General features: G+C 43.5%; 1 protein-coding gene across 1 annotated transcript; it reads left to right on the forward strand.

Moving 5' to 3' along the window:
• Positions 1-10,717: 10,717 nt before the first annotated feature.
• TRABD2A (TraB domain containing 2A) lies at positions 10,718-85,851 on the forward strand (the record flags this gene model as incomplete). The annotated part of the gene is made up of 7 exons (XM_082497930.1): positions 10,718-11,107; positions 19,363-19,923; positions 66,504-66,650; positions 68,784-68,958; positions 80,207-80,297; positions 81,775-82,020; positions 85,671-85,851. Exons 1-7 carry the CDS (start codon positions 11,003-11,005, stop codon positions 85,849-85,851), a joined length of 1,506 nt encoding a protein of 501 aa, XP_082354056.1. The 5' UTR covers positions 10,718-11,002.
• Positions 85,852-130,234: the final 44,383 nt, after the last annotated feature.

Below are 130,234 nucleotides of genomic sequence, written 5' to 3' on the forward strand. Positions count from 1 at the left end.
GCTGAGCCTCACTGTGGCTTCCACTACAGGTGTATTAGCTGCTCCTGATGAGCGAGTGGAGGGAGCTTCCTTGCAGGATGATTTTCATCACAGCCCTGTAATTGTTACCACTGAGTTACGCCTTGTGTTTCTAACATCACCACCTTGCAAATGAATTTGTCATGGGTGATGGGGGGGGAAAACAGTCACCTTTTGCTATTATGACACACCTAGGATTAATGATCAAAACCAGCGTTGTGGCATCTTCCCTGCTCCGCTCCCAAGGCCTTGGCCTCACCCTCTGTGCCCTACCTGCCACCCCCCATCAGAGAGGTCTGTACTTTAAGGGATGACGTTTTTTAAAAGTGATTATCTTAGATGGAAAGGTTGACTTGACGTAAGCATATGGTACAGAAAAACACTTTCATATATAACTGATGCTCCACTATCCACAGTGGTTTAGTCAGTCTGCAGCTAAATCCTACCAGTGAGTAGTCACGTCAGGCCCGCCCCGCAGCCAGCCTGGGACTAGAAGTGATTTTGCAGGGTGTGCAAGGCACTGCACCCAAACTGACAAACCTTGCCTCACCTGAATTCGCATTCTGGCAGCATTACCAGGCAGGGTGAAGGAGCAAGAGGCTGGAAGAAAGAAGTCCTTATTAGCAGAGCATCTTGGGGTGTGCTAAGTGCCAACAGGCAGAACAGACAGATGCAGGAAAGCAATCATATGGGTGATGTGAAAGACAACAAGGCAATGCAAAGACTGGCAGCACAGCAGATGCAGCAAGGCTGCTGAACCAGCATGCACAGCAGTCAGGGCGTAAAAGAGGTGGTGAACAAAGCCGTGTTCTGGTACCACAGGTTTTGTGACATGCAGAAAGACTCTTGCATCCTAGTGCCAAAATGCAGGGTGGGTATGTTGGGCTCTTTCCCCTTTCCTCATCAGGAACTGAAATTCTGCTAGGGTGCATTTGCCTGGATTCTCGTTGAGGTAAAAGCCATATACAGGCTGGAGTAGGGAACCATCCAGGTTGGCTCCCTCCTCCAGCCTCTATATGGCTTTTAGAGGGCCAACTTTGCAGGATAGGTAATGAAAATGTTGTTCAGTTTCAACAAGTTATTCACAGTCAAACATTTGGATGAAATAATGCAACCTCTTCCTGCCCTCACTTCCCCATCTATCTGATCTTCTGACTTGAAAATGACCAGGATGACTACATGACTTGGTATTCAGTTGAAAATATTTTATTAAATTTTTAGGCAGTTAGGAAATGCTATTGTCTTTGATGCCACTTCTCAAAAAAATCTTGCTATCTTTAGAACACAGTCTCTGTACTGTTCATACTAAAACATTGTCTGTCCACTTCAGTTGCATGAATGTCACTCTATCTCATTGCAGTACCTGTCCAGAGACAGCCTGACACATCTGGATACTGATCATTCTTGCTTTGTCATCATATTGCTTGGCAATGGAAAGGGGCACAATCAAGAAGAGAGCAGACGAAATGAAACATTCTTTAACTAGATTTAAAATGCTGTCTGTAACTTCTCTTAACGCTCTCTACTGAACTGTCTGGCATTTATAAATCAGTCATATAGGACCTGGAAGTTAGAGTCCAGAAACACCTAGTACCTTCCATATTAATTCTAGTAGAACTGGGCAAGATTGCTTCGTGTGCTGAACCCAGCTGGTTTTATTTGAGCATATGGCCCCTCTTGCTTTCTGCGCAGAGCTGTGCGAGCTGGCTCACCCTGGCACTGAATGCTTGGTACCAGTCTGCATGTTTTGTGTGGAGTCTACACATTGCCCTGCTATTGCCCTGTGATGTTGGCAGCTGTTTAGCAAGAAAGCCCAGGAGCAGGTGATCCATAATGTCTAACAAATATTGGGGCACCTGGTGAGGCCTGAAGCCTGTTAGAGTGGCCTGAATCTCATGAAGATGGATAAAGCGGAAGAGACCAGCCTAGGAAAAGTACAGTCCTATCCTTTACGATGCACCCACAGAAATCATGATGCCATCTTCTGGTCAGAGTGTCTTTATGGATCAGAAGAGGAGTAGGGGCAGAAAACAATACATCCCAAATCCCTTTATTTTCAGAGAAAGAAGACTGGAGTAATTGTTGAGTGCTCTTTAAAATCTCCCTCAGTATCTCATGCGTGCATATGCACTTGGGCTGCAGTCCTGTGCTGTCTGAGTCAGGAAAGTAGCTCTGACCCTTTATTTGCAGTTTCAAGACAGCAGATGAGATAAGCCTGTGGGTGGGCTTCTGTCACTTATAGAAGCCAACCCCGTGGCCTGGGGAGAACAAAGGAGTAGCAGCTAGTTCGACTACTTCTCAGCTGTGGAGATGAAGAGATTTATGGAAGTCCTGATTTGGACCTTCTTGCATTTTCCAGCTGTGGGATAATTGTCCCTGTCTAGCTGAAGGGAGGCTAGATGAGGCCTGCAGGTCCTTCTGCTTCATATGTCAGAATTAGGCTTTTCCATTCAGAATCTCACCGTGAAGTATGACACCTCACAGGTCATCCTAGCAAATGCCTCTAAAAGCCTCTCATTTTTTATGAGGCTTTGGTTTAAAACAGTTGCAGACAGTCACAGTAACAAAGTAGGAGTCCTGTCCACAACTGCTGGGTGGAGTAGCTCTAGTGCATGGGCCTGGGGTCCAGGGAGGAACGGGCTGGCTTGCTAATGGTTTGGTACGAGGTCCTCACTTGCTAATGGTGTGGTACAGATGGCTTGGTACCAGGTCTTTCACCTTCACATGATAGGGAGGTATCTTTGGGGAAGAACTGTTTCTCCAGCAACTTCCCTCCTAAATGGTTTTACAGGTATTCAGTATTAACCACACAGAGCAATGGAAGGTTCAGCTTCCTTTGATTATTCTGGTTTGGGTTTATTTTCTGCACAACAGGGTGTTTGACTAGACCTCAGCCTCAAAGTGGAGATCTGCTTCAGATGTGGTACTGTCCATCTGCTTCAAGTTAAGCATGCATCCAAGAACACTCTCGGTCTGGAGCTTCAACATGCTTCTGCTGTTTTTATGTACCTGGCAATTCATGTATTTGAAAGACACCACAATGATGAAAAAATTTGTTTCAAGTCATCATAGTGGGTCCAGAGGAGGTAATTGGGCCTCTGTTTGTAGTATATCCTTACACAGGATTTAGGGAGTAATCCTGTGGTCACTGAACACAGAGCTCTCAGTGGAGAGAGTACAAATCAGATACAGACTGGCTAAGAAAGTTACACAGCATTTCCAACAGAAATGGCCACCCTAATAAGGGCTGGACATTCTTGCAGCTCCTAAAGATTACCTGTTCTGCAAAGCTAGGCGCAATAGCCATGAATAAAGGGCAGTTATTAGTCCCCCTCCCCCTCCCAAAATGCTGTTTCAGCAAATAAATTGGGTATTAAAAATTATCAAGCTAAAGTTGTGCCATTTCTTGAAACAAGTAGAAAGCACATTCATTTGCTTTTTTTTTTTTTTTTTAATCCTGATGAGAAACTGAAGTAATTTTCTTCAATATTTAGTGGGGAGAAAGAAAATTCCCAGTTGACTGAAAGTAAAAGAAAGTGCTGACTAAAAGAAAATCACCAAGGAAAATAGTGCTAGAATACAAACATAATTTCAGCTCTGCTGCACTGATGGGCTGACAAGAAAGAAGAACCTCTACAGTTGAGTAAAGCATAAACACTGACAGGCTCATATCAAGCTATACGGTCTCTTAAGAGAGCTAAGGGCTAATCCAAAATTGTATGAAACATTTTCAGTATGCTATTTCTTTAATTTTCCTGGGACATTTTGCAGTGCATGAAACAAACAGTCTATGTAAATCTTCGCAGGGTCTGAGCTTTAAATGCCTTGAGGCAGGGACATTTGCTGTGCACAGCTGTGTAGCAAATAACCTAGCAGGATCACTGGTGTCTTACTGCCATGTAAAGACCCATTCAACTGCTTCTCAGAAGTCAGGTCTGAATGGGTTGGCACATGCACGAAAATTCTGTGGTGCTACAAATGCCTGACCTGAGCTCCACCACTCAGAGGAAAAATCCCACCGCACTGAAGTCAGTATCAAAACTATGCAGTTTCCCTTGTACTGGAGCTTCACTTCCATGATGCACTCTGTGGGCCTGTTTCTGCGTTAGTAACTGCAGGGAGATGTTAATAATGTATTGATCTGTTTTTACAAAAACCTAAAAGTACCTTGCACACTGCTAAGACAACATTTTGTAACAACTTAGTGTTGCCTACACTGTGTCTTCAACCCTGACAGCTTTGCTAGTATTTTTTTAGAGCCAGTTAGAAACCCAGGACAAAATAAGTGTTTTCTCTCAGAAAATTCCTCCCCTCCTTGTGTAAATCTTTAATTACAGCTGCTTAAAAATGAGGATAGCTTTTCTCCCCCAACAACATCCTGAAAACAATCTTGCTAATTCAACAGATAAGCTGAATTCAATGCATTTCTGTGCACCTGAAGGTGCAAAAGTCCATAGGACCTGATGAGATGCATCCACGGGTCCTGAGGGAACTGGCAGATGAAGTTGGTAAGCCACTGTCCATCATATTTGAGAAGTCATGGCTGTCTGGTGAGGTTCCTGCCAACTGAAAAAGGGAAAACATAACCCCTATTTTCAAAAAGGGAAATAAGGAAGACCCAGGGAACTACAGGCCAGTCAGTCTCACCTCTGTGCCTGGCAAGATCATGGAGCAGATCCTCCTGGAAACTCTGCTGAGGCACATAGAAAATAAGGAGGTGACTGGTAGCAGCCAGCATGGTTTCACCAAGGGCAAGTCATGCCTGACAAATTTGGTGGCCTTCTATGAAGGGGTTATAGTGGCAGTGGACAAGGGAAGAGCAACCAATGTCATCTACCTGGCTTGTGCAAAGCGTTTGACACTGTCTCATATGATATCCTGGTCTTTAAATTGGAGAGACACAGATTCAACAGATGGACCACTTGGTAGATAAAGAACTGGCTGGACTGTCGCACTCAAAGAGTTGTGGTCAATGGCTCAATGTCCAAGTGGAGAGCAGTGACGATTGGTGTTCTTCAGGGGTTGATACTGGGACCCATGCTGTTCAGCATCTTTGTCAGAGACATGGACAGTGGGATCAAGTGCAACCTCAGCAAGTTTGCTAATGATACCAAGCTGTGTGGCAAGGTAGACACACTGCAGGGGAGAGATGCCACCCAGAGAGACCTGGACAGGCTGGAGAGGTGGGCCTGTGCGAACCTTATGAAATTCAACGAGGCCAAGTGCAAGGTCCTACATCTGGGTCGGGGCAATCCCAAGCACAAATACAGGCTCAGAGGAGAATGGATCGAGAGCAGCCGTAAGGAGAAGGACCTGGGGGTGCTGATTGACAAGAAGCTCAACATGAGCCAGTAATGCACAATCACAGCCCAGAAGGCCAACCGTATCCTGGGCTGCATCAAAAGAAGTGTGGCCAGCAGATTGAGGGAGGTGATTCTGCCCTGCTACTCTGCTCTTGTGAGACCCCACCTGAAGTACTGCATCCAGCTGTGGAGTCCCCAACATGACATGGACCTGTTGGAGCGTGTCCAGAGGAGAGCCACAAAGGTGATCGGAGGGCTGGAGCACCTCTCCCATGAGGAAAGGCTGAGAGTTGAGGTTGTTCAGCCTGGAGAAGAGAAGACTCCGGGGAGACCTCATTACAGCCTTCCAGTACCTAAAGGGGCCTACAGGAGAGCTGGGGCAGGACTTTTTACTAGGGCATGCACCAATAGGACGAGGGGGGATGGCTTTAAACTGGAAGAGGGTAGATTTAGATTAAATATTAGGAAGAAATTTTTCGCTTTAAGGGTGGTGAGGCACTGGAACAGGTTGCCCAGAGAAGTTGTTGAGGCCCCATCTCTGGAGGTGTTCAAGGCCAGGCTGGATGTGGCCTTGGGCAACCTGGTCTAGTGGGAGGTATCCCTGCCTATGGCAGGGGGGTTGAAACTCGATGATCTTCAAGGTCCTTTCCAACCTAAACCACTCTATGATCCCATGATTTTAGATTCTCTCCAGTTGTTCCACATCAAAGTTGTTCTGTTATTTCCTGGAAGACAACCTAAGTAAAGTGAAGTTTTTACACATTGTGGATGCTTCCTGGGGCACATAGACTTTCTAGCTGCTTCCAGGCTGGACGCCTATGTGCACAGGACCAGGATCCACCTGGGTTTTCAGGACAGCTTGTGCCTGCATCTTTCCTCCAACCGAGAGAAAGGCTTGAGAAAGAAGTGAGAAGAGGGCCGCTTGCATCCCTTCTTTCCAATGCCTAAGCATCTGTGTTTCAGTAAGTTTGGCTGGAGGCCATTTATAGGTTAGCAATGGGGCTACAGTTCCCAGAGAGAGAGACGGACTAGCCTTCAGAGACTCTTCCAGCCCTGCAGAGCAGGTTTGACCAATGTGCTTACTGTCCAGCATGTGATTTCATGACACAGCCATGCTCAACGCAGAGTAGCACCAAAGCATCAGGTGAGAGGGTGAGCCATGGGATGATCAGGATGGAACATCCCTTTTGGTGGAGAAAATCAGTTAATTTCACTCAGACTGCTTGAGCTTCACCATGGAGCCGTGGTCTGTTTCTGCTTTTCCAGATGCAGTATGATGGCAATACAATTCATCCACCCCTTTAAAACACTCAAGATAGAGTGCTTTCTATCTGCAAGACATATGGGGTCCCTATTTACTTAATTTAATAAAGTAATGCATTACTCATATTTATTTTGACAACCCTTTGCATTTTTTTCTCCTAAAGTTATGAATTAATAGCTGAACAATTCACAGTATTTTTACTATTTTGTTAGCACTTTGTTACCTTTTAAACAGTTTAGTTTTTAATTGCACCTTATAAAGAATACTTCCAGATTGGGGAAAGGAGTTTGTAAGCTGTCCTTTAACTCTTTCCAGCCTGGCTTCAAATGATCCTCTCCTTTAGCTGGGGTCTAGCACAATTCAGAGCACTCTGTTCTGGTCATGTACTTTCTCTTCACCTCCTTTCAATGCCTAAGAGATTTATTTTTGTTTAGCTTTCTCTCTCCATTCAAATTGAGATTACTATTATTAAGATGCATTTAGAGAACAGCATTCCACTCTTTATTCTTGGCTTCTGGCTAACTATGCTTGATAATTACATGTAACCACTTCACTTTGTAATATATTCCCCATATTTCCCTTCCAGCTGACCTAACACTTTCATACAGTAACATACTACAAAGTTCACTAACCCTTTTTATCTAGAGGCATAATTGGGACTCTGTGCTCCTGAATCTCTGAAGTCCACGTCAATCCTTCTAAGCAAATGTCCTTTCAAATGCAGATAAAGTAGAGTACTTTTTCTCAACTCAACTTGATGAAGCTCCTTTGCTTCCTTTATGATATCTGTTTCATAATTTTAAATGGTGAGAAATCTTCATGCTTAATTTTTGCAGCATTTAAAATCTATGTTGAATTCAAAACCAGCCAAATCATGTTGGATACTGGGTGAATGACAGCTGACCTGCCTGTTGAGAGAGTGTGAATATAATTCGGTCCTGAACTCTGTGCAGATCTCTTTTGTGGCAGCTTCTTTCACTCAAGGCTTGCTGTGTTTGGATGTACAAGGTGGCTTTCTTTCCCATTGTGGGTTAATGTTAGGTAGCAAAGGCATATGCATAAGCTGGAGGTTAGTCATGAGTGTATGCACTGCACACACACTATGCCGCATGTGCACATAGATGCATGCCATCTAAATTAGCATGTGCAAGAGTTTTGGACTGTGATCCTATGCAGATCTGTTAGCAGTAACACCCACTTGAGGAGATTTAGGTCTCTGACAGCCTCTCAGCCATTTTCATGTAACTGCTCCTATGGTCTGGGAAACTGACTCAACATCAGCTGACAAAAAGAAAAAAAAAAAGTAGCTACTTTATACACACAGTCCAGGCCACTACTTGGCACATGTAGGCACATGTAAAAGCATGGAATGTGAGTGTGAGCAACTGCCTGTGCATAACTGCTTAAACTATCTGCTTAAACTCTGAAGTTATAAGAGACACAGCTGTGGAGCCTGCCCCTTCAGTTGCCTTGAATTAACTACCAACCAGACAACTCAGGTCACAGACTCTCTGTGGTCTAAGGCCCTGATTCAGAAAAGCATTTAAGTGTGTGCTTCATTTTACCTTTTCTGTGCAATGTACGTAAGCACCTGCTTAGCCTTAAGCATATGCTGAAGTCCTGTTGAAATCATTTTGCAAGGAACTGGGATAAACAAATCCAAGCCACTCTGCAGACAGAACTTTATTAAATAAAAATGTTGGGTTTCTCTCTTAGGTCTCTGTTAATAGGTCTAGGATGTGGCTTTCTACTGAAATGTTGCAGTGAAAGTATAAATTACTTTGAAAGTCTCTATAAAACATTCCCTTTGTCCTTCCTTGTTCCCTATTTTCCATTAGCAATTCACCACAAAGAATGCCTTTCCCACCAATTCAAAAATAAAGCCAAGCAGCATCTTAATCTGCATTGTGTGATGCCTGCAAGCTGCATGTTTCAGATAGTGGTGTTATGTATTTTGCTACTTCAGAACAAAAAACAACTAAAAATGCTCACGCAGAAGGTACCTAATCAGTCTGGCAGCACACCTCTGTGCAATGAAAGATTTATTCTTGTTCTCTAGAACTTGATCTAGGTATTGTATGAATGCTATCTGGCTTCCATGCCCAGAAATACATAAGACTAAATGTGGGTCTGGCTTACTGCATTCCATGGTAGAAAAGTGCTGTTGCTATGTTTTACACCCAGCTGCTAAGAGTGATGTTGGTTTGGAAAAGCTGCTTAACTGTCACTGGCTCATGGGCAAACTCACAATTTGAACCCCCAGTGTCAAATCAAGGAATTTTTGGGGGGAGGATGAAAGTTTTCTCGTCTTCACTTCTTGTTGATAAGTATAGGAATATCTGTAGCGCTGGCAAATTGCAGGTAGTATTTTCCCCTGCTGTAAAAAAGGAATGATAATTAAAATAGTTAGGGATTATAACTACTATATATTGCACAAATGCCATATTCTTTGTCAGATAATGCTTTTTGTTCTAAATGGTTGGCATGACCTAACAAAAGATGCATTTCATGTATTACCAGTATCATTCTCATCAAAATCCACAGTATTCAGAAATACAGTAAAGCACATAACAGAAGGCAAGACAATTAAAGGGTTTGGCTCTGGCTACCATCTTCTGGAGGGAGTTACTTTGCACCACAAAACTAGGCTCTCCTAGACAAAGGAAAGAATGGCACCTTTGCTTTCTTTGAGTTGGTGGGAAGCTTGTCATTGACTCTGAACCAGAATTTAATCTTAGGGACAGAGATTTGGATCTCTGGGGTTGAAAAAGATAAGCTTAAAAGCAATTCTTAGAATAGTGTAAACCTAAGGAAACAATGACTATCTGAGTCTGCAAAGAGCCTGAAACAGTTGATATGCAGCTTGCCTGTTGCTTCGTTCATTTTCACACACACAGCTTCAGAAGGAATAGTCAATATTATAATGAAATTATAATGAAATTATAGTAGTCTTTTAAGATCATCTTTGTGTACCCAGCCCAGGGGTAGCTCAGGCCCACCGGTTATGAAAAGAAAAAGCAGAAGCATCCCCATACAACAGTGACCATAATGGTGAAAGCAGAAATGGTAAAAATACTACTACTGAACGCTGAGAAAAGATGGAGAAATGCATTGTGGAGAAAGGTCTGCACTAAGAGCAACACCTTATTCTGCTACTTATGTATGAACTTGCTGGTTCATACAGTGGCATAACTTTTCATAACTTTTTCATTTGATCTCTGTTGTCTTTTTATTTACAGCTTCAAAAGATTTTGGCTTCTTCTGTGTTTGGAAGTCCTTAATTAAAACAACTGGGGATGGTGCAGGAGGGAACGTACCATACAATAGCACCATACACCATGGTGGGAAATGGAGAGTTAGTGTTCTAACTTTAAAGGTTTTCTTAGCTTAAGCCCTGAAAAGTGCTAACAGTTTTGCTGTATGTGAATTATACATTCCATATTAAGATTATCAGGAAGATCCTATTATGAAAATTTTGAGAGCCATGAAAGTTCATTCTTTTAATTTGCACCAGACTAAAAACTGCTGTACTTCTGGCTTTGCTCAGTATGTAAGACTGTGATCAATAGCAGTATGTACTTTAGTGAGGTTTGAAATACCACTCTCCTCAGCAAATATGGCTGAATTTTACAATTACAGATGGTGCTATGTTCTTTAGCGCGTTTTTGATCTTAAATAGATCAGACTGCTCGTGCAAAGCATACCAGACACACAATTTTGGCAGAGGTGTCCTGAAACAAGAAAACAAAAATGAGTGAAAATAGTTGCTCAGTCTGAAGTTGACGGACAATAAAGAGACTTGGGAAGAATCACAATATTCAATTTCATATTCACTTCAGGAAAGCTGCAGGCAGGGCAGGGCCCGGCCCGGCAAGACAGAGGGCAGGCGGGCAGGTTTGGGGACTAGCAAGGCCGGGGGCGGCTGCGCTTCCTGCGAGCCCAGGGCGCGGCGGGGGCTGCCAGGACTTGGGGCGCAGCCGCCCCACGCCCCCGGGGCCAGGCCGGAACCTGGCGGCCGTATGCGGCGCCCGGCGACCCCGCCGCCATCTGCCACAGCCAGGCGGCGGCGGCGGCGACGGGGGCTCGAAACCCCCCCCGCTGCCGCCTCATCGCCCGCCCCTACTGCGGCGCGCCCCGCGTCCTCCCCTTCCTCCCCCCGCTCGGCACGGGATCCTTTAAGAGGAGGGGGCAGCAGCTGGAGGGTTTGGCCAAGGGACGGGGCTGTTCTTGTGAAGGCTCTAGGATTGGGTCGATCGGCCAAAAAAAAAAAAAAAAAGGCAAGAGAGGGGGAATTAAAAAGAAAAAAAAAAAAAAGGACGCGTGGAAGCAGGAGAAGAGGGGGATAAAAATAGGAAAAAAAAAAAAAAAGAAAAGGGAAGCCACCCTCAAATTGTGACAAGCCTGGGAGCGAGCAGGAATGGTGCATCCCGGCTGGCTCTGCCTGCTGCAGGGTTCCCTCCTCCTGCTGGCCAGAGCACGGCAGAGCCGTTACCCCGCCGGCGCTTGCCCGCTCCGCGGAAAGGTAAGCGCCAATGCGGGGGGACTTTGCTGCCCGCCGCGCCGCAGCGCACTGGCCGCCAGGGCCAGCAGCACGGGGGCTGCCGCGGCCTCGCGGGAGTTGCGCGGGCCGGGGGGCATGGCGCGGCCGCCCGTTTCCCTCGGTGTGTGGTGGCGAGAGTGTGGGGTGCGCGGGGTCCCGGTAGCCGCGACTCAGCCCGAACTGCGGTGGGTGTGGGGTGCGGAGCTCGGCCGTCGGGCGCGGGTGGCTGGCGGAAGCGAGGCAAGGGAGAGGGGCGGGGAGGGGAGAAGAGGGTGGTTTCTCGGGGCTGTGCGCCAGGTGGGTGCTGACGGAGGAGCATGATGCAGGAGGAAGATCCCGGGATGAGCCCAGCCTTCCGCCTGCGCCGTGCGGGACGAGCTACGCCGCTTGCAACCGGTTAGGCTCGCCCGAAGTGCCTTGCTTCCAGCATTCCTCGCTGGGGGTAGCGTCTTGCTGAACGCCGAGAGTGGTGGAGTGAGTTCGGCCCAGCAAATGGCCGTGCCCTTAAAGTGGAAACACGGGTATGAGTTGTTTTGCTCGCCCTCTAACCTCAGCAGCCTGACTGGAGTAACCAGGAGCAGCATGGGCTGACCTGGCGCCGGTGGGTGGTAAGTGCAGCTAAGGGTCCCAGCTCCAGTTTAAGTCTGATGTTCTGGCCAGTGTGAAGCTTGCGAGCAGGGTGTCATTTCCATTAAAAAACAGACACTGAGAAAAAGCAGTTCATGTTGAATTTTCTAAGAAAAAAGTACCAAAAATTATGTAGAAAAAGCCTTCCAGAACTTAGTCTTAATGTGTCGATTAGTGTTAACAGACCATCTGTGCTGTCTGTAGGCACATGTTTGGACCTGGAAGGGGCCTGACTGGAGGTGCGGTGCACCTGAAATGCTCATAGGACATGTGTCTCACCATTTGTGGTCATCTCCTGCCCCAGGCCGGGTTACCTTCTCCAGCACAGCTGTTTAGGGAGCTGGAAGCCCTAAGAAGTGCAGACCTGCTTCACTGGGGAGGTGACAAAGGCACAGTGGGCTTACTGCAGGGTTGGTGTGCAAGCATAGGTTGCTGAGAAAGCTTTGCAACTCTGAAGAAGGTCTGCTCTGTGACCATTCCTCTCTCTCTCACCTGCACATGCAACTATATACAGCCCTTGGTCTAGGGACCTTGCTGTCTCCTGCTGAGCATGCAAGACCCCCTACAGCTGTAGAGGCTGAGTTGTCTCATCCTAGGATTTAGGGCACAGCCGATTCAACCATATGCTAAGCTACATATCCCTTGCTGGAGATGTCTGCCTGAGCTTGGGTTAGACAGAGCTTAACCCTACCTTGGGGGAGGGTGCTATGCCAATATGCATCTGCCTGGAACCAGTTTTTCAAATAGATTTATAGGTGGCCAGCCGTGACAATGCCATAAAGCCAAGTCAAACTTCTGGAGTGAGTGCCCCTTTCCCCTTGAGGGCACGAAGTGCAAAAGCTGTGGGCTGGTGTGAATCTGCTGCAAGGAGCTAGTGAGAGCAAGAAGGAAGGGGATAGCTTCTGAGACCCTGAGCTGCAGAAGTCATACCTGGGGACATGGGTAAATCACTGATTTGGTGGGACACATAGGGAGTTTTCCTCAGGAGTCATTGACTGGAATTCTGCCAGTTACCAGCAAAAATGGAGGTGAAATGTTTTAATGGTATCCCATTATCTGATTAGTCTGTCTTTAAAATGTGAGACCACCTGTAGTTCTGGTATTGGTTGGCTGTTTCCTAGGGTCATTAGGACAGTGGTGGTAACCACACCTGTCTAGGAATGGCAGTGTCTGCCTTATTTGGAAAGCTGTTCAGTGTACCATTATGAATACTTACACCAACCCCTTGGGGAAAAAAGAAACAACATTCCTGCTTGTCCCTTCATCATCAGGGAAGGCTTTTTTGTTTGTTTGTTTTTATCTTAATTCTTTATGGGATCTCTTTTCTTACCTCTCTAGATTACAGATATACCTTTCTTCTTTTTGTCAGGTTGCCTAAAGCTTCTGTCATGAAAGAAATATGTGCATCAGTGTCTGAAAGAGAGAAGCTGCTATTTTAAGGAATGGACATATAGTATTTCAGAGGGCTTTCTCATCATCATTCCAGGTTATAGTTAAAGCTGGAACCAATAATGTGCCCCATCGTTCTTTTTTTTTTTTTTTTTAATAGGAAAAAAGAAAGGCTTTGAAAACAGTTAATCTAAAATAAAGTATGCTGGAATCCTTTGGGTTATATTCCAGTTACTAAGTAATGTGGTCTGGTGGAGCTTTCTTTTTGCTTAACATTGGAGTGTATTGATAAATTTAAAGCCAGAATCCAGGGGTTAACAGCAGAATGCTTCTGGTTGTAGCTGGTTGGTATTTTATGATGTCATTCCTGATAGGGGGCCAGTTAATTTAAATGGCTACCTCTCCCCATATGTGCACTTCAGCAGAGCAAGTAATTTATCTGCTCTCAACCCTTGGCTTTTTAGTTAATAATTTGATTTTTAGTTTTCATTTCTGGCAAATGGAGACTGAATGTGTGTTCTTTTAATAGTTGTAGCCAGTGCAGTGTTTATCCCTAGGTGAATTCTGCTTACAGTGTTAAGCTGAGTTTGAGAGTGTCAGTAAGGCAGGTGGGCAAAAGCTCAAGAGAATGACTACTAAAAATGTGCCTAGCATTTCTGTGTGCATTGCTGTAGATGCGTAGGTCACTTTACTTGGTGAGTAAAGTCACAGTCTTTGTATCAATTAGGTATAAATGAACATGACAAGATACAACGCCAGGGCAGGTAAGAGGGAGGGAGAAAGCCATATGGAGATGTTTATAGGGCTGCTTACCTGGGTGAAATATTGTGTACCACATGGTCTGGCTTCTGTAGCAAGCAAAAAAAATTAAGAGAATATTGTGGGTTGAGAAACAGTGCAATACTGGGCTGAGGTTTGGAAGATGTGGCTGTGGGGCCAAGTGGTAAGTATGAGGGTTCAAGGTCCTGAAAGACACTAAAACCACAGAGGGCACCTGCCTTCACAGTGACTTATACACTTGGTGCTATGAAACTGTATAGTCTACATAGATGAGACAGAGACAAGATGGAAGGAAGCAGAAGTGATGTAGAAGGAAGTAGACCAGGTGTAGGTTTTCCATATCTGGAGTTCACATCCAGTTCCTCAGTCTTTGGACAGCAGTTTTCCTTCCCCTCTAAGCCTCCATTCCTCTGTCATTTGGCCCAATTTGAGTAAGTTTCTCAGAAGGAAGATGACACTTTCTGTGATCCTCTTTGGCACCACTCTTACTGCAGAATCATTGCTGCCTCACCTGAAATGATGCATGGTGTCTGACAAACGCGGTAGTATTTGTGTATTTGAAGATTACAGGTTGCATCCTATGGTGGACCTCTAAATACTACTGGAAAAGCAAGTGGCTGGGAGTAGTTAAAATTAACAGAACCTGAGGCTTGGGGTTTTTTAAATCTTAAAAGAAGAAACCTATTGGAAAAATAACAAAAATACCTCTCAGACATAGCCTGTGTTCTGCTGAAGCAGATAAAAGGAAGACAGGAGGTCATGGGAGTTTGTAGTGCCACCTGTGGACAGCTAGCTTTGCGATTAGAGGGCAGATGTTGGGATATAGGACTAGCATGCTATGGTTTCCACTACTGTTCTGCAATACCCCACTTTACTCTTCCTTTCTCAAGGTTGTTTTTTTGTTGTTGTTGTTGTTCTTGCCTAGACTCTCTGTCAGCTCCTAAGGAAAAAACCTTGATTTGCACTATGCTTTTCCAAGATTTCCGCAATGCCTGACACTGTTGCCCCGTCATTTTGGGGAAGCATTGTCTGTCCTTATGTGTCCCCATTGAATCTCACAGTGGGCAGTGGAGTTTGTCCCTTGTGCAGCCCTGGTTGGGAAAGGAGGCTTTCCCAGGCTCATTGTAGGGAGTGGATCCCATAGGTTCCAGTCCATTACCTCTGACAGTGTCAGCTTCAGCAGCTCCTTTTACTTCTCCCTTGTTCTCCTGCTGGCTGGGGAAAAGCCTTTCTCTCTCCTTTTTTTTTTTTGTTCTAAGCAATGTTTTGGCTTTACTGATAATCCTGAATCAATTCACAGCCAGCTGTTGCTCATCTGGGGAGGTGAGGTAAGGGAGAAGGCACTGTGCCATAGTGCTGAGGGTTCAGAAATACCTTGATCTGGGACTACACAGTGGGAGGTTAAACTTGAGGCACAGTGGAGTGTGGTGTGGCTAGTGTGATGCTGCCTCAGATCTTGGTGTGGCAGCAAACAGGGGAGATCTGTGTTCTCATGCGAGACTGCTGCTCTCTTTCTTAGGTTGCCCTTCTATTTTTTCCCATCATAAGTTATGTATTGAGTACCACCTGTAAATTGAAGAGTGGAGACAGAAATATGCCTCTTGATCTATATGTGAACCTGACTTTTTATTGTTATGTTGCTGAAAGTGAAATTCCTGGAGCTATACAAGCCAGCTCACTTAAGCCTTCAGGACACCACTTTGACTGTAATTTGTACTGGTTTTAAAGCATCCCTTTCTGATGTAATAGCTGTGTAGAAGGATCCTACTGCACAGCAAAATTGTGTTGTACCACCTTTATCTACTGCGTTCTCTCGGGGAAGTGAGGTTAGAGGGAGGCGCTGCCAGTGATGGCATATACTGTGATGCTGAGCAAGCTTCAGCACTGCTCCTGTGCTATCGTCTCACAGCCACAGAGAGCATTGTTTAATGGCTCCCCTTTTACAGACTCAGGGAGAGATTATAATAGCCATGCTTTTCCCTCTCTGAAGCTGCAGTGAAACATGCATGAGCTCCAGGAGGTGCACAGGGATGTGAGAGTGCCAAAAGGTAGAGCATGGGAAGCACAGACCTGTTCAGGCCTTTGGGCCCAAAGGACTTTGCCTCATCCCCTGTCATGCAAAGCAGTAGCGGGCTGTTTGCAGAGGTCTGGCATGGAGGCAGAGCATTGCTGAGATTCCACTCTCTACCTTCTGAAGGAAAAGAAGGTGCCAAAGGAGTGTAAGGCACTAGCATATTCTGAGCAGCTGTAATGCTGCCTTTTGGAGGAAGAGTGAGCTTTGTGAGCTCCCATTGTAGCATCACCTGGTGATGATGCCCAACTGCTGGTGCTCAGAAACTGGCTCTGCAGGGTCCGGGGAGGTTTCCCAGCCCCTCACATTGGCTCCAAGCAATTCTGAGAAGGGAGGTCTGAATGGCACTTGGGGTGGTTTGCCAAGTTCATGACTGCTCCTGTTGGTGTCAAATTGCCAGCAACAGTGCCCAGCCACTCTGCTTTGTCAGGTCTCAGTCTCTAGGACTGTGTGAGAAGTTTTGCTAGATCTCAGCCTGCTTTCTTCTGCTTGTGCTGGAGGCTCTTTAAAGGCAGACTTTATTTACTCTGTGCCTGATGGCCTGTGTGATTTCCTCAATGGTACCACTAATAGCTGGCAGTATTACTCTGCTTTTGGTATCCAGTTGTGAAAGCTGGGGGGATTTGCAGAGCAAAAAAAGTGAGAGTGCAATGCCAAACACCTTTCTAGCTGGGCTGTGTGTAGTGGTCTGGAGCAGCGCTGATGAGCTGTGTTAAAGCCTGGTACCATCCATCTGGGCTTGAACATTCTGGCTGGGTTTATTTAGGAGCTGAATTGAAGTGTTAAGCTGGCTGGTGACCACTTGTTCCTTATGATTTCTTGCAGTCATGGCTGTTCTTGTGCACTGCCTTGTACATGATCAGATTTGTGCAAAGTGAAGGACTGTTGGCCTCCTGACCTGACCTCATGCCTGTCCCAGGTGCCTCTTCCGTCTTTTCGCTTGCTTGTGCTTCTGGTCCTTCCTCCTCGATGGCTGATGACTACTTTCCAGTTCATTTCTCACTACAGTGGTGTGTCCTTCCATTTTTCCCTCCTAACAAATGACAGGAGGGAACCCTGTCTCACTTTCCCTCCCATTTTACTTTGTGTATTCATTTTCCTCTTTTCTTCCTGGGTCTATGCAGATTTGTACTCACCTGTTGCCCTGTATCTTCTTTACCTCTTGGTGCTGCATCTTGTTTGTTCTCCCTTCTTTGAATGGTCTTCAGGAGAGTTTTTGTGGTCTGTAATTCAGGAGTGCATTCCAGGACTGTCCTATAGGATCCAGAGTTGTAGCATGGTGTTACCGACGTCTGAGATATTCTTCAGAATCTCAGTGTGCTGCAGAAGTGTATTAAGAGCTCTTTGGAGTATACTTGGTTTGTCGGTCCATGCTGGTAAGCTGGACTGGTAGTAGCACTTTGCTGAAGTGCTGCCTGATCTGTGGCCTGGGTTTGACATAGAGAACTGCTGGAGAAGGTTGTCTGGGATGAGCCATTGCAGAGCAGTCTTTAAGATTAACCTTTCGGACCCTGGGCCTTTAGTATCAGAAATTTATAGGCAATGTGCTTCAAATAAATTCCTCCAAGCAGCCTGTTCTACATTTGACAGTCAGGCATGCTTCTAAGATCAGCACACATGCACACTTAGCCTCAGACATGAGGTTAGAATTATCTGCTGACTAAAGGCTGACCAGATGTTTGAGTGCATCTGGAAGCCTGTCCTCTTACTCAGATATGCAAAGGCTACCTCTTCCTGTCTGCGCAGACAAATAGAAACTGTTTGCGTCTATTGCTCCAGTACAGACCACTGCACCGGTGGGGTGCATGCTGTGGGTGATGGCAGTCATGACTGCTGCTGGTGTAAAATGACTTTGCAGGATCCAAGCAGCATTTTTTGCCCCATCTGCTCTCTGGTCCTGCAGGATAGTGTGGGGCTTGAGCACAGCTGTGTACTCTGGTATTTCTGGGGATGCTGTGATGCACATTTTATTATGGAATCATAGAATGGTTTAGGTTGGAAGGGACCTTGAAGATCATCTAGTTCCAACCCCCCTGCCATAGGTGGGGCTCAAAGCCCCGTCCAGCCTGGCCTTGACCACTTCCAGGGATGGGGCATCTACAGCTTCTCTGGGCAACCTGTTCCAGTGCCTCACCACCTTCAGAGTGAAAAATTTCTTTCTAGTATTTAATCTAAATCTACCCTCTTCCAGTTTAAAGCCATTACCCCTCATCCTATCAGTACATGCCCTAGTAAAAAGTCCTTCCCCAGCTTTCTTGTAGGCACCTTTCAGATACTGGAAAGCTGCAATAAGGTCTCCCCGGAGTCTTCTCTTCTCCAGGCTGAACAGCTCCAACTCTGCCACTCTGTCTTCGTAGGAGAGGTTCTCCAGCCCTCTGATCATCTTCATGGCCCTCCTCTGGACCAGTTCCAACAGGTCCATGTCCTTCCTATGTTGAGGACTCCAGAGCTGGACATGATATTCTAGGTAGAGTCTCACGAGAGAGTTCTGTTGCAGCAGAACAAACTTAAAGTCTGATTCTTAATTACTGATGGGTGTGTTTTTTGAGAGATTTTAAAAGCTAATCTAAAGAAAGAAGCTTTTTCCTCCTCTGTGTTTAAAAGAGCATGCCCCAGCACCAAAGTCAGAGTTTGGCCTGCAGAATTTTTTCCCTTATTTTCCAAGGTATTGTACTTCTCTGCTCCTTAAGAAAGAGCTGAACTGGGCTGTGAAGGGTCTTGACCATGTGTCCTTCTGCCATGTTTTACATCCCTGTAAAACTATATTTCCACCTGTTCCAGCAAGTCTGCCTATCAGCTGTGGTTTATGTTATTCGTTCGTTTGGTGTCTTGCTCAGAGTGGAAAGTTCTCCTGAGATGCTGTGGCACCCTCTGACTGTCACAACAGTTTCTTTGCTGTGCTAAAGTGAGAGGCGTCAAGGTGAAGGTGATTGAGACCCTGCTGTCCTGCTCGGGTTCAGCAAAGTGATGTCAGCTTTTGACTCAATAAAAAGTGGAAGCTGGATAAGTGTCTTTCTTGGAGCCTGGCCTGCTTGGGCTGTGCTCTGCTGCTGGTTTTGGCAGATATCCAAGTGATGAGCCAGGGTGGTGTTACTGTTCAGAAGACCCAGTGTCACCTTTCAGGAGGAGAAAGCCAAGGCCAATCTTCTTCTGTTTGTAATTAATGAAAGTTGAATTTTCACCTCAAGACCTGAGAAAAGGATGGTCAAAGAGGACTCTGTGAGCAAAGCTGCTTTAGGAAAAGTCCATGCTGGCAAGCTGCTGAGCCAGGTAACCTGCTGGCTTGAAAACATGTTTTCCTCAAGCCCTGTACTGCAGTGGCCCAGCATAAATGTCTGTACTTACTCAGCTGTGTCTCCCTCTCCCTCAGCAAAGCGAGCTGAACTCTTTCCTGTGGACCATCAAGAGAGATCCCCCGTCTTACTTCTTTGGCACCATCCATGTCCCATACAGCCGTGTCTGGGATTTCATCCCAGAGAACTCAAAGAAGGCCTTTCAGCAGAGCCACATAGTGTACTTTGAGCTGGACCTCACAGACCCCTATACCATCTCAGCTCTCACCAGCTGCCAGCTCCTGCCACAGGGAAAGAACCTTCAGGACGTGCTGCCCCGTGACATCTACCACCGGCTCAAGCGGCACCTGGAGTACGTCAAGCTCATGATGCCATTCTGGATGACCCCAGACCAGCGGGGCAAGGGGCTGTATGCAGACTACCTCTTCAATGCCATTGCTGGCAACTGGGAGCGGAAGAGGCCAGTTTGGGTGATGCTGATGGTGAACTCCCTGACAGAGGTAGACATCAAGTCACGAGGTGTCCCCGTCCTGGATCTGTACCTGGCCCAGGAAGCGGAGCGGCTGAGGAAGCAAACGGGTGCTGTGGAGAAAGTGGAGGAGCAGTGCCACCCACTCAATGGGCTGAACTTCTCCCAGGTGAGATGGAGTGGTGTGCAGGGTGCCAGGCTGGCTGCTCGGGTGGATATCCCAGCAGCAAGAGCACACGCTGGAACGTGAGGTAAGTGGTCTCTACCCAGAGACTTGTTTGCTCCATGCAGCCTGTGCCTTTGCCCTCAGGAGAGTTTGCTAGCTGTAGGAGTTCAGGTCATGTCCTAAATTCTCTTAGACCTGGCCTGGGGAGACTCCTCTCCTCTTCTCTGGGCAGTCTGGGGCAGGCTCCACCCTAAGAGACAATGAACCTTTGGATGTCTACTCCCTGACCCTGGCTGGGCTGCCCTGGAGGAGCCTGGGTCAGTCTGCAGCTCAGTTTCTAAACATGCTTTTGTAATAGCTAGTGAAGAAGAAAAATGTGATCACGTGGGGGAAGCAGGGGCGCTGTGAGTAAAGCTGAGAAGTAAGCACTGGTTGGAAAAGTACCTCAGTGGACCTCTCGGTGCCCTCAGAAATAGGGGCCCATCCCCTGCATTGGGAGAAGTGTTTGGTTTTGTTTTTTCCCTTCCTTTGAGACCAGGTGAGGGTCAGCACAGCTTCCTGCAGGGAGCTCCACAGGCTAGTGCAGGCCCTTGTGCTAGTGCCTTTGCATTTGCAAACCAGCTGGAGTTTAGCAGCGTTATTCATGCCGTGTTACACCAAGCAAGTAGAACAACCTCTGTATTATCCATGTGTTTGATGGGGTGGTCATGGCCTCTCCTCTCTGAACTAAATACACCAGGGAGCACTGTCTGTCACTGTCTCTGCCTGCCCAATGCGATCACAAGCAGGCATAAGGTTGCTCTCTGGCCTGGGATACCTTTGGTGCAGGGGGGTGCTGGTTTGGGGAGAGGAAGTGGTGTTTGCTTAGGAGTAGGTAAGGAGTAGGTAAGACCTCCTGTTGCGGCATGCCCTCATAGCCCAAGGTGGGAGTTTGGTTGTGGGGCTGGGGAGTTTTGACTGGTGCCTGACCCTTTCCCTTGCACCCTGAAGCCTGTCTTGTCGCTGATGCAGTTCCCCATGCTGGAAAGAAATGAGCAGAAGGGGAGGTGCAGCCCAGCAAGGGGAGGGACAGCAGTTTGGGGCAGATGTCAGAAGTGCTGCTAGCCCAGCCAATCTTGATGGGGGACCACAGTGCAGGGAATAGCACAGCAGCCCAGGGTGCATCACTCGTGCAGTCCTTTATTGCAGGCAGGGCATCTGCACTCCTCTCATCCCTTGTTTGGAGATGTGCAGCCTCATTTGCATCTCCACTCTTTTGCTTAACTGTGCTTTGAATGCTTGTGCTGTCACTGTTTGCTCACAGCCACCCTAGGAATGGGCTGGGAAGTCTCATCTCCTCCACCTCTTACCTGGTTGAGGCTTCATTAACATTATTGCCCATGTTTTTCTTTTGCTGACCCTGCCCCTCTGGGTTTGGGGCGGGGGGGAGGGTGGGGGGAGTGGGCAAGGGATGTGCTTTCTCCATTGCCTTGTAAGAAAGTGGTAGGGAGGCTGAGAAATACAGATTGCAAATAATGTCCCTGGTAAGCTCATGCAACAGTTGACACTTACTTTAAGCCTTCACACAGCTTTCTTCAAAGAGCAGCAGTTGCTGTGCTGTTTTGCAGGTGAATAAATACCACACGAGCTGGGAAGCTGCATGGGGTGGGAACACAGAGCTGCAACATCTGGAATTACCCAGCCTGGTGACATTTATTCTGTGAGCCCAGCTGAGGGGGCCAGGGTAACGAGAACTGCAGGAGAAACTTAGCTGTAGTTGGGAAAATCACAGCCGGTGATTACCCCACGGTGGGTGGAGAAGTGCATGTGCATCATGCGAGCTGCAGCTCCTCCCACACCTGCTCACTTCCGGGGGAAAGAGCACACTGTTCCTTGTGAGAGCAGGTATAGAGCAGCTACTGCACTGCAAAGTCACACCCCCAATTCTGCCCGCTGCAAGATTTCCAATACAGGCAGCTCAAGGTAAAGGAGAACCAGAGGCAGGTGATTTTTATGTTTCTAAGCCAATTTCATGGTTGTTTCAGAACCTGACTTGTGAGCTATCATGGTTGGCAATTCTGTAAATCTTTGATTTCAAAGCTTTCTTCTCAGTTTTTTTTTCAGGCAGTTAATTATGCGTTTAATATAAACCAAATGAAGACTTTGAAATAGGCTCCTTGAAAATTATTTTCTTTGGTATTGTGCTGCTGTCTAAGAACTCCCAGTATCAGACCACTTCTGTGTCTGCCTTTCACATAAGCGAACATATAGGGATGACTTACAAACTTCTGCTGGGGAAAATAAGGACACAAAATCATAAGTAATGGTCTAATACTGTGCAAGAAATTCTTTATGTTGCAGCAGAGTGGCCAAGAGATTATTTACTTGCACAGAAGCAAGTTTAGTGTTCTCAGTTTATGTTTCTGCATAGGGTTTGCGCTTTCTTTGACTTATGACATGATTGTACTACTTGGTGAGGAGGACTCCCAGACCACTTACAAGCAATACATTGCTATTAGCTAGGTCCCTCTTTTGATCCGTGCTATTGGACAAGGCGTGGTTGGTGTGGGTATGTTATTGCAGGTGAATGTCTGGAACAGTTTATCATTGATTGTCTGCATCGGGTTGCACAATGCTCAGTAACTGCAATGTGCAGACAAACCCAAGCTGGACACTTCCTTCTTTGTGTGAGGAGAGAGAGGGAAAAAAATAAAAAACCCCACACATACAACAGCTAACACTGCCTGTCGTGGGGCTCTTTTTCTTTGGCTGTATTTATTCCAGTTTCCTCTTTATCTTTTGTTTTATGGCTCTCATATTTTACCTCTCTGTTCTTGCTCAACTTGGGTTGGCTGCCCACATAGCCAGTCCATAAACATATCATTTCTATGTGGTACACAGTGATGTGTACACAGTCCTCAATCCTCCTCTCTTGTTCCAAGATCTATGCAACTTTAGGGAATATGGAAATATTAGTCTTTCTGCATGCTAGAGCCATGGTGTTTTTTTTTCCTGTTTCAAGCTGTTTCTATACTAGTTTGTCTTAAAGACTTTTATCTCCCACCCACCTTCTTTCATGGGTAGTGCCTCTCTTGTTGCAATACCTTATAAGGATGCACGTCTCATTTCTAGCAGCATCTGGGCTTCTAGAAGATAAAAGGCTTAGTAGCTGTTTGCCACTGCTGACTTCCAGTACTGGAGCCAGTACCTCAGACGTCCCAACTGTTCCATTCAAGTTATGCATGTTCTTACATGTTTGCTGGGTTGGAGGCCTTAGTGCTCCAGCCTAAAGCCCATGCAGCTTTGCTGTTGGCTCCAGCTGTAGCGTCACGAACATCAGTTTGGTGTTGGCTCAGAAAATGAGGTGGCCTTGGCCTGTACTGTGCCATGCACTTGTAAACAGGCTGTGCTTTGGCACACTCAGGTGGTGTCCAGGTTTCTCATAGATCGGTTTAAGCTTGAATGCAAGAAGCTTGGACTGCTGTCTACCCTCTGTGTGGGTCCGAGGCTTAAGCATATAAACACTATCCAACCATCAGCACTGCTTAGCCAAGACTTTGGCCATTTTGGCTTCTCCAAGCTTGGGACACTTGATGGAAGATTCTACCTGTTAGCTGTTCTTGATTTGAGAATTGTTTTCCTCCTGTGGCTTTCCTGTGTCCAGAGCTTGCCACAGCAGTCTGTTCCTACCTGAGCATCTGAATACATGGCTACATCTTCAAAAGTGGTCTTCAAACCTGCTTGGGTGGTAGGAGAAAGCAGGGAGCCACTAAGGATGGACTGACTGCTCCTGAAATCCTGGCTCCAACTCTTGGACTGAGCACTTGAAAGTCTTGTCTTTCGCATCTTTCACCATACAGTTTGTTATGGAAAGAAAACGAAGCCAAGGCTTCTAGGATTGATCATTTTGTGTTTATTAGGACATTAATTGTTCATGTTTCCACTCAAAGAGCAACCTCTGCAAGCAACAAACCGCTGAGAGATTCCTGCTTTTCTCTGAAGGGTTACCAGCTGGACCACTAATACAGCTCTCTCAGAGCTGTAGACTCCTGCCTAGCAAATACAACCCTTCTGATGTAACAGCAATATAATTTTTCTTGCTTAATCTATGTACCCACTTGGGTGAAAGGGTCACCCTTGGTAGCCCCTGGTATAAAACCATTATTTAGAAACAGTCCACATCTGTGGAAGCCAAGACACCACTGCCTTGTTACATGTGGAGGGGGGTATTTGGTTGGGTTGGGTTTTTTCACCTTCTAAGGAAGTTAGAGAAGCAGCAGTGATGGCTTGAAATTAGGCCCAAAAGATATGATATGAAATTGGAGAGAACTGTGTTAGTCTCCTCATTTCAAACAAAAGGCTTTTTTGCTACATTGAGATGATCAATTGTTGTGTTTGTTTTTTAATTTCCTGGGTGATGAGGTCTGATCTGATAGTGTTTCCACTCTGTACAAGATTCTGGTTCAGGTTCACCTTTGACAACAGCAGTAACAGAGAACCACGGAGAAAGAAAGAGCAAGGAGAGGCATGCAGTGGGGGCTCTGCAAGGAGTAGTTCAGATCCAAACTTGGTTGCTTAATGAAAGAGCTGACAGAGGAGCAGAGCACTCACTGCTGAACGAGTTGGGCAGGACAGTACTTGTGGTAACCTGATTGCACCTTCTGCCCCGAGGGTGTAACTTCAAGATGTAAGCATAAGGAACAGACCTCCCTCCTCAGATGATGGGAACATCAGGGTTTTCTGCACGTGAACTGAAGCAGAAACAACTGAATTGATCCTATTTGCATCTTTGGCTGCTGGAGTCTATGCCCTAGATTGGTTTTTGTTTTCATTTTGTGTGTAGATGCACCTCTAGCCTCCAAGTCTAGACATCACATATGGGGAATGGGCTGGCTGGTGGAAACCAAAATAGTTAAGGCTTCACATTTCTATTGTCTGATTAGAGTTTAGTTAAGATCTTATTAACTACCTGGGGAATTCAGAGTTTTTCCTGGGGTGAGAGTAAAATGGGATTTCAGTTGCTGATCTACTGTCTCTGTATTCAGAAGGGTGGAGACTTTGTTCCAAACAGCCTGGACTTTGTGGTAGGGCTTTGAAATCCAAAAGTACAGATTTTACTGGGGCACTGATTTGCACTGGTTATATGTGCCATTATAAGCTCCTTGCATTTGCACTCTGTGCACCTGTCAACTAGCTGGATTTTCACATTAAAAATGCCCTTTGCTCAGCATATTACACAGCAGAAACGGAAGACATCAGGTGGTAAATGCATCTTTGTCTCCCCTCGTACCTCCCACAGTCAGCCCCTTGCCTGTGGCTGGCTCCCAGTGTTACAATGTCAGCATGCCAATACACTTCCCTCTTTTTCCCAGTTAGCAAGCACTTGGTGGTGAGTACTGCACACTGCTCTGAGAGTGCTCCTGACTGGGTTATCCTGCTTTCCTCTGACAAGTCAGCACTAGGCTGGTGGGCTGGTTGGCAGACACACTCCGTGACACTTGAAATCCTCTAGCTTTGGGTGAGAGTACTCTTGCTGCAGAGGAGCATAACCCTGTCAACGGGCTGAGGGAGGTCCTAGGCATTGGAGGCTGCTCAAGGGAGCACACAGAAGCTCTGGGCTGGATGCTTCTGGAGCAACTCAACCAACAGTGAGGAGTGTGGAGCGGGGAGGGGGGATGTGGGCTTGGCTCGTTCAGCTGGTCAGGCAGTTGGTTGCCTCCATGCTAACCTTGGTCTGCATGTTGTCAGGTCTTGGTGCAGACTTACAGTGATCAGTCGTGGTCGCCTGACGGTGTGGCTCCATCTGATGCCTGATCCTGAGGGCTCATTACTTACTACTGGACCTAGTACTGACAAACAAAGAGGGACTGGTGGAGGATGTTAAGGTTGGGGGTAGACTTGGCTGCAGTGATCATGAGCAGATAGAGTTCAGGATTAAATGCACAAAATGACAGGTAGGATTGAAACCTTAGACTTCAGGAAGGCTAACTTTTATCTCTTCAAGAAACTTCTTGGGGAAATCCCACAGATAAGGGCCCTAGAGGGTAGGAGGGCTCAAGAGACCTGGTTGATACTTAAGCATCACTTCCTCTGAGCTCAGAATCGGTGCATCCCTAAGAGCAAGAAATCAGGCAAGGGGACCAGGCGACCTGCAAGGCTGAGCAGGGAGCTTCTGAAAAAGCTCAGGTGGAAGAAGGAAGTTTACAGTATGTGGAAGAAGGGACTGACTGCTTGGGAAGAGTACAAAAATGCCATCAGAGTATGAAGGGATGAAACAACGAAAGCCAAAGCCACCTTGGAATTGAACCTGGCAAAGGATGTCAAGATCAACAGGAAGGGTTTCTGAAGTATATAGGAGAAAAAAGGAAAACTAGGGAAAATGTGGGCCCACTGTTGAATGAGACAGGTGCCGTGGTGACAGATGATGCAGAGAAGGCGGAGTTGCTGAATGCCTTCTTTGCTTCTGTCTTTACTGCTCAGGCCAGCCCTTGGGAGTCCCTGACTTTGCAGGTAACAGAGGAAGTCTTGAGGAAGAAATACTCTCCCTTGGTTGAGGAGGAACAAGTTAGAGAACAATTAAGTAAACTGGGTACCCACAAGTCCATGGGACCTGGTGGGAGGCAGCTGCAAGTGCTGAGGGAGCTTGGGGAAGTCATTACTGGGCCACTCTCCATCATCTTTGAAAGGTCCTGGAGAACAAGAGAGGTGCCTGAGCACTGGAGGAAAGCCAATGTCACTCCAGCCTTCAAAAAGGGCAAGAAGGATGACCTGGGAAACTACAGGCCGGTCAGCCTCACCTCCATCCCTGGAAGGGTGATGGAACAGCTTGTTCTGGGTGTCATCTGCAAGCATCTGGAGGAAAAGAAGGTTATCAGTAGTCAACATGGATTCACCCAAGGGGAATTGATGTCTGACTGATCTGATAGCTTTCTATGATGGCGTGACTGGATGGGTGGTTGAGGGGATGGCAGTGAGTGTTGTCTACCTTGACTTCAGCAATGCTTTCGACACTGTCTCCCACATCATTCTCAAAGGCAAGCTTGGGAAGTGTGGGTTAGATGAATGGACACTGGGGTGGACTGAAAACTGGCTGACAGATATAGCTCAGAGGGTTGTGATTAGTGGTGCAGAGTCTAGTTGGAGGTCAGTAATGAGTGGTGTTCCCCAGGGGTCAGTACTGTGTCCAGTCCTGTTCAATATATTCATCAGTGACCTGGATGAAGGGATAGAGTGTACCATCAGCAAGTTTGCTGATGACACAAAATGGGGAGGGGTAACTGACACACCGGAATGCTGTGCTGCCATTCAGCATGAACTCGACAGGCTAGAGAGTCGGGCAGTGAGAAACCTTATGAAATTCAATGAAGGTAAGTGGAGGGTAGTACATCTAGGGAGGAATAACCCCATGCAGCAGTGTACAGGTTAGGGGCTGACCTGCTGGAGAGCAGCTCTGTGGAAAGAGACCTGGGAATCCTGGTGGACGACAGGCTGACCATGAGCCAGCAATGTGCCCTCGCGGCCAAGACAGCTGATAGCATCCTGGGGTGCATCAAGAAGAGTGTGGCCAGCAGGTCAAGGGAAATTATCCTCCCCCTCTACTCTGCTCCGGTAAGGCTGCATCTGGAGTATTGTGTCCAGTTCTGAGCTCCCCAGTTCAAGAAGGACAGGGAACTGCTGGAGAGGGTCCAGCAAAGGGCTACAAAGATGATTAGAGGACTGGAACATCTTTCTTATGAGGAAGGGCTGAGGGACTTGGGCCTTTTTAGTCTAGAGAAAAGAAGACTGAGGGGGGATCATATCAATACTTACAAATACTTAAAGGGAGGGTGCCAGGTGGATGGGAACAGTCTTTTTTCAGTGGTGCTCAGTGATAGGACAAGAGGTAGTGAGCACAAACTTGAACACAGGAGGTTCCATCTAAACATGAGGAGGGACTTCTTTACTTAAGGGTGGCAGAGCACTGGAACAGGCTGCCTAGAGAGGTTGTGGAGTCTCCCACTCCGGAGACATTCAAAACTCGCCTGGATGCCGTCCTGTTCAACCTGCTGTAGGTGAACCTGCTCTGTCAGGGGGGTTGGACTAGGTGATCTCCAGAGGTCCCTTCCAACCCTGACCATTCTGTGATTCATTATTAAATCCAAAGCGTGGGACTGTAGCTTTCAGCTTTTCCCTTGGATGGCAAGGTTGCAGCCAGTGTGGACAACCCAAACACACATGGCTGCAGAGTTGTAGAAGACAGCTTCCTTTCTGGTCTAAGAACTGGACTGCATTGCTGTCACCCCCCCCCATCCAGCAGCTGTAGGACATTTTCTTTTTGGCCCAGACTGGATTGCCAGGTCAATGGGGATCCCACCTGGCTCCTGCATCCCAGTGATAGAGTTTCTGTCCCGTGACAGTGGTTCTGAAGACTAATTTTTAGTTTTCTTCAACAAACCTGGATATACTCAGAGCAAGAATACAGCTCAGCTTCAGCTTTCAGCTGTTTCATTTTGTGAGGGTTTGTATTCTACTATGAACTTTCTCTACCTTGTGCTGATAGTGCAACTGTAATCAGTTTGTCCTTTGATCTTCTTTTTGTTCAGTGAAGCAAAGGGAACCCTATGAGGCTTTCCCAGTAGTACACGTTTTCTACCTGTTAACTATTCCCTCAGCTCTTCCCTGGCTTAGCAGGATCTTTTTTCTTTTGTCACGGCAGTCATGCATGCACTTGGCACGGTGCTGTTGTCACTATCCTCATCTTTCCTTGTTTATGCATCTGAGTTTGTCTGTGGTTCTTTCAGGCACAGTGGTTTTCTGAAAGCTTATGCTTAGGGAGTTTAAGGAAGGTCCTTTTTTACTCTCACTGCCTCCCAGGAGAGTGTGTTACCCTTGTTGTTGTGGTCCAGTCCCTGTCTGCTTTGTGGCCAAGACAAACTGCATGCCAGCAGGCAATGCATGTTTTAACAAGGGATCCGGATTACACAGCACCTCTGCTGTCTTCCCTGAATTATTTTCCTCCCCTGACCTTTGTTTTATCTGTAAAATCCATTAATGATAGAGTTGGGGTTGTTGATTTTTCTTTTTTTCCCCTCTGGGTTTTTGACATGTATGTTGAATATTGTATGGCAAAGCACTTTCCCTGCAGAGGTCTTCAGTAGCTTACACAGTTGTTTCACACTTGCACTTACATTTTTAGGTCTACTAACTACTGTCTTCGGTATGTGATGTGTTGGGTTTGTGTTTCTCTAAATTCCTACTGCTGTATGCTCTATTCTATTCAGAAGTATGTTCGCTGATGCTATTGCTGTTACCAAGTAAATCTGAAAGCTCACAAAAAGCTGTTGGGATTTTTAGAAAGTGTATGGTTTGTGTATTGTTGATTTGCAATTTTCTATAATCCTATATTTATTTCCTATAATCTTCATGAAGGCTTTTACTAGCAAGTTAGAAAGGTTGTTCGCAAGTAGGATGAGGAAGTTGAAACACAATTTTAAGATGTCTATTGCTTTATCTGGCCTAATGCCGAAAGGGAGCAGCAGGAACAATTCTTCATTGCTTTTGATAACAGGAAAGATTGGATGCCTCTAAAATTATTATCAGACAGCAGGCTTAGCAGGATGCACATCTATGCAAGACATCATTCATTACTGGCATGCCTGGATGAAGTATGCTCAGACACCAAGATGTGTGAACAGTTTCAAAAGGATTAGACAGATGGATGAAGGATAGCCACACCAAGAAGTCTCTTATATGTCCCAAGTGCCATCTCTGGCTCAAGACATCCCTCAGCACCTGACAGCTTGAATTGAGGGCAGGTGCTAGGGGAAGAGCGGCTCTGTAGGTTCTCTGCCGTTGTTTGAGATAGGGTGCTGGGCTTCTGGTCAGGGGCAGGAAGGTCATTCCTAAAACGTAACTGAGGCTGCACTTCCCAGAGGGGTGGCCAAAGTGAGCAGCTGAAACAAAGGGCACGATTTCTCTCTGGAGATGCTGAGCTATGCCGGCAGTGCTGGTGGAGACAGAGCATGTGCATCCACCAGGGCCTGGCTAGGTGTCCTGTGTGGGACTTACCTGGTGCCAGGCTCTGCTGAGAGCACTGGTAGCTGGCTGCGCACTGTCCTCCCTCTGGGTCATCCCGCTTGCTTTTGGAAAAGAGATGCCAGGGCAGGCTGGGCTTCTGGGTTAGTGTTGTCATCAGCCCTGCACGTGATGTGGCCTTGGAAATCAACAACCCTTCCTGCCAGGTTGCCAGGTTTGATAGTACTCCCAGGGGTGCAGCCGCCCTTTTCCTTCCAAAGCCTGACCATGGCATGTGTGACGGTCCTGCACACAGCACCTGCAAGTGTGGATTATGCACCAGGTGACAGTGCATCTGTTCAGTCTCCTGGACCATGCCGTCTGTGCAGGTGGCTACTCAGAGGCTCAGCCTGAGGCAAGCGGCAGTAAAATTTGGTGCTCAGACCCAACGGCTTTTAAGCTCCATTGGCTTGCTGGGGGCAGGAGGTGGACTTGGAAGTTGATGAGGAACAGGTCAGTTGACCTAACTAAGCTTGGCAGTGTCCCTGCTGGAGCACTCAGACATCTGCATTTCCTCCCTTTTCTTGAGGCTTATCTTTTTTGAGCATGCAGAAGTCAAATGTGAACAGACAAGCACGTGGGGAGTAGTAGTTGGCTGTGCAGTCTGAAACCAGGGAGAGATTTATGAAGGGATCCATCCATGCAATTTAAGAACAATCCTCTCAGTTAAAACCAAATGTGTAACAGTGTTTAGTCTGCAATTTACTGTGATCACAGTCCTGTCATGTAACTGTCTTAAGGGAAGATTTAGGTAGCTAGCCATGTGGATTTCTCAGTCTCCTTACTCTAACAAAATTAAGCAGGATTGCTGGCTTTGACCAGAAGACAAATTAGTCTTTGGCAAAAAAAAACATACACTGTTTCAGACTTGATTTACATGAAGGTCTGGTAGATGCATTACAGGAATTTTCTAGGAATTTTTTTTTTTTTTAATGGAAGCTTTTATGTATTTTTGTGTGGACCTGTTTTGCTTTGTGAGTGTGGTTCTTTTTGTATAAGGGCTGCATCATCAGTGGACTCATTGCTTGAGTGTGATTTTCATGTTACTTTCTCAAACCCTTAATTTCTGTGTGGATTACGTATAATTTATCAGTGTGTCCTATTCCACTTGTGACCCCCAAACTGTACTATGTGAGAAAAATATTTATACATCTTTATGGACCATCAGGCTGTCAAAGCTCTAATCAACCGGGTTTGCAGCTGTGCATCAAATCTAGCTGATTTTGCTTCAAATAAATCGGGGCGAACCAGGTGCTGCTTGATCCAGTCAGCAAGCATCATCCCATGGATGTTCCTCTCTCCCAAAGGTAAAAGCTGAGGTTCTGGCTGTCTTTGCTGGGTATGTCTGGTCGTGAGTTATCCTCACACTGGCTACTTGCAAATAGCTGTAGAGAGAGACCCCGCTGAGATCCGTGCCTCATGGGGAGGGCATCGTGCCTTGTTGCTGTCTTGAGAGCACCCCAAGTACGGTTAGCCCCCTCCACCTTTCAGAAGTGGCACTTGTTGGCTTACTGGGATGTCACACAGGCCAAGCCATCCTACCTTCACGAAGGAGATGAGTTTCATGGCGTGCTCCACTTGGCTGACCAAGGAGCCCACTCCAAGCATGGCTGAAGCCTATTTTCACTCATGCTTGAGGCAAGGCAGCACGGAACTGCATCTCTACAGCTCCCTGGCTTTACTTTTGTGGCACACAGTGGCATTTTGAAGATCTTCTTGTGAGCTCAGAGGAAGTGTTTGGATTTCTTGCGGGAACTGATTATATAAATAACACCAGAAGCTCTGAACTAGCAGGAGAGCTGTAGCCCTGCAGTGATGTGCTGATGTATGGGTGTGTCCTAGCACAAGGTGTTGTTGAGGATCCTGCTACTGATGCTACAGCCCTGGATTCCTCTGATTCAGTGTAGGCCAAATTCTCTATTGTTTCCAGTAAAAGCATTACCTTTGGTGGGGGTCCTGGATTACCTGCTTAAAGAAAGCTGCTGAGAAAATTTTAGATTTCATCTGGACATTGCCCTAAGCCTAATCTTCCTGCCTCTCCAAGTGAAAACCTTTCATCAAACCATTGAGTCCTGGCTCCCTGGTACACCTGAAGAATCCAGGTGTACCTGATGTACCTGTCCTCAAACCAGGACAAGGGTGAAAAGCAAATTTTATTATTGCTTTGAGCTTCTCTTCTACTTGTGTTGCAGGGGGAAGCTGGCTAAATCACTCAGGTGCTCAGAATCCACTGATCTCTTCTCACAGTTTTACCCCTCTGCCATGCACCCAGAATAACAGGAAAGTTATGTCGGAATCCAATGGTAAAGAAGGCTAAAGAAGCTTAGCTTTCCACAGTTGCACAGGATCAGCACAAAACTAACTCTCCTGGGTCTTTCACTAGACATCACAGGGCTGTGCGGCTTTGGGAAGGCTTACACTGTGTTTGCTTGAACAAGGCTGTCCCAGCAGGGAAGACAGGCCCTTAGCCACTGCTAGACAGACAGAAATTTTCTGCTGATGTTCTGAGCTCAGTTTTGAAGCTCTTACATTATTCTGACCAAAGCAACCTGTTCTGCTGGGAATGTGCAGCCTATAGTTGTACAAGAACTCCCCCTGACTTCCATGTATGCCTGGGGAAACTCCTGCCCATGGAGTTTCAGGGTACCCACCAAAGTGCAAACATACCAAATTCCTCTGTAGCTCTTTGACAGAGGAACTGTCACTGTTTGTATGTCTGGTAAAATGGTCTCTGGAGACTTTTAGGGCTAAGATTTCTGTATTCAAGCAGTTGCAGACATCCCGAGGTGAGTTATATCTATACTGTCCTTGAGACCATGGTGGCTACCTCGTAGATAGGTAGTGTACCTTTCAGTGTTGCATCGGTGAGAGGTGACTAAGCAGACCCATTCCTCCAAGTCTGGCTGATTGCTCCCAGCCTCGAACCAGTTCATGCTCTGTGACAGCTTGAGTGTTTCAATAGATTGCACTGCGCACTGCATTTCTAGTTTCCTAAGTGCCTGCACAAAGGCTTGACCCTGCAAAATGCCGGCATGTAAGAAGTGGTTGGGAGTTGCTGATCTAGGCATTACTGCTGAAACAATTCATACGCTATGGTCTAAGTCTGGACTCCTGGACAGTCTCTACTGCTCAATCAGTGTACAGTAACTTGTTAGGCTAGGGTAGCTTGATCACAAGTTTCACCCCTGTGTGAATTTATAAGGCCTGTTTATTAAGATAAATGGGCTATTGTTACTGCTGGAGTCTGGTGGGATGAGTTGTATGTTTGGAATGTTAAAAATAAAGTAGCTACAGCTGTGTTTTCTAGGAATGATGAAATGGAGAAAAGAGGTGACACCACATACATTTATTTGCTATGAAGCTGTTAGTAAGTCAAGAAGACACAGAAAGCTCAAGGTTGTAGCTGGTGAACAACAGCATTGGGGACAGAAGTACTTGTTATCAGTATTGCACAATACCTGGGTGAAAAGTTCCTTGAAACTCTGCCAGAGGAGAAGAAAGAGAAAAATTATATTTCTGTTTAGGTATTTCAGGTATGTTTTTGCAGCACTGGAAGAAACCTAATCACCTATGTGTTATTCATTCATAGGTGAATGACACTCTATCTAGAAGGTGTCATAGATGGCTTGAAATAATGCAGTTTTCAGACCTCATACAGGTTAATAAAAATTAATTAATCACTGAACTGAAAAGATTATTTGCTTAGGTACAAGTAATCATGACTGAAGTTACTTTGCTATGTGAAAAGATAATATATTGTCCCAACCAATAATATGTATGATTGGTGCTTTAAGGGGACCCAAATGGAAAATAATTATAGGCCAAATAAAGTGGGAGGACAAACTTAAGCAAAAATATGAATGATAATTGGGAGTTGTTCAAGAATCCTATATTAGGTCACTGAGAAACCACAATTCTACATTTTCAAAGATGAAGTCTTCAGTTAAAAAAAGTTTTGGTTAACAGAGGAGATGAAAGCAGCAATAAAAACCCCAAAATGCAATGAATGGAAAAATAGAGGAAGTGACATGGACAAGTAATCTGCAAGGAAATGCCAACAATTGATAAGAGAACTGAAGGGTACCAGTGAAGAGCCTTTGTGCAGCAGGTTCAGAAAAATAAGAAGGGGTTCTTTAAATGTATCAGGGATTAATGAAATCCTACCAGTTGGTACAGGCTTTGTACTGAACAGGGTTGCAAAATCGTTGCTTATGAAATAGAAAAGGCAGAAATTGCCAGTAACTATTTCTTGGTGTTTGGAAAGGAGAAGACTGTGTATTCATAGCTCAGTCATAAGGGAATATTTTCTGCTCCAGTAAGAAATTACTTAGAGCAATTAGGAAAAATGTTAAATATCAGTGTGTTTAAGTGTACAAAACATTTAACAGTAGTTAACTTACAGTCCAGAATATTTAGAGAATAAGCCAAGGACTCTTTGAATCATTAATATATGCACTTGAAAAACTTCAGGGGAGTGGAAAAACCTACTGTATCAGCAATATTCTGGGATAATAAGTGGATAGTTTGTCAGGCCACCCAAACTTCAGTTTGCTCAAAGCATAAAAAGGCTGACAGGCTTTGCAGCTGGTAAAGAGCTGAGAGAAGGCAGGGTGGTGCTAGCCAATTTCCATTGAATGGGAAACTGGCTTCATCAGACAAATGTGATCCCACTTCTTGATAAGACATTTAGTGATAAAAGTCATTGTGTTGACATAATTATACATAGATTTGAAGGCTTCTGACTTTGTTCCTGGTGATACTCCGGTATAGGAGTACACACTAAAAATCAAAGCAGCTTATTACAAACAGCTCAGGAGAAGTGGTCATTCTCATAAAAAGGCTGCAGATGTAGAGTCATCCTCCACCAGAGAGGAGGCAAGCTAGAACAAAGATGCTTGTAAGGAGGTACTGATGGTATCTGTTCCCGGCCCTACCTTACCCAGTGGCTTTTCAGTGATGTAAATACCAAATTGTTTGCACAGACATTGTGATCCTGTAGATGGAGGGGACATAAACAGCAGATCTGTTGCAGGAGCAGAGCTGAATCACCTGGAAAGCTGGGCTCATCTACTGCTGTTAAATGCAAGGCCGTACATTTAGGAGCAAAGAATGGAGGTCAAGCTGGAAAGGATGGAGGCCTTTACGTGGAACACACTGATGGTGCAAAAGGCTTGGAAGATAACTAGCTAACATGACTGCCAAGCCCAGTACTGCACCTGAGAGGGAGATTGCAGTCCTCAGTTGAGTGGTAGGAGCAGGAGAGAAATGTGCTGGGGAACCCAGTGCAGGAACACTGTTTAGTCCTGGTGTCAGCACTTCGGAGAGCGTTGAAGAACAGCAGCAATGTTAGAATAGAGCTACAGAATTAACTTGGGACCTGAAGACCATGTCTGCACAACAGGAGAATAAAGAAACTTCATCTACAAAGTTGTTTGTAGAGAAACTGACAAATCATTTCATGAGCATGCTCAGGTGTCTGTCTGAGGAAGAGGGACAGTACAGCAAAAGCCTCAAGTCCAGCAGTGTAGCTGGACTTGATACACACTATCAGAATCAATAGAATTGCTTTCGAGTGAAGGCCATTAGCCAGTTGAATAAACTTCCTTAGGACCTGGTGGAATTGCTGTCATTCAGGCTTTAAATTGCCACCAAATAGCTCTCTGAAACAGATTGCTAGATAGCGTTCAAGGGCTATTGATTCATGCATGGAATCAATATGCGTTTTGTTCTGTCTTAGAAAATACCAATTTGGGGCATTTAGACATCTGCAGTTAAGGCTAGACAAGCAGTTTCAAGCAGCTTCCACATTCTTTTTTTTGTGTAGCTCTTTTATGTAGATCAGGTTGAAACTTCGTAAGTTTGTTGTCAGTGCCGATGTGACTTTAAGCTTATCTGAAACGAGACTATTTTGTTTTTTGACAATGAGACATAGGACAAGAAATTACTCTAAAGCAGAAGTACTGTGACATTAGCACAGGGTCAGGCAGGAGCAAGGAGTGGTAGGGGGGCGCACACAGCTGCATGCTAAATGCTGTGTGCTCCCTGCTGCATGTCCTCTGTAAATGGGCTGAGCTTTTAGGAGCAGTGAAACACCACCACCAAACAGAGGGCTCTGTTGGGTGCTTGAGAGTACTGGAGGCCTTTGCTATGCAGTTCCAGGTGCCTTCAGGCATAAGCCAAAGGTGTGTGTACCTGTGTGAGGGATCAAAAGACTTGCAGAGCTTCATTCAGTGCTAAAATACCTGCAGAGGAAGATCCCCAAGGAGCAGGCACCAGCTCTTCTGGGCTCTCTTTGCCTGCTTAATAAGGAATGAAGTGGGACCATAAAGTCAGGATGCTGCCTGGAAGCCACGTTCCTGCTCAGGCTAGTGGTTAGAGTTCAGTGCCTCCAGAAGACTGTAAAGGGCAGGGTCAGCTCACAGGAAGCACCAGGCAGATGAAGAGCAATTTAAAAAGCACTTGTGTTCCCAGGTCCCTTTAGTCTGAGGCTATCCTGGAATGCAAGACACTCCTGGATGCTTCTATCAAGATGGCTTGAGTTGGTCTCTGGAGCAGTATTTTGCGGTAGTTACTTGAACAGCAATAGTGGCAGGGAACCTGTGATGCATACAGGTGGGAAAGTGAGGCATCAGTGATGCTGCCAAGTAGCAGAAGTTGCTCCTCTTCTTCATACTCTCTGGGAAAGCTACAGCATGTATGCACAGTAGCATTGTAATGAATCCTCTGGGAATACTCTAGTTTCCTTTGCCTAAAATTTAAGTATTATTTTAGGCTTGTCCAGTTTGACATTAAGAGCTAAATTTTCCAGGCTGGATTCTTCAGTCTGCACTCAGTCCTAACCAGCTGGCCAAAGCAAGAGTTGGAACGCAAGAGTTGGAACGCAAGAGTTGCTATTGCAACACTGCTTCCAAAATGTCATTGTGGTGCCACTGTTACAGATAGCATTGTGGATAGGTGGGGATGTCTCTTCTGTTCTACCCATGTTCAGTGAGGATTGGAAACCTGGCCAAATGCATTGCCTTGCTCAGGCAATTTTCAGACGGGTAGCGTTTCAAGGCCATTACGGTGTTTTGAAGACCTGTCTTGAATGTATCCGTTCCCTGTCGTGGTGGATTAGGGAAGCCAAGTTGCCTGCATAGCAGCCCGTTGCCTGTGGCTGCTGGAGCATAATGTTTTTGTAACTTCTAGAAGTCACGGTCTCACTGGGGCAAGTCCTTAAAAGAAGGCACTGTTTTCTTTTTCCAGTGCCAGCATGTGTGATTGTGCATGTGCAGTAGCTTAGCAGATGTGTAAAATTTAGAGGAATTGCGTCCTTTGGCAACTCAGGAACCTAAGTGAATCAGAGGCTGTGTGACTGTGAGACAGGAGAGACAGAGGAGTTTCCAGACACCATTGCCTTTAAGAGATGTGTGCTGGTCCATAATTGATGCTTCTATATGTCCTTCCGCTTGCAGTGTCTCTCTCAAAGGAGCCACCCTGCAGGCTGGTGGCTTGGAAGGGGATGTGCAGGACTGTATGCTCGGATAAAGCAGGTTCCCAGGCAGTGCAGTGGAGTGATAGTGGTTACTTGTAGTATCTGCCTAGCCTACACAGTTGTGATCCCAGGTGCTGCATGCTTTTCTATTCTTAGTCTTAAAATAGGTGCTGGAGGTCTCTTGAGTGGCTGTTTGTCTGCATCTGTAGAATATGGTCAAGTGCCTGTAAAGCTGCTGCATGGTGCTAGATCCCCCCAAATAAGGGGGTTTGCCCTTGTTTCTAAATTTTGCAGGGAAGCTACCCTAGTCTGTGGTGCCATTTTCCTTTTCCTCCTCTGTGACTAGCCTTTGTGAAGCTCAGAGCCTGGCAAAGAGCTCGCTCTGCATGCAGGCCAAATAGGCCAAGGGTGAAACAGGTAGACTGTGGAAACTGGAAAGGTACCAATAGTCTTGTCTTAATGGATTTTGTGGAAAGTCAGCTGCTGTTTCTTGATGCAAAGCTTATGTAAGTCAGGAAAGGATAACCTGCAGACATCAGTGGATTTCTGCTTCAGTCCCTTTAGAAGAAATAGGAGAAATCCTGGGAATAAATTCTGATGTTAGATGTCCTTGTACGAACATGCTGGTGTACATTGAGTTTACAGCTGCTTGTCTGTGCAGGTGGTGGGGCTCACCTTCACTTTTTATCCCTCCCTGCACATTGCTTTCCTGAGATGTGTCCCAGCCAGGGAAAGCAGCAGTTCCCTATATCTAGCATGTTACACACCTGTCTGTAGTTAACATCGCAGTGTACTGGTTCTGTAGTCGCATGCCTTAGTCAAACTGTCTTCCATCCTGAAAACTGCTTATCATTCAAATGCTCAGTGGCTGCAGATCAGCATTGATTTGTTGATTTTATTAAAAATATACAGGTTTTTCACGCTCAACTGTCTCTTTTTATTCTTTATCTGGGAACCCATGCATACAGTGCCTGAGTAGTGAATGGGGACTGACTGACTGCGTTACATGGGCTAGAACCAGCCCGAAAGATCTCAGCTCATTAGAAAGCCATTGCAAGTGACCCACCTGTCTTCCTGCTGTTTCAGGTCAATCAACTTTTACTTGCTGTCCCTAAAACTTCACTCCTTCTCCACATTATGTGGTCAAGAGCCTTAGACATAGAGTTAAGAAAAACGCTCTGCGCTCAGTTCTGCTTTCCCTTGGCTTGTGTTTTCTTCTCCATCCTCTCTCTCCATCTTAACATAAATGCAGTCTAGGACAGACTTTGCTGCTGATGAAGAAGCTAAATGGAGTGTTACTTTGAACTCATATGGTTGTATGCATAGCACCAGTCCCGAAGGTGTGTGTGCAGCAGGAGAAGGGGAGAGGCAAAGGAATGGGGATTTGAGTTTCTCCCAGTCTCTGCCTCGGGCTGTCATTCTGCACTTCATCTCACATCCAGGCCTTGGTTTTCTAGAAATTCTCAGTCAGTTCTGGCTTGCCTGGCACCCTGATACTGTGGCACTGTGTGCGACATGGCAGCTGTCACTTTTCCCGCTGCCTCTGAACTCCATAGTCATTGGGAAATTCAGTCCTGTTCCCACTTTCCTCTCCCCAAATACAGGCATTGCGCTTTTTTGGAGTAAGCACAAAGAGGCAGAGCTAGAACTGAGTTTCAACTGCATTCCTGCCTGCCTCCTTTTTCCAGTTTAATATCAACACTTGGCCAGAATTTTGGATTTTTTTTTTCCTTTTATTTCTTTCTGCCTGGAATACACAGACACATTTATTCCCAAGACAGTTAGATAGGTCTAATGCAAACCAGTGGAGTGCCTGAGGACTGACTCTAAGCAAGCAGGCATTTTGGCCTCCATCAGGGTTCATGTTTAGAAATAAAGGTAACGATTAAGCAGACTTTCCTGGGCCAGTGGGTGACAGGCATCAGCTCTGCAAGGGCATCACTGCTCATGCCAAGATGCTTCAGCTCTGTGCTGGAGTGCCGCAGGCCTCCTGGGAATTGGTGTCCATTGGAAGTTTCCTCCACCAGCATTGGGTACAAACACGTGACATCCAAGCAGATGGGTGCAGAGCTCGGGGCAGCAGGTCTCCCTGCTGTGCTCCTGCCCTCAGCGTGCATCCACCAGGTGGTAGTCCTAACTGCCAGGAGATGACTGAGAAGGAAGCCCAGATTCCTACCAGTCTGACTGCCCATCTCCCACGACCTTGTTACACACTGCACAGAAAATCCCCTCCAGGCAAGACTATGTTCCTGACCATATTCATACATCTGCATCCTCTGCAGGTTGCACAGCTACAGCTGCAGGGAGGCATCAAGAGGATGCGGAGAGGGGTGGGATAAAGCTTAGGTTTCCACTCACTGATGGCTGAGGTAAAAAGGAATGCTCTTTTGTCCGGCTGGGAAACAGAGCATAAGTATGTGAAATGGGTTTACTGGGGCTGTAACATAAACTGTGCTGTACATAAACAATGCCACAGATGGTTAAAGAGCTTCCTAGGTTCTGCAATGGTGTGAGCTGCACAAGACGCCTATCAACTTCTACCTGGTAGAGAGAGCAAAAATGTAACCTGTTGCAAGGCTGGCAACAAGGCAGTTGCTCTGGTGCTGCTGCATTTCCTCTGCATTTCCTCATTTCTGTACTCACCTACCTTTCTCAAGGTCTTCCACAATGAGTCAGAGGCTGTCCACATTGCCTTTTTGTCCCAGGGGACAACACAATACTTTTGTTCAGAGCCTGTCTGTAGGGTTTTGATAATGAGCACTTTCCTTCCTTCTCCTGTCACCCATATCCGGCAAAGGTGCAGTACTACTGAATTACGAGGAGCATCCACTTTGAAGCTGGGATCTCACACCTGATTGAGCAAAATCCTCTTCAGCCCCAGCATCTCTGCTTGCAAATGCCTGCCTTTACACTGCCCGAGCATGAGTGTGCGCTTCAGCATTGCTGGTTTGCTTGACCTTGTTTTCTCTTCCCACTGCTTTTGAATCTAGCCTGGCTTCCCTAGAAACTAACCAATTTGTCATCCAGGGTCTAGCAACAGGCTGTGTAATGGAAATCTGGAAACCCACGAATGTGTGAGTCTTCTCTCTCTGTAAGTATTATGCAAGGCTTTCAAACATCCTGTAGATAATTTATTCTGTTTCTAGTTGCATTTGTCCTGGCCAAGATGTGTTCCTCCGTCCACTTAAGTCCCTAGAGGAGAGTAATTGCAGATTAGTTTGCTGATAACAAGAACTTTATGTTGGCCACAGAACGTTCCAGCAGGGGATTTTATTGATGGGCTTTCTTGCCTGAGAGTTAATGCTCTTGGGAAGGCATCTTTCTGAATGCGGTGCTGCATTTATTTTTAATGAGGGTGGAAACTGTACTTGCCTAAGACTGATTTGAGTAGAAGCAGTCGCCCCTTATCTCTGCTATGATTTCTAATAAGAGCGGCAAGGGAGAATGAAGGTACTATCTTGTTGCTAAGACTCACAGGAAGGAAAATTGGGTAAAGTCTTTAGGTCTCAGATAGCGCTGCCTGAAGCCAATCCATTTCTCAGCCTTACCTCCTACCAGGAAGATGATCTTATTTTCAGTCACATGCCATCTTATTTATTGAGGAGCAGCAGAACTGTGGCAGGAAACAGCTCTGTCCCAGCATGAGTCAAACAGCAAAGGGATTACTGGGGTAGGCTTCAAAACTGCACAGCTTGAGCAGCCATAGGAGGATGGGTTGTGAAACAGTTGGTACAGGAGCAGAGCAGGCCAAAATCAAATTTCCCAAAGACAGAGACTACTAAGCCTCAGAGGTACTGCAGAGTCATTGAGTAAGTGAGAGAGAGTGTGCAGGGAAAATAGCACAAGAGACCAGTTCCTTCTTTGGGCATCACTGCTTTCCCCTCTACCTCTCCACTGCTTTCCCCTCTACCTCTCCAGGCTGCCACTGCTATACTAGTGGCAGTCACTTAGAATGTCCTGTAAAGGTCTGATTGCTCTTAAGTGTTTACACTTTGTGCCTATCTGCTCATACTGTTTTCAACTGATTTTCAAGCAATGTGTAACCTTGCAGAATTTGGCCCCAAGGATTTTCAACAAGCCTGATCTTGGCTTACACCAGGCTCTGCCACTGAAATGTTGTAGAGGTGGGTCACCTGTTGCACTGTGCATCATCCGCCAAATGGAGTGTCAACTAGAGAAACCAATGCTTACCTGCAGGATTAAAGACATGGGGTATACAGCTTATGCGATAGGTGTATGATGTTCTCTATCCCTTAAGGTTTCAGATGTCCAGGTCTTTTGAGAGCCACAGCGGAGAGCCTTACAATTTGTGCTAGTGAGACTGAGGACACCACATAGCTTTGCTAGCCAATGGCTCCCTGTGCTAATTTGTAGCTAGGCAGGGTTTTGTAGATTCAGCGCATCAGGAGAGGGGTGTGTAGGGAAGGACCAGTCTGGTTGGGGTGTTGAGAGGCAGGGATAGGGTATACACAGGGGTAGCGCATTGAGTGCAAGACGGCTGGAAAAGTATGCCAAAGATTGCCTAGCGTTACATCAATAATTATTAGTGTTGTAGCCTATGACAGCAGAGAGTTCTCTTACTGTGTAGTTCATAGAAGTCTTTCTCACCTTTTCATTCTCTTGCTTTGTGCTGAAACAGCTCATCCAGCTGCCCCTGATTTGCAGTCTGCTATTCTGTGGACTCTGCTGAATTTAACATGCAGTTCTATGCCCCATCTAATCCTGCGTGGCAAGGGATGCTCCTGTTCTTCTTTGCAAATCAGTTTCACTTTTCTGGGCTAGGAGTGTTTACAACTGCAAATTGTGCAACAAGACAAATTTTATTCACTTATATTCTTTCCAGTGAGCAGTGAAGCATGAAATTCCTGGACAAAGAGTGAACATATCAGTTTCCACTGTCCCAGTTCAGCCTGACTCTCTAATGACAGCTTTGCATTCACTGCTTAACTATAAAAATGAGGAGTTGTGGTTCCAGCTAGATTTCACCCATGGGGTACTTAGAGAATGTTCATAAGAAACACAAAACGCGTAAATATTTTTCCCACTGCATGATTGCCCAGTTTCTGATTATTGGAGGCTTAGGGACTTTCTTGAGCTTGAGGAATTATTGCTGAGGGATGCTGAATGCATTAGAGCTATTCTGCTGAACTTGGCTAGCACAGAGAAGATGCTGCCCAAGCAGACACAGAGATGAAGGAATTCTTTTGTTTCACTGCCTTCTAATAAGAATTAGAGGAAGCTAGCCTACATTAGGAAGGCAGGAACAGATACATTTTCCAGAGCCACATATCAAAAGCAGTCTGGGTTTGGAGGTACAAAACATGTACAGGATTTTTTAGCTGGAGGAGAACAACTGAGAGGAGGTCATAGGCAGAAGACAGTATGTGGGCACAGCAGACAACTGTGGGATGCAGCGTACCACTGCGTTGCAGGGTAGTCTAGCAGTTACATAGCCTTGAACTCATTGCTGGCTTGTCATTTCCAAATCTAGTGATTGGATTACTCAGAAAACCTTGCAATCGTCCAGCCCTGTCACTGCTCTTGTAAAGAGCCACACTTCAGTGGCTTACAAACCAGAGGAGGGTCCAGTGGTGACAGAGACAGCATGGTGGAAAATGCATGCAGGAGAATGCCCTCAGGAGCAAGGAAGGAAGAAGGGATGAGAGGAAGAGCCAGTTATACTCTTATCAGTGGTATACTGTTAAAACAGATCATCTTATCTTCTACAGGAGAATGAGGTGTGTTAGAGACTGAGACTGAGCCCTTCGTCTGTTGTCTCCATTAATCTTTCAAACTGGAAGTGGAAAACTTCACTAGAAATGAGAAACCAGCCCCTTTTCATTGGGACTGCATCTACAAGAGAAGAGTTTCCATTTAACCATCTTCCTTGTAATGTGATTTTTGTGGCTGCTGATTTGGACTTGCTGATAAACAGTGTTACCTGTTCAAGCAGGTCAAAGCATGTGAGTCAGGTCAGCTGAATTAAGTAAGTGTTGGCCTCTTCTTACATGTCTTCCAGGTTTCATATCCTCTAAGGCTGCTGTTTTCTAGCTTTTACTTTGTCTGCTGCAGGCAAGCACTGTAGCATTTCACTATGTAGGTGGGACGCAATGTGGTTGCATAAGAGCAGCAAGTATGCTTTGAACTCCCAGCAGCTGGTGATATGGTAGCACAGCTGGTGCATCCAGCCAGGGCCTGACTAGCATCTTGTCATGGTTTAGACAGGAGGGAATGTTGAATGAGATGCAGTCCTGTAAAGGAGTGAATCAGAGTGTAACAAATGCTGTCAGATAATTAGCTCACTGAAGTAGGTTCAGAGGAACAGCATTCTGACATATCCAGCTTAACTGTTCACGTATAATCTAGGCTGGCCTGGGCCCCACACTGCAGTGGGGCAGTCGTGGTCCCCATGTGGGGCACACACTGCAGTTGTGGTTCCAGCTAGATTTCATCCACAGGGTACTTAAGAAACGAGCATAAGAAACACAACATGCATAAATTTACTTCCCCCTGCATGATCTCCCAGTTTCTGGTTATCGGAGGCATAATATGCATTGGATATGCAGAACATATCCATTTTAACTGTTCACATATAGTCTAGGCTGGCCTGGGCCCCACACTGCAGTGTACCATGCTTTGCCAGTACCCTACCTATCACGGAATCACGGAATTTTCAGAGTTGGAAGGGACCTCTAGAGATCATCTAGTCCAACTCCCCTGCTAAAGCCGGATTGCCTAGAGCACATTACTCAGGACTGCATCCAGGCGCGTCTTGAAAATCTCCAGAGAAGGGGACTCCTCAACCTCCCTGGGCAGCCCGTTCCAGTGCTCTGTCACCCTCACCGTAAAGAAGTTTTTCCATGTATTTGAACAGAACTTCCTATGTTCTAACTTGTGCCCATTACCCCTCGTCCTGTCACTTGGAACCATTGAAAAGAGCCTGGCTCCATCCTACTTCAGCCTACCCTTTAGATACTTGTACGCCATAATAAGGTCTCCCCTCAGCCTTCTCTTCTCCAGGCTAAAGAGTCCCAGCGCTCTCAGCCTTTCCTCATAAGGGAGATGTTCCAATCCCTTAATCATCTTAGTTGCCCTTCGCTGGACTCGCTCCAGCAGTTCTCTGTCTCTCTTGAACTGGGGAGCCCAAAACTGGACACAGTATTCCAGTTGTGGCCTCACCAGTGCAGAGGAGAGGGGGAGAATGACCTCCCTCGACCTACTGGCCACACTCTTCCCTATGCAGCCCAGGATTCCATTGGCCTTTTTGGCAACAAGGGCACATTGCTGGGCCATGGATAATTTACTGTCTACCAGGACACCCAGATCCTTCTCCTCCGAGCTACTTCCCAGCAGGTCTGCCCCTAACCTATACTGGTGCCTAGCGTTCTTCCTCCCCAGGTGCAGGACGTTGCACTTGCTTTTGTTGAACCTCATTAGGTTCTTCTCTGCCCAGCTCTCCAGCCTGTCCAGGTCACGCTGGATGGCAGCACAGTTTGGTATCATCAGCAAAGTTGCTGAGGATACACTCTGTCCCCTCATCCAGGTCATTAATGAATATATTAAACAAGATTGGTCTGAGTATTGACCCCTGGGGGACACCACTGGTTACAGGCCTCCAACTAGACTCTGTGCCGCTGATCACAACCCATGCAAACCCCTATGCAAAATGCATCTTCCCTTGAAAAGAGAAGAGCATAGTCCACATATGCCATTGTAGGCTGGGGTATGTGAAGTGGGAAAGGAGGAATTAGATGCTCCAAACACATACTCTAGGGTGTCAGGACACCTGGTTGCCTGGTCTCTACTCCCTTACCTCTCTTTGTGTTTGTCTCCTCAGAGTGAATAGTTCTGCCACATACCAGAGAGTTGCCACTAGATAAATATGAAAGGAGGCTCAACCCAGAGGACGTGTACAAGGATGCCAAGCAGAGATTGCAAGACCAGGTCTAGAGTAGAGGCAGGCTTTGGTAATCAGGAGGAGATAGAGAGCCTTACTTGCAAGTGATGGCTGGAGGCAACTTTCTGTCAGTGGGTAGAGGGGAAGCAGGTGCTGTTGTGCTCCTGCGGACCTCCATATGTATTGTTCAGGATGACGATGTGGTTTAGTGCCCTTCAAGTCTTACCCATACCTGTTTTCTCGGCCAGTTCTGTGTCAGCATTGTAATTCCTCACTGGCAGTTCTGTAGAGGGCTTTGACTAGGTTTGCTCTGAGGATTTGAGGTGGAATCTTTTCTACCAGAAGTATTGTCAAAATGTCAGGGAGTCCTTAGTTTGGAAAAAAAAAAAACTATCAAATGTAGTCTTGATGATGGTTTGAAAGAGACAATTTTTAGGACTTTTATTTGTTTTTTTCTTGGCAAAAGCATTCTTTTGTTGAAGGATGCCATGGCCTGGTATGTGATGGAAAAAGAGCCTGATGTCTCCAGGCTGAAACCTTATTATTGGAAGACCTGGCTTTAATTCCCAGCCCTGCCACTGCCTTCCTACCTCTTCTGTTCCTAGTATAACATCAGGATTAACAGTGCTGTGCAGATGTTTTATGAAGATGTTGCCAGGAATACACTGTTCCAGTACCTGGAAATTGCAATGGCAGAAGAGTTCACAGGAAGATGGGGCGGTAGCACACTACTGTTTGCTTTCCAAAATGGCAATAGCCTGTCCACATGCTTTAGTCACACGCTAGGTTCATTTTCTTAAGGACTCCTGAGAAGCTGATCCTTTCCTAGCTTGCGAATCTTGTTTCCTGAAGAGTAGCAAGCCATTTTAGTAGCTTCTTAGAGAGATGGAAGCTAATGCAAAGCAAGCTGAAGAGATGTGTGAGATAGCTTTGAGTGAGGGTGAATTTAGGCCTCTAGTAAGTCTAGATTTTTCCCATGCAGTGAAGGTATGTTCATAAAATAGATTCCAAATGTTTTCTTTCAGGAGTTAAGAATGTCTTTTTGGAATGGTGAAAAGTAGAAAACGTGCATCAGGATTGTAACAGATGTGCTTTTGTGGATAAGTACAAAATCTGTTCTGTAAGCGACAGCCAAATAATTGCCTAGGAGGAAAGGAAATACCAGAATACGGTTGTTTTGCTTATTTTGTCCACTATTCTGTTAATGTGTCTGTTAACCTCAGGTGGTGCTGCTCTTGTTTGTGATGTTTTTCTATTTTAAAAAATGTTTTCCCATTAAATGATTTAGTTAGTTTGGATTTTGTTGATTTATATTGGTTTAATTTTATTAAGATTGACAGGGGCCCAGCATTGCAGAGATTGTAGTATTTATTGTGTTTTGTCTTAAAAGATCTCTGTTCCTCTAGCAGGAATTAGATTGTCATGTTTGAGGAGATTATCTTCTAAAACATAATTACTTTAGACCATAGTGCTGCACCAGAGTGACTCTCTCCATACTTCAGGGGCGGAGGGTAGGTGATGTCTTAGGATTTCTCTATTTTCAGGGCTCTGATCAACGTAAATTTAATTGTTTTGGAGACTGGAACAGTATTTCACACTTCAGTCACCAGTGGGCATGTTGAAGAATAGCAGGAGGGTAAGTCTCTTCAGATTAGGGGCGATTCTGGCAGATGCTTCTATATGGCCTGAACCTAATGTTCCTGAATGCATTCTCTCCCATGATAAGTGAGTGTCACTGCGTCATGGTGGCTTTTAGTTCAAGCCTATGGGTCATGTTGGCTGGTTTGTGCTTAGTGCAGGGAGTGATGTCCAGTGGCTGCTAGTGCTGTAGCAGATGCAAAGCTGAAGCATTTGACAATGTGTTCTCTACACCAGCTGGCAAATCAGTGCAGAAGTCACCTGAAAAGTAACTTGAAAGTACTTCCTGTACATTTTCCTGTAGGCTTCTGCTCCTGGATGTGATGTTTGCCAGATAAGTAAATATGTGTTGGCTGAAGCAGATTTTGGAAAGTGCTAAGTGGATTAGAAGAACAAGTGCTATTATTCTTAATGGGATTTGGACTCCTATGTCCTCTGTCTGCATCTGAAAATCTTTGCTCATTAGGGCTGTCTGGGATAGACCAAAATCTGTATAGGACTACTGGATTTTGGAGGAGCTATTTAAAGTGCCCTTGTTGTTTTCAGTGACACAGTTTGTAAGAGGATGTTAGATGTGAATCTCCTCACAGTTACTTTGCTGGTGTTGTGACAGCCTCATCATCAGTGTCACTGGAGAAGGAGCTGTGAACAAGTGATTTTTTGAGGTGTTAGGAAAGTGCAGTGTATCTGCTCAGATTTCTGGGAGTGAGAAGATTCTTTGCTTCTTGTTGGTTTGGCTTTGCTGTCAGCTGTGTTGCTAGGTAACAAGGATGCAAAGGAAAAGCATCAGCATGCTTTTTGACCTAGAGCAGAGGTGAAGGTCGTGGGTTGCTTTCCAAGTGCTTTGCTGAGTATCTTTTCCATGGATTATGCTTACAGCAGAGACAGCAGGATAGACAAAATAGGTGCAAACAAATATCTTCCAGTGATTGATCCCGGGTAGTGGGGTTTTTTGGCTTTTTGGACACATGGACTTGGTGTTGCTCAGATCAAGGGAAACTTGAACCTTTTGCACATACAGTTCATGCTTTTTATTATGATGTAGCTTTGTCCTTATAGGAAATAAAACAGGAGGGAGCCTGAATTGGAGAGTACAAGCCATGTCCTTGAGTTTTTCGGCTTAAATGGTCCTTCAGCACAGTCCTGGCAACTGATGGTTGTTCTCTCTCCCCACTGGACTGTTGATAGCCCCAGGCCAAGGAATCATATTTTCTCAGCTATGTTTTTTAATGTTACAAGTACAAGTGCGTGGGAAGGGGTTGCTTTTTCCATTAGAATTTTCCAGGCTATGGAAAGAGATCTCTGTTTTGAATTGCAGTGTATGGCTGTAATCTCAATGTTATGAGAATTAGAGACCTAGGACAACTTTGATTTAGCTGAAAATCCTTTTTGTATCTCCAAAATGGCTTATTTTTAAGTTGTTACCCAATTGTATCTGTTTGTAAAGGTTAAAGTTTGTTTTAGAGGTACTGACTCCCAATCATTTGAATTGGGCAGAAAGAAGCACAGGATTTTTGAAATGCAGTCTCTTTATATACAGAAACTTAATCATAGGCTGACTTTGGAGAACCAATTTTGAAAAATGAATTTCGGAAAGCTGGCTGGATATAGAATCATAGAATCATAGAATCAGTGAGGTTGGAAGGGACCTTTAAGATCATCAAGTCCAACCATTAACCTACCCTGATAAAAACACCACCACTTCTAAACCATGTCCCTAAGCACCTCATCTACCCTTTTCTTAAACACCTCCAGGGATGGTGAATCCACCACCTCTCTGGGCAGCTTATTCCAATGTTTAATAACCCTTTCAGTGAAAAAATGCTTCCTAATATCCAATCTAAACCTGCCCTGACATAACTTGAACCCGTTTCCTCTTGTCCTATCACTTGTCGCCAGGGAGAAGAGGTCAGCTCCCATCTCTCTAAAACCTCCTTTCAGGTAGTTGTAGAGGGTGATAAGGTCTCCCCTCAGCCTCCTCTTCTCCAGGCTAAACAAACCCAGATCCCTCAGTCGTTCCTCATAAGGTTTGTCCTCCAGACCCTTCACCAGCTTTGTAGTCCTTCTCTGGACACGCTCCAACACCTCAATGTCCTTCTTGTAGTGAGGGGCCCAAAACTGAACACAGTACTCGAGGTGAGGCCTCACCAGTGCCGAGTACAGGGGGATGATTACTTCCCTAGTCCGGCTCACCACACTATTCCTGATGCAGGCCAGGATGCTGTTGGCCTTCTTGGCTGCCTGGGCACACTGCTGGCTCATACTCAGCCGGCTGTCCACCAACACCCCCAGGTCCTTTTCTGCCAGGCAGCTTTCGAGCCACTCCGCCCCCAGTCTGTAGCGCTGCATGGGGTTGTTGTGACCCAAGTGCAGGACCCGACACTTGGCCTTGTTGAACCTCATACCATTGGCCTCAGCCCATCTGTCCAGCCTGTCCAGATCCCTCTGCAGAGCCAATCTACCCTCAAGCAGATCAACACGCCCCCCTAGTTTAGTGTCATCTGCGAACTTACTGAGTGTGCATTCGATTCCCTCATCCAGATCATTGATAAAGATATTAAAGGGAACGGGCCCCAACACCGATCCCTGGGGGACACCACTCGTGACTGGACACCAACTGGATTTAACTCCATTTACCACCACTCTCTGGACACGGCCATCCAGCCAGTTTTTTACCCAGCGAAGAATATACCTGTCCAGGCCATGAGCAGCCAGTTTCTCCAGGAGAATGCTATGGGAAACGGTGTCAAAAGCCTTGCAAAAATCCAGGTAGATAACATCCACAGCTTTTCCCTCGTCCACCAAGTGGGTCACCTTGTCATAGAAGGAGATCAGGTTTGACAGGCATGACCTGCCTTTCACAAAGCCATGCTGACTGGGCCTGATCACACTGTTCTCTTGCATGTGCCGTGTGATGGCACTGAGGATGATCTGCTCCATGACCTTCCCAGGCACCGATGTCAGACTGACTGGCCTGTAGTTCCCTGGATCCTCCTTCCGGCCCTTCTTATGGATATGCCTTGTGCTGACTTCCTGGGCTTTTTCTGCAACTCCAATAGCTTTGATTTCCTTTTTTTCCAGCATTTCCCAGAGCACCTGTTTGCTTGCTATCTTGGTGGTCATTGAAAGATCCAGCTGTTGTATGCAAATTTCTTCTAGGCTTTCAAGTAATTGGTTATGTAAGGCAGTAGGGAAAGACTAGAAGTATCTACCTGTGAATTGCTCTGAAAGTCAGTACTGAGGAAGGCAATACGAGGTTTATCGTCTGCTCTGAAAGAAGACTTCTGCTTATGTTTGGAAATGCAGGCAATTTTGTGGAGAATTTGAGGTCTATGTAAATGCTATGGCACGGAATCCTTTTGCATCTGCTTTTCTCTCCCATAATTATGCGAATTTTTATGATTCAGGGGAAGGTAAAAACGGCTGGTGCCATTCCAGTCAAGGGAAACATGCACACATCGTAAGACTAGGCATGCTGCAACACCTTGGCAGCAAATTCCATCTTAACATGAAGAAGTTCCATCTTAACATGAGGAGGAACTTCTTTACTTTGAGGGTGGAAGAGCACTGGAACAGGCTGCCCAGAGGGTTTGTGGAGTCTCCCACTCTGGAGACATTGAAAACCTGCCTGGACGCTGTCCTGTGCAACCTGCTGTAGGTGAACCTGGTCTGTCAGGGGGGTTGGACTAGATGATCTCCAGAGGTCCTTTCCAACCCTGACCATTCTATGATTCTGTGAAATCCCATCTGCTACCAAGATTTATACTTGGCTTTTGCTTCTGCTCTGCAGCCTCTCCAGCCAGTCCTCTCCAGCAGGAGCCTTTGCTCCTGCAGCCTGCTGATGGCTGCTGATAGCGTCAAGCTTCTGGCCACCGAGCCAGTGTGTGGGAGCTGGCTTTGTGGAATCACGGGAAAGTGAGAGCAAACCGCTGGTTACCATTATCCCTTCTGCTGTTCAACTTGCTGCCCGGGTCCCATGCCACATGACAATACTGGCATCCAGGTGCTTGTGTGGTGCACACATTCTCATCCTGATTTTTAGCTGTCTCTAAGTAAAAATGTTAGGCATTCTGTGCTAGAGATGCACTTTTAGGTGCTGCTGATGCTGCTGCAGTTGTGGCTTTTTGTGTGTGTGCGTGTAAGCGTAAGCTTGCTAGCATGGGTGAAGTCTTGCAGCTGCTGTTCTGCCTCAGCAGTGTTAGGACTGGCTGTCAGTGCTGGATGCATTGCCTACCATGTCAGTCTTGGAGGAAAGGTGAATGCACTATATCCATCTCTTGGAGTTGTCCTGTGCTGGTGGCAGCCTCAGCTGCTCTGTAACACTGCTCCGAAATGGCATTAAGACTTCCCTCAGTGGTACACATTTGTGTTCAAATGGAATATATATGTGCACGCGAGCATGCCAAGGTGAAGCAGCAGCACAATGGGAGGTCAGGTGTGTGAAGAGGATCTGAGCAAGACACGGAGTCAAGAGGCAGAGTTTGGCCGAGAGGTAATTTATCAAGAAGGATTACAGTATGGGGAAATCCTAACTTTTCTTGTAAGACTTGGGTTTTTTTGTTTTTTTGTTTTTTTTTTTCCCTCTGGCATAAAGGCTTGTGGATGGGACTCATGCATGGCAGGCACTGAGGCAGTCCCTTGGCTGCAGTCACACTTCCAGCAACATTTACTGGTTCCTAGAAATATGTTGTGAATCTGTGCTATAGGAACACCTTGAGTGGCCTGTGAGCTCTGTGGATATGCATGAATGGTTTCTGTTCAGTAACTAGATTAACAGCTAATGTACCAACAACACTTAGTATGTTAAGTAGGTTTATAAATAAACTGATTTATTTAATTAATTTAATAAAATTGAAATTGAAGGAGCAATTAACTGCCTGCAGTTGGCAGTTATTAAAATTCCTGACTGAGCTTGTTTGCAGACCACTTCTGTGGGTACTGAGCTCATATGATGCGGATGTTTTTATTGTCGTCATGTGTCATAATGCAGAGAAAATGCTAACCACCAGTATGTAGACAATCTCAAAAGTGAAATTATTCTGTCATATAACAGAAACATTTAATTGTGGGTTTACCAAGTTTAATTAATTTACCAGGGAAAGTATGCTTTTCCATAACCTGCTTTCTCAGAAGTTAATCTTTGGGAAGTTTATCTTATTATTTTGGACACTGAATTTTTCTCTGCATACATTTATTTCCTCTGTACAAGATGGCTCTTAACTAATTATGGGTGTACAATATTGTATTCTTTAGCCAATTTCAGTTTCGTATTACGGCAGTATCTGTAGCTTTTTAAATAGGGAGACGCAAATATACAAAAAAGACTAGAGATTGGAGCAAGCTGTCAGTCAGTACAACTGTTGGCTTAATTTCAGTACTCAGTTTTCCAGTGCTGGAAAGATCCAATATTCTGGTATCGCTTGACACAAGAAGGGTCTGGGCAAAGTAGCTAGGCTTAGAAGATGGGGAAGGTTGCAGCATAACTGGGAAAATAAGGCAGCAAATACTTTAAAAAGATAAAATCCTCAAGTATTATGTCAGTTCAAAATGGAGATGGACTTGGAACAATTCAATTGATACTACTATAGTAGGTAATACCAGTTTGAGGCACCTTGCTTGTGTTTGTCCGTGCTTTCTAATATGTTTTATTAAAACAGAGCTTGCTGCCTTTTTGCCTTTGATTGGCTGGACACAGCTGGTACCTAGTATTTTGCTTACTTTACTGTCTGGAAAGAAATGAGCCACTTTTTTGAGCATATTTTTCTTAAGAATATAGCCTGAGGAGGATGGTAAGCAGATGATGGTTTAGGCGTCAAAGGCAGAAAAATTATCACACTTGTGTTGCAACATAGAAATGTACAGTAGAAAACGTTAACAGGCCACATCAAGATATCCTGTATGCACTGGGTTCTAAAGACAGGAGACAGCCATGAGCCTTGAACTCGTGGCTATCAGGGAAACCATTCGAGCAGCTCACAGGGAGTTACAAAGTGCAGTGGAAGCTCAGTGGCAGGAGTACCAGGTGTGCTCTGGATCCATGCTCTGCTGAACACACTCAGCCTTTCCTAACAGAAATGTGTCTCTCTGTCTCCAGTTACTGTCTTTTTACCAGAAGAATGAGTTACTTGTAGTGTGTGAGCATTAAGTTATGACAGCTAAAAACACTTGCTGAAGCTGCGGAAATGTAATTCATCTTCTTGTCCTGAGACAGGAGAATTACACCAAAACAATGCCTGGGAAATGACACTAACGGTGTCTTAAATCCAGTGGTGGAGACTGCACAGTGACCCTGGAGAATCCATCCCTGCTTCATTCCTTCCCATCTTAGCTTCCTCACTGGACCTAAAACACTTGCTGTTGCAGACTGAACTGATGTCTTCTTGTTGTCCCCAAGCTGTGTACCACAATTTGATGCCTCCTTGGGCTTCTGTTTTCTGAATTGATTAAGCCAGTTTCTTCATCCTTTCCTGTACCTTATGTTTCCAAACCTCTGAACAGTCTTCCTTTTCTCCTCTGGACTCTGAATTTGTTTCTGTTTCGGCAGTGTCCAAAACTGGATGGAAGAGTCTGGCAAAGGCCTTGACAGGGCCGGATAGGACAGATTAATTACTTCCCAATGTTTGTATATTATACTCTTGGAAACTGCCTTTTGCAAAAGCATCATGTTGTTGACTCAAATTTTCTGGTGCCCTGCCACCCACAGATCCAGTAATCCCTCATGTTTATTTGCATATCGATTTTGAGTTTTTATTCCTATATTTGATCCATCTGAGATGATCCTTTCATTTTACCATAATTGTTGTAAAATATTGCTGTTTCCAAAGAAATTCTGAGGACCTTTTTGACCTCGGAATTAAAAACAACAAAACCAAAAGATAAAAAATGTACTTGTCGTAATAAATCTCCATGTGCTGAGATAAAGAGCCAGGAGTTCACAATCAACTTTGTTATTTTGAGCTCCTTAGCCTGTTACAGAAAGACATATTCAGTTTGCAGTGAGACCTCTTGTTGTGGGAAAACTTCATGAATTAGCCTGCTTAAACGTATTGCCTGTTTGTAAGTATGAAAAATCCTTTGACTTCAGTGCCCTTTTGGTTTGAAAGCTCAAGAGATGTGACAGACTTGAGACCCAAATTTATGAGAAATGTTGCAAATTAATTGTAATTATGCATTCATTCCATATATAGAGCAGGTTTCTGCAGTAGGAAGAGGGGCTTCAGCCAATGTATCAGAACCAGCTCAATGTGCCTCTATAGTGTGAAATCCTATTTCTAAGTGCAAGGAGGAGAGTAGAAGCAATGAAGTCTGATGCTAGCAAGAGTGTTACACTTAATTCGCTCAGCAAGAAGACTGCAGCTCGTTAGGACTGAATTTTTTGGACAGTAGTGGGCCTGCACGTGACAAAAGGCTTTAATGTCCTGTATCCTTGGAATTCACATGTGTTCCCACAGTAGTTTATTCACATGGTACCCACAGCTCCACTGGGCTCACAGAGATCCCATTGGCTTGATGTGCAAAGTTTCCAGGGGCTTCTGAACCCTCTTGGGAAACTTAAATTTTTGCATTAATTCCGAATTGCTTAGCATTTTCTAGAGGTTTGACCTCCTTTCATTTTTTTTGGATTTATACAAGAGTTTAAATGCTGTTCTGAGGGATGGTGATTTCATCCCTTGTTTTATCTGTCACAAACAGGTGTTCTTCCATATAAGGTTCCCTAATGAAATGTTTGTTTGATGTGAATTTACTTTTCAACATCAAGTGTGTTTAACAACATAGTGAGTATGACAAGTTCTGAACAAGAAATCTCTGTTGTCCTGGTAGGTTTGTGTTTAGTTGTATTTAATCATGAATGGTGTAGAGCCTGGAAAAATGGCATCATTGAGGGCAATTCACGTCTGGTATTGGTGGATGAGTTTTCTTAGGGCAGTGTCTAGGAAGATTCCTACACCAGCAGGGCTCTTGCGGGCTTTTATTCCAAGCTGCAACATTGCTGTGTCTGGAAAAATTAGGGAAGAGGTAATATCGATACTTCTCTGTCTTCAGTGAGTCCCCTGTCCTGCTCATGTGTAAGGAAGCAAAAAACCCCAAAGATGAGCTCAAGTGAAAAAACAAGCTAAGACCCTGGGAAAAGAGTAGCTACTAGAAAGGAAGGGGAGGTTTGGAGCTAGGGTTGCTTTGAAGGGCGAATGAGCACCCATTTGGAAACAGAATCCTGATAGGGTGTGATGGAAAAACACACCAACATAAGAATACATTGTGTATTTTGGCATACTGGTGTGTGTAGTCTTTGAAAAGGGCTGTGTTGAGCTGGCATTGAGCTGTGACAGGAGCTAGTCCAGTAGGGCCCCTTCACTGTTAATGACTGTGATAAGAGTGTTGCTTCCTTATTTGGGGATCTCACATTGCAAGGTAGCGAGTACCAGATGTCCTCTTCTAGAGATGCAACTTTGTCTCAGGGATTTTTTCTAGGTAGAAAAGTTAAAGATGAAGACTGATCAGAAATACCAAGAGGGCAGCATTTTTCCCAAGATGATAAAATGAGGAATTTGTAGGAGTCCATGAATATAAGAGATTGTTTCTTCTGTCTGTTGGATTTTGACAAAAGTTTCTCAATGACAAATTTATTTTCCTTGTATATGAGTTTAGGGGCAGCATTTTAATCCTTTCTTGTATTATATGAACATTTTAAAAAACCTTGTAGGAGCTTTGAGGGGTGGGGGGATATGTAGTGTATTTGAAGGGATGGCTAGCTTCTTTTTGTTATCTATTCTGTGTCACAATGCAGAGTAAGGTAATCTCTGAACTCTTTTATCCTTAATCCAGTGTCACAATATTGCACCTGCATCTCAGATTTTAACTGAAGAGATATGAGCATAAGGAGTTCCAGTAGATGTTGCTTGACCTAGAGAAGATGCACATTAGTAACAATGTGTAAATCTGTACGATGCATAAGGCAGGCATCCTTCTGCAGGTATTTGGGGTGTTAGTAGTAATGAAGCTTAACCCAAGGCTTTGTATATGGTGTGTTCTCATTCAAATGTAAGTTTTCAGAGTAGACTTTTTGGAGTGCAAGCCTCCTGCCTGAGCTGTACAGACCTTCTTGAGCATTTGTTGTCCAAAGAATGGAAGGAAATCACTTCGGAGTCCCTGGGAAAGATCCTGTTAGTCTAAAAGTACACCTTATCAGAATTTACCTAGCTTGGGGAGGATGAACAGTTCAGCCACTTGCATTTTGCTGTCCTGATTACCTGCTTATTGTTTTATTTCTGTAGCAGTTTCAGCAGATATTCACCAAGCAACTGCTGTTGTACAACGTTGTTTGTCTGTTATTTCCAAAACTGGATTTGCACAATGATGATTCACATCCCATTATGCCTTTAAAATCTTTTGCACAATTCTGAGTGCCCAGAGCTTTTTGCTTGGGTGCTGAAATTTACAGACCTTAAGCCAATATATTCTTGCATTTTTCCATATGTGGAGTTGCTGATTAAGTTGCTACCAGTTGCATTGCAACTTTTCCACATTACTTCTGAAAAAGCATTGCCCTCCCTAGCCCAGGAAAACTACCCAGGTGTTCTCTTCAAAGGCAAAAGTATAATGTGCCCATGAGAGAAATCTTGCCATCCTTTGTTCTTGTTTTACCACCACATTTCATCACACTCCAGAACCTTTGTGCTTGTCTTAGGCCATTTTAATCTTAACCATCAGACATCTGTAATCCTGATGACTTTGTGAAAATTATGAGCTCTTGGCAGATACCTCCACTTTTCTTAGAGGTTATTAAGCAAATGTTTATCCAGGGCACTTCACCTGACAGTGAGTGTGTGTGACCGTGTGTTGGAACTGCTGCAGGGAACATGACCTCCTCTGGCCTTTAACAAAATGATTTGACTATCTAGGGCTCAAAAGTGCTAAGAAAGACTGAGTTAGCTCATTGTGGGGCCTGCTGTCTACTCTTTTCACTGAGGTGATTAAGAAGTCTCTGTTCAGTTGGTCTGAAGGGTATAACTTCAGAGATACTCCTTGGCTTTCTTGCCTGACAATATCTTCAGATAATTTTTCCATAACATGTTTTTTTTCTGATCCATTCCAAGTGACAGTGTTGGTAGATGCCTATTACAAAGCTACTGAAGTCCAATTTGAGCTAACATACTTCTGAATTCATATTTTGATGGACTGTAGTTACTTTTTGGTGATTTAATATCTTCTTTTTTTTAAACGTAGTCAGCAGGTGAAGGAAAATAATAAAGGCCTGTTGTACTGCAAGCAAGTTTTGGGGTTAGCAGGGGAAATAAGAGTACTTTCTTCTGACTTTGGATGCAATGAAACTACACACAGTTCCATACTTTGAGAGCAGTAGCTTAACTGATATGTGAGATTTCTTGTAAATCAGTTGAATTTAGGCAGTCGCTTAAACTTCCTGAGGTGTCCTTGTTTGCATGCAGCAATCCCTTTCACGAACAAAACTGAAAAGAGCAAAAAAAAGATAGTTTTAAACAATAAACAGCCTATCTTTCAGAAGTGCCAAACACCCAGCAGTTTCCTGATTGCATTGGCAGCAAGTGGGTTTTCATGGATCTTAAAATCAGAGTATTTTAGATTTTTCCACAAAGGCAGCTTGGTGTGTTGGCTACAGTGGGACCACTGGTCATGTCCTAATGTGGACAGCCAGGGAGGCGAGAGGAGGTGCCATCTGGCAGTGGAGCCAGATGGCTCATTCCAAGAAGATCCTCTCTGGAGTTCACACAGCACAGTTGTGTGTCCCACCCTACCTTGGGATACACTAATTTTTCACTGTGGATCAGCTCACGGTTACTATGGAGAGCACAGATTTAGGCCTGTTTTTTACTATGTGAAAATTTTGTCAGCTATTCCTCTTGGAAAGCTTTAGCACTGAGAACTTCAGCCTCTGATCTGCTTGAAACCAGCTAGGAACCGTTTCAGCAGTTCTTGTTTGAGGTTTTTCTTGACAAGTCTACCACTAATATAAACTCTCCCTTTCACACCTGTACCTTGAAAAGGTCATCTTGCTCTGCTGTGCTACATTGAGAAGCCAGAAGCTTCTCTGAAAGATGCTCTGAGTTGCTTTTGATATAAACACTAGTTCAAAGTTGTTGTTCTGTTTGGAACAGCAGCCAGGGCCCTGGCCTAATTGTTCTGTTGAGTGGAAAAATGTTTTATCAATGCATAGTGTTTTATATGGAACATGCTTTCCCAGCTGCCAGAAGCTCAAGAAAATCCAAAGTATCTTGGTGCATGGCTACCAGAAGACATATGATAACTGTCTGAGCTTGTTCATCACATTGCAAGGCTAGATCGCTTACTAACTTAGTCTTGATAACTTATTAACTTAGTCTTGATTTGGTCATGCATACATGAATTATGCAAGTAATGTACATCAATTTTACAGAAGGGGGGGGGGAACTACTCAACCCAATTAAAAGGTTCTTTTCTGAATTACTCCATTCCAACAAAAAAGGAGAGAACTGGAGAGAGTTCTTTCAAACTTCAGTATTCTGCATTTCTAAGATATGCTACTTCTAGTTATCTTCCAAACCACTGTCAAGTTTAGTCCTAAGCTATGCATGGTCTATGGTAGAGAGGATGATAATCAGTGCAGGCAAGAGGGGACTTGTAAAACTTTTTCTTTCATCTAGAAGCACTCCAAAGAGCACCTGTGTTTAAGTGAAAGAAAACTGGAGGCCAAATCCCTGGTCATCATTACCAAGTTTGTTTAGCTTCAGTCATTGCATTTTAGGAAGATAAAAAGTACTGGTAAATGTTATCCTTGAAGCTGTGGACATAGGTTGGGCTTAGCTGCGTTACTAGCTTACTCCTTACAATAGCAGACACTGTGATGTCTCTGTCATTTTTACCTTTTTTACATAGTTTCTACAGTTTAGAAAGCAAAATTGTTGCCTTTCTAAGGGAGTTTTCCTGTAAAGTTGTTTACAAGTTAAATAAACCCAAGAAGTTTGCTTTGTTAACCTCAGCATTTTAGTTTTGCTTCCACTAAATTTAAGAGTATGCAGTGGAAAAGCAGGAAGAAGAGGTAGACTAAAGGAACTCCTATTTTAGTAGAAGCTGGGTTTTTTTTAAAAACAAACAAAAAACCCCAAGCAACACATTAATTGCAGGTGTTGAATTTTAAAAGTATACTCAGTCTCAGCCAAAAGAACCCTAGTTTAAGATTTTTCACTTTGCAACTCTGTTATTCTTTTAATACACTTTTGAGATGGCTGTGTTAAGTGTCTTGTAAAATAATTATGCAAAAGAAAGAAACTTATACTACTAGCATACTGATTAGACAGTCTTGTAAATAGGAAAGTGGGCATATCCTAAGAGAAATCTGGATTCCTAGTAATTCTTTTTCATTTGGTTAATTGTTCCCAAGTCTGATCTAGACCTGAGTTTAGGAGCTATGTGGCAATGCTAGCCCAAAACAAGCTGGACGTTGCTAACTGAGGAAATGCTGAGTAGGAGACAGGTAGGAGTTCTAAGTGTAATGTGTTGAAAGTCCAGTTTTTTGCTTTGAACTTTGGTTCAGGACTGTAGAAGCCTGAAAATTATAGAAAGGGCTAGTCCCTAGTTCTGTTTGATGAGATAAAAATGTATCTGATGAAGGTTTGATTTGTGAAGGTTTTAAAAACAGACTTCGCTAATGTTTACAAAATCCTTAACAAAGATGGAATTAAAAAAAAAGAATTTTAATCCTTCTCTAGTAACATGCAAACATGCATCACTAGTTCATTTCCAGCACAGAGCAACAATTTTCTGCACAAGGATGAACTTTGTGAAAGCTTGAGGGATTTCCTGAAGCATGAAGAGGAATCCCAGTGAGCACTTAGATGGAGAGCTCTCAGGGATGAGGTGCAACAGCAGGTTCATAGGCACACTATTAGCCCTGTAGAAAGACAGGAGCAAGTTCCAGCAAGGTCATGGAGGTGTCCAACTGGGAACTGCGAGCTGACGTGAAATGGGAACAATCTATTCCACTGCTGGTCTTTTCCACATTCAGCACATACTGGGGTGTTTATTTCTCCTACTGTCAGTGGGAACGTAAAAGCCTGTAAAACGTATTAATTTACATATTAATGCAGTCTGTTACAAGTAAATGAGTTACAGTTCTTCCAGCGGTGCTGTAAGCAGTGTTCCTCTGATTCAACATTATCTACCATCCTCCTGCATCAAGAGGAGGAAGATAAATTCATTCACTGTATCAAAAGTGCCTGATAAATTATTGAAAGTCCCTTGTTTTTGTAACTCCTAGTTGGAGAAGGGTTGGCTTGTGTATTCCCATATAAATCTCAGATAACAACCAAAAACTTCAGAGTGTCTTTTTGTTCGGTTCTGGAAATACACACTACAAGAATCTGGCACCAGATTTGCTGGTGTGAGTTTGTTGTCAGCAGACAAAGATGAAAGAACACTGCCATTACCTCTGTCAGCATCTGTGTGTCTGATTTGGGGCAAACAGTGTGATCTAAGTGCCTTGGGTGACTGTGCTAGAGAAGAAGTGCTCTCTCTGCTTGCCATGCTGGCTTTTGAAAGCAAAAGCCATAAATAAAACCAAGCCCTGGGAAACTTGTAGCTCATAGGTAACCCAGAATAGTTTCCATTTCCTTTGTTTCAGTGATTTGTTGTACTGTTTGTCTCTTGTTCTCTGCGTGATTCCTTTGAATAACCTGTCTCTTCAGTCACCTGAATCCAGTTTTTCTTATAAAAGTGGTCCAAGTTTGGAAAGTTGCTTACTTTTTCTCTCTTCTTTACAAAAGCCTGTTGCAGGGACCACAGGGAACATCTCATCTGGTGCAACGGCCCTGGAAGTCACTTAGGCTCCTCTGAAGGCTGCAGATGGTGGGCTAAATCTCCTATTGGTATCCTCAGCCCCTGCCAAAATGAGACTTCTGCCTGTGCGTGCAGGCTGGTGTTTGCAGGGCTGCTCAAGGCAGTAGGCTCCAGGTTTCTGGGTTCTGAGAATGCCAATCCCAACTTTCTGCCTTGAAGGCAGCTGAGGCACGGGCACCAGACATCTAAGGAGCTGCATCACATTGGAGCAACAAATCCCGCTTGCTTCTCAGCACTTGGCCTGCTGGACCGTTACCATGACAAAGGAGGATTATTGACTTTCATAGTCACGATGCCTTTGATTTGAGGCTCGCTTTGATTTGGGGCAGTAGCGTTCACTGGTTGAGAGAACCAGTTGTCTTCTTCAGGTGAAGAGCAAGGAGAGAAACATGCTTTTGAGAAGGAGGAGTAGGAGTGAAAGAATTAGCTGAAGAGGCTGAATGGAAGTAGTAATGGATGCAGTTAGTGGCTGGGAAGGGCCCAAAAGCATCCCATGATTCCTTAAGACAATTAAAAGCAAATTGTTGGGCTGAGCGATCCCAGAGCAAGGAAGATGCTCCCCCAGACTATAATTCAAGGGCGTGAATGGCCCTCAAAAACTGAGAGTGGAGAGAAAAAAAACAACCAGAAGATGAGGCAAATGATGGAACAGATGTGAGCGCTTTTGTTGGGAAGACTTGGAGGCTAGCAGGATGGCGATAGGCTAATTTAAGGTGCATAATGCCAGGTTCCTTTCATATGCAGAATATCACTTTGATCCAATGTGGATGAAAGTGCTGAAATGTGGAGAGGATGGCAGGGGTTCCTTTGTCTTTGACAAAAAAGGCATCTGCTGGGCTCTAACCCTCTTTTCCCCACCCCCTTAGCCTAGCAGGCCACTCCAACAATGCCAGTAAGGGGGACAAGTGTCTCCTGACAGCTGAAAAAATCTCCAGGAGGAGAATGGGGCTTGCAGCAATATGTATACCGGAGAGCTTAATCGATTTTTTCCACAGTACAAAAAGGGAGAAGGTTGGGGGAAGACAGAGAGATCACAGTGGAAATGGGAGTTGGGAGGAAAAAAAGATCCCTTTCTAATAAACTTGTTACTTTTGTTCTCCGAATACAGCTTTTCAGGAGGTGCTTTGATGCTAGTGTGAATACACTTAATGGAGCAGAGTAGGGTAGAGTGACTGCTGGGGGGAGGTGTGAAGTAAGGAAGAGTATTTTGCAAGGAGGATGAATGTGGAGTGATTTCTGTGGATTCCAACACATGAAAGATTGTGGAATTAGTAAAACAGTGCAATGCAAGAGATACCTGGAAGACAGACATACTTCCTGTACTACCTGTTGGAGGACCTCAGCTCAGCACAAATTCTTGGTTTTGATTTCTAAGCAATATTCCTGCTTTCCTGTTGTCTTTTTAACTCCTTAGAATTATTAGAAATGAAAGAACTACAGGATTGAATTGGGGAGTTAGGAAGGCAAATAGTATTTGTGCCAAGCAAATACAGCAATTGCAGATCTGCTGATCTGGTCCCTGCTTCTCGTGCTCTGTTGACTTTCTTCAGCTTTTCACATCTGGTAAACAAGGCAGGAATCCTGTCTGCAGCATTTGATGGCTGTGGTCTTCCTTCAGTATCGCTTTTGCAGCTAGTCTAATATTTTCTTTAAGAAATAATGACAGGTAAGAGTTATCAACTTCTGAGCAAGACCGACCTCAGTAAATTAAATCTTCTAAGAACAATAGGATCGGGAATCTTCCTTTTTTTTTTGAGATCCTGACAGTGTTTACCCATTACTATTTACTGAAGATAACCTTCTCACCAGGGCACAGCTTTAAGCAACACCTGGTACTGCAAACAGTTCCTCCTGCAAACAGTCTCCCTCCCACACCCCTTCTCTTTCTGCTGGGGAGTTACAATTCCCCCAAGAAGGTAAGAGTGATACACAAATGGAGAGAAGCTATCACATTCCTTTGAGAAGCTCTACACATACACTGACACCAGATCATAATCCTCTCTAGTTTTTCAGCAGGTGTGCCATGATCCCTCTCCAGCAGATGCCACCGTTCTGTTCAGACCAGCCGATGTGAAGAGTATTTTTGGCAGTACCATCTCCTTCCCTCCAGCTGTGCAAAGCCTAATGACATAAGTTACCATAACTCATTAGGGAGGCCTAATTGGCAAGAACATTGATGCTCTTTTGATTTCTGCCCATTTGTTGTATCTTGACTTTTCTTGCTCCCAGTAGTTGAGAGTGGTGCAGGACTGGAGCTGCTGCTGCTGTCATCAAAGGAACTGAGACCACCTCTGTCCCTCACAACACCAAGGTGAAAGTCCCCTCTCTGGATGGGCTTCAGGGGGGTTCCTGTGTGACTTCTCTCTCAGGTGCTATGCACAGTGATAGCATGTGGGTCTAGATCCAAATGGGAAAAGATATTGCTTATGGGGAAATCTGACCTGGCAGGGAACAGCCTGTGGTCCTCTGTGCCAAAGAAAAACAGCCCATGCAGTGCCATGCAAACCCACTGACTGGGATGTGGGGTCCATGGCAGCCTTCTGGATGGTCTGTCCACAGGCAGTTGTGGTTGGGATGGGGTGTAGGAATCTTGGGTAGTGGGCTTGGACACTTTGTTCTTTTGAGGTGAAACATGAACAAACTCATTGTGAAAGGTCTTTTATGCTTCCCAAGCTGGGCAGGCAAGCCCTTCAGCTGCTGCCATCCTGAAATTTCTTCACATGTGCAGTATCATTGCCACACCAGAAAGATGTACTCTTGGCAAAGACCAGAGAGCTGCCTCACCAGGACAACTTTGTGCCATGCCAGCAGTAAGGTTAGAGATAGGAAGCAGTGTTGGAGGGGCGAGTTGCCTCTATTGCTATGTAAATGTGTGTGATAATCCTCTATAACTGCAGGTAGTCATTGTGGTTTTAAACCGTGCTCTTGAAACAGGTTTATTTAGTTGTTTGCAGTTTACTGTGTGCTAGCGTCTTATGGCCAGTGGGTGTGCATGAAGAAGGAAGATGCCTGTGTGGCTTAACCTGGCTGCTACAGTCCAAGACAGGTCTGTTTGGAGGAGAGACTGGATCTGTTTCACCTGAAGCACACTGCAAGGGAGGAGAGAAGAGATGTGCGTGGACCAGAGGGTAGCATGCAGAGCAAGTGACAGCAGGACTTCAGGCTGTGGGAGTACAGCAGAGAGAGGAAGATTGGCTTTGTTCTCACTTCCTGCCCAGCAGGGTGGCGTTTTCTACACAGAAGTTACCCTCTGCTGTTTTGTGTTCAGGTGAAAATCAAATGGTAAAGATTGCAAAGCCTCTTTGATGTGCTTATTCTATGTTGAGGCAGAGCTACCTGACCAGCTCAGGAGACCGTCACAGGTCTTACTCCTGTTCTATGGACAGGGTCATTGTTTCAGAGGCTGTAGAGTCTAGAAAGGGCCATATTGCTTTAATGGTAAATTATCCAAGTGGATACATCTATGGTAGTCAAATAACTTACGAAATAAGCCATTCCTATGGAAGTGCTTTTGGCTGGACTGATTGTACATACAAGATCTTACTGGCATGACCTAGCAGTCCTGGCTGTAGAAACCCCACATTTTCAGCATGGATTTGGCTTGTCTCTCAGTGAATCTCATCTGGTTGTTAACATCCATTAGGGCTTCTCTGTGTGGGAAGTGAAGCCAAACAAATGGAAAACAACGTTTTGGGGTGCAATAAACCCCAGCCTGCATGCACATTTTTGTTCAGATGTAAAGTGGTTTCAATTTCTTTTTGTGTAATTTACTTCCAAATTAAACAGAGGTCCTTTGCAAGATGGCCACTGGTTAGTTTGATGTAACTTTCCTGAGTGTCTGTCTGCAGGTATTCTTTCAGTGAGGCGAAGTTTGTACCAACAAGGTGAATTCTTGCCCTTTTTAAAAACATGAGATGGGAATGTGTGTTGCAATTCATGAACACCCTTCCAGAACTAATGCTAAGCTATGTGCTTTCATATTCTGTTAACTACACAGTGATTTGGATCCAGACAGGCAGCTCTAGTTGTAGTGCGGACAGTGTGATTTCAAGTTTGGCAGGACCTGCACCTTTCTGTTGTTCTGGGGAAGGGCAAATTTCACCTATTTGTTCCCACATCTGTCCTGTCCTGTATTCCTGAGATTTGGTTCAAATAATCTCAGTACATGTAGAGTATACTTACTTAAGTGTGAGTTGCATGGTATTGGTGAATACCTCAAGTTCCAGAGTGCTTTTGACGGTATGCGAGGCAAATATCCAGGAGGAATTAATTACATGAGGGCCCTCATCAGACTGCAAAGTGTCACCAAAGCTTAGAAAATAACCCTCCCAAAAGTAACTTTTGAAATGTGTTTCAAGACCTCAGCAATATCTCTCAGCTTATTTCCTTGAGAAATAAAAAAAAAAAAAGAAAAGTAAGTAGCCAGTAAGTAGTAGGAAGGCTTGTTACAGTTGTCTAGTCTTGGTGTTCGAACCAGCAGTAGCTTGGTGTTTGGGAGAGATGCAGTGCTTTGCTTGCCACATGCTGACAGAGGGCTGCTGTCTGGGTGAGCGAGTAGCCAGCTCTGCACTTCACCAGCATGCCCGCTGGCATCCCATGCTCAGCCTGGGGAGTTTCTGCCCCAAGTCCTTTCTTTCTGAGGCTCGGTGGCTTCCTGCTGCAGTGGCTGGAGCAGTGGGGAAGAGGCACAGAAGTGCTGCATCATCTGTTTGGCTCAAGAGGACCTGTCAAGTGTGGTTCCCACTGTTCTCTTGTGCCTTTTACGATCATCCTCATGGGCTATGCATTGCCCCAGATGGGAGGCAGCTGGAGTGGCAGTTCTCTCTGTGTCAGTCCCTGAGGCCGCAGCCCTGGGAGAGCCATGCTGTGCTGGAGCTGGGGAAGCAGAAACAGCTGGAGGAGACCTCTGCTGATCTCCGCTTCTGGTCGAGGGAGGGGCTCCCTGGTGGTAGGAGCTGTGGCAATCACTGATTCAGCTTGAGGCAAAGGGGATGAGTGTTGGCATTCCCACGTGAACACCAAGGAGGAGGAGAAGGGAGCATGGGCAGCGGCAGCCCCCATGCCTGCAGAGGCAGTCAGCTCGGGGAGAGTGCTGGGCTGCTGCAGGACTGCTGCCCTCAGACTTTGCCTGCAGAGAGAGTAGCTGCCTGTGTGCCCCAGAAGCTGCCGTCCTCCCTGGCCTCCTTTGGAGAGCCATTCCTGCCTGAAATAAACAGGGTGTGTGGGAGAAGGAGACCCAGAGCAGGAAATGACAGTGTTTATGTTCCTTGTGGATGAGAAAGAACGGGTACACAAGAAGCCATGCTTAATTTTAGGTAGGTGGCTGAGAAGATGTGGTGATAGGAGCCTATCAGTCTCCTATAGGGTGGTCAGGCAAACTGTCATCTATGGGGGCAAGATTGCCCCTATTTCAGTCTGCCCCTTTGTATCTTCTGTGTTAATCATGTCGTGGGAAAAACCTCCTGGAGTTAGGTGTGATGAGGCGGTTCCCCATGAGCAGGCCCCTAGGACCTGAGGTGTGAATATCTGCAGACCCAGAGAAGGTGCGGGTTGGCAAGGTGTGGAGTGGAGTGCTCGGAAAAGGAGCAGATTCAGAGAGCCCTTGGTGGCAGCTGTATGTCTGTGACCTTCTCAAGGGGCGAGACGAGAACTCACAAGGAACTCTGTCTTTTCCTCCCTCTCCCCCTCCCTCAGGTGGTCTTTGCTTTGAATCAGACTCTCTTGCAGCAGGAGAGCCTTCGAGCAGGCAATTTCCAGATCCCCTATACGACAGAAGATCTTATCAAGCATTACAACTGTGGCGACCTCAGCTCCATCATCTTCAACCATGACACTTCTCAAGTGAGTCTTGCCACCGCAGCCCTTGTACTAAGCACATGTCCCGATAGTGCTAACCCATCTCACTCACACTTGTCTCTCCTCAGGCGGGCCATTTGCAGGCAAGGGCCAAGGGCATGTTGCTGCCTCCCTGGCACATCCGCTTTCCTGCACCTCCTGTCCCAGGAGTCTGCACCACCTCACCCCTGTCTTGCTGCACACAAGCAGCGAAGGAGCACCTGGCTTTCCCTTTTGGATGAGTCCCATGTTTGCTTTAGCATCAAAGCTCTATGAGTTAATCCTTTATTTTCTTAAGGAACCTGTGGAATTGCGCCAGCTTAGGTATGAACAAACTTAGCACCAACAGGCTCTAAGCAGCAGCAGTCTCTTTTATGCAAGTAGTGACAGAAATGTACTTATGACTTGGATGCCTGTGTAAGGCTGGGCAATTTGCAAACTTTTTAATGTCCCCTGTCAGTATGATTGTGGACTGTGGGGAAGGCCCAAAGAAGGGGAATGGAGTGAAACAAAGAAAAGATAGATTTAGACTGAATGTTCAGGAAAAGAAAACCTTCTGAGGCCTCACAGTGTAGGTTTGTGGAGATGGTTTCCTAAGCAGCACACTGGAATGCAATGCTCTGATCTTTAAACCATAAGAAAATGCACAGCAGGGACCAATTTGGCCTGTTCAGGCTGTTAGATCAGCTAACCTCAGACTGAGACATCAGGCCTCTCTATTCTTGTCCATGAGGTACTGCCTGGTAATTTGTGCCTATCAGTGAAAACATAGGCTCTAGCCTCACAGTGCTGAACAAGTGCGCGTTGGTACTTAGGCCTTCTCTGCTGAATAACCATTTTTCTATGGCCTTTTGATATATACAGTGCAGTGCTGCAAAGCTGGAAATACTGTCATACTAAGTCTTGATTCTCCGGCACTGAGCTTTGCACACATGTTGTTAACTTCCTGTCCTTCATACCCTTCAGCCAGCATGTGCAGGCAACCTGGTTGTTAACACTGCTTAGCTCTTATGCAGTGCAATTCCTTCATAGATTTCAAAGTGCTTCTCAAAGTAGGCCAGCACTGTAAGAGCATACGGATGCTGCGTCACCATTCTGCTGAGGTGTTACAGACTACAGACAGCTGGTGTTGCCTTGAGCTCCTTGGATAAAACAACTCTTGCCAAGACATGCATGCCTCCAAGGGAGCAACTGCCCTTTACTTACATGAGGGGCTCCACCGCAGGGCACTCTCCCTCAGAGCAGAGCTGAGTAGTAATAGTCTGCAACACTATCAACGTATGTTTTTAAGCAGAACTTCTCTGTAAATTGTATTTGACCCCATGCTTTCCCAGTAGATAACCCACTGTGTGCTAAGAACCCTTTGGAAATAGTCGGTAATAGTCTCTGGCTCCAGAGCCTCTTCAGCTGCTGCAGCCTTGCAAGTGAAAGCACCTGGCTTAGTGGCTCTGCTCCCCGGAAAGGACCACTTGCAGGCCCTTTTCTTAGCAGGCCCTGTAGCTGCAATGCCCAAACCTACTTGTCAAGAAACCAGGATGGTTGCCAGTACAGACCCACGTTCTCTCCACTAGCAAAAGGTCAGGGCAGTGTGCAGCCACAGCTGTCCTGGGGTGGTAATGCTTTCTTTCCTGACAATATCTGGTCTTCTTTTGCAAAGTTTGGGGATGTTTTTGTTAACTAGTTCAAATTACACAGTTATTCTTTGACAACCTGAGGGCTCTGATACAGTCAAACTCTCTTAGAAGAGTGTAATTACATTACAGTTATGTCATACCTATGGCAATTTAAGAAAGAGGTATGTAGCTAAAGATACCCAGGGGCAAATATTTACTTTCTTGAGACAAGCAATCAGGATTTGGGATCTACAGTGTGGCAAACTGAGAGTATTTATTGACTTTGCATCAAAAAAAATCCAGCTGGCTGGCTTATGAAGTGATACACTGAGAGAAGTGAAGAACTATGCATTATTAAAAGTTTGCTGAGTCATTTTTTAGCTTTCTTTGAGTTTTGTCCTGCTGTGCCTTGATGTGCCTTGAGGGACAAGGCAATTGCCACAATGATGGAGTAAAATGTGTGTGCATGATGGATGCTTGTGAAATAAATGCCCCTTTCATGAAGATATTTTTTTTTCTACCTTAGGTCCCAAATTTCATTAATGCTACACTTCTAGCCCATGAACGTATTACTGCCCAAGAGATAGACAGCTACTTCCGTCAGGAGCTCATCTACAAGCGAAATTTGCGAATGGGCAGAAGGGTGAAGAACCTGCTGGAAGAATATCCAGACAAGAGTTTCTTCTTTGCATTTGGAGCTGGTATGTGATTGAGGTGCCCTTCAACCAATTCTTCCCACATCTGCTAGAAGCTTTTTACAAATGCTTGCCTCGGTTTAAATAAGGGTCAGTACTTTTACCATCATGAACACAGAACACAGCCTTGCCCTGATAGTTGTACCATAGTAGGAAAGTTTTTTTAGTGTAGGAGACTGTTTTCCTTCAGTATGCAAAGAACTCTTAGTGTATGCACTGATTGTAATAATTATTAGTTACAGACTTACTTGTTATACGTGCAGCCAAAGATACGGAACCAACTACAGGGCATACACAAAAGGAGAAGCTCTTAGACATAGGTGGTTATGGTCTGGCCTACCAAGGCGGAAGGGTAGGAGAAATAGGGAGCTGATGAAATGTAGCAAGTCAGAGGTTGCACCAATGTTTGAGTAAACCTTTCAAGAACACATCCAAAAAGAATGATATGCCAAATTGTGTGAATTGTGCCCGGTAAATGCAAGGGACCCAATAAATGCACCTTCCTTTTCCTGCAGCAGCTCCTTACCTCTTTCACTGCACTTCCCCAACTACAGGGAAATTGTGTCTGCCACTATTTTGGAGCAGAGCATTGGGCCCAGCTGGGGAAAACCTACTCCATTTTGTGCCTCTTAGCAGCCAGCAGGAGTCAATAGGCACATCCAGCAGCACATCCAGCTCAGATTAACACCCACACTTCAGACTAGGGCTGGGTGCAGGGTGTAAACAGGATCAGTTTGCCGTGCCTGCTGTCCCTTGTTCTTGTTCAGGAACGGGACTGAGTCTGGTCAGTTTCTAAGTATCTGCAAGAGTGGAGACTCCAGAACCTCCCTGAGCAACATATTCTAGTGTTTAACCACTCTCACAGAAACGAAGCTTTTTCTTAGGTCTAAGTGGGATTTCCTGTATATCAATTTGTGTTCATTGCCTGTTGTCCTTTCATGAGGCACCACTGAGAAAAGTTCTGCTCCATCTATTTCATAACCTCCTACCAGCTATTTATACATCAGTTATAACCCTCTGAAGCCATCTCTTCTCCAGGATGAACAGTCCCAGCTCTCTCAGCCTCTCCTTGTATGACAGATGCTCTAATTTTTTGTCATGTTTGTGGCCCTGGCTGGACTCTCTTCAGTATGTCCACATCTCTCTCAAACTGGGGAGCCCAGACCTAGACACTGGACCCAGTGTATATCACCAGGGCTGAGAAGCAGGGAAGGATCACCTCCCTCACTCTGATGGCAACGGTTCTAACACAGCCCAGGAGGCTGTTTGTCTTCTTTGCCACAGGGGCACGTTGCTGGCTCAAGGTCAACTTTATGACCACCAGGACACCACATCCTTTTCTGCCAAGCTGCTCTTCAGCCAGCAAATCCTCGTGCCTGGAACTGTTCCTGCCCAGGTGCAGAACTTGGTTTGCTGAACTTCTTGAGCCAAGATTCCCTCATCATACAGACCACTCCCAGTCAGCTGCTTATTCCTAAGACATTCGGAAATGGTTTGCAGGATAATTTGCTCCATCACCTTTCCCAGGAATAGAGGTGTGGCTGATCAGCTTGTAGTTCCCCAGATCCTTTTTCTCGCATTCTTAAAGGTAGGAATAGTACTTGCTTTCTGCCAATCCTCAGGGACCTTCCCCAATTGCCATAACTGTTTAAAGATAATCGAGAGAGGCCTCACAGTGACATTGGCAAGCTCCTACAGTTCCTCTGGGTGTATCCTATTGGAATTTGTACAAGTCTGGTCTGTTTGAATGTTCCTTAACCTGATCCTTCTCCACCCAGGGTGAACCTTCTTTGCCCTGGACTTTCCCTCTTGTCATAGGAACCTGAGATTCCTGAAGGCTGGTTTTACCAGTAAAGAACGTGACAATGGCACTGACTACCTTGGTCTTTTCAATATTGTATGTCATCTGGTCTCCTGCCCCCTTCAGCACTGGGATGACATTTACCTAGTTTACATTTTACTGCTGAGGTATCAGTGGAAGTATTCCTTTTTTCCCTTGATGTTTCTCACCAGATTCAACTCTAGATGGGCTTTTCTGCTTCATGGTCACTTTTATTCCAGGATGGGCATGGCATGTTTGCTTCAATTTATTTACAGTTTCTGTTGAAGGGGCTAAAGAATAAGAGACCAAAAAAAAAAAAAAAAAAGAAAAAAATGACGTTTTTTTTTATGCAGGAGAAAGCATACTTAGTGGCATGAGATCCCGACTTTATTATGACAGGCAAGGCCTCAGGTGAAACTAGTGTTTCTAGGACCCCAGTTTAAATTCCCTCCAATCTCTCCTGCCTCTTTGAACGGCTGAAAAACTCTAGAAATGCCAGCTCATGAATAAGAACTACAGAGGGATCTAAGATGCATTATATCCCTGTGGATGAAATGACTGACTTCACTGAGAGATGCTGTCTGATGGGGCAACTTGAGAAGTTGGTCCTCTTACTCTTGTAAACACTGGCAAATAACTTTTTCTCTCAGAGCTTTTTTCTTTGCTGCTCCTGAAAAAAGCATCCTTCTGAGGCTTTAAAGTATAGTGGATGTTGGGAAGCCACTGTTAAGACTAAGGAAAGAAGAATGATGGTGAAAACTTCTTCAGCTACCATTTCTTCTAATTAGTAAAGGAAATAATGAATGTGTTTATTTAGCATTACTTAGATTGTATGGATTCAAAGCTCCAGGGACTGGCTTTGTTATGAGCAGACTGATGAACCAATATCCAAATTAGCAATCCAGCTAAAAACTACAGATCTTAGTTGTCTTCCTCCCAGCAGGTGAGTGAACTGATACTCGCCACACTAAAATTAAGTCTCGGATGGTTGACATGTGATCCAACAACATGCAGTAGAAGAAGGATTTGGACATCATTGTAGAAGTGTAATTGACCCTGCCTGAACTGAAGATGGATGTGTAGCCTATCATCTTAACCACCTAGTCAAGGAAAAGAGAGAACAAGCTACCACCTATAGTTACCCCAGGGTCTGCCATAGTCCACTAAATAGCTTCCTCCAACTTCTCTAGGTTTTGAGGCAGCCCTTGGGATGTGTCAGCCCATTTTGTGTCAGCCTTAGGTGCCAAGTGCATTGGATTCACAGGCATGTCTGATGCCTTTTGCCTTGCCCCTTGCATCATAAAAAAAAAAAAAAAAAACAAACAAAAAAAACCCAAACAAACCAACCAAACAAAAAGAACATATTTCCAGGGGAAACTGAAATTGTGCTGAGTCTCTGTCCTGAATGGTGTGTTAGGTGGTGTTGTGTCCACGTAGAGCTGTTGGCTGTTACTTTTTTAAATTTGATGTTGCATCTGGCATTTTTGGGTGGGAAATTATGCAAGAGGAACAAGATTTATTGTCTCTGGAAAAGAAAAGATTGGAGAAAGGACCAGTGTTTGTAAAAATAATCAACAGTGTTAAGCCCGGGGTGTTTCTGTCCATCTCTGTAGGTGTTTATACCAGTAAAACAAACAAAAAAATCTGCTGTGGAAACGAAAGTTGCACAGGTAAATGGGATATCAATTTGCCCTTGAAATTCAACAGGAATCCAGAACCCAGCATGAAAACTTAGAACCTGCCATCAGCACATTTGGGACTGGAGATTTGGGTGTGCACAGAGAATGTAAATTTATCTATGCCTTATATAAAGGATTTGAAATGTGTAATGAAGAAGTTAATGAAAAATCCACAAGAAGCTGAATCTTGGCAGATCCTGGAAGAGGATAACATAATGATAAAACAGATTAAGTAAGTCTTGTGGGGCCACCTCAATTCTCCCTGGGCACAGAGGGCTTGCTGATTGCTTGCTTGCCTCTTCTGTCTCTGGAATGCAGCATTATTTTAGCCTCTTTGGGTGCGAAGAAAGGCTGAGTCCCTGAAGGTGTGTCTGTACCGCTGTAATCTGAGAACGCCAGATACAACACAGCAGGTTTGAGACTGTTTTCCTCAGTAGCCTCTTTGAGCCTGCAGAATGCTAATGACAGGGTTTATTACAACAACAACCCCCAAAAGGGACAGACAACATTGTGTGGAGGCAGGACCCAGATCCAAAGCGCCAGGGTTCACATGAAGGGCACTCTTCCTGACATCTCTGACATATGAAATGAGGAAAGCTTTGCATTTCTGCATTAGAGGCAGAAACCTCTGTTCCAACATATTAGCGAAACTATGAAAATCAGCCAGGTCAAACAACTGTGTGCTGTTTCTGCTCAGGTACTGCAGTCTGGTAACCATCAGCTTCTTATCAGTGCCGGGGTTTAGCAGTCGCTACCTTTATTGGGCAGCTACAGTAGGAAAGCCTTCATCTTGTAACGTATGTGTTAAGCTAGTGGGATTTCAAGTCCTTAATACCCTTGTTCTGGAAAAAAAGCAGTGATGTGGAATGGGAGCAGGTCCAGTGGTAGAGGTGGCTGTGTATAATGCAGCTCAGCCATAGCACTGGTATTTCCTTCCCTTACTGGTAGCATAACACAGGCTGCTAGCATAGTCACCTGCATGACGGTCTCCTTGTCTAATCAGCCCAGTGTTTCAATAGTGGAAAACTCTCAGTAAATGCCAGTGGAGGTGGAGCGCCAGTAGCTAAGGCTGCTTGAACAGAAACTCTTTCTTTTAACTCAGTTTTTACAAAATAAGCAATATGGGGTGGTAAACTTTTTCCTTATGTTAACTTTGCGATAAATTTGGCTTTATAATCAGTGCAAAACCTTTTTCTAGCCTCAATTTGTGTAGTTATCAGGAGATTTGACTTTGCCCAAAGGTAAAAATCGGAATTCCCAAGACCAAAAATACTCAGGTCATACATTTAAGAGATCTAGTTTTTGACAGAAGCTGGTAGATAAGAGTGTGTTGTTTTTCACAAGAAAAGTGCCTTCATTTTGGCTTACGCGAATTGTAACTTCGTATGGTTCTTTTTCGTGGTATGGGGCAATTTTTCCCATGTTGTGCAAGGCCTTCATCATCAATTATTTTGAGAAGAATGTCATGTTTCCATGATTCTGTTACAAACAAATGTGAAAAATGAATCCTGATAATTCCATATAGATGAGTTAATTAGCAAAGCACATCACTTCTAAAGAAATTGAAGGTTATTTTTTGTTTCCTTCTGAATGAATGCAGGTTTGAAGCACTTTCTTTAGTTTTCTCCATGTCTAGTGAAAATACTTTCTTGGCCATAGACTAGAACGCCACTGTTCCATAGTCCTGCCCACCAGATTTCCCCCTTTGGTTTAAGAGTGGTGAAGTATGATCCACTAATATTTTATACTAAAAAAGAGATTTGTAGGAAGTCATGATTTTTGAAAACATGAACTTGTCCTGACCTCAGTGGAGTAAAACCTGAAGTTCAATGTTTGTGGAGTTATATCATTAATATTTCATATTAGAAGTAATAGCAGGAAGGAGTATGTTTGGAAGTCTGCAGTCTCAAAAAAAATTGAAGGGCATGTGAGGGGTGATGCAGGGGATTTGACTTACATGCATGCAGAAGTATTGTAATGTAACATCTTTATATCCCTGCACTTATTGTGAATTCAGGGAATCTGTAAGTTGACGTACAATACCCCTAGGGCTGCCCCCATCCCCTTCAATTTTTGTTGTCTCCTTCACTTGGCAGCATTTAATTTGTGAGAGTACCATGCTCTTGGTCCTTTAGTTTGTGTTGTGGTACCTGAGCTTTTCCTGACTGGAAAGTAATGTTAGAAGCAAGATTTTATTAGATGTAGTGTTACTTGTTTTCTGTTTGAGAAAGTATTTTAATTTAGGTGACAAACCAGGAATCCCAGCTGCTTTATCAATGACGCCTGTTTTCCATATGTTGCTTGGATCATCTAGTGTAACAGCACAGGACTTTCTCCCTGTGATTCTGGGAGAAGTGGAGTGAGAGCTCATCTCAACTGGGTACACAGAGGTCATGTTTGAACGTAACATCTTCCTCTTCAACAATGTGTATAGAAAGCATGCATCTAAAGGAAACTAATCTGTTACTTAGTTGATCACAGCACCCGCTTTCCTTCTTTTGCTTTGGATCATATTAAATATTTTGTCTAGCGTTTTTCCTCCATAATTTTACTAACTGGGTTAAAATGACTCCATGTTCTGCATCCCAACATGTACTTAAAAAGTATAACCATGTATATGCATGAGGCAAAGTCATGAAATTTGCCCCTGTATTTCTGAGCACCAGGTACAGGTTTCTTCAGGGGTACTCAGCTGGGAATATTTGCCACTGCTGGTGTTGTCAGCCCATATAGGAAGTCCCCTGCAGTTTTGCACGGGATCTTTTGCAAAGAAAATTCAGTAGTAACCTGGTTACACAGATCTGAGGTCTCTGTCTGGGCTTGCTATGATATGACTGCCTCCAATCTGGCTTGCCAGGCTCTGCCAGTAAGACATGGTTAGGTTTATCTTTCTCTGCTCACTTAGTACTATATGGGACCAGAACGAGGTCATTTTCTAACATGTGTGAAAAGAGGACTTGGCCTATCACTCACAGAGCATGAGCTGTCCCTTGTCCTTGTTCCAAAAGGTTAAACTAAGTAGAGCTTTAGAGATAGGGAAAAGCATCCTTTTCTTTCCATAGGTTTGCTTCTGTTTCACTCATTTCAGCATCCTTTTGAGGAATAACAGACCATGGAGCGGGATGAAGAAAATTCCTCTGTAAGGGTTCTTGCCTGTGGGGACACTGTTGGTGAGGGTACCACATCAGTACTTTTTATGTCTCCATTCTTAGTCATTGTGTCTTAAGACCTGTGTCTTTTGGGAACTCATTTGAGCTTCGTCAGGTACCTGATATCAATAAGCATCACTTTGTCCATCTCATGGACTGATGAATGCTAAAGTGATCTGGACCTGTAGGAGGAGTAGGATCTCTGTTTTGCAGTTTGGCTTCCATCCAATGAAATGATATAAGACAGTACTCTGCATTCTCTAGGTCATTGGCCACACACTGAACTTTCAGCTCTTCACTGCAGATACCTGTGGGACAGACTTGGGCCATGCATATCCCTGCTCTCCAGGCCATCAGGAGTTCTTCTTTGCTTGTGTTTGCATCCTTCGAGGGAGCACTGGCAGTTTTGAACCCGTCTCCATGGGTTTATTGGCTCACAGACTGCTATTGGAGGATACTTTGATTACTGAAAGGATAGGAGAAGAGCTCTGTCAGGGGAGGCACACAAAGAGACATGAGCTGTCCTTTGCGCCTCACAGTTAAGTGATAATTTTTGCCGAAGTTTCTCTTTTTTAGTTTGTGGATGGCATAGGTAGCAGCCTCATGTCATGCCTTTTTTACAGGCCAGTAACTGTAATCCAGTCACCTACAGGTGTCCTGTTCACCCCTCTGGGGGATGTTATATGAATTTACCTATATATTCTTGGAAGGAGTCTAAGAAGAATGATCATTGCCATGGGCATTTCCAAGAAATTTCTAAATAATTGTAAGATATGTACCTCTAAAACATTCTTGAAAATACTTGTTTCAATGACCATAGAGTCTCTGGCACAAAAAGCCCATCTGAGCCCTCCCAGCCCAGTCATAGATAAACATCCTGTTTTGTGATGTCCTCAGTGGCTAGAATCATTTGTGCCATTTTGTGGTTGCACTGTTATGATCATGTGCTGTAGTTGCTCCCACCACTTCTTGGAGTCAGCGGTCCTGATCAGGTTTCCTAACAAACAGTTTTGTTTCTTTACATGTACATCCAGTGATTCATTGTCTTGGGATATTTGTAGATGGTGAGGTCCTGGCATGTTTCTGGGGCAGATAGGAAGTTATGTCTTTCTACTAAGGAGAACACAGCAGACATAGAATTACATGGGCTTGGGGGTTTCGTTTTACATGACTCTAAGAGAAAGTCTAGGTGATTTGTGTATCATCTTGGAATTGTGCATTTTATTAAAATTCAGAGAGGAACATAGTTTTCTTCAGCCTTACAATCTTGCTTGATATGAAAAATAAAAATGCAGCAACAGAAACAGAACCTCTATTGTGTAGTATTTCCTTGCTTATTTTGCTAGATGCAGAAAATTTTCAGCCTTGTGATGGCTCAAATTTGGGTTCAGGAACCTCTGTTGAAACCCACAGTCCTAGCACAGTTACCTAGATGAAAAAACCTCTGCGTGCACTGGCAATAAAAGCTGCAAGTAGGAGACATGGACTTCATAGCAATAGTAGTAGCCTGTGGTCTGCAAGACTGCGTATTTCTACTGAGGAAGGTCAGGAGAACTCAATGCATATTTGAGTGCATGAACTAGTTTGCAAGTGCACGTTAGTCAAACAGCATTGTTTGAGTGTATTGCCTGTTGTGGTCCCTGCATGCCATCTCCTTTGAGTGCAGATTAAAGGCTGGGGTCTTATTTACTCTCCAGTAGAGTGCATGGCTGAGCTGGTGCACACAACAGCTTCTTAGTTTCTCTTTGAGCATGAACACAGAAGAATGGCTCCCCACCTCCTGCCAGAGTAAATTGACCTCTCAGATGCATCTCTTCACCTAGTGGTGTGAGGATAATGCAGAGCTGTGTACAGAAAGAAAAGACCAGGCTTTCTGATGGGACAGGGCCTGGGGCTTTTCTTTTGGGGGGCATTCAAGTGTATTAGGCTAAAATAGAAATCAGGTAAAAGAAGCCTACTCCCTGTTATGTGACTTTGGGCTGTCTCTCTTGCAGCATAGCTGCTTGATCTTAAACCTTGGAGAGTGACTCTTTCTCATGTTTCTTACAGTTGCTTTTGGTATCAGGTCTCTCACACCCCCTGAGCTCTTTCTGTGATGGTTCCCAGAAAAAAGGCGGAAGTGCTGACTCTAGAGAGGCTCCTGGTGGGGTCTTGTACCTCAGACCCTCACCCTTCTGTCATTTTTTCATTTTGCACCTAGCTCAGGTTGAGCTTGCAGGTCCTCTGGGTCTCAGACCAGCTCTGTCCAATGAAGCATGCGTGGCCCACCTTTTCAATAGCAAACACTGACATCTCCTAATCCCTTATGTACCTAGCCTGAGGAGCTCCTGATTGATCATGTCTTGTGAACAATCTAATATCATATGCCTGATGGAATTCATATGTATTTGTTTTGCACATATCTATGCATTTGGTCTGTTCTCTTTTGCACAATATTAGCACACCATTTTTCTTTCATGTACAGACATAATTCATTGCATCAGCAAACGCTCCCTGTGAAGGCCTGTACATGTGAATGTCATATAAAAGATATTCTTATCACTCCAACAAGTTAAAAAGAAGATTGAGGCCCAGCCTCAGGGAATCATTCGAGCAGGTTGAGTGATTTAAATGGGATTCATCCATGTGCCTCAGTAATTTCCTACATGCCAGTCTAAATGATTGCTTGGAGCAAGGGTAACAAGATCCACGGGAGGTAGTGCTTTTGATGGTCTGATGGGAGTGGCTATTCAGTAGCTCAAACCTGAAATGCAGGAGACTGTAATCTCTTAAACTGGGATGAGGAAAATTATTTTAATGCTATAAAATGCCCTATAGATGGCTTATCTTTATGTTTTATCTCTTTGCTCCTGAAGGACTTGGATTAGGAAAATGAGAGTTCAGAGCCTTGGTACTGCTTTTCACTGCTGAGGATGGGGCTCAGCTCATTCAACATTGCCTGCGTGAGATGGATACCTAGTCTGAACTTGCTATATACACTGCCCCATCCTCATCCATAGAGAGGCATTTCTCTAGAAGTCTAAGTTGTCATGCCTTACTCTCACTTGCAAGGGGTGGATCACCCTTTGGAAGCACCTCTTTCTCTGCTGTCTGGAGGTGGGGGAGGAGGGGTGAATCTCCTCTCCCCTTCCCTTTGCACATACCTCTCCTCTGCGTTGAAGTTGAGAGATAGCCACTAGCTCTGGCACCTTATATACCTAATGTTGGCATTCCAGTGGCTAATTTTACTCAATTACAATGTTTAATGACAGTCATTCCTGTTCCCTGCTGCATATGGTCTTTTTGCTGATATGAAGACATTCTTAGTTAACTGCACCTGGGGCTGAACCATTGACAAGCAACAGATACCAACATCATTAGGTTAGGTCCACATAATGGTCAAGCTTTACGCTTTCTGAATGCAAAAGTTAGGCTGAGGAGCTGGAGGAAAATCCAGTTACTGGGTAAGAAAATATGGTACCAAGTGGGTGTGCATTGCAGTGTTTGGTTAAAAAGTTTCATTTGAGCTAGATCTGTTTGCATCCTTCAGCTCTAGGGGAAACTTAATCTTAATAAATGACTATGCTCAAATCTTACCATTCAACTGGTATGCCTTAAGCTGGTAGTTCATGAGCCCTTTGCTGTTGTGGTATGAGAAACTGAAATTTTGTGCTCCAATTCATTGAATTAGTTTTGGAGTGAAAAAATTGTAAATCCCTTGGGTTTAGTCCCCTGTTAATCTCATCACTGTTGGACTTTGTTTATATTTCCTTGCTTTTCCTGGCCACTAGAATCATTCTGGTGGTTTTATTGCCATGTATATATGAAGAATACTAGCAGAAAAGAGTTTTTCTGAAGTTACTCATAAGTTTTAGCACTGCATACATCTACAGAGGCAAGGGAGCACTCAAGCCTATTTTTAATTAATGTAGGCTGTTAAATGAACAAATGTTTTCAAGAAAACTAGATCTAAGAGGGGTTGTGCAAGGCCTCTGTTGTCCATCTGCTTCTCAGCAGCCTTGTCTGTTGAGGTGTTAGGGTGATGGTGGAGGTCAGTCAGTGGACAGAGCATACAGTCCTCCAGGAATAACTCCTGCACCCTTTGAGTAGTCATTTATTATCTGTGATGCCAAATTATGGGCTAACCAGCCACTACAACTGTCCGAAAATGACCTGGAGACAGAAATCACAGAATTAGGGCAGAGCTAGGTAAGTCCTTCTGAAACGTTTGTCAACATGACTGGAGTTTCTGTCCCTGGTAGTTTATACGGAAGGAATGAAAGGGGTTGATCTAAGCCATTGACTTTCAGAGCTCTGTTCCATTCTCTGCAGTTGGGTGATTTTTAACCAGTTAAAAATTGTTAAAGGTGTTGAATGGCATCTCAGATAGTGCCTTTATGATGCCAGAGGATTTTAAAATGATGGACACGCTGTGGCACCACCCTCAGTTGTAGACTCGGTGCTGTTCCTGAACTTGTGTCTCCCAACTTCATCTCATGTTGCCCCAAGAAATCCACAGTGGCCTGAGTGTAGCATGCTTCCTGTGATGAGGAAGGACTTTACTATTCTTCTCTTGCTTTCCCTGTGCTCATTGACTTCTGATACCATTTTTCTCTTAACTGCAGGTCACTTCGTGGGCAACAACACAGTGATTGATGTTTTGAGGAGAGAAGGGTACGAGGTAGAACACACTCCAGCTGGACAAGCCATCAACAAGTAATGCAAGCTTTTATGTAGCTGAACAGTCATTTGGAGGGTGGGTTTGTAGACAGCTGGAACTATAACATTGAGCTGGGCTCCCTCTGTCCTCCACAGCAGTGGAGAAGAACTTCCGTGAGCCAGTTTGGAAACAGGATTTTATTTGGGTTTGGTTTTTTGGTGTTTTGTTTTGGGGATTTTTTGGTTGTTTGGTTTTTGTTTTGTTTTGTTCAATAAAATACCAATATTTTCCCCCCTGTAAGTTTTTAACTCTTAAACTAACAGCCCTAGAGTATGGTGAGGGAAAGACCTGTGGCATGAGTATGTAAGAATCCTGGGAGTTGGATAGAGGGTTTCAATTGATTGCTATCCTGGGCTTGTTCTAGAAACAAATACCAGGGCATTCTGTGTCAATAAACCCAGTTCAGCCCACATGAATGTGGAACCATATGCAGCTACTGTCCTAGATAGGAGTGCTGCACACAGTCCAGTCAGTACCCATTGCCTCCTACCCAGAAGGCAGGAGGGCTCCTTCTTTGTGCCTCCAAAGCAAAGAAAGCAAAAGAGGTTCTGTAACCATGCAGCAGCACAAAGGACAGTTTATAAGTAGTGCCACAAGTTCAATCAAGCTCCTACTGGCTTGTTTTGGGCTTTAACCATTGTTCCTGTTTTTAGAATGCATACGTATATTGCAAAATATTCATCAAATAATCACAGCTGTAATTAAGGTGCTTTTTGACTCCTCCTGTAGCTTCTATGCTGGGAGAGGGAACCGGCCTTGGGGAAGAAGGACATGCTTTTGCATCATGTGCCTTTTCCTGTGGTTGCTCAGTCAGTCCCTAGAAGAATTACCTGCAGGAAGTGCTGCAAAGGAGATTATATATTTGAGTGTCTGCTGTTAATAGTGTTCTGAGGCTGAAGGTATAATAATAAATGGCTCGCCATACAGGATGGAGGTCATCCTGGCTGTGTCTGTAGCAATGCTGAGCTCCAACTCTCCAGTAAGAGTGGTTGACCTAGGACTGGCTCCTTCAGCTAGTGCACCTTAATTGTCCTGTTTGTGCCACTTCTCCCTGCCCCCCAGGTTAGTTGGCTCTGGGCAGGAATTGCTGAAAGGAAGAATCTGGTCTGTGTTGTGTAGTATGTCAGACTAGAGGAGTGTGGTTTAACCTCTTCTGACTTTGACAGTGATTCCTTTTTTGTCTCTTTCTAGATACACAATGTTATTCCCAAGAGTTATTCCACCCTGAGCCAGACCGCATTCTTTCCTGAGTTCCAGATTACCTCTTTTCCAAAGCTTTTTTCATTAAAGAGAACTATTTTGATCAGAATATTAACTCAAGGAAGAGGGGGCAGGAATACAAGGCAGAGAAATAAGCATCCATCCAATTTGACAGGGAGAAACACCTGTTTTAGATGTGCCTGGATGGCATCTGTACCAGGATTCTGCCTCAAAGCCCTTTCAAATATTATCTGTGTTCCTTCCTTCTTCCAGCAGAAAACCCTCCAAAACGTTGTTAGCCTTTTCATCGTCATCACCGGCACATAGCCCTTATGTTGCATCCCAAGAGCACCCCTGGAAGGAGGAAGAGGAAGAGGAAGAGCTCCTTCCTCACCTGCTGCTCCCTGACAGCATTGACATCCTGAAGAAGGTAGACAGGAAGTACAAAAAGAAGAGGAAACAACAGAAGAAGCAAAAACTGCGACAATTTAATGACCTCTGGGTTCGCCTTGAAGAAAGGTAGCTAATGGCTGGGGAGGGAGGAGGGTTTGTCATGCAAACTGGACTTGAACTTATACTGATTAATGCAGCATGCCAAACTCCCTCGGGGGCTAGATACATGCTGAGGGCAGGATCTGACCTTCTGCCTCACTGTGATTCTTGCTGAAACATTTACTCAAGGCTGCTTGTGCCTTTAGTGACAAAATAGCTTCTTCCGCATTGTTAAGTTTGTGGAAAATTAGGCATAATACAAGTGGAAGCCTTGTCTCAACCATTTTGCATTTGGGCTTGAGGGATTGTGAGCACATGGTAGTCCTCTTTATCACAGAAGGCTGGGTCCAGTGGTAGATGGTACAAAGTCTTGGACATTTATCCAAGAGCTGCTGCATATCTGGGAAGTATCATATTCGGCGTATGTGCTCCTTGCATTGGGACAGTATTTATGCAGTATTTCCAGTCTCTGTATTCTTCACAGTCTTAAAAAGCATGTAAGCCCCATGGCATTACTGGAGATTTGGAAGGGGGACTGACAACCTAATGGATGATGGAGTTAATATAAAAAATTGAGTGTGTTGTGGGGCAGGTTTTCATCCAGAAGAGCTTACTCACCTACAAGAACTACAGCAACCTGCAAAAAAAGCCAACTTCTCCCTCACTAGCTATACTTAGGCCTGTGGCTGAATATGTACCTTAATGTTTGCCTCCTGTCAGAATACATATAGACCTGAGTCTGCTCTCTTTTATACTTTGTGTCTCAGTTTGTAACTCTGTCATACTCGGGTTGAAAGCATTTTATTTTTGTGGAACTGTAAATAACCAGACAGTTCAGGATGATGGAGAAAAGCCTGCAGTTCTTGAAATGAAGTGTCTACATTCTTCTTTTTTTTCTCTGAATAATATTTCTTCCTGTTCCTCAAGGTACTGAGTATATCAGAGTTCTTCTATGCCTCTCCTATCACATCCCTGGGTCTCAGCTGTACTACTGCTTTGAGTAGTATCTTGCTCAGGCTGGCTGCCAGCAGGTGCAGCAGCTGTTATTCTGTTCCAAGTATTCAGCCTTTGTAAGACTTTTTAGACCAGACTCCTCTTCTTTTTTTCTAGAGTAGTTTTGTGCCCTCTCTCTGCTCCTCCTTCCAACCTAAATGTGAGTAGTTTGGAGAGAAAGAGAGACAAATGCACATGGAGGTTTGCATGCCCACTAACAGATCTACACACAGTCCAAGAATCACCAGTAAAACACATCCTTATATTGATCCCATTTGATTTTGTCTTTTAGTGTATCATTTACTCACTATTAATGTAGTTGATACCAGCTGTTCATGAATGGGTTTTTGGAGCTTCTGTTGACAGTCTGTTTAGTTGAAATGCTAATGAATGATTTGGAGTCTTTATGATCTCAAGCTCCCACTCTGCCTGCGCACTGACATGTTCAGTTTTTCGTATGCAGTTTTTCCCATGAAGCTCAGGGAAGTCAGTGGGTGCCCTGATGTGAGATATGCATGTGCTTGCAGCATCAGTGCCTTCAGAAGAAAAGGGAAGATAGGAGGATGTGCTACTGTGACTAAATTGGAGGGATACGTTAGGGCTACATACTGGATTGCAAGTACCACAAGGCAATAGTGAGGTAAAAGCAAAGCTAATGATTACAGTTTAGGAAACTACTGCATAAATATAGAACCAGCAAATGCCTGCTTTCCTTTTCTTTTGTAATGTTTCCTCTCTTCCCCTGCTAATTAAGTGCTAGAAACTTACCCAGATGCTAAGTGACAAATTCTTTTTAGGGGTGAATCCTTAGTAGCAGAAAGGTTGAACTTCTGGAGATGGAGCTGTTGCATGACAGTACTGGGAAAGATAAGTGATGCTTATCGCTGCCTGGGAGATTGCTGCGCCCTTACTGCAGAGGGAAAGCTGCAAGTGTCAGAGTAGCAGCTGTCATTCACTCACAGCCCCCACCCATATTCTGGGTTTAGTCATTGTAAAGCAGGGGCAATCACCACCCTCTCTGTGGGAATCACCACCCTCTTTGCCCTGACACCCACATGTGCAAGCAGTCCCTGCCGCTGCAGGCTGTCTGTGCAGACGTGGGATAAGCTGACAGTCCCACCTCGTGGCACAGCCTCGTTGTGTCCCCATGGAAATTCAGCCCCTCTGACCTCAAGCTCATACGTGTGCAGAGCATGTATCACTGGGACTCTCAGCCCTTACTATAAGCGTTCCCTGGGGTGCCCAGGCATAGGTAAAGCTGTCAGGTTTCTTATGCATGGGCCATTCACAGCTTTCCGCCTGTGAGCCTGGAAACGTGAAAGGTGCGGTTCAAGTGATTTAATACAGTGTTGTAGTGGGTTTGGCAGAATTGGTTTGGTTCTTGCTCCTGTATGCATCAGCTGTCAGCAGTATTTCTTTGATGTGCTGCCAAGCTGGCTTCTCTCCAGTTATGGTTAAAACCTTCTGTGGGGGCCTTTGAGTATGAAAGGATAAGTGTTTTTAAAAAGGATACTAATTGCCTTCAATTTCCCAAAGCATTTTTGGTTAATACAGCTGGCTAAAATAAGGCAAGAATGGTGCACGGCAGCTAGGGAGTGGGTGCAGGAGAAATGACTCTGCTTTTGTGTTTGGCAGGTAGACTTGCTTTTAGTTTTGTCCAAATTTGTCTTCTGGTTCTACGTAACACCAGGAGTGTATGTCAGCCTTAAAGCTCTAGGGACAAGCATGGTTTTTTGAAGAGAAAGAGAACAGAGAACATTGCCAAAGACACCAGCACCTGTGTAGTATCTGACCTTTCTGACTCTTGACCTGCAGCGATGTGGGAGCTCCCCCAATTCAGGACAGTTGGCATTAGCAGCCTGGAGCATAAAAATTTCTCTCCTCATGTTGCCATAATGGGAGTTCAGCATCATGTAGGCTCTGACTCATTCATCCACCTCTCTGAGGCGGTTCATCACCACCTCAGAGTCCTCACTACCACTGGGAGATACTCTGGGATTTGGTGATCTTTTGCCAGTGACTCTTAGGATACATTTCTGGAAGTGGCTCTTCCTCTCCTTAAAGCATGTCATATAAATCCTTTGTAATTTCTGACCTGTGGAAGGGAACATGCATTATAGGAACAAGTTTGGTCCACGCTAAGATGCACACACAGAAAGAAGCATGGCTGGGGAAGATGGATTCAGCTAAAAGCAGGTGCCTCACTCCTGCTGTGCTCAGGAAGTGACACTCTGCAACAAAGTTTGTTTTGTTCTTCTTATGTATTTTCTGCTTCGCTGAAAGGTGCTAGGAATATGGTCGTCTTACCCACCTGAATGACTGCATGGAAGCAATGGGCAGGCTGGCTGGGTAGACCTGAGTAAAAGACAGGTGTTTCGGTGTTGTCTCTACCCTCCTCAATCTCTTCCCTGTTACCTCTAAAGACTGCTTCACAGTTCAGCTGGGCAGTGCCCTTGTCCACGTGGGCTAGTGTGGGAGCTGTCCACAACTGTAAGGAAGGCACAAGGCAGAACTCTGCCATTAGGAGACACAGTCCTTTGAGCATGGAACCGGTGAGAGAGACCATTCCCAGCAGCCCAGAAGACTGCGAGTGGGGCACAGAGGCAGGATGACCACCTCCTGCTTTGTGGGCATCAGGCAGTTCTGGGCTGGGTCTGGACTGATGTTCTTCTCTTGCTTTGCAGTGCTACTGACCCTCCTCCCCGGATCCGCATCATTAATGGCTACATCACAGTTGAACCCCACCCCCGGGGCCACGGACGGTCTAGTCATGCTCACATAGACACCTGCAGCGGTCACCAGCTTTCCCATTCTCTCTTTCTCCTGCTACTGACTTTAACTTTGCATACAGCAAGGCTGCATTGAAACACAGGGGGAGCCAAGGTGCAGGGGTCTCGCCTTAAAAAGCAAAAAAGAAACTTATGTGAAAAAAAAAACCAAAAACAAAAACAAAAATAGAAGACTCTGAGTGGGACACCTGTTCTTTGTGGTGTTCTTAAACTGCCTCCTTTTCCTGAATCTGGATCATTAACACTATTAACTGGTTTGACCTGCCCAATACAGGAGAAGCTATTTTAATGAAAGTGTTACTTATCCTTCTCTTGCAGAAGATTGATTTCATTTTTTCCCATAATGCTTTGGGGAGAGTATAATGTTGCTATAACATAGCTGTTGTTTAGTTGTATGAGCTCAACTATATTACATTTTTTTCACCTCCAGTGCCTTGTAAGGAGATTTACACACCACTAACTTGTTTGTTAGAACAGAATATTTTGGTCATATAAGCACAGCTGGGAAAGAGAGCTGGGTATTTTATGTCTCTACTGGTAATGCTTTTAATTCTTGCTTGTTAGGGCTCCAGATTACATATAAAGGTTCATGACAACACCTTCTACAATAGAATAAAACAGTAAAGACTTGTGAACAGAATGTGTCTGCTGTGTTTTTAGTGATACTGTAAGATGGGTACACATGAACTTCCAATGGCCAGACAAGTATCACAAGCACAAACTAATGTAAAAAAGAAATGCCTGGGGAGCTTCACAGTCTTACTGTTGGACGTTTCCAAAATAAGAAGTTCTCAAGAGGTAATTTGAAAAGCCCAGATGCGGGTTTTCCCTCTCTTTCTAAATCACAAGTATATTGTTATTTGGATATTGCTGGATTCACTTTTGGGGAGAAAGGGCTTTCTTTTCCTTTTCTGCACAGTTAAACTTAATTCCAACATCCTTGGAAGTTTTCTATCAATTTCCATGGAAATTTGCAGACTTTCCAAATTGTTTTAAGTCCTTTGCTGTCTAATTAAAATGGACATGCTGTTGACTGTCATATGTAGGAAGTCTGGAAGTTGTAATGCATGGTTTTCTGTGTTTGCACAGGACATCCTCTTTTGATCACAACAACTTATTTTGTGAGCAACATATCCCTCCCTTCCCTTAGGAGTTTTCATTCCCTGGGAAGGTCTCATAAGAATCAATTCATGGGAGGGCTTGGGGCCAATGTGCTGAGCTTGGTACCTTGGAAACACAGCAGTCACCTGCCCCAGTGAGACAACAAACCCTCAGGTTTCCCTTCCTGTGCACGTACATGTGCTTTGCTACATTTTTCATTTTTCTGGCTGGACGGTCGCACTCAAAGAGTTGCGGTCAACGGCTCAATGTCCAAGTGGAGACCAGTTACGAGTGGCGTTCCTGGTCAGTACTGGGACCTGTACTGCTCAACATGTTTGTCGGCGACATGGACAGTGGGGTTGAGTGCACCTTGAGCAAGTTTGCCAATGATAGCAAGCTGTGTGGCGAGGTAGACACGCTGGAGGGGAGGGATGCCATCCAGAGGGACCTGGACAGGCTGGAGAGGTGGGCCCAAGCCAACCTCACGCAGTTCACCAGGGCCTAGTGCAAGGTCCTACATCTGGGTTGGAGCAATCCCAAGCACAAATACAGGCTCGGTGGGGAATGGATTGAGAGCAGCCCTGAGGAGAAGGACCTGGGTGTGCTGATTGACGAGAAGCTCAACATGAGCCAGCCATGTGCGATCGCAGCCCAGAAGGCCAACCATATCCTGGGCTGCATCAAAAGAAGGGTGACCAGCAGGTCAAAGGAAGTGATTCTGCCCCTCTACTCCACTGTGGTGAGACCCCACCTGGAGTACTGCATCCAGCTCTGGAGTCCCCAACATAAGAAGGACATGGACCTGTTGGAGCGTGTCCAGAGGAGAGCCACAAGGATGATCGGAGGGCTGGAGCACCTCTCCTATGAGGACAGGCTGAAAGAGTTGGGGCTGTTCAGCCTGGAGAAGAGAAGACTCCGAGGAGATCTTATTGCGGCCTTCCAGTACTTAAAGTGGGTCTACAGGAGAGCTGGGAAAAGACTTTTTACTCAGGCATGTAGTGATGGGACAAGGGGGAATGGCTTTAAACTGGAAAAGGGCAGGTTTAGATTAAACATTAGGAAGAAATTTTTCACTTTGAGGGTGGTAAGGCACTGAAACAGGTTTCCCAGAGAAGTTGTTGAGGTCCCATCCCTGGAGGTGTTCAAGGCCAGGTTGGACATGACCTTGGGCAATCTGGTCTAGTGGGAGGTGTCCCTGTCTATGGCAGGGGGGTTGGAACTCGATGATCTTCAAGGTCCTTTCCAACTTAAACCATTCTATGAATCTATGATTCATTGCCAGTAAGAAGTATCTCTTTTTCTCATCCTTCTACTGCACATTGGAAGAGGAGGGGCAGACAGTTCCAGCTCTCCTAACAGGCTTTTCCTGTCTTGATCTCAAATTTTAGTCCCCCTTCAGAAGGACTGAACCTGAACAAAGCCTCAGTTTGCTGAGGAAAACAGAGAAAGGAGAGGCTAAATGTTGCATTTTGCAGCAGGACTGTGGGGAATGAAATATATCTGGGCTAGATGGTACCATCTCATTGTATATTCCTTCTCATAAAGAATTTGAAAAGACTTCAGGGTCCTGAATGCATTCTGTCTTCCTTGGCTTTACATAGCAGCCAAACTGGTGATGTGCCTTCCCCTGTCTCTCTCTCTGGTTGATTTTTCACTGGTGTAAACTGGTTATAGACCTGATGGGTCTGGAGCGATTTTCCTTGGCCTGAATGTGACCTGAGGGGAGCGGATCAGATGGGGGATAGCTTAGTTACAAAAATGCACTGCAGGCCTGACAAAGTGAGCACACACTTGTGTATTTAACCAATGCATCTGAGGGGGCCACCAAAAACATTATGTCAAAGTGTGTTCTGTCACTTCCTAGTCTATGCATTGGTGTTGCTTGTCCTCCCCCTGTCCTCTGTCCTTCAGAAGTGCATGATGAGGTGTGGCACAGGTCCAGATGGCTCTGGAAGCACTGGGAGAAGGGACTGAGGCAGAACTTCTATTTCTTTTCTCCATTACAAGACAAAGGCTGCTGTGTAGAATAGCCCAAGGCTGACTTTTCCCTTTCGTCCCTTTTCCATGGTTGCTCCTGAGTTTTGCCTCTGTGAGAGGAGCTGAGTCAGTGGAACAGCCACCAAGGTTTTTCTTAGGTTGGCATGAGGGAAGAGTAATTATAAAACACCCAGGAATAACAGAAACCTGAAGTAGCACTATGAATAATTTAGTTCTGGTAGTGGAACTCATTTCGTAGCCTGTTTGCAAGTGCATGGCTGTGTCGGGGAAATAGAGATGTCCTTAAACTGTGGATTGTGTGCCTACAGAGGCTGCATCCTGGGAGACTTTCTGCAAAGTAACCAAATTCTTTCAAGGTATTTTTGAGGGTCTCATGGGCTTGGCTTGGTACCCGTGAATTAAACTAGTGGTTCCTACTCCTCATTTTTTCTTCCAGACCAGTCATTGCTGACTGGCCATGGGACACCAACGTCTTGAAAATGGGACTGGTACGGAGAGTCTAGCCTTACTCCAGCTGTACATCCTGCTCAGCTGCTTACAGTGACCACTGGGGATTGCGAGGTTTGGGTCCAGTTCTTTCTCTGTAGTTCCAGAACAAGAAAAGTTTGCCAGAATTGGAACAGCCCAAGGCCAACATCTGCTCAGGTACCACCCTTCTCTGGGACATAGAGCATGAATAAAGCAAATATTCATATCATGTGCCTGGAATATTTCACTGCCCCCCTATCTATCTGTCCCAAGGAGCTGAGGTAGCTTTTGTTGCCTTGCAATTAAGATTCAGCCAGGCTTGTGATGAGTAGCACCAAACTTGATTCAGAAATCACTGTGAAGGTGCAGGGGCTTATTTATTCAGTGCAGGGGCTGAAATCTCCTGTTGTCTCCTGAGCTAGGTGCCTCCATGTCCTCGAAGTGCTATAACAAAGCATTCTTTGTTATATCTGAGCATCCTTTTCCATTCTCTTTCCTTTGTACTTGTTAGCCTGTGCACTTTGTTGTTCCCCTCCTTGCTTAAATTGTTTTCATAAATCATGTCTCCAATGTTCTCTGTGAACAAATTTGTTTTGACATGATTGAGACTCTTGCCATGGGTTCCTTGTGGTCAAGATTTCTCTTTCTCTGTTGGGAGGCTGATATTTGTGAAGTTATTAGCATAAAATAAAAACATACCCACTTCAAAATGTACTGGTTTGATAATACAATTCCACACACCCCCTGGATTAAATTTTGAGAATTTGATAATAAAAGTTGGAGAATATAGGTTGTAACCATCACTGATGTTCAGCAGTGTATTGTGAATTCTGGTGAATATTTCTTGCTTCACTAAGCTTGGCTAATGGACTGCTGTGTTATGATATATGCTTTTAAATTATTATAAAGCTTCACATTTATGTATATAGCTAGGAAAAAAAAAAAAAGCAGACAAACATCCTCCTTGGTAAAAGGGCTTGCTTCTGATTCCTGAGATGATCAGCACTTGCACTTTATTTCTACTTGCTGATAAAATGGACCAGGCATTCAAACACCATTTATTTGAACTACGATGAGCTTCAAACAGCTACCTCCTGCAATTTCACAGCTTTTCCTTTCTACTGCTGGTGGCTTTTAACACATTGAAGCTTTATTTCCTGATACAATATTTGGTAAGCAACTGGGATTTCTTGTGAAGCATTGCAGGAGGCATGACTTCATTCAATGTGATTTCATACACAATAATGGGCTTTTATCTGACAGCTTTTCTGTGAACTGTGAATGCCCCTTAGTGAGGTGGTGATCCAGTGCTGGTTTACTTTCAAATCCTTTCAGATTAGGATGTGAAAAAAAAAAAAGAAGATAATGTCCAAAAGCATAAACATCACTCCTAAGCAATAATTATAACAATGTGAGTGGGGGGGCATAAACTGTGCAGATTACTTTAGTCTCTGACACACCTAAAGGACCTTAAATGATTTTGTTATTTTAAAGGTGCAGCAGCATAAAAGAACACAGTAATGCAAAAAACCTTGCTCAGTGATTCACATTTCTTTCTTTTTACTTTGAAAGTTTGGAAAGAGGGTGTTTTCTTTCTGTTTTTAACCATTCACATAGCAAAATTATACTTCTAAAACAGATTAGAGGGAAAAAGTGCAGGAGTTACAGAAGGCAGGTAAATAAATAGAAATGAAGAAATCTAAGCATTTTAGTTTTTTTTTCTCTCTGTACTCTTTCAGTACCATTTGCAGCAAGGCTTCAGAGGAAAATACACTGTTCTTCATCTGGGGAAAACAGAGCCACACACTGAAAGAGCAGAGCCCTCTCTTCAAACACCAGCGTACTCTTGTGGCTGCTCTGTTATCTTACCAATAGAGTTGAAACTACAATTACTCCATAAGTAAGATAACAAGCTGGTGTAGTTTAGTGGGTTTTTACAACCCCTTTTGATCAGCTATTTAAAACACTGTGATACAGTCAGTGTGTAGAAATCAAGCTGAAATCTCTTACTTAGATAACCAAGGTATGTGCTTTAGAAGAGGTATTTCTCCAGTGGCTTGCTGTCTAGAAAATGTGGAAAAAAATTATCAATTAACCTTTATCACAAAATATAGAATATAAAATATATATATAAAATTATACAAGTTGTATCTCAAGCTGTGTAATCCCTCAGGTCACAAAACCCATGGAGAGTTTATTCCCTCCTACACTGCAAAAAGTGAAAGCTTTGGATTTTAAAATGTCATTTGTATCTGTCTTGATATGATTTGTCTGTAGATGCATAAATGAATAGCATGGATGACAGAATACTTTGCTGTCACAGGTCTCTCTCTGATGATTGTGACAAATTACTACAGGTCTTTTGTGCATCATCTCTTTCATTTATTTTAATGCTCTCCCTTTAAGTCACTGTAAGTTTATGCAGCTGAAGACAAGAAACAGCATTTTGCTTTTGTTTCCTGACAAATGTTACTATTTGTCCATTGTCTCAGTTCTCCCTACCGCTCCTCTCTGCATCCCCACCCTGGCTCCAAATTACTTTGTGCAATTTTAGGCAGTACCAGCAGCAGGTCAGGGGACCTGCTTTCTACATGTAGACACCCAGTATGGGAACTGCCTTTGGGGTCCCCACAAAACAAGGAGCAGAGCTAATGCCTTTTTGCTGTCAGGTAGCTCTGGGGTTAAACTACTGGGTAAGACCTGCTTTCAGCTCACTCTCTGCTGGGGGGAAAATGAATCCACAGCTCCTCCAGGTGCAGACTAGCACCCACTGAGAAGTTAACTGAGAAGTAAACTTAAGTCTGTGTCACCAGAAATCATCAAACATGGCCTAGGATCCATACATATTTTGTTGAAGGTTCATGGGCTAGCAGGAGAGCCTCTTAAAGCTTGCTCATGCTTTTTCGAGCTTGATGCTTGAATTGCCTGGATGTGTGGGAGTTTAAATAGAATAAAAGTACTCCACTCAGCTGAATTCACAGCATTGTTTATTTATTGTTATTGTGGGTGCAATTTTCCATTATCTGCTTGGGAGGTAAAGCCATAATGGTGGAGTTGTTTTACGTGGTAATATTCAGATTTGAGGAAAAACAGTTGTGTTGAGAATTCTGAAAACATCACTTGTGATTTGCCCACTCAATAGCTAGAAAGGAAATTAGGCAAATAAAGCAGTTTATGGAAGAGCTGACAACCTCTGTCTCACCAGTTCAGCACCTAGACAGCAGGAATGGAAACTGATAATCCAGGAAGCATTTAGGTGTTCCACCATGAACAAACACAGTAATTTGCCGAGGAAGCCAGATGTCAATGGTGAACTACAGTACAGAGATTGGTTTACAACCTAAAAAATAACAAAAATACCCTTTCCAATTTTTCAGCGGTGGCTGATTATTCTTCACATACCCAATTATTTACTGAATTTGTTATCTGTTTAGTCTTGGTGACTTCCTCTGGTAATGTGTTCAAGATCTGATTTGGAATTTCCTATAGCTGAATTTCATTAAAACTGTAATTTGTTTTGAAATTTCTTCATGCTTGCAATTTGGGGACTGCAATTCTTAATGCGTTTTTAATGGTGTTTTTAATTCAGAGTAAGCGTGCTGTAGAACCAGAGGTGTTTAAAGCCAGTCTGTTCTTTATGTGGAAAAACATAATGCGTTAGAGGTCTCAGTAGCATTTCTGTGTTGCCATACATACCCTGCCAAACGTCTCTGTGGAGTCTGTTACTTCATGACCCCTCGTATTCAAAAGAATTAGCGTTCAATCCAGACTGACTGGTGGACCAGCAAATTAAGGATGAAGGAAGTTACAGTGAATTTTTTATTCTCTGATACGATGAGCCCAGCCTTCAAATTGGAAGATCAAGAGGTGAGTTTGAATTTAGGCTTGAAATGTGTGGACACATGTTAAGCAGTATTATAAGCAGCTCCAGATCCTGGGGATTCCTCCTGCCTGGCAGCTGGAGCCTGGTCCAGGGATTCAAACATCTTTGTCCGAGACTGACAGAAGTGGCTGCTGGTTTTGCATTTGCAGGTTCAACCAGTAGCAAAGCTGAGCACATGTCCCAGAGACAGAGAGGCAGGCACGCACGTACACACACAGAGAGGACACTGACACAGCTGGTCACACGCACTGCCACAGAGGAGGTGCTGCCTTCAACAGCACCCATATACGGGATTCACATAAAACGTAAGCACAGACAGCCAAGTCCCTTCCTCCTCTTCAGCTGGTAAAGACGGAAGTTCACTGCTGAAAGCACATGCACTCCCCTCCCTCAATTCAATTCATAAGCACACACCCAGTTGTGGCTTGTACTGCCATGGCCCATCCCTCTCTCCATTGACCACCGCCAGCCAAATCCTAAACCCTTTTACGCACTTCGCTGGTCTCCTACTCACCATCTGGTCCAAGTAACAGATTCAGAACTCACACACTCATCTTGGAGGTACCCCACACCCATGGGTCCCCTCAGTTACCAGCACAGACCCTCTGCCTACTTGTTACCTCTGCCCTGATCCAGTGCCTCCTACTTGCTGTCTGGTATAGCTTGAGATTTGCCAAGCTGTGGTGCAAAGCACATGTGCCTGTGACTTGAGTGCCACTCCAGCCAGTGGAGCTGAGCCCCTCACCTGCTTCATTCTCCCCAATTCCTCACACTTACTGGTTTTCAGGACACACACTATTCCAGTCCCAGTGGCTGGTGGCCAAGACCTCCACTTACTGTAGTTAAGAAAGGATTGAATAAGAAGATAGGACCAACTTCAGTGATCAGGCACAGGGTGTGGCCAGAAAAGCACCAGCAATGTTTTACATGTAACTATCTCCCTTTATACCGCTTTTTGTCTATTCACCCCCTTTGCTCCTCCCCAATCTCTTTCCACTAAACATTCCACTGAAAATTTTGCACAGTTCCTCAGACTCCCCTCAAATATCTCAAATCCTCACATTTCTCTTTTTTCCTCTTTCTTATCAGTTACAAAGTCCAAGTGGCCATCTCCAAGGCTGTGCCTGGGAGTTTCTATCAGTCATCCATCAATTATTAACTAGAAACTTTTAATCCTTGGCATCATCTCTTTTATCTATCGTCTACCAGGTTTGTGCCTCTGTGTGTTCTTGCTTATCATTTCCCCTTTTATTTATTATCCCCTTTGCACTGATCAAGGTCCTTGATCAGATAACCTTAATGAGGCAGATGGTCTTACCTTCCACATACCTTTATGATACCTACTGCACAGGACATTCTCTAAGCAGAATGACAGAAAGACAAGTGATTTTTTTTGTTGGCCAATTTTATTTGTGTCACAGCAAGAGCACAGTCTAGGGCAGACTCACACCTTAAAGCTTCCTTTGCTGAAACCAAGTCCATGATACTAAAACCAAGAAACCTGTCTTTGGAAATCCAGCATGGAAGGACAAACTGCAGGTGATGCTATAAAGATGGCTAGTATGACACTTGAAGCTATTAGCTCATCTGACCTCCTGATGCAGCTGTAGCCACCAGCACCTTGCACTGAGCCAAAGGCGCTGCATCAAGGTGGTGTGAGACAGAAAGCTGATGACAGCATATCAGGATCTCTATTTGTAGCTTACTCATAGCTTGCAAGCCATCTATGGCTTGCCGTGAGTGTGAGTGCTAGTTGGCTCCCAGAGCAGATACAGGGATAAGTCTCTCCCGGGACAGGGACTGAGTTCTGATCCTGTCAAAAAAGTTGATGGATTTTCCCCAGCACTTCATACAACTATGGTTTGCAATGCAAGCAATTGCTGCTTTGGTCTGAAGGCACCACAAGAGCTACATATGGGATGTGTCTGCTGGAGGCAGGTATACCTTGGACTTTGTCACCTGTTAGTCTCAGGCCATAAAAACACATTTTGTTGTCTGGGGAAATAATACTAGCTGAGCACATCCTGCTTTCTTCCTCCCCACCAATTTTTCTCTTGGAAACAAATGGCAAGGTAGAGATCATGTTTTTCTCCTAATTGTGTACAGAGCTGTTATGTAAAACTAGTGACTATGGTGTTTGGCCTGACCAGATTGTTGTGGTTCAGCTGACAAGCACTGCCAATATAATGTGCTGCTGATACAACAGACTCTAGTCTAGTATTGAGTCCTGGATGAAAGCTTTGGGATCCCAAATATCTCCCCAGGTCATAGTACTTGGTCCCCAGGCAGGGCAAGGGAAAGATTCTCACTGGCTTCAACAATTGATTGTTCTGGAGCACCAGGGGAAGGCTGGGCTGGACCCACACAGTAAAAAAAAATAAACACCACTTTCAGCCACAGGTCGATTGTGATCTGGCCAGCGCTAACCCTCTTAAGAAGTTTTGTAGATGTTTGCTGATCCTAGGGCTTTGCTGTCACACTGTGGAAGAAAGATGGTCATTAGAGAAGCTGGGTCGCAGATAATGAGGGAGAAAATGGGCTGACTGGTACCTCACCAAATGGGGTAAAGTCTCCTGCAGTAGCAGGAGAGTCTGAGTTGTGCTGACCTCTGCATGCCAGTGTCGGTTGACTTTGGAATGATCTCCTCTACAACACAGCTTCCTGCAATTCTCCATCATCCCAAAGAGCATGTTTGGAGCACGTGCATCATCCCCTATGATCTCTTCATTCCCTGCTTGAAGCTCCTAGCACAGTCAATGCAGACCCTGCTTTCTTACGTTCCTCCTACTTAATCAAGCCATACATCTATTCCTTTCAGTAATAGCCTTGTTCTGCAGGGCAGTAATTCTTCTCCTCTCTGGCAGGAGCAGTGTATTTCTGGTTTCTTGGACAGTGGTCATCACCACCAACTGATATTGGAGAAAGAAACTTTGTATCCTTCCATGTAGACTTTCTAGGATTTGCAGGTAAAATGATGGTGGGACCTTTGCTATTCATTTTAGCTAGTCCAACATAGCATTATTCATGTGGATAAAGAAACTTTTTTATCTAAAACATATCACTTCTGAGTTGATACTGTTCCTTTAACCTGCTTTCCCAAGGCTCCTGACTATTTACTATAAGTCTAAACAGGATACCAACAGAACTGACCATTTGAGGCATTGAGGCAAAGGAAGCAAATACATGATGTGTGCCTTTTGTGGTAATGCCTGACTGATCTGTGGGATACATCATCTTGACCTAAGGTAAGAAAACCTGATTTTCACAGAAACCTACAGTTTTTGATTATGAGTGATTCAGATATTTAACTGTTCACAAAGATGCTGGCATACGCAGTATCCCTCAGCTAACACTAGATGTTGCCCATGTGCTTTAGAAGCTGATATTGATTATGTAAAGGGAGCAAAGCTTGCTTCGTGGCTTTAGTACAGCTAACCTGGGTACAAGCTATGGGCATCTTATTCCAGAATTATTTCAGCCAGCAGTACAAATATATCTCTGCCTCACTTTATCTGGTAGTTATTTCCTCTTATTTTTCTCACCACTCTCCAGGCCGGCTAGTCCCATCTGAATGGTGATTTGGAAGGGAATTTTTACTGTCTTCTTAAAATATCCACTCTGTCTTTTGTCACCTTTGTAGGAAGCGGTACAACCCAGGGTGGAAATCTATGCACTGCAGGTGAATATGCCAAAGTTGTTACTAAGCCTCCAAAACATCCCCACCATTTTCTGTACCATACAGAGCATCTTTGTGCTATGTCTGTTATTCATTTCTCTTGTTGTTCTCTCGGGGACAAGAAAATGTGTATGTTTATTTCCATATGAATGGAAAGTTGGAGTACTTTGGAGTACTTTGTTCAGATCCTTGCTTAGGCACAGGTCTTTTAACTGTTTTGGATTAGTAGTTTTGCTCTATTTGTGCCTTGCTGTCATTTTTCTTAAGAATTGACCTAGAGGTGCTTCCTTCCTACATGGGGGTGTGTCCTGGTTCCGGCAAGGATGGGGTTAATTTCCCCAAGGAGCCGGCAGGGGAGGCACGTATTCCATACCACGTGACCCATGCCCCGCTATAAAAGGAGCTAGCCGGGGAGGGGGAGTCAGTCGCCACTCGGGGGCGGGCTGCGGCGGTGCGGGTCCGGTCGGTGCGCTTCGCGGTGGTACTGTAATTGCGTTCTTATATTCCTTTACCGGTGTTATTGTTTTTCTTTTTTTTCTTCCCTTTGTCTGTTCTGTTAAATTATAATATTTCAACCCACGAGTTTTGCCCTTTTCTGCTGATTTTTCCCACGGCTGTGGGAGTCGAGCGAGCGGCTGCATGGTTCTCTGTTGCTGGCATAACACCCACGACAGGGTGTTATGTTCTTAAATATATATCTATGTGCTTGAATGGGAGTTAAAAAATCATGCGGGCCAAAAGTACACTTAGAGATTAAAACCATTAGAGGCATCATCTGTATTAAATATGGGAAGTCTGTCTCAGAATATTCAGCTCCAGAGTATCATATATTTGGTGGAATTAATGGCCAGTGTACAGTCTTGGCAGCCAATTTCCCTGAAACCTGGGCAGACCACTGCTGCTCTTGTGAGGGATACCTTGAATTGAAGTCTTATCCATCTGCAAATCCTTCGAAGTGCTTTTATCATCACTTTTCAGGTAAAATCAAACAACGCATGCTCTGAATTCCATCCTGATCATCAGGAGGCACCAGGCTGTTTTCTCATCACCCTACCCGAGGCTGTTCCTGCCTCTCCCCCTGTGAGAGAAAGCTACTTCCGCTCCCAACCCTACTGCCTTTCTTGAAGATAAATCACTTTCTTTGAAATCTACTGAGAAAATGTCAGCTGTGTTTCTTTGATTTTACTGCCTTTCTTCTTGGATTTTATATCACTCTTGGTTTTTATATCATTTATTCACCCAGTGGAATCATATGCCGCATCTTGATTCTGTATGTCATGCAGCATTTCAAACATAGCCCATCTGGGTGATAGATCTACGCACGCTGTCAGAAATGCTCGAGGCCTGAACAGCTGGCAATTAACAGGCAAAACATATCTATGCAGTGCATGTCCTCCTGTCCAATGATGTCTTCTTGATTAGTGTGCCTTCTCCAGGTCCTTAGAATTTCAGAGCTCTGGGCCCCAGAGGGATTCTGCCTTTCAGATGTGGGGTTAAACATTCTCCCCTGTCTCAAAGCAAAAGGCAAGGCTGCAGTACTTGGCCACACAAATGCCATATTGAGCACACTTCTGATAGGCCCATGTTAGCTACAGAGATGAAAGAGAAGCATCTCAAGATGAAAGAAAAGCAGTAAAGCTTTTTTAGTTTTCGGAAACCTCAAAATGTGGCTGTTCTTGAAAAATAGCCTCCACAAGTAATTTTATGGAGTTGTTTTTTGTGGGATTAATGCATTAATTTAATCCTTGTGGTGAACGCTGGTATTCTGTCACAGGCACATGGTTTCCACAAGCAGGTTTCTAGATCTGTGCTCAGTCCGAGGTCCTCAAAGCTACATAGTCTTCATCTGCCAAGGGAAGGCAGGCCTGCCTGTAAGTGAGGGAGCAAGGAGCTGAGTCCTGCCCACAGTCCCTGGGCTCTCCAGAGTCTGTCCTCAACCAGCATGGGCAGATTCTGCTCTGCTCCCTCTGGCAATACCCAGCACTTATATCTTCACCAGACCTCGCACACAGCCCCTCTCTACAGACGTCCACGGCGGACGGCTCAGCTCAGCTCTGCTGTGTTCATAGTTTCCAGATGCTGCCGCTATCCCAGGCCAGCGTCCCTTTCCAGGCGCTAGCACCCGCTGCGCTGCTAGGGGGTGCGGTGCCTGCGGGGTGGGGCTTGGTTGCCAGGCAGCCCGAGACGTTCGCCTCTGATTGGTTGAAGGTGGCAGGTGCGTGGCGACGGGGCGGGAGTGTGGTTTGCCGTTGCGGAAAACCGATCCTCAGCAAAGGCTGTCAAGAAGCGCTGGGGAGCTGTTGCCTGGCAACGGACGGACTCAGTTGCACCCGGGGTGCCTGTCCCCGCAGTACGGGAGCAAAGTGGCGTGGGTGATGTCTAAAGAACAAAGTTAAAGGTTTATCAAGAGGTTTCGGTTGGGACGTGGTGGAAGCATCAAGGAATGTACCTGACCTTGACTAGGATGTGAAATGAAACAACGTGTCTTATATGTTCTTTTGCAGTTACTGACTTAGACATAAGATAGCAAAATGTAACTTCTGGACCAGATTCAAGCCAAGAGTGTATCCCAAACAAACATTGGGTAATTATAATACTAAAATGCATATGCCTTTGTGAATAACGAGCATGCTAATCAGGTACCCTCCCAAAATGTTTTAAACATGAGCTTTGATACATATGTATAGTTAGGAGTGGTGAGTGAATTAACCAGTCAGCTGTATTTTATCATTATAAGTATTGGGTGGTTTGAAACATGAGCTGTGCTGGCTGTTGACAAATGCCCAGCACCCAATTCTGCAGAACTGAAGTAAAGACAAATATCGCAACTCAGTGTGCTGATTGGTTTTTGCACACTGGGTGAAGAACCCTTATTCAGGGACAACATGGGGACCCCTGCCCCAGGACCCCCCTCCCATTTGCACCTCAGGCATCCAGGCCCAGCCGCTGTGGACAGGAGATTGCCAGTGTTCATATTGTGAGAGACCCCCACTGATATGCTCAGGGGAGTGTCTCTGGGAACTGTAGGCCTCCTTCTCCTGTACATGCCACCAGGAGGCTCAGCCTCCCCTCCCCCATCAGAGGCAGGTGGGACACCCACATCTTGGTTAGAGACATGGTGAAGGTGATGAGGGTGTTTACCTTAGTACTTTCATCTCCTGTGACGTGTGGAAAGGAAACTCCAGAGACTCCACAACCGAGAAGGTTGTAAAGTAGGTATGTTTATTCAGCGCTGGGCAGCACGGGGGTTTGCCCCACCACAATCGTGCGCGCCCAATGCAGCGGCCTTCTCAAATATATATAGTACTTAATTACATAATCATAAGATTTCCCAATACGCCTATACATATGCATAACCTGTCCCCGTTTCGTATTAAAATTAAGTCTAAGAAGTCATTTTCATAAACTTCTCCCAACTGTGCTTGTGCAATGCTTCCTGGTGATGGTCGCTGAGGGTCGTGACGATGAAGGCTGATGATTCCTCTTCATCAACGCAAGTAACTTTTTGTCCCTGCGCAGACTCGGTTCTTCTTTGCTCTTTGTCCAGACCACAGGGTTGGTTTCAGCTGCTTTTCAAGGCATACTCTTATTCGTTATCAGGAGCTGTCCGTGGCAATCTCAAGACTTCTTGCTTCGTCCATTTTTATCAGGCCTGTCCTTTAGGTTATGAATCACTACTAGTCAATCAGTACACAATGTGTTATTGTCTCTATCACATACCCCTGACTCACCTGTGCCTCAAGTGAGGCAGCTAAGCTCTCTGCTCTCACCTTCAGCTCTCCCTGCCCCACTTTTTGGGTCCTTCAATTTTCTCTTTCAAAAAAGAGTCTATTTTGATGACTATTTTGATTCAGCTCACTCACAAAAAGAGATCCTTAACAAGGTAAAATCAACGACCTGTTAATCAAGATTCTCTGACTTTGCAGATCTCTCTCTAAGGTCATTCTGTTTCCTCTGGACTGGACTGCGAGGGGCTTCTCTGTAATTAGAAGAGATGGAATTGGAAAATCTAGAATCGTAGACTTCATCTGCTTGAAGAGAGAAGAAAGAAGACTTGACATTTAACTGCTGCAAAATTGAACAGCAAAAGTGTTTGAACTATTGTTGTGGGTTAAGCCTGGCAGGCAGCTGAGCTACACAGTCATTTGGTCAGTCCCCTGTAGTGGTATGAGGGAGAGAGTCAGAAGGGTAAAAGGGTAAAACAACTCATGGTTGAGATAAAGACGGTTTAATAGAGAAAGCAAAAGCTGTGCATGCAAGCAAAGCGAGATAAAGAATTCATTCACTACTTCCCATCAGCAGGCAGATGTTCAGCCAGCAACAGGAAACCAGGGTTTGATCACATATAATGGTTACTTGAGGAGACAAACACTGTAAATCCAAATGCCCCTTCTTTCTCCTTCTTTCCCCCAGCCTTTATTACTGAGCGTGATGTCATATGGTATGGAATATCCCTTTGGACAGTTGGGGTCAGCTCTCCCAGCTTGTGTCCCCTCTCAACCTCTTGTGCCCTCCCAGCCTGCTTGCTGGTGGAACAGCATGAGAAATAGAGAAGGCCTTGATGTTGTGCAAGTACTGTTCAGCAATATCTAAGACATATCTATATCAACACCATTTTCAGCACAAATCCAACACATAGCACCATACAAACTACCATGAAGACAATTAACTCTATCCAGCCAAAACTAGTACAACTATGAAAGAGGATAATATCTAGGCATTTGAAGTTGTACAGATTAGATTTGAAGTTGTCAAACCTTCGTTATTCTGTCTTTAACAGATAATGTATGTTTGGTGACATCTAAGGAGCTCTCCCTGGCATCTTTCTCCCCTCAGTCATCCAAGCTAAGGGAAAGGCTGGTTTGTATGGCTTCCAAACACAACAATGAATCCAAGAACTTTGAGGTTTTTGAATAACATAGAACTACAAGACAAAACAGGGAAGAGACAGCAAGCTGTAAGTGTAGAACCCTTGGATGTTAAAGCCTTTAAATATGGTTTAAAAGATCTGCAGTCAGACCTGCTGCATTTATCATCTAAAAGTTCAGGACAAATGTTGTTAGAATGGTTCTTTTAAAAGTGATGGTGACTCACTGGAGGAATATTCTTTGCCGAGGTCTGAGTAAGAATGACTGGTGCTGCCTACTGGGAGCTTCTCTCTAGCTGCTAACAAAGGTCAGTAGAAAGAATCACAGAATTATAGAATGGTTTAGGCTAGAAAGAACCTTGAAGATCATCTAGTTCCAACCCCCTGCCATAGGTAGGGACACCTCCCACTAGACCAGGTTGCTCAAAGCCCCATCCAGCCTGGCCTTAAAGACCTCCAGGGACAGAGCATCCACAGCTTCTCTGGGCAACCTGTTCCAGTGCCTCACCACCCTCAGAGTGAAAAATTTGATCCTGATAGACAGTCTAAACCTACTCTCTTCCAGTTCAAAGGCATTACCACTTGTCCTATCACTATATGCCCTTGTAAAAAGTCCCTCCCCAGCTCTCCTGTAGGCCCACTTTAGGTACGGAATGCTGCTATAAGCTGTCCCCAGAGCGTTCTCTTCTCCAGGCTGAACAACCCTAACTCCCTCAGCCTGTCCTCATAGGAGAGGTGCTCCAGCCCCCTGATCATCTTTGTGGCTCTCCTCTGGACCCGATCCAACAGGTCCGTGTCTTTCCTGTGTTGGGGGCTCCACAGCTGGACACAGTACTTCAGGTGGGGTCTCACAAGAGCAGAGTAGAAGGGCAGAATCACCTCCCTCGACCTGCTGGCCACACTTCTTTTGATGCAGCCCAGGAAGTGGTTGGCTTTCTAGGCTGTGATCATGCATTGCCAGCTCATGTTGAGCTTCTCGTCAATCAGCACCCCCAAGTCCTTCTCCTCAGGGCTACTGTCAACCCATTCTCCTCTGAGCTTGTATTTGTGCTTGGGATTGCCCCAACCCAGATGTAGGACCTTGCATTTGGCCTTGTTGAACTTCATGAGGTTGGCACAGGCCCACTTCTTGAGCTTGTCCAAGTCCCTCCGGATGGCATCCCTTCCCTCCAGCATGTGAACCACTCCACACAGTTTGGTGTCGGCAAACTTGCACTCAATCCCAACATCCATGTTGCCAACAAATATGTTGAATGTCAGACTATTTATCATCCTCAAAATCCTCCTGTGCATTTCTCTCTACCTCACCCTCTTGGACACTTTTGAAATCCTCCATGTGAGGGCAGTGTCATAGTTTTGACATCGCTTTGTGTATCCTGCAATTTATTAAATTAATCCTGTGATAATCCTGTAATATCCTATATATTTCAGCATTGCTGAAATCCTGAATCCTTCTACCATTCAGTTTTTAACAGTGCCAGGATGGTGTATTATGTCTGTGACTATACAAGTTTTCTAACATGCTCTCAGTCTTATGCTACCACTATAAATAGTAGTAATTAGGTTAATGTAATATTTCTAAAAAAAATAAATATTGAAAGTCATTCAAAGCTCAGGAAGGATAGGTCATTTGGCATCTATTTAATATAATGATGATGCTATAGCTTTGGTACAGGAAGCCCAAAGGATTGGGAGGATATCACAGAAGAATAAAAACAACTTTCTTTCAGTTTTATTCTGTATCCATGAGTGTTTAGTCTGGAGATAATATCCAAAGGGATCTTTCATCTTATCAAAGTACTGTGTTGCTTATAAGCTTACCATTTACATCTGGATAATGAGTAATGGGAGAACTGGGGAAGTTTTTATGCCCTAGTGGAAAATTCAGACTCTGGGAGGTTTGGAAGACCTTTGGCTGCCTACAACTTTTCTTCAAAAGCATATTTAGCAGTCCAGTTCTGGAGGCTCTTTATTCACGTTATACATTAAAACTGCCACCATCTACTTTTGGGAAGCAAATTAATTTATCTAATTTTGGAGGTGCTTAGCACCGTATGATCCCAAAGAGTGCTATGAAGGACTTAGCTCTCATCTTGTCCCTGCTGTGCTTCAGATGCTACATATTTTTCTGCATGTTTTTGTCAGCAGTAACCATTAGGATGATTCAGAGAGTGCCTGAGAGATTGTCTCTCCCATGGAAGCGGGTAGAGGGAAATTAAACCATCTGCGCCATTTTTACTGTAGATGCAAGTCTTCCAGTGTATGAATAACACTTGAAAACATCATTGTGTGACAGGGAAGGTCCATTACACATTCAATTTCTTCATTTGGAGGGGTTCAAGCACCCATTAATGGGAAAGAGACAACATGACTGCGCAGCTGAATAGTTAGAGGATTTTCCTGTGAAGGGTGGGGACCTGCAGGGATGAGAACAGGACATAGCTTTTCAATGTAGTTTCACATGTAACTTAAGCCAATGTACGCCCATGTTGGGGCCTAAACGAGTGAGTGTCCTGCTTATAACTGTTTGTGTCCCATTGCCCCCCTTACAGACCTGTGGCACCAAATACAACTGGCAAGAGGCACTGATGAGTAAAAATTAGTATATTCCTATTTGGATTAATTATAGAGGGCAAAATAGAAATTCATAGTAGACATTAATTTAGCCTCAACCAAAAAGTGTAATTGTCTCTTTTTATAGTAAGATATAGAAAATGGAGTATTCCAAAGCTGAATGAAAAGATGTGGTGTGTGATGTTCAAAGGACAATTTTTTGGGTTATAGAGCCTTTCTGAAAGGAAAGAATGGGCATTATGTGAAAGAAATTTGCAAGACAGGTAACTGAATGTGGTTAATGGCATGTATGGATGCCATTAATTCTGGAATCTTTAGATTCTACGTCCTTACTGTGTCCCTAGTGAAGATAAAATCCCTTTAGTATAGAAGAATAGTTTGCTGTAGCAAGATTTGAAAGAGCATTTCAAGATTCATCCCATTAGAAATATGATATATAGCTTTCTACCAGCTGCTGACATTATAGCATGGAACACAGAAGAAAAAGTAGGTTCTTAGGTGGAAAAAAGGTAATTTAATTTATGTGGAATTGAAAGTCAAACTTCTGAAATATGAGCATTTAAATTTAGTCACCTAGTTCTATAACGAGGTGTCCTGAAGAGAACATGGCTTTCAAAAGTGCTGAATCTCACCAGAAGTGTACATATCACCAAACTTAGTCTAGTGTAGACAAGGTAGGATACGTTCATCTCTTCACACTGCTAGTGTTAAAAAATTAATATGAATGTTAATCTTTGGTAAGACAATTAACAACACAGAAACTTGCTAAGAAGTATGCCGCATTGGTTAAGATTCTTATAGAGAAAAATTTTGCTAGTGTCATTGCTGAAATGTTACTGTTAAGATCTATCGTTCACTTGCATGAGTCACTTTCTCTAGTGCTGATGTTAAAGAAAATGAACAGGATTGGTTAGACAGTGTACAAGCCTTGTGACTTAATTAATTCCTATTTGAAATCTTGCTTTCTCTCCCTATCTTGCTGTCACATCTGAAGCAATATGTGCCAAATAGAGATTTGCTAAAAAAGGTGTGCTTAAGCTCCTAGAACTGGAACATTTGCTGTGTTCCTGTATTAAAATTTCATTTTTTCCAAGAATTTCTCTTCTAAACATTTTGCTTTGTGCCCTGTCTGTCCCAATTTTTTCTGGACAGCCTTTTGTATTGTACTGAGGAGAAAAAAAAGACTCACTTATATTCTCTTGTGAGAAGCATGTCTCTGGATGGCAGCAAAGCGTAGCAAAATTGCTGCTCTGTCATTGGAAGAGTCTCCTGAAGCTGATTTTGAGCTGATTTAGCACACTAGTAAACACACATAATTCTTTTGGCCTCAGTGGAGCTGTTCTTTATTTCTTCCTCTTTAACTGACATCTGATGCACATCTCCTAAAGTTTGTCCACAGAAACAAACTTAGAAACAGGTGGAAGTTTTCCACTGATTTCTGTGCCATTGTACCATCAGCATTTAGTTTGCACTAGGCTTCTATTCCTTTGTTTACACCTTAAAAATATGCTCAAAACTGTATACAGAAAGTGATTTTTCATAGCGTATTAACTAAATATTTATCATTTAATATCTTCCCATTTTGAATCTTATAGCCATTTTTCAAGTGTGACTTTTGCTTCCCACTTCTGGGCCTGCAGACAACTGCTTCCTAGTCAGCAAAAGAGGAATCCACACAAGCACTGCTGAAGAGCTATTACTTACCATGTGCTTCCTTGAGATGTGTCTTTTTAACAGATTCCATTATCTGCTCTTCTTTCCTGTTGTCAGAGTTTGAGAAGGACGAGGAGGCCTGCTGGGGCAGCTATCCTCTTTACCTCATGAAGGGGAAGAAGAAGTAATGCTCACTGGAGCTCTGCTCAGGCATGTTCCCCTGGTGAGCACACCTGGCTGGAAGGTAGTGGCAGAGCACTGGAATAGCTCACATAATACCATCACTGGGGAGTTGGTGAGAGATTCCCAGTTATGTTAACAATCTCTTATTTGGGGCTTATACTTTCAGTAACAACCTTTTTGCATTAATTATGGTTTTATATTGTTTTTTCCTGTTGAGACGTTATTTGTACCTATTAGAAATGTCAAGACTACACAAGCTAACAGACATTCCTTCTATCAGCCTTCTCATATTGAGAGGACACTAAGAGATGATTCTTTGCATTGCTAAGGAAAAGATAAGAAGAAATCAGCTTAATTAGCAAACAGGAAATGTTAGTTAGAATACTAAGAAAAAAAAGTCTTCTTTATGGAGAGAGTGATGAAATTCCACCTAGAAAAGTGTGGAATTTTCCTTCCCCTATTTTGTTTTTTTTTTTGTTGTTGTTGTTGTTATTGTTATTAATTATTGATAATAATGTCAAATAATGTCATTGTTATGAATAACATGAATTAATAACAACAACAATAATGTGTTAGACAAATATCTGTTTGGAAGGTCGAACTTTTCTAGCTTTCTTCAGAGCACATTTTGTTTGGGTAATTTCTATAGCCCTGTGTTTCTGTTTCTGATTATACAGGAAGTGTATGTCAGACATTTTTCTGCCTGCACATGGCCTCAGATTCTCCAGCCACATGAAGTTTCTGAAGAGTTTTAACATGAATCCTGTGCCAGTGCTGAGTGGTTGTGAGGTAATACAAGTCCCTGCCTGTATAAAGAAATGACCAGGTGTCATCTTTCTGGACTTCTATAAGGCCTTTGACACGGTCTTCTGCAACATTTTTCTCTTTAAATTGGAGAGATGGGTGGACTTTTCTTTTTTTTGATGGTGGATTTGATGGGTGGACTGTTTGGTGGATGAGGAATTGATTGGATGATCACATCCAGAGGGTAGTGGTCAACATCCAGATGGAGATGGGTGGCAAGTGGTATCTCGCAGGGGTTCATACTGGGATCAGTACTGTTCAATATCTTCACCAATGACATAGACAGTGGGACAAAGTGAACGCTCAGCAAGTTTGCAGACGACACCAGGCTGAGTGGTGCAGTTGACATGCCTGAGGGATTGGATGTCATCCAGAGGGACCGGGACAAGCTCAAGAAGTGGGCCCATCTGAACATCATGTGGTTCCACAAGGTCAAATGCAAAGTCCTGCACCTGAGTGGGGGCAACCCATGGGATCAATACCGTATGAGGGACGAAGGCATTGAGAGCAGCCCTGAGAAGGACTTGGGGGTACTGATGGATGAAAAGCTGGACATGAGCTGACAATGAGCACTCACAACCTAGAAGGCCAACTGTATCCTGGGCTGCATCAAAAGAAGTATGGCCAGCAGGTTGAGAGAGGTAATTCTGCCCCTCTACTCTGCTCTGGTGAGACCACCACCCAGAGTAGTGCGTCCAACTCTGGAGTTCTTAGCACAGGAAAGACATAGACCTGTTGGAGCGGGTCCAGAGGAGGGCCACAAAGGTGGTCAGAGCACTGGAGCACCTCTCCTATGAGCACAGGCTGAGAGAGTTGGAGTTATTTGGCCTGGAGAAGAGAAGGCTCTGGAGAGACCTTATTGTGGCCTTTCAGTAGTTAAAGGAGAATTATAAGAATGATGGGGACAAACTTTTTAGCAGGGCCTGTTGTGACGGGACAAGGGCTAATGGTTTTAAACTAAAAGAGGATACATTTCAACTAGGTACAAGGAACAAAATTTTCACTCTGGGGGTGGTGAAACACTGGAAGAGGTTGCCCAGAGAGGCAGTAGATGCCCCATCCCTGGTCATGTTGGATGGGGCTCTGAGCAACCTTATCTAGTGGAAGGTGTCCCTGCTCATTGCAGGATGGGTTGGACTAGAGGACATTTAAAAGTACTGTCCAACCCAAACCATTCTATGATTCTATGATTTGCCGCTGAGTCTGCCCTACACCTAGACTCTGTTTGTTGTGAAGATCTTCTTATGCTGCTCACAGGGATAGGGAAGTTGAACATCTTTGTCGTACAATGTTGCTGCTGGGAAGAATGTAACTTATATTCTAAATCAAAGGGTGCAATAACTGTGTGTTTCTAAGCTTTAGCTTACTTGATTTCTTTCCGCATTTTTCCAAAGCTTGAAGCTTCTTAAATTTTTCAAACTTGTGTTTCCATTTGTTCATTTTTTAGTAAGTCACTGTTATAGGATTTGTCATTAACTACTTGTGTCTTTTTTCTATTTTAATTCCAGTTTGATGTAGTTCTTCACTTGGGAATAAAAATAAAAGTGAAGTTAAGAAAAATAAATACATATTTAATTTCTGTACCTCTGTGACATGTTCTACAGCATGCAATTTTTTTGACCATACCTCAAAAGAATTGACCTGCCCAAATTGCTGATAATTCTATATTGTGTCTTGATTCAAGAGGTAATAGGATGTATCAGAAAGCACATGCAGAGCTGAAACTGAAACAGCTGCTTTTGGATTGTGTTGCTAAATGGGAAGCGTTCCAAACAGAAAAGACTAGGTCAATTAAACACTGATTCTTGACTGAAATACTATGCAGCAATGTATAATGAAGTCATTAGTACGAAATTATGTTCTATTGTATGTATAAAATTGAAAAGCAAATATATTTTTTCTCCAAAAATGTCATTAAAGGTTTTACCTCACTGAGCCAAATAGAGGTTACCTTTCCAGATTCTGCTGCTTAGATTTCCCTTTGAGTTAACTGATGTTCCTAAAGCATGGTTAGTACCATAGAATAATTTAGGTTGGATTAATGGAATTTGCTCTGTGGTGGTTCAACTCCTCACTCCAAGCAGGGCCAACTATTGAAGGTAGATAAGACTGCTTAGGGATTTCTCCAAGTTTTGAGTCTTTTGAGGGATAGAGGTCTACAGTCTCTTTGGTGGAATATTGCAACGTTTGTTCATGCTGGCCATGAAAGATTTCTTCCTAATATATAATTGTCATTTCCTTTTTTGCAGTTGTGTCTCTTATGCTTGTCCTTTTGCTGGCCCCTCTACAATGAGGTTCTATACTTTCCCATTTGGCAGCTGAAGAGAGTCTGAAGATCTCCCCTTTGCCTTCTCTTCTCCAGGCTGAACACACCCAGTTTTCTTAGCTTTTACTCATGTGTCATGAGTGCTCCAGCATCATCATGCTGTTGGCCCCCACTGGACTATCTCCAATATGTAAAATCTGTCTTGTATTGAGGAGGCTGTCATAGTTTGGGCCAGACTGGCTACTCAGGCAGAACAACAGATGCTCTCCCCTACCTCTTTCTCCAAGAAGTGGCAGGAGGGAGAAAGAAACTTATGAGTTTAGAAGGAACTAAAGTACTTCAATGAAAAATTAATAAAATAATAATAATAAAAAAGAAATATATACAAAACCATATCAAGCTCCCAGGATGACAATCACATCAGTGGCTTGCACTGGGGAAATCCTGAGCTGGACTTAGTGATGGACAGAAACTGGATTCCAGATCTGGATTCAGGATCAGGATCAAAGGCAGACAAACAGACAGAGTCCTCATCGGACACCAGCCATTGAAGAAAGAGAGCTGACCCTTTGATCCCTTAGCTTTTATACTGAGCATGAGGCAGATGGGATGGAATACCCTGTTGGTCAGTTTTGGGTCACCTGTCCTGTCTGCGCCTCCCTGCAGGTGGGACCCCACTATGCTTTTCCACTTCCGACCCTCCAACAGGGCAAATAACAAAGTTGGTTGGCCTTGGCTGTTATAGCAATAAGTATAAGCAAGAGCCTCTCTGCATACCATGCCTGGGCATCAGCTATAAACAATTGGTCTTATCACTCTGCGAGAGTGAACATTGTCTGCAAAATATGCTGTTAATTTCAGTAGTTAGAAGATGCTTAGCTAAAAAGTGAAGTTACTGAACAGAAAATTGGTTCTGTTTTACCTCAAACCAGGACAGGAGCCCCAAACTGGAAACAGACAACCAGATGTGGTCTCACAAGCATTAATGGAGCAGAGGAGTCACTTCCATTGCATAGCTGCCTGTACTCTTGCTAACATAGCTGCTGTTAATTTTTACTGCTGACAGAGCACATTGCTGACTCGTGCACAATTTGTTGTTCCCTTACACCCCCAGATTCTTTTCTGCATAGTCTTTTTAACAACTCACAGTACAGCCAGTCCTTTTGCATGCTGTATTCTCTCCTATGTGCAGGATTTACTATTTGCATTTGTTGAACTTCAGAGATTGTCAGGATCCATCCAAAACGCAGCTGTGCCTTCCTGTGTATCTACTACATCCCCTACAATTAGCTGCTGTCTACAAATAGATGCACCCTCCCATCATCGTAGTCATTAATAAAGACATTAAACTGAATTCATCCCCATATAAAACAACAAAATTGCTGTAAATTGTACTATACAGAAGCGATGTTTATTCCAGCTGTTTCGATTATAAGCTCTGTCAGTCCAGTGTTTCTTCATGCTTCAGTGCTTCACACTCACAGCTGGAGGGCAGGGGCAGAGGGGGCCAGGCGGGGGTGGGTAATGCATGAAACTGTAGGGTTTGTTGGGTTTGCTTCACTTTCCTGATGGTATATTTCTTTTGCTTGTATTTCAAAGTGAAGAGTTGTTCCATTTACCATACCTTCTGTCTCCCTTTTGTCCTATTGTGTATTTCGACAGCAGTGAGTTTTGCAGATAGATTACACAGATAGATTACTAAAGAAGTAGTATTCCCTATCTTTTAAATTAACTCAAATAATATTATCCATTTCACCATTACTGTGCTTGTTTTACTCTGCAATGGGATTTCTGGCCACTTACAAATGCTGTTAGTGTCTGTTTGGTCAGTACGTTGTATTGATCACATGAGTGTACAAGGCTCTACCATAATATGGCACTTCTTTTCAAGTAAGTTCTCTGGTAACTATTCCACCACTGAAATTTGTTACTATAATGTGACAGCTTGTGAAATCTCAATAGTTATAATAATTCTTCATTTTTATGTTGATATTTCTTCTTCCTTAAAAATAGGTACTGCCTTCACTTTATAATTTTGGGACAGACCACTGTTTCCCAGCATATGGGATGTTCTCTTCTAGCTGCATCAGGGAGAAGCCTTCAGCTCCCAGCCCTTTTCACAAATGACTGTGAGACAAGTTGCCCATCACATGCTGCAGCTGCAGCCACCTGCAATGCCCAGCATTTTATCTGCTTTAAGATATTTATTACAATTTTTTTTTCTCAGAATTTACAGTAATTTATGTCATTGTCTTTGATTCTGCCTGTGGAAACACAGCTGATATAAAAGGAGGGAAGGTATTTATTTTTCTAATTGATGTCCCTTACACAGGTCCTAAAAGAGGGTGCTATGACATCAGTCTCCACATTGCTCTTAGTATCTCCAACTTTTTGAGATCAAATCTCAGAAAGATGATGAATTTTTGCACTGTCATAATTAGTGAAGCAGACTTCTAATGGTATAGTGAACCTTCCTCACAATGAGATGTCCTCCAGAAGAGCTCAGGGATATTAAAATAGCTCTATAATCTAGGACCTTTGTCATCTAGTTGTATGGGATAGTTTTGCACATTTACATGTTATTAAGTTCTAACTAGACTTCGCCTGTATGGTATATAAAGTTGTTGTCTAAGCATGCACATAGTAGATGAAAAAGCTAGTCCTGGGACTTGGATTTTTTGGAAACCCCTTCTTATTGTTGTTTTTTTGTAGACATAAAAGCTATGTTTCCATAAATTGTGAATGAAGAAAAAAAAGAAAGAGGCTTTGCCTACAGTCTCTCAGAAATTTCATTTGTTTATGAAATTCAGCAGTTCAGGAGTGTCTGTCCTTTTCCACTCTTCTATATTAGTTTGTCATTGAACCACTTGTAGTTTTCAATTTTTAATATATAATAAAGTAAATATTCACTTTAACATGCAGTATTTTGACACTCCTGAAAAGAATGCATAATTTAATTTGTTTATGTTGCTGTTACACACAATGTTCAAACAAAAATATTTGAATGCACAGGAATTACAGGCTTTGGCTCAGAACCATAAATATTGTATTCACTTTATTTCAACTTTTGGTACTCTTGCTCAGGTAGTTCACATTGGTTTGCGAATAATTGCATTGATTTCTATTGTTTCCTGGTGAATAAACTTTCCATTCAAAGTGGATTAAGGTGGTATAATTCTTATTCTGTGATCATTAATGAATACATTTGTGTATGTGTTTGATTTTTCAGAGTATATATTTGGATCCATAACAAGTAAATTCCCCAGTTTCCAAATATGCCGGATTTGTGAATCAGCTGGATTCACACTACCTGATAGAGTGCCAAATAAGGTTGCCACCTAATAGAATGATAGAATCATAGAATCATTTAGGTTGGAATAGAAGCTTAAGATCGAGTCCAACTGTTAACCTAACACTACCAAGTCCACCACCATGTACCACAGTGCCATGTCTACATGTCTCTCTTCCAGGGATAGTGACTCAACAACTTCCCTAGGCAGCCTGTTCCAGTGCTTGATAACCCATTCAGTGAAGAATTTTTTCTTAATATCCAATCTAAACCTCCCCTGGCACAACTTGAGACCTTTTCCTTTCATCCTATCACTTGTTACTTGGGAAAAGAGTTTAATACTCACCTTCCTACAACCTCCTTTCAGGTAGTTGTATAGAGCAAGAAGGTATTCCCTCACCTCCTTTTCTGCATAACCCCAGTTCCCTCAGCTGCTCCTTGTAAGGCTTGTGCTCTAGACCTTTCACCAGCTTCGTTGCTCTTCTCTGAACATGCTCAAGCACTTCACTGTCTTTCTTGTGGTGACAGGCCCAAAATTGAAGAGAGTATTCTAGATGCAGCCTCACCACTGCTGAGTACAGTGAGACAATCACTCCCCTAGTCCTGCTGGGCACCTGATTTCTGATACAAGCCAAGATGCTGTTGTCCTTCACCACCTGGGCACACTGCTGGCTCATATTCAGCTGGCTGTTGCCACATACTCCCAGGTCATTTTCTGCTGAACAGCTTTTCGTCCACGCTTCCCCAGGCCTGTAGAGCTGCATGGGGTTGTTGTGACCCAAGTGCAGGACCTCACATTTAGCCTTGTTGAAGGTCATACAACTGGCCTTGGCCCATTGATCCAGCCTGTCCAGATCCTGCTGCAAAGCTTTCCTACACTTAAGCAGATCAACACACCCACCCAACCTGTTGTCTGCAAACTTGCTGAGGGTACACTCAATCTCCACATCCAGATCATTGACAAAAATATTTAACAGAACTGGTGCAGTACTGAGCCCTGGAGATCACCATTTGTGACTGGCCACCAAGTAGACTTAACTCCATTCACCACAACACTTTAGGCCCAGCCTTCCAGATAGTTTTCCACCCAGGAAGAGTACACCCATCCAAACCATGAGCAGCCAGTTTCTCCAGGAGAATGCTGTGGGAAATGGTGTCAAAGGCTTTACTAAATTCCAGGTAAACAACACCCACAGACTTTCCCTTATCGAATAAGCAGGTCACCTTGTCATAGAATGAAATCAAGTCAGTCAAGCAGGACCTGCCTTTCATAAGCCCATGTTGACTGGTCCTGATCACCTAGTTGTCCTGTACATACTGTGTGATGGCATTCAAGGTAGCTTGTTCCGTACCCTTCCTGGGCATCAAGGTCAGACTTACAGGCCTGTATAATAACATAATACCACAGCTCAACATGAGAGTAAAAAGGATGCAAGAAAAGTAAAATTTAAAGCACAAATTTGAATATTTAAGATAATGTGTATCTTTACTTCTAACATGCTTTTTGTTTGTTTATGGAGAGCGGATAACTTGCCAGCTTGTTGCATTTTGAAAGTCTATTTTTTTCTAATTTTGCTCCAAAATGAAAAAAACATCCCAAAGAAAAAAACACAAACCCACCTACCCATAGCAAAAGAAAAATCAAACACAAAAAGACCTCCAGCAACACACACCTTGTTCAGTTTCCTCAAAACCCACAAGCATTAAAATTAGAAACTCTCCGTTCCAGCTTTTTGAAGGGCTGTGTTTTCTAGGTGGTCTAGGCAATAAGCGAATCTGTATTATATATCTTGTTTTACTCTTCCAGTTGCCAGTTATTGCAGACATGAGATAGCCCTTTTTGGAAACCAAGACACTGTAGTTTTGGACAAATAGTTCATGCTGCTTTGACTAATGTGAAAAGATTCACTATCCTTAGCTTGACTTGATGAGCTCAATGGTTTCAAATTTGCTTAGTAAATCCAGGATATTATTGGGGACATCTCTGGCAAAGCTTCTCTGGAGTCAGTTCTCAAAAAGGTACTTCTAGCAGAGAGATCTTTGGTTTTGACTTTGTGGTTTTCACATTTCTGGATCATAAATGTCATGGTTTAGGCCAAATTGGCTACTGGGGACCTGGGGGACCCTGGATGGGACCGACGGATGCTCCCTTCTATCCCTCTTCAAAGAGAGAGGCAGGAAGGGAAAAAGAGACTCATGAGTTTGGAAGGAACTAAACTACTATAATGAAATATTATTAATAAAATTAAAAGAAATAATGAAATATATACAAAACCATGTCAAGCTCCCAGGACGACAATCATGACACCGGCTGGCACTGAAGCAGTCCCAGGCTGGACTCAGTGATGGACGGGAACTGGATTCTGGATCTGTACTCAGGATTGGGATCAAAGGCAGACGAACAGAGTCCTCCTCAGATGTCAGCCATTGAAGGAAGACCCTTTGATCCCTCAGCTTTTATACTGAGCATGAGGCAGATGGGATGGAATACCCTGTTGGTCAGTTTTGGGTCACCTGTCCTGTCCGCGCCTCCCTGCAGGTGGGACCCCACTATGCTTTTCCACTTCCGACCCTCCAACAGGGCAAATAACAAAGTTGGTTGGCCTTGGCTGTTATAGCAATAAGTATAAGCAAGAGCCTCTCTGCATACCATGCCTGGGCATCAGCTATAAACAATTGGTCTTATCACTCTGCGAGAGTGAACATTGTCTGCAAAATATGCTGTTAATTTCAGTAGTTAGAAGAGGCCTAGCTAAGAAGCGAAGTTACTGAACAAAATTGGTTCTGTTTTACCTCAAACCAGGACAATAAAATATTAATAACACATTGATATTGTTATTATTGTAGCTAAATAAATAGAAAGAAAAAAAAAACACTTTCTGTTATTGTACCTGAAGATGTTATGAGGGAAATTTACAGAGAGCACTATTATAGTCCAGATTTAATTTGTAGTTACTAATCAGAACAATTTTTTTTTTTTGCTTTTTGCAGTTGCTAAAGCAACAGGACACCTATAATACCTCTAAGTTTAAGTTACTGTTGTGTTTTGGGTTGGGAATTTCGTAAGTGAATTGACACTATTGCAAGTGGACAAAAGAAGATGCATGTATTTCTTTGCTTTGCAAATGAGAAAACAATTTGGTGCTTACTTAGTTAAAAAGAACAAAAGTAACTGTAATTTTCCACTGTATGTTCTGACAAAAGAAAATGGAAAAAAACCCAATATTTTTAGTGTCGGTTTAGATAAAAAGAGAGTGTTTTGGTCATTAAAAGATTTTGTTACTCATATATGATTTGTAAAACCTAAACATTTCAAGATTGTAATTAGATTTAGAGAGCCAGTAATTTTCTCAAGTAGGTAGAAGATTGTCTTGGAAAGCAACCAAATTTATTGTTCATCCTCACCAGCATTCTGGAAATGTATTTGTCTTTGGTGCCACAGACAATATTCAAGTATGTAAATGCTTTTACTTAAGAATTTCATTCAGATTAGGACAGATGAAAGCAACAGCAGTAATTATAGCAAGGTAGCATAATCCAGTAACAACACATGTTAGCAAAAATGTTCTTATATGAAAAACATCACATACAAAATTTAAATGCATGGGGTTCCTCATAACTATATGACGACAAAATATTTTTTTTAAGGCAAAACTTACTTTCATAGTTGTCCCAGTGTTTCACTCACAGTTATGATGCTTATCACAATATGACATTTTTCTCAGCTGGAAAGAAACATGGTGACTAACATGGAGCATTTGCACTAAGAGAAAGAAGCAGCAATTTGCTGGCTTAAAGCCCTGCCTGAGAAAGCTGAGTTTGGTCCTGTGCAGGCTGACTCTGACACAGGACATCTGTAGGCACTTCCTTCCATCTGGGCAGAGTCATTCAAAGGCCTGGCAGTAGATCTGCCATTTCTCCTTCTTGTTGATTCCTGACAAAGGTTGAGGGTCATGAAACGGAGTTGAGAAATGTTTACTGCTTTCCTAGGGTTACTCTTGATGACAACACTATTAAAATAGTAACTGTAGCCTCCTCAAGATATATGGGTCCTCTTAAAGGATAAGTAGATGAATGGTATAAAAATTCTGTATTTTTCAATCACTGGTGAGTAGCAAATTGCCAAGAAAGAAAAATAAAACTGTTTATGCTGTTGGGTTCAACTTAGTTCATAAAATCAACTGGATTGAGATGGTTGAGAGAGTACTCTGTGTTCTGATACAGTTTTACAGCTAGACTCTGTGACACAAGAAAACCCAGTCATACAGGCAAAGTAAATCATTATTTAAAGCATGTCATTGGCCTTATATGACATAATGATGGGATTATTTATGGTTAAGTTTTATCTTAAGAATGTTCCTCACCTGGCAAGCAAATGAGTCTGGAAATTTGTCATATACACTAATTGTAGAGGCACAGTTGTCTTTTCAGATGCTGGAATGGATAGGTAGGTTTGAGTGCTTAGTTAGATACAGTATGTAAGTATTTTAAGTATGTAGTATCTTAATGCACAAAAGGTTGAAATCTCGATTGTATGAAATACCTCACATTATGAAGACCTAAATACCTCGTGGTACAGGTGCTTCTCAAATGTAGGACTCTTGCGAAGTTGCAAGAAATCTCCTCAAACAGGAGAGCATACAAAGACTTTGTATTCAGAATAATAAAACAATTTTGTGAATCTGAATTTTGTAACACCCTATGCTGCAATTGGAAATAACAGTGACAGATTAAATATTGAAAAGGACAATATTTTTTTAATGTAGGAAAATGCAAATAATTTTTAAACTATAAACTCTTTCACCAGTGTTTGTTATCTAGCTGTCATAAATATTACATAGAACTTATGTTTTATAGTAGAAATACAAAAATCATGTTCTGTTTTCAGTTATTTTCTTTGTAAGACTAAAACCTACTCTTTTTTAATCCTTCTTTAGGAAGAGTGGTAGAGATGTCAGAAAAATTGGATTTACTTAGGAAGTATTTTTAATGCTCCTGATAGTCAAAGACATATTCCTGGCAAGGCAATGTTATTACACATAAGTAAGCCTTGGAAGGAAGTAATTACCATGGTTAGTCATCTACCAAATGCTCTCCATGCTGCTCTTTGGCTTGGTATAAAATAATAACGTAATAACGTGACAAGTAGATGCATTAAGTATTGTAGGCTTTGTGTATCTCTACTCAAAATCTTCAAGCTTTCAGACTGAGACAATCAGAGATGAAAAATCCACAAAAAATCTTCTTTGTGATAATTTTTTTTGCAACAGAGAATAAGGGTTGTATACCATTTATTTTTTCTTGCATTTTGTTACCATGTGTTTTCAATCATGTTTTTGATTAATTTGTTTTTGAAATTTGACTTTCTATACTTCAACCATCTCTTGATAGAGTTCCTTTTCCTAATAGTGTTTCTGTTTTTTCCTCTTCTTTTTGACTGCTACTGCATGACCACATGCATACTCAGGTCTCCTGTCTTTTTTTGCGTTATACCCATTCCTATCCCTTTTTCTTTCTATGCTGTGTATTTATGACACCCTTCCTGTGTTTCCAGTGGTCCTTCAGGTTGATGTATGATATCAGGAATGTGAAACTCAGTTTCCCTTGCATTTTCCATGATTTCCTCTCAGTGTCTTCTGGACTACGTGGAAGTTCCTAAATTGGCTTTTGCAGCAGTTTTAGTGGAAGATCGCAGAGAATGTGAGAGATCCATCTTCTCCAGGCTAGTGAAAAATTACACCAAAGAGTGGATGTGACCTGCTGATTGAATGCAGTAGATGGAAAATGTGGTGCATCTTACCTCTTACAATGATTCAGTCTTACACAGTATTTGCAGTTTGTAAGTACTTTGTAAATGTACTACTTAATACAATTATATTTTTAAATTTATTACAAATGTGGTATTTTAAAATATTATAAGAATGTTATATCTTACTATACTTTTAATCTGAAGTTTATTATTATTGCCATTTATCAAACAGATCTTTTTTTTAACCAAATGATGAACTCCTGGAGATTTTGACTGAAACTCCTAATCCCCAATCACGCCAGAGTCAATTGCAAGACTGGTCTTTGCCCTACAAACCATAGGAAAACAGGAGAAAGTTTTCATGGTTGATATTTTATAAATGGTGTCACATGAGGTTAAAAAAAAATAATTTAAAAAAGCAAATCGTCTCCTTTTTAGTATGTTAACTTGTTACCACTAACAAAATAAAAAACCGTCTTTGGTTTTATCACAAAGGAAAGTTACAGATAAAGTACTAGAAATGTGTAAAGTACAAACTTCCAAGTCATCACTGAAGCATTCTGTATTTAAACCAGCATGACCATCTTGGAATAGCAATTTTTATTAGTGAAGTCCATTATAATTGGCTTTGTTGGTAATATTCTTTATTGTTAGTGAATAAACAAGATTCACAGGGCATTAAGTAGACAGAAATCCATCACTTTATAACTAACTTGGAAATTAGTTTTGAGTTAGCTTAGGCAAAGGACTAGTTTTGAGTTAGCTTAGGCAAAGGCCTGAGGAAATGTACAATATTGGCTCACTGAAGTGATGCGCACTTCTCCTGTGTGCCTGATAAACAGTGCTGTTGCTGATTATCAAACCACAACAAGACGGAAGTGGTTTGTTCATGGACACCCATCAGATAAGACCTGAATTTTTTTTTACATGCAACCTTTTCTTTTGAATTTAGTCTTTGGTTCTTTGAGAACCTACATAAATCACAGAATGACAGAATGGTCAGGGTTGGAAGGGACCTCTGGAGATCATCTAGTGCAACGCCCCTGCCAGAGCAGGTTCACCTACAGCAGGTTGCACAGGACGGCGTCGAGGTGGGTTTTGAATGTCTCCAGTGTGGGAGACTCCACAACCTCTCTGGGCAGCCTGTTCCAGTGCTCTGCCACCCTTAAAGTAAAGAAGTCCCTCCTCATGTTTAGATGGAACTTCCTGTGTTCAAGTTTGTGCCCATTACCTCTTGTCCTATTGATAATTATATTGATAAGTATTGATAAGATCCCCCTTCAGTTTTCTCTTTTCTAGACTGAAAAGACCCAAGTCCCTCAGCCTTTCCTCCTAAGAAAGATATTCCAATCCCCTAATCATCTTTGTAGCTCTTTGCTGGACCCTCTCCAGCAGTTCCCTGCTTTTCTTGAACCAGGGAGTCCAGAACTGGCCACAGTACTCTAGATGTGGTCTCACCAGGGCAGAGTAGAGAAGGAGGATAACCTCCCTTGATCTGCATGCCACACGTTTCTTGATGCACCCCAGGATGCCATTGGCCTTCTTGGCCACAAAGGCACATTGCTGGCCTTTGCCTACATAGGTGGCAAAAGGAAAATGTGGCCCTGCTGTTGAACAAGACAGGTGCCATGGCGACAGATGATACAGAGAAGGCTGAGTTGCTGAATGCTGTCTTTGCTTTACTGCATGGGCCAGCCCTTGGGAGTCCCAGACTTTGCGGATAACAGAGAAAGTCTGGAGAAAGGAAGACCTTCCCTTGGTTGAAGAGGAACAAGTTAGAAAACAATTAAGTAAACTGGGTACCCACAAGTCCATGGGGCCTGGTGGGATGCAGCTGCAAGTGCTGAGGGAGCTTGGGGAAGTCATTACTGGGCCACTCTCCATCATCTTTGAAAAGTCCTGGAGAACAAGAGAGGTGCCTGAGCACTGGAGGAAAGCCAATGTTACTCCAGTCTTCAAAAAGGGCAAGAAGGATGACCTGGGAAACTACAGGCCGGTCAGCCTCACCTCCATCCCTGGAAGGGTGATGGAACAGCTTGTTCTGGGTGTCATCTGCAAGCATCTGGAGGAAAAGAAGGTTATCAGTAGTCAACATGGATTCACCCAAGGGGAAGTGATGTCTGACTAATCTGATAGCTTTCTATGATGGCGTGACTGAATGGGTGGTTGAGGGGACAGCAGTGGGTGTTGTCTACCTTGACTTCAGCAATGCTTTTGACGCTTTGTCCCACATCATCCTCACTGGCAAGCTTGGGAAGTGTGGATTAGACGAATGGACACTGGGGTGGACTGAAAACTGGCTGACAGATATAGCTCAGAGGGTTGTGATTAGTGGCGCAGAGTCTAGTTGGATGTCAGTAACAAGGGGTGTTCCCCAGGGGTCAGTACTGTGTCCAGTCCTGTTCTATACATTCGTCAATGACCTGGATGAAGGGATAGAGTGTACCATCAGCAAGTTTGCTGATGACACAAAACAGGGAGGGGTGGCTGACACACCAGAATGCTATGCTGCCATTCAGCTTGAACTCGACAGGCTAGAGAGTTGGGCAGAGAGAAACCTTACGAAATTAAACAAAGGTAAGTGGAGGGTAGTACATCTGGGGAGGAATAATTCCATGCAGCAGTGTACAGGTTAGAGGCTGACCTGCTGAAGAGCAGCTCTGTGGAAAGGGACCTGGGAATCCTGGAGGACAACAGGATGACCGTGAGCCAGCAGTGTGCCCTTGTGGCCAAGAAGTCCAATGGTATCCTGGGGTGCATTAAAAACAGCATGGCCAGCAGGTTGAGGGAGGTTATCCTCCTCCTCTACTCTGCTCTGGTGCAGCCTCATTTGACTACTGTGTCCAGTTCTGGGTTCCCCAGTTTAAAACACAACGAACTACTGGAAAGAGCCCAGTGCAGAGCTAGATCAGGGAACTGGAGCATCTCTTTTATGAAGAAAGGTTGAGAGTCCTGGGTCTATCTACCCTGGGGAAGAGAAGACTGAGAGGGGATCTCATCAATGCTTATAAAGATCTAAAGGGCGGGTATCAGAAGATGGAGCCAGACTCTTTTCAGTGGTGCCCAGTGACAGGACAAGGGGCAATGGGCACAAACTGGAATACAGGAAGTTCTGCCTGAACATGAGGAAAAACGTCTTTACTTTGAGGGTGGCAGAGCACTGAAACAGGTTGCCCAGAGAGGTTGTGGAGTCTCCCACACTGGAGACATTCAAAACCCACCTGGACAGGATCCTGTGCAACCTGCTGTAGATGAACCTGCTCTGGCAGGAGGGCTGGACTAGATGATCTCCAGAGGACCCTCCCAACCCTGACCATTATGTGATTTTGTGATTATAACAGCACTGATAACTGTTGACAAGCATGCCAGAGGCATTATTATTGGGTTTTTGACAGAAAAGATACAGTGTTTCTTGTACGAACCTACAGAAGATAATAGGGGTTTTCATTTCTATAAGTGAACTCTGCTGACTGTTTTGAATAGCAAAAATAGTCACATTACTACTGGGACTTGCATCTGGATAACCATCCCAGTATACATATGTTTATGATTATGTGGGGGCATGTCCTAGTTTGGTTATAACCCCAGATACTCTATGGATTTAGTTACAATTTTTGTTATTGTACCATTAATACAGTGTTGGATTTTTACTGGATGCAGCTGTAGATAGTTTGTAATCACATGTACCCATTTAGTTTGATAGTTTGTACCAATGACATTGACTTGCAGCATGAACAATGTAGGATTAACTGTAGAGGGCAATCAAAGATTGTGAGCTTGTAGCTGCTAAATTTTGCTTTCTCTACCTTTACCTAAATAATTTGAAATCTCCTAAGCTTACATAGAGGTGTGTAATCCATCCAGTCTTTAACACCTGCATCATTATCATATTAGATGAACAATTTATAAATACCTTTAGTTAAGTTCATGATTTAATTCACACTAAACTAGTGAAACCTGCATTTCTAAAAACTAGCCTCGTATATAGTAAGAAATGTCGTTCTTGTATATATGGTCATTTAAACTCAAGCTGAAAATGCTTTTGAGTATAGAACTATTCTCAGATATACATATGCTCAGTATCTGTGTGAATTTCTTTGCAAGCCATTCCTGTAGTTTGGTGTATATAACTGCTGGACCAGCTCAAAGCTTTAACTCCCTTTTTGCTGAAGAAATTCCTAATGATGACCAGATCATCTGTCATTGCCATTCTTAACTTCTTGAACAACACAGAATGTTGCAAACTCAACTTATTAAGCTTACCTTATCTGACAGAGTGGAACCTGCTTGAATGTAATGGACTTCTTGGTTCTAGTTTTACCCAGAAAATGGCAGTACTTCGAATACACACACCTGTCCATAGGTGTCCCAAATTTGCCATTCTTTGGGAAAGTTAGTCTATTCTTTAATAGTAGGATTCTGTAACATTGGAAATAGTGGAATTTACTCAGTGGAATAACCTGAGCCTATATATAAGCAGTTTGATATATTACCTGTGACAATAAAGTACCTATCTGTAGATCTTATCTCCCTGTTATTGTATGTACAGTAACAGTTCTCAAATGCAATCTCTATGGCTGGCTCTCCAATTTTAAATCTCAGACTTTAATTGCATGGCAACATGCTGCCTTTTGCCACAAGGTATCCATCCTGGCCATGCATGGCTGCTAGATTGTTGGAAGTTTGTCAAAACCAGACTTTTGTTCCGTGCTTGTTGGGGGAGGAAAGAGAACTGTCATTATCTGCCAGGTTTCTTCTGTTTTCTTTTTCTGAAAGTCAATGATTTCTTACTGTAAAGCAGTTGAAAAATCTAACACTTATAAATAAGTGTTTCTCACTTTTACACAAGTGAGGACAAGGCATGAGTTCATATTCATGCCCTTTTCTTATCTCAAGATTTTTATTGTGACGGGAAAAAATCTGTTCAAAAAACAAGTATTTGGCTGGTTTAGCAGCCTTTAGTTCTTGAACAGTCATTCCCTCAAGGAATAAAAGACTCATCCTTTTCCTTATTTTGACTTATCTTTTGGAAGTAGGAGTCATGCTATTAGTTATGCACATGCTGCAGTCAAGAATGCCTGGATTGGAAAAAAAGAGAGTAGTTGCTGCTTCCAGAATTTTACCTGTCATGGCATCTTTCTTGGTACTAAATTAAAAGTAATCACTTTCTATGGAAAGGGGAGTAACTTTCTGTGATCAGTTTTAGTTAATGGTTCCTTTGTTTGTACATTATGCGTTCTTACATTTTCCTGCTTTAAAAAGCCATTTCCCAGAGAGTCTGGTAAATTATTCCCTAAATTTACTTGTACCCCTAAACATCCCTGTGATATTAGCTACAGTCTGTGTATATAACATCAAATTGTGCAGTGCACATTGTCATGGGGAGAGTTTGCGTATACATCACATTTACACACAGTGTACTCCTGAGGGTGATGATGCCCCAGTGTGTGTGACTTTGGCCAGCAGTGCATGAGAACTGTCTGCCAGACAGTGTGCATCTGGTTAAGGATGCCATTACCCAGCAGTTCCCTCACTACAAGCTGTTCATTTGCCCTGGCTAAGCCAAAGGCCAGGCATCGTGGATGCAGCTTCTCATGTCAAAGATTACCAGATACTTTGCTACTGTAATCTATCTTCATCCTACATGTTCCATGCCAGAGTATTAGGGTGCCACCCTACAGGAAAAAAGAAAGGAAACAAAATTTCTTAATACTGTTGTTTGGTATTAATGAATTACAAGAAGTTTTGAAATTAGTCCCCACTTCTCCATGTATATTTTTATACATTTACTTCTGCTGTCAATGAATTTACACATCTTTTTAAACTATTTCTTGAAAGTTGAAATGATGCATTAAAATAAACTGGTTTAATTCTTCAGACAATGCATTTTTCTATGGACAAAAAAATGTACTAAACACTATTCAGATACACAAACCCAGAAGTCTAAATTTTTTTCCTATGTTAATTGTACTTTTACAAGGCCTTCTGATACAGCTGACCTTTGAAACATTTACTTCCACTCTTGATAATTCAGACACCCAGGATTTTTACCCTGAAATGCATATGTTAACTTATTATCCTGACTTGCAATTTTAACTATTAATCAGTCTTTTTTTCAGAAAATATTAAATATATTTTCTTTTTTTACCCTAACATGTGAGAATATATAATGTGAGAATATAACATGTGAGAATATATAATGGTTAAAAGTGCCAGCAGAATTAATAACTATGAAATATCTACTATTTGAAGGTACCTCTGTCTCATTGGAGATTTCTTCACTTTAGGGTAAATTCTGTGAAAAATACAAAGTCTATATCTACAAAATCTTTCAAATGTAAGCAGAATTATATATGAATTCTACATGTCTTCCCCCCTGCCCTGGTGATATGGTAGTCTGAATAATGTGAATGTTGCAAACCTCTTGCAAGGAAGATGGCTCAAATGTACAAACGCTGCAGTGAGCTGCTCTCTCAGCAAGATGACTACCACCTTTGGAATGACAGCAACTAAGTCTGCCTTGACAATGGCCAAGTGAGTTACTTCATACACTTCAGGTTATAATGACCTTACAAAAATCTCTGAAAATGTTTCAATTCAGCCACTGATTATTTTTTTTAAGCTATAATTTTCCACAATCCCGAAAGAAGAGAACATTTAGATGCCAAGGGAAAGACGAATAGTAGTTACCTTAATGGATCTCTCAGAAATCTGTTAGGTAGCATTGATTTGTTTTAGTGACATTGTTAGCTAACTTTGTTTCCTTGTTCAGTACTTTTAGGAAATAAATAATAGATAAACACCAGCCAGGCAAAAATGGGAAATTGGAAAAAAATAAGAGGTTTTCTAGCTTTTTACAGCATTATTATGTGAGGATGTGAATAGAATCAGATCAAATCAAATCAAAACCAAATAAATAATAATTTCAACATTTAATCAATTCACTAGGTGTGTAAGTAACCATTTAATATTTATAAGTAATAGGTTATGGAAGTCTAAGCAATTAAGTAAAAATGTTTTCTTTGTTCAATATTTTTTGTTCTATTTCTGTAGATCACTAAAGAGAGAAAACTCAGATCTGAATGATTACATGATTTTAGTAAGGCCTCTAAGAGATGGTAACTTAAAATATTTTCTTGCAGAAGATGCATTATTGTTGATGCTTTTTTTTAATGTAATACTTCTTTTCTTATTGCATAATCATGCTATAAATGTTACCATGGTAAAACACTGCCACAGCTGTTACTCTAAGTTCCGTTTAACATGCATCATAGTGTAGCCTAACTTGTTGGATAGGAAGAAAGTTTCATTTTTGTCTCACACAACCCTGTCCAGCATTGTTTTTTGTTCATGGAAACTTTGAGAAAATCCATTCAGTCCCTTTGATCTTTATTTCAAGTGTAATTTTAATAATTTTAGCAACTTTGAATAAAAGAAATATTTCTGTCAAAAATAAGTACTTTTAGGAAGGTTGGGTATTTTTCCACTTTTTTGGCACCAGGTTTATTACTTTGGATCGGAATTTTGAAATCCGGCAATAGGACTGTGTCAGGGAAGTGTCATTTTGCTGCCTATTAAAAAAATATGGTTCAAATTTGTCACATTGCAATTTTCTAAAAATTGCATATGTATATGACTCAGCTCTCACTCATCTTTTTTGTTGAACACAATATCTCTTTATTTGGAAGAAAGTGCAATAGGGGGCAAGATGATGTTTTATCTTTTATATAGGTTGGATGTCAATAATTGAATGCCATTCAGTGCTGTTATTTTTAATGTTTGTGGCACCCCTGTACCATCAAGGGAAGAAATACCTGTTGTTCTGCCCCTCTCAGCTTCATTCAGGAACTGATTGAGGGCTTAGGTGTTTTCTAACATGTTAGGAAGGAGCTTTTATTCTGATGTATATCTACTTTGACTCCAGTATCATAATAAATTCACTGCATCTCTCTGTGTGCTTAACAGAGTTGTCCACAAAGTTGAATTCATATGTAAGCAATTTGGAGCTTCATACTCATGTATGTGTTGGCTGCCCCACAAGAATAAGCATTTTACTGCTCTCTGCAACTTATTAGCATGCCGTCTAAAGTGACAGAAATTTCACAATTGCACCTGATTTTTTTCCATTTTATTTTAAAAACACCCCCCGTCCCCCCACTCTTGCAGTACAAAAAAATGTAAATGAAATTGAAAGGACTAACTTAAATGCTGAAAAGATAAAAAATGACTGAATTAGTTTTGTTACACAACTTTCACCACATTTGCTTGTGCATTTCATCTGTTTTTCATGGATTCATGTTTATATACTACTTCACAAAACCCTTAATTTACTTAATCTGATTTGAATGTCTGCAGTGTTCATAAAAGCATCAGGTTTATTTCATAAGCAAAAGAGTTGCTTCAAAGAATTATAACTAATTCAGTTTAGTACCTGAAAGGCATGTAGACATAAAAACACTGCTGCAGAAAAATGATTAAACCTCTTGTCTGTGCCTGTGGAGATTTGGATTCTGTTGCTAGCCTGCTGATTTCCATCCTAAAACTGGTGGCCAAATCACATACAACAGAAATATCAATAATTCCTGATTTTCTGAGGACCTAACTTTATATATTGTGAGCTTAGTTTCAGGTAATAGATCAAAAATTTAAAAAACTTCACATGGAGAGGTATTAGTTGTGTCTCCTTAGTTCAGATCTGATTTCACGTTTTGGTCTCACCAGGCATCCCTCAACAGGAAGTGCACTCAGCATTGGAAACATCTGTCTTAAATAGAGTGTTCCACTCTTTTAGTACAAGAAGAAATTAGTCAAAGGTGTTCAAAACTTTGCACTTCCTTGCAAAGGAAATTGTGCTACAGGAATGACTGCTGTACCTGGTGGTAGTGTCTTGATGTCCTTTTACGTCAACAGATGCAAAACCATCTCAGTATGCTGGGGAGGGGGAACCCAACAGAAGTTTCCACTTCAGAACCTACAGTTGGAAATTTCTTTCCTTTACCTGCTGTGTATATGTTTTCTTTCAGAGAAACCCTTCCCTGTTGATTTTACCATTTGAGGGTAGGCTATAATTCTAATTACTGTCACACGTAATTACAATCACAAGAAAGAGGGTTATAGCGTAAGTAAAGGCATTTCTAAATTTCTAACTGTTGATTTGTATAGGTTTTAAAGCATCATTCCATGTAGGCTCTTGGTCCTGAGTAATCAAAGATCATCAGGGAAACCAAGTGCACTTTTTTAAGCAAATCTGTACGCCAACTTGTGCAATTATACTGAAACTATTTCAGGGAACTCAAGAGATTTATTTATTTCTTTTATTTTCTTTTTCCCTTGGCTTTGATGATTTACTTGAGGTACTTGCATTGTAGCTAATAGGAAGTAGTTCACCTCATTCGTTACAACTGGACTTCTTTCAAAAGGTATTCTGCAGAAAAATACTGTACAAAATACTTTTTAACCAATATTTTTTTCCTCATTGGGTACTCAAAATTACATAGCATTATCTGCCTGAGTTTTGCTTTCTGCTCTCAGGGTCAGTGGGTAGCAATTAAACTGAATACTACTGCGATGATTTTGATCTATTTGTGAGACAATTGTTTGAAGAAAACCCTGAGGGAAAAGTAAAGAAACCCAGTGTCTCAGTGGAGTGGAACTCTGAGAAGTCGAAGTGACAATTTGAATGCAGAAATAACAAGAGTGTTATTTTGTTACCATGTATTGTATATCTGTAGTCATTAGAGGTCCTATGTTAGTTTTTAATCTCACCAAAGGTTTTTTATTGGCTGTATGTCGTATATTCACTTTCACCTGTACAGCTATCAATTTATAAAGGCATAGTTTATATTTACATTTGTAATTTCACATTTAATATGTTTACTGATTAATGAAAATGCAGAGCAGTAACATATCAGGATACTGCTGTGATCATCATGTTGTTTTTTTTCTTTTTGAGACCATTCACCTGCTGTGCAATGATGTTATACTTATCCTTAATTCATCCTATATTTGCATATCCTTGTATTAACACACAGATGCCATACTGTAAAAAAGGTGGTTCCACCTGTCAGTAAAATATATTATATTTTTCTGGATCCTTATGCCCCTCTGGGATGTATCTCTTCCCTAGGACATATTGTAACCTTTTTTCTTTTTTTTATAAAAAAAAAACCAAACAAACAAACAAAAAACCAACAAAAAAACTGCTCACATTTTCTTGTAGCACTAGGAAGGTCTGTTGATGTGTGTTGATATTTTTGAGCACTGAAACAGCTGCTGCCTGAGTCCTAACAGTACTGAAGAATTCATCTTCTGTTCCACACTCACACTCAGGAGTCCCAATAGACCCCAAAAGTTCTAGTCCCAGCAATGATGATAATAGGGAAATACAGAATCATAGAATTTTCTAGGTTGGAAGGGGCCTTATGTGCAAAAACACATCATGATAGCGCTGAAACTTTTGGGGGACACCTTTAACAGCCAACAGTGAATCCTCTGCAGAAATCTTTATTCTGCCAAAGGGAACTGACTGAGTATTCAGGGGGGTTAGGTGCCAGCTGCGCATTCCTTATGCTGTCTGAGACTTCTCAGGAATACATGCATAGCAGTAAGCCTTCTTCACTCCCTTCAGGCTGGTTACTCGTAGCCCGATTTCTTCTTCGCACAGTGAGTTCCATCTGATATTCATTCCAGGGTTGTTTATCTGTTAAGTGATATGTGAATACATCTATTTTTGGTGGAAACTGCCTGGGAGACTAAACAGTATAGCAAAGAGTATTTATTTAACAGTGGAGTCCTTCAAAATTATCACACATTGATCCATAAACATTAATTAGTGATCTTAGAAGCTGAAGGGAAGATAGTTTTCCAGGTTTGTGGATAGTAAAATTAGGGAGGACATAATAAGAAAATTATGTCAGATGTTGTAATCAAGAGTTTATAACTGTTTACAATTCGCAGGAAAGTGTAACATCAAGACAGAGGAAATTCAATCTTGGCACATTCAAAGCAGTGCTCTGTTGATGCATCTTGTATGTTAGTGCAACTCTCTATTCAAGATACAGGCCTGGGCATCATGTGGCCAAATATGATCTTAGGATATATCAAGAAGAAAAAATGGTAAAGTAGACACAGCAACCAAACTTAATTTAGTTTTGAGAAGAAAATACATGGGAATAAGTTATTCTATACATCTTTCTCAGTTTTATTTCCTGTAGAATAAATGGGTTAGGTAAAAGAGGGATGCTGAGTTTATATGGAAATTCATTGTTCCTAAGCAACAAGTATTGCAGGCACAATGTGAAATGTCTTGGATGTACTGCTATATCTCTCTGGAAGTAGAGAGGAGTAGCATAACAGCTTGTTGCAAGGTGAACTGGAAAGCAGAAGGAAGGGTTGGCATCTGTTTCACTTCACTACACCCTGTTGCATAGTGGAAACTTCAGAGCTCCTACAAAGTTAAAAACCAACAATAATATGTCGGAGATGAAGTGGCATGGACTCCGATATGCAGGATCGAAATAGCTTTATTAAGCAAGAGTGCTCTTTATATACTTTTCTACCAAGGCCAGTAATTTTCTACTTTACTTGTTTACACCATCGTGTACTCTAAAAGATCATGTTCCCCTCCAAAAAGGGTATCTCTCTTCCCTGTAAGCAGCACCTCCTTATCTAGGGAGTAGCTTCACACAACTTCATCGTCTGCCAGAACAGTGCTGCAGTTGCTTATTCCTCCCTACTAGTTCTACCACACTTCTTTTGCCTCAGTCCCCACAATAATAAAACTTTTGTTCTTTGTTGTAAACACACAGTTTTGAGACAAAAAATTTAAACTGTTACTCCACGTCTGTAACTTCAATTTCATAAATGAAGCTAAAAACAATTATAAGTCTCTCTATTAATTAATTCATTTTTTCTTTGTTTATTTCCTAGGTGCAACAAGAAACAAAAGA

This window comes from Vanellus vanellus (genome assembly GCF_965231255.1).
Source record: "Vanellus vanellus genome assembly, chromosome: Z".
NCBI lineage: Eukaryota > Metazoa > Chordata > Aves > Charadriiformes > Charadriidae > Vanellus > Vanellus vanellus.